Source organism: Diorhabda sublineata, chromosome 7 (genome assembly GCF_026230105.1).
Source record: "Diorhabda sublineata isolate icDioSubl1.1 chromosome 7, icDioSubl1.1, whole genome shotgun sequence".
In the NCBI taxonomy this organism is placed as follows: Eukaryota; Metazoa; Arthropoda; class Insecta; order Coleoptera; family Chrysomelidae; genus Diorhabda; species Diorhabda sublineata.
In genome coordinates, this window is record NC_079480.1 from 23,263,136 (window position 1) to 23,365,812 (window position 102,677).

The 102,677-nt window shown below is 29.7% G+C and overlaps 8 protein-coding genes across 18 annotated transcripts; 3 read left to right on the forward strand and 5 right to left on the reverse strand.

Annotated features, from left to right (window-relative positions):
• Positions 1 to 3,817: 3,817 nt before the first annotated feature.
• Positions 3,818 to 20,744, reverse strand: LOC130447045 (oxysterol-binding protein 1). 2 transcript variants are annotated; one of them, XM_056783657.1, is made up of 12 exons: positions 20,513 to 20,741; positions 16,205 to 16,267; positions 14,156 to 14,344; positions 13,053 to 13,314; positions 12,556 to 12,724; positions 11,056 to 11,243; positions 10,129 to 10,412; positions 8,112 to 8,379; positions 6,483 to 6,600; positions 6,014 to 6,293; positions 5,750 to 5,955; positions 3,818 to 4,321 (listed from the first exon to the last, which is right to left on the reverse strand). In XM_056783657.1, exons 1-12 carry the CDS (start codon positions 20,659 to 20,661, stop codon positions 4,179 to 4,181), a joined length of 2,319 nt encoding a protein of 772 aa, XP_056639635.1. In that variant the 5' UTR covers positions 20,662 to 20,741; the 3' UTR covers positions 3,818 to 4,178. The 2 variants fall into 2 exon arrangements, with proteins under 2 accessions (XP_056639635.1, XP_056639637.1); XM_056783659.1 differs by lacking the exon at positions 16,205 to 16,267 and having other exon boundaries at positions 20,513 to 20,744.
• An 87-nt stretch (positions 20,745 to 20,831) lies between these two features.
• On the reverse strand, positions 20,832 to 25,172 carry LOC130447046 (uncharacterized). Its single transcript, XM_056783660.1, has 8 exons — positions 24,993 to 25,172; positions 24,735 to 24,890; positions 23,994 to 24,167; positions 23,577 to 23,747; positions 23,240 to 23,514; positions 22,433 to 22,539; positions 22,196 to 22,362; positions 20,832 to 21,724 (listed from the first exon to the last, which is right to left on the reverse strand). Exons 1-8 carry the CDS (start codon positions 25,075 to 25,077, stop codon positions 20,934 to 20,936), a joined length of 1,926 nt encoding a protein of 641 aa, XP_056639638.1. The 5' UTR covers positions 25,078 to 25,172; the 3' UTR covers positions 20,832 to 20,933.
• Positions 25,173 to 25,701: 529 nt separating this feature from the next.
• LOC130447047 (vinculin) lies at positions 25,702 to 48,446 on the forward strand. Of its 10 annotated transcripts, XM_056783661.1 has the most exons (21): positions 25,702 to 25,959; positions 27,680 to 27,787; positions 29,783 to 29,965; positions 30,019 to 30,522; positions 32,245 to 32,324; positions 32,380 to 32,610; positions 33,702 to 33,798; positions 33,855 to 34,218; positions 35,546 to 35,779; positions 35,844 to 36,041; positions 36,097 to 36,188; positions 38,108 to 38,195; positions 38,325 to 38,357; positions 39,589 to 39,696; positions 39,922 to 39,981; positions 41,711 to 41,749; positions 41,902 to 42,023; positions 43,255 to 43,384; positions 43,585 to 43,788; positions 43,862 to 43,882; positions 44,830 to 48,446. In XM_056783661.1, the coding sequence occupies exons 1-21, from the start codon at positions 25,903 to 25,905 to the stop codon at positions 45,000 to 45,002; spliced, it is 3,126 nt and encodes a 1,041-aa protein (XP_056639639.1). In that variant the 5' UTR covers positions 25,702 to 25,902; the 3' UTR covers positions 45,003 to 48,446. The 10 variants fall into 10 exon arrangements, with proteins under 10 accessions (XP_056639639.1, XP_056639642.1, XP_056639643.1 ...); XM_056783664.1 differs by lacking the exon at positions 41,711 to 41,749; XM_056783662.1 differs by lacking the exon at positions 43,862 to 43,882 and having other exon boundaries at positions 25,768 to 25,959.
• Positions 48,447 to 48,549: 103 nt separating this feature from the next.
• On the reverse strand, positions 48,550 to 51,369 carry LOC130447049 (26S proteasome non-ATPase regulatory subunit 13). The gene is made up of 6 exons (XM_056783671.1): positions 51,218 to 51,369; positions 51,050 to 51,163; positions 50,616 to 50,900; positions 50,215 to 50,560; positions 48,840 to 48,980; positions 48,550 to 48,787 (listed from the first exon to the last, which is right to left on the reverse strand). Exons 1-6 carry the CDS (start codon positions 51,334 to 51,336, stop codon positions 48,632 to 48,634), a joined length of 1,161 nt encoding a protein of 386 aa, XP_056639649.1. The 5' UTR covers positions 51,337 to 51,369; the 3' UTR covers positions 48,550 to 48,631.
• An 839-nt stretch (positions 51,370 to 52,208) lies between these two features.
• On the forward strand, positions 52,209 to 60,612 carry LOC130447050 (lamin Dm0-like). Its single transcript, XM_056783674.1, has 6 exons — positions 52,209 to 53,021; positions 57,627 to 57,983; positions 58,042 to 58,237; positions 58,295 to 58,586; positions 58,646 to 58,816; positions 60,178 to 60,612. The coding sequence occupies exons 1-6, from the start codon at positions 52,395 to 52,397 to the stop codon at positions 60,299 to 60,301; spliced, it is 1,767 nt and encodes a 588-aa protein (XP_056639652.1). The 5' UTR covers positions 52,209 to 52,394; the 3' UTR covers positions 60,302 to 60,612.
• A 6,809-nt stretch (positions 60,613 to 67,421) lies between these two features.
• LOC130447051 (uncharacterized) lies at positions 67,422 to 70,092 on the reverse strand. Its single transcript, XM_056783675.1, has 2 exons — positions 69,552 to 70,092; positions 67,422 to 68,401 (listed from the first exon to the last, which is right to left on the reverse strand). Exons 1-2 carry the CDS (start codon positions 69,967 to 69,969, stop codon positions 67,599 to 67,601), a joined length of 1,221 nt encoding a protein of 406 aa, XP_056639653.1. The 5' UTR covers positions 69,970 to 70,092; the 3' UTR covers positions 67,422 to 67,598.
• Positions 70,093 to 76,969: 6,877 nt separating this feature from the next.
• On the forward strand, positions 76,970 to 84,695 carry LOC130447052 (uncharacterized). The gene is made up of 4 exons (XM_056783676.1): positions 76,970 to 77,183; positions 78,010 to 78,249; positions 80,269 to 80,519; positions 84,122 to 84,695. The coding sequence occupies exons 1-4, from the start codon at positions 77,003 to 77,005 to the stop codon at positions 84,671 to 84,673; spliced, it is 1,224 nt and encodes a 407-aa protein (XP_056639654.1). The 5' UTR covers positions 76,970 to 77,002; the 3' UTR covers positions 84,674 to 84,695.
• A 5,608-nt stretch (positions 84,696 to 90,303) lies between these two features.
• LOC130447053 (uncharacterized) lies at positions 90,304 to 96,237 on the reverse strand. The gene is made up of 4 exons (XM_056783677.1): positions 95,989 to 96,237; positions 92,914 to 93,153; positions 91,790 to 92,040; positions 90,304 to 90,884 (listed from the first exon to the last, which is right to left on the reverse strand). Exons 1-4 carry the CDS (start codon positions 96,167 to 96,169, stop codon positions 90,333 to 90,335), a joined length of 1,224 nt encoding a protein of 407 aa, XP_056639655.1. The 5' UTR covers positions 96,170 to 96,237; the 3' UTR covers positions 90,304 to 90,332.
• Between the last annotated feature and the right edge of the window lie 6,440 nt (positions 96,238 to 102,677).

Below are 102,677 nucleotides of genomic sequence, written 5' to 3' on the forward strand. Positions count from 1 at the left end.
TGATCTTGTCAAAACGCGCCTACTATCTTCATTTATGGTTGTGATTTATTGAACGCGACTGTCCATTGAAATAATCTATAAATGAGGAGTATTTTGTTGTTATAGGCGCGTTTCGTTGATTAAAGAAGTAAAAAATACGTTCCCTGTGTGTTCTATTATTGTCTAGGGTGAAATACAAGAGTATCGATTTCGCTTATACTTGGATTATTTAGATTTAGTTCTATAACTGTAATTCTTCTTTTTTAATATCAAATCTTGTCAAAACGCGCCTACTGTTTTTATCTTTAGCTGTAATTTATTGTAGGCATTGACATTGATATACGAGTAATAATTTCGCTTACACTTTTAGGGAGACTTTTCTTTTTTAATATCATGTCAAAGCTTGCATTTTATCTTTATCCATGTGTACGGTACATCTAGTAAAGTTGATGCGGATGATTAGGAACATAGAAAAAAAAAACGTTCTAGGTGTATTCTATGATTCTATAGTGTGAATAATACTTTTAATATTTATATTTAGTTCAATAACTGCAATTCTTCTTTTTTATTATTCGATCCAGTAGAACCTACTGTGTGTAACTTACTGTTGCTTGTGCAGTCAAATTATGTATGCATGAGGAGCGTTTTGCTGTATAGGTGCGTTTCGTTGTTTGAAGAAGTGGGAAAAAAACGTTCTCGGTGTGTTCTATGATTGTCTAAGGTGAAATAACTACCGATACAAGACTATCGATTTCGCTTACACACTAATTACTTAGTTTTAGTTTCTCTAGCTGCGATTCTTCTTTTTTAATATCTTGTTAAAACGCGCCCATCATCTTCATCTATGGTTGTTATAGAACGCGAATACCCAAAGAAATAATAGATGAATGCGAAGAGCTTTGTTTGGCATTTCTCTTCATTTATTACATTTACAAGATTTCTTTACATTACTAGCTTTAAATTTCGCTATCTAATACTAGATGGCACTGTATTCTCAGTGAGTAATACAGTTGCCACCATATTTCTGCAAATGGCTTCTTTGAATCTCACTTTATTTCAACTGTGAACTGGTGAACGCCATTATTTTGCTGTGTCGATTAGAAAAGTGTTGTGTTTAAAGGTTTGTATAATATTTTCTTTTACTTGATTTATGTTTATCTGTTTTACGATAGATCGATAAAGATCGTTAGCATTGTTGAGTATTGATTCTTAGGAAAATGTTCTTTAAATTTTGTTAATTTTGTGGGTGCCGATTAATAGGTACAAAATTATTTGTGTGAGTAGTTATTGGCATACGTGCCAATTAATAGTGCAATCTGCAGTTAGCGTGTGTCTAGTGATTGGCATATATGAAATTTTTGAATAACAATTAAATTTCAAACTCTTAAACGGTTTTTGGGCAATAAAGTCAATTATATAAAGACGTTATGTTGTTTCTAAACAATTTTAACATTATTTAAATGAGCAATCTTCTACACATGAATTTCTTTAAAAAAGCTCAAAAATTAATTTTATTTTCTTTTGACTGAACTTTAAGTAAGTTTTTCTACATTTTTTTTTCTTTTTTAATAGACTACAATGCCGAAAGTTGGAGAAAAATCCAAATATGTCAAAGGATACGACGAAAATCTGATACAAAAAGCTTTGGTGGACATTCAAAATGGGATGCCAAAAAAACAAGCAGCTGTGAAATATGGAATTCCTAGACCAACTCTACAGTACCGCTTGAGTGAAAAATTTAAGAAAATTCACCACGGTCCTTCGTCTTACTTGACAGAAGAAGAGGAAAAATACATTAGAGCAGTGGATGTGCAGGCATCTGTGAAAACGTTTTTAGATCTGAATCGTCGGCCAACTCCCTTTAAGGACAATACTCCAGGAAGACACTGGTACAAAGCATTTTTAAACAGACACCCAAACCTCGTTAATTGAACACCGGAAGCAGTCACCAAAGCCAGCAGCGCTATTTCTGAAAATGACATTAGAAATTGGTTTCATGGCATAGAAAAGTATTTGAAAGAGAAGAACTATTTTGAAATTCTAAACGACCCGGAAAGGGTGTACAATGGCAAATCAACTAATATTAAACAACCTATTCAGCAAAATGTTGAGGGCTGTTCCAGCGTCACTTACGATGACTTTGTTGAAATAATCGGAGTTGAAAAGTTAGAGCAAATTAAGGCAAAAACACAATCTCCAAACGTAGATAATTCAAATGAAGACTTTGGGCTATTAGTAAATATTTTTAAAAAGCTAACAAATAATACACACGAGGATTACCATAATGATGAAGAAAACGATTCTGCTGTTACAATTTATGATATAGATTTAGCAGAGCATACCCAACTGCAAGAGCAACTTCCATTTACAGAAGAACAAATATATAAAATGCCAATTATCAGCGCAGATTTCTGTCAACCATCTACATCATCTGCTGGTGTAAACAAAAAAATTATAATTCTTGAGGATATAACACTAGGACGAGACGACTATACTGAATCCAACTCACTTGACAATGAATACAATCACAATGACATTGAGTCCAAAAATATTTCTGAACGATCTTTACAATCTCCCAGTTGTTCAGGTGAGTTTGAAGCATCTAACATGGAACAAAGAAATGGCACCGCAACAAAACCGATTGCAGAATATTTGTTTTGGCATCAGACACCAGAGAGAAAAGGTAAAAGCCAAACCGAAAGAATACCTTTTGTCATTACATCTACCGGATGGAAAAAAATCCAAGAAGACAAGCAAAAAGAAAAAATTGAAAAAGAAAGAAGAGAACAAAAAGAAGAGAGAATTGAATGCTGCTACCAAATCTTCAAAAGCAAAAGCGTTAAAAAAGAAAACACACATCAGAAATTTATCATCGGCACTTGAACATAACGTGTACACGAAACAGACAGAAGAAAACGTGAAGAAAATTTTGATCAGATTAAAACAGATAAAATTAAAGTTGATGAAAAAAATTTATCTGAAGATGGAACATCTCAAGAGCCAGGTCCTCCAAAAAACAATAAAATCGTAAATAAAGGGTTATGTTATATATGCTGTTCCAATTCTACAATTTCCAATTTTGCCATCAAATGTGAAAAGTGTATTCGAATTTACCATTACCAATGCCTTAAAAAACACAATCTATATGTAGAGCATTTTCTATGCAAATCATGTCAATTCAAAAAGCTTTAATTAATAAAAAAATTATATCCACAACTCCAGTTATTTTTTGTTATATTTAAGTGTACATTGTTGTCGACAGTTCAAAAATTTCAAATTTGGGATGCCAATAACTGGTTCCTCAAGGTGCCAACATTGTATAAATATGTGCCAATGACTACAGTGATAGCTATGCCAATGAATAGCGTTAGGTGCCAATAACTCCTGAATCTTACATGTTTGTACAAAAAAAATTTTTGTTAAAAGTGTCATGAGAATATTTTTATGATGTAAACATTTAGATAAAGCTCTAAGTTTCTTGTATATAAATAAAAAAGTCAATATAACAAAATATTCCATAGTCAAGAAATTTGAATTTCATTTTGCACTTACTTTTAAGGTGCCAATGACTAGGTACCTTACCCTATGATTGTTTAGGATGAAATAACTACTAATACAAGAGTATCGATTTCGCTTACACTTTTATTATTTAGATTTGGTTCTATAACTGTAATTCTTCTTTTTTAATAACCGATTTCGTCAAAACGGGTCTACTTTATCTATAGCGAATACCCAATGAAATAATCTACAAATGAAGAGTTTTGTTGGTATAGGTGCATTTCGTCGATTAAAAGCGTTCTCGGTGTATTTTTTGATTGTACGGGATGAAATAAAACGATTTTCGTCAACTGTATAAGCAAATATATTTACATTATCACATATTAGGAAAAGCTGTATATTTTGAAGATGATTTGTTCAAAAAAAAAAATATATATATATACAAAAAAGAGAGGGGGAAAGTGTCTTATTTACATAAAAAAAAACTGACATAATTCTTGGAATTAGTACACCGTGTTACCGAACCACTTTGTAAGACTTTATTTATTTATTACCATTAACCTCTGTACTTTTTTTTATTTATTAGCCGTATTACTAAAAGGAATAATAGAGAAGAAAAAAAATGTTTTTGAGACGTAATTAAATACAGTCGAAAATTCGATTGGCTATCATAGGAATGGCTGGGGGGTGGCGTTTTTAAACTAGAATATATCGGGGCATGAAGACCAGTCTTGGTTGGCTTTGCAATCCCAATAGGTACCTTTGTAGACGTGGTGCATTATACCAGAATCGTCTTCTTGGGTTTGATCGAACCATACGGGTTTGTAAGGTGTGTAAGGACGACCTGTAATTGAAACACAATTAAAAATGTGTACAACGTGATCTAAAAAAATTATAATAAATTAACTATAGTATGTACATTATTCAATGTTGGTGGTATTTGAAACTAAAACAATGAAATTTAGAACACTCCAATTATATTGATAAAATGAAACCTAAAATATAAACAAGGAATGTTTAGAACAATATTGTTGAAAAATTATGAAATTTTCGAAGATTTAAAAAAAAAATAAAAAAAGCCTAAAGTTGTTTATACATTTCGATTATTTGGAGAATTCTACAAAAATTCAATAAAATAGAACTATTCAAAAGTAGTAGTTTTTTTGCATTCTACAATCTTTCGAAAATGAAAAAATTCTGGAAAATGTTAAGAGAACTGACAAGAAAAACGGAAAAGTAGGATTATCGATTTTTTCGAATTTTTTATGTTTGTGAAAACAAAAAACTGAGAAATTCGAAAAAACTCCTAAAATTTTCTGTGAAAATTCAAATAAATCGATCGTTGAATTGAGAAAATTGAATTCCGCAATTTTCAGGAAATAAAAACATTTTGGAACATTCTAAAAGATATTTGATGAAAAATCTTGAAGTGATTTAAAAACTGAAAAATTTTCTGGATTTTGTGATTTTCTGAGAAATTAAAGAAAAGATCAAAGAAAAGTGGAGAAATTTTTGCAATTCATTGAAAATAAACAAAATTCTAAGGAAAATCTGAAATTATTTTGATAATGGAAAAGTTTTCCCTTTTTTTTTCATTTTTCACAAAGTTTTCTAGGAAATAATTCGAAAACTGAAAAATTTCCTGGAATTGGAGATTTTCTGAAAAATTAATATAAAATCAAGAGAAAATTTCAAACATCTCAACTATTTTTGGAAATGGCAATTGTTGGAAAAATGTAATGGAAAAGTTTTTTAAAAATTGGAAAAATACAATTATATCATTTTTTTTCGAATTTCGGAATTTTCACAAAATTTTTCCCAACTTTTCGAAAATGAAAAAATTCATCCATTCTAGGAAAAATTCATAGAAAAGTTTTCTTGTATTTATAATATTTTTTAAAATGATAAAAGTTTTGAAAAGTTTTATTGAAAATAATCAAAAAATTTTCAAAAAACCTGAAATAATTCAAGGGGCAAAGGCAAGTAAAGTAAAACAAGAAAAATACTATAATTAATGTAATTATAAAAATTTTTTCTTTCCTTGCTATTCTCTAAAAATAATGAAAGCAAAAATTTAAAAAAAGTGTGAAAATCGATTAAATATTTAAAAAAAATTCTAATTTTTCAAAATTTTTCAAGATTTTACGGGAAAAAATATATGAAATTCACATCAACACACAAAATATAAATAAATTTTCTGAAAATAAACGAAATTCAAAAAAATTAGGGAAAATTCAAATTTTTTGAAAATTTTTCATGCAAAAGTAAATACCTTCTGCCGCAGCCAATTCCGCCTCAGATTCCCGTTGTCTCCTCGCGGCTCTCTGTTTCTCCTCCAAACGAATCTTCTCCTTATTGGATTCATCCCATAAACCTTCCTCCATGAGTCTCTGATCCGGTCTCAATCTCGAATCTGTCGGAGCTACACCTTCTTCCGGTTCATTCAACTGAGCAGCCAAAACCGTAAAATTATAAAACCTACAAACAACAAAATTGAATAAATAAACCAAATATATCAAAATATCGCCATACTAACTTTTCGGATTCCGGCGGGGGCGGTCTACGTTTCCAAGCTATTATCGACGGACCGGTTTCGTATACAGGATTACCATTCGTACCGGTGTTACCTGTTACGGGGGCTATTTCCACTTGATCGTCCCACGTACCGTTCACTATCCATTTAACGCTACCTTCACCGTCCATTACCACACCTTTAACCCGCCTCTGGGAATCCCTGGTGAAATACGAGTAAGGTATGTATTTCAGTACGCACTTTATACCTTCGGCGGCATCCTTTCCTATTATTTCCATATCACCTGTTCAAATCAAATCGATTAATTTCATAGTTACTAATAAAAATTGTAATCGAGTCGGTCCGTTCCTGTTGTTTGTTTACGTTTCCGATGGAAATTGACGTTGACAAGTGACGTAAACGCGTTTGGTGTACGGTAGTCGATAATGTAAACATAAAACAGGACCGGACTTTATTCGGATAATATTATTACCGTGTTGATCGACCCATAATTTTCCCACTATGATATTGTGAATTGTGGTGGTAACTTTTCTCCATGAATATTTGTGTTTATCTTTGAATTCTAATTGCGCTGTTCCTAATGGAATAATCTGTGAAAAAAAAAACGTAATTTTGAACGGAATATTTATTTTTCTCATGTTTTTTGTAGTTTTATAATGAAGGATTTTGTTAAAATTTAAAAAGAATTCTGAAAAATTCGATTTTGTTTAAAAAATTTCGGAAAAACAAGTTTTTTCACTTTTCGTTGTATTATGATGTTGAATAATTGTGAAAAATTGAATGAAATAAAAATTGAAGAAATATAAAATTTTCAAATATCCTTATTTTTCGAAAATTTTTGAAAATGTGAAGTATTTTGAATGAAAATTTTAAATGTTATTGAAATGTTTTAAAAATTGGAAAAAACCTATGTCGAAATTCAAAAATTTCTGAAAAGCAAAAACATTTGAAAAATTCGACGTGATATTTTTTCTTCAATGAATAATAAAACATTCAATAAAATCGGAAAGAAATGTTTGGTAATACAAATTTTGAAAATTTCTCGCATTATAAAGATTTTTTTTAAATTAGAGAAAATTCAAGAAAAAAAATGTTTTTTCAAATTTTTTCAATGAAATCAAAAAAACTACTAAAAATTTAAAAAATCGTAAAAATACAAAATTTAAAATTTTTATTGATTTTCACAATTTTTAAAAATTAGGAAATTCTGGATAACTCGACAAAATGTAAAAAATGGAAACAAAATGTTTTCCATGTTTAAAAATGATGATGAACCTAACCCAAAAATACGATAAAATCGAAAAAAATTCCGAAAAAAATGTATGGGAAATTCAAATATGGAAAATTTTTTACATTTTGTAGATTTTTAAGGCTCAAGATTTTTGGAATAACTTGAAAAAATTCAAGAAAAGAACGGTTTTTCAAATTTTTTCGCATTTCATTTTTCCAACTAAATCAAAAAATTTACTGAAAATATTTAAAAAATCCTAAAAATATAAAATTGTTGTTTCTTAGCGCCAATTTTAAAAATAAGGAAATTCTAGATAAGTCCACGAAATAAAAAAAATCAAATTAAAAATTTTCCACAATTTCTCAATGTTTAAAAATGATAAAAAATACGATAAAATCAAAAAAAGGGGAAATACTAATTTTGAAAATTTTTTGAATTATGCAGATTTTTTCGAAAAATTCAGATTTGTCAAAATTTTTGCCATTTCAATTTTCCAAAGTAATCAAAAAAATCGATAAAATCGAAAAAATTATGTGAAAAATTTTTTGAATATGGAAATATTTTTAAAAATTTTTTATAAAATAACAAAAAATTCCAAAATTTATGAAGATACTCAAAAAATTATGAAAAATGGAAATATAAGAATTTCAGCAATAAAATTATCCTGAATTTTTCTGAAGAAAAAATACGAGTTTTCTAAATTTTCTCGCAAATTTTCATTTTTTAAAAAAAAAATTACATAAAATCAGGAAAAAAAAGAAAATTGAATAAAAATTAAACAAACATACAAAAAAAGTTAAAATATTCGTTAATTAGAAAAATATTGATATTATTCAAGCGTTTCCTAACAAAAATAAAAATTCCACTAACTTGTAAATATTTTCCCCTAAATTTCGAAGTCATCGTAAACTCCTGGAAACACACCCAATTCTTCCCTTCGCAATATTGAGCTACCATCGGGGGATGATGAGAAACTTGCTCGTTGATAATTCTCCAACCCAGATCATCGGTACGGTCGCATTCGTACGTTTCCCCCAATAAAGGATTGAAAGGTTTACCGGTTCTTATACTAGTCGTAGCGTAAGCAGATATAGTAAAAGCTGCTACGTACGCCAACTGTTCGCAAGGATCACTACATCTACAAAAATTTTTAAAAAACACTAATCTCCCTATATTCATATCTTTCCCCCCTTTTCGACCCCATTTGATTATGAACATTTTATTGGACTCAATCCGGTCCTGTTGATTGTTTACTTTTACTAAGAAATCTGACATTGACAAGTGACGTAAATACATATAAGGTATAGTAGCCGGTAATGTAAAAGTACAGGACCGTATTAAGTCACATTAATTTTTAATTACCGTGTTGATTATATTGTGAATTATGGTGGTAATTTTACAGTGTATGCTCATTTTTGTTACCTTATTAATAATTAATCAAATATTAATTTTAATAAATGTGGATTTACCAATAAAAAAAATATTTTTTCAACAAATTTCCTGTAATTATAATAGTCAACAACTTTATCTAATAAAATAAAAAATATATATTTATCCCGCTATAAAAATAGTTTATAGTGTAAATAAACGTTCTGTAAATATTTGTAAGTAGTAAAACAATCAATTAAATTTAAAAGTTTGGAAAATATTTTAAAATGCGACTTTTCCTTCAGTAAATTCAAAACAATCTACAATTTGTTGTCGTTTCTCTTTTATTACTTATTTATATTTGAAACGAAATGGATTTCAAATTTATTTTACACCCCTCGTATAACGACATCGTCCTCCCACGTGTTGATATACTTCAAGGAAGTGGAATTAGTGATAGGAAACAATAAGATAAGACTCCCTTGAGGAACACAAGTTTATGTAATAATTAGAGAAACTTTTAATATTTTTATATTTTGAAAATAATCCTTATAAAAGTTTTTATGTTTTGATAGACACTGTATTCTCATGAAAATATGTACAAATGAGACTTTGGTGATACTAAAAGATCAAGATGTACATATTTCTTGAAAATTAATAATAAAAGTGAAAGAAAATTATTAATAAAAACTTCTACGCATCTAAACCTTCAGTATGCAGTGAAAATAAATTATAACTTTTGATAGAAACTGTATTCTTATGAAAACATATACAAATGATTCTCAAATATCGGGGTTGAAGAACACAATTGAAGAAAACCAGTCTTTAGAAAAAATTCATAAACTTGGGAGACTTCAATATTCATAAAATGATCTGTCAAACAATGGTATAGTTTTTAAAAAAAATTTCAAATTTGAAATCAAAAGTGTTCTAAAGAAAATTATATCTCTGGTAATCAATTGACTGGGACATGCATGGATGACCAAAAACGGTAATTGGAAAGTAAAAGAGTGTGAAAGAACCACTTCAAAATGGTAGAAAGGACAAAGGGAAAGAATTGCCAGAATGGCAATGGCAGAGATTTAATTGCACAGAATGATGAAAGATGTAAAAATGAAGATAAAGATTAGATTTATAAGGAAAAAGGAAAATAAAACTAGGAAAATAAAAGCAGGGACGTAATACAAACATAAAACCTAAAATTGAAACCGATAGAGGAAAGATAAGTGATAAAAGAATAAGAAAACAACTAGAACGTGTGGAAAATCCAGAGAACATGATTGAGAGCAATAGAAGACATAAAATTGAGAAAATAGTAATAAAGCAACTATGGAAAATTTATTAACAAGCATAAAAAACTAATAATCAAAAAATTTTAATCAACGAAGGATCCAAACAACTGCATAACAAACAATTACTGAACATTTATTTTAATTGTTTCAGAAGTACTCAAACAATTTTAATTTTCAATTAAAGATGAATTACCAGTACAATAAAGACATTAAAATGAAAAACTCACTTTGCTGCTATGTCAAGTATATCTGCATATTCAAAATCTTCGGTAATACGTTGCATCATCGAAAGAGGTTCGTTGAAATTGACCGGCATCGGTATTTTAGATAAATCTTTTCCTATACAATTTTTCATGATGCTCCACAAATTGAGAGGATAATTTGGCTTATCTGGAATCCTGGTACGCCTTTGGCGTTTACTACTGTTCGATTTAGGAGAAGCATTTGCAGATGAACCGCTTGGAGTCTCTGGTCGTCTTATGTTGTTGTGTTTACCGGTTACTACTACTACCTGAAATCGTTTCAGTAAATAAATCTTATTTTTAACCTAAACACAAATGTTACCTTCATGTTTTTAACTTTTGAACACAACTTACTTATTAATCTATATATCATATTATCTAAATCTTTTAAATAATTGTTGTATGCTAAAATATTTATCTCTTATTGCTACTCAAACTAACATTTTGGTTTATTTTATCAGTGTATTAATAACAATAAATTTTCAATTAAATTCTCTTATCACTATGGATAAATGGCTTCGTATAATAAATACAACTTGAAAATGTTAAATAAAAACAAAAAAAGTTCATTAAAACTGAAAAAACATGATATTATGAATACCATCAATATGATGAATGAAACTTTAAAATACAAAATAAAGAAAAAAAAGTTCATCAAAACTGAAAAGAAACTTTTAAAACGTGTTATTATGAATAAATGCCATCAATATGATAAATATAACTTGAAAATATAAAGTAAAGATAAAAAAGTTGATTTAAATAAAGAAGAAACTTTTAAATCGTAATATTATGGATAAATGCCATCAATATTAGAAATACAACATGAAAATACAAAATAAAGACAAAAAAGTTGATTAAAATCAAGAAGAAACTTTTAAAATGTAATATAATAAGTAAAATTTAATATCTAACCTGTTTAGTTTGTGTCTCTTCAGTCTCACTCGAACTATCAGAGCTATTACGTCTGTGACCTGTCCCAGTTCGAATATTTAATGTAAAATGTTCGTCATTATCTGTAACATGTCCAGGTGAACAACCACCTTCTGCTAAAGCATCATAAAATTCGTTATCATCCTCGTCTTCGTTATTAGTTGCGTTTACTGTAACGAATATGTAGTTTGTTACTTCGAATTTTGATTAAAAAAAGTTAGGTTAGAAACGAAATTCATGGATAGCTACTATAATTATTTCAAATACATTAACAGTTTTTGAGGTTAGAATTTTTATTGCTGATTAAACTTACTGATTTTTCCGATTTCATTTCGTTTCAATAGTTTTTTCATATTATTTCTTCAAAAAATAATTATCGGATGTGTTTTATACTATTTTAACATAATAGATAACGGCAAAATTATGACTCGTAAAATACTCGTGTTATTAGTCAACGTATCAGTTCACGAACTAACTAACCCATCAATTTCTTATTATTATATCTGTTATCGAATGTATAATGACGACACGCTGTTTTAAAGTGAAAAAACAGTTTCATATTTTTAATAACTCACGGGACTAGAAGCATGAATATTTGAAATTATGATGTGATTTAACGAAACAATTACGTAATCAGGTATTAACAAGGTCAGTTTACTTTTCGTTAGTAATGATGATTATTTTCGTTAATTAATTATAACAGAAACAATAAAAAGAGATAGTTTTCAATTTTTGGTAGTGGCTACTACTACACAGAACGTGAATTAAAATAATCATTTGATTCATAGATAAATTTAATTGGCAAATTATATTAAACTATATACATTCAATTATTAATACGATGTATGATAATGATTTTATTTAGTGAGATAATTTGATAAAAATGCATAATTTTAAAAATTAAAACGTTCGAGTAGAAACAAGATTATTTATAGTATTTCGAAACTCAATTACACGATCGAGATTTACACCAGAAGTGTACTCCGAATGTCAATATTTCCACTAACGAAATCATATTATCAATGCAAAAAAATGACACCAGTTTCCACTCGGAAATAAAACGACGCCATTTCGAAGTTTTGTGACATTGTTTTCTTTTCGACTGTGGAATTGAAGTGACGTTACGAGTTTTAGAATGTATCGGAAAAATTTATACCAGGTGTATATAAAAATTTCAATTACCAACAATTTTCTTCAAAGTAAAGAAAAAATTCTACAAGGTGTTTATGAAAATTCAAATCACCCGAATTTTTTTTTCAAAACTCTACGAGGTGTACATGAAAATATTTAATTACTAGAAATTTTTTTTACATGAAGAAAAATTTCTACCAGGTGTGGATAAAAATGCGAGTTTCCAGTAATTTCCTTTAAAAAATAACAAAAAGAAAAATTTCTACCGGGAGTGTACCAAAATTTCAATTACTAACAATTTTTTTTCAAAATAACAATTTTCTAGGAGGTGTGTGTGAAAATTGCACTTACCGGCCGGAATTTGCGAATGGGCGTTCGCGGCCCGTTCCAATTTAGAATGTTGCTGAGCAAGTGTTTCCACCATTTCTTGCAAACGTATTCTCTGTTCTTTTTCGTGCTGTAACGCTCTCATTAATTTATGTCCATGACTTTGAGATGATTTCAAATAATCACCGCAAGACTGAAAAAAATGAAATCGCACTTCGACATAAAAAAAAAACAGTTACGAGAGCACAATCAAAACCGAATTGATCGGTGAATTATTATACGAGGGACAATAGAAAAAATAGAAAAAACAATTTAAGGCATATCGAAATCGAATCTTTTTTAATTAGAAACAAAGTATATTGAAAAAAATGTTTTATAATTAACATTGTTTGTATTTGAATGATTACGAATAAAAAAAATAGAAAAGGTTTCGAACAATAAAAAGTACTAAAAACTGTTTTAAACAAATTCCGACGAATAAAAATTTTTTTTTTAATATTAATTTGAAATAATCGACTTACATTAACCATAGCATTCGATGCGATCCTAAATAAAGTAGCCCTTTCGCAAACTTCCTTACTTTTCCCTTGTAACGATTCCGGATCCGGATTGGTTTCCATTTCACCTAAAGATTTGGCCAAATTTTTCCAATGTTTAGCCAAAACGTCGCTACAAGTTTGTAGATCATTCAATTGCGATTCTAATTTCCTAACTACACCAGACCAGTCTTCGAAATCACTGGAATCGTCTATTTCTTCGTCCTCCTCAGATTCCATATTTCTACTATAATAGAAAACGTACCTAATTAGTATAAAAATCGCCAAAACTACGTGTCAAAAGCTTCTCTAAACTATTTAAACGGACTACCTAACCTCGATAAGGACACCATACAAACTGTACATCCGAAAAGCACTGCAGGCTGTAACAACCGGCCGTGCAAAAATATGGACGCAGGCAAGAGGTAAATGTCCAATAATTTCGACTAAAAGACGCCTAAAACCTTAAGAATAAGGATTTGGGATGCACACATCACAGATCGGAAGTAGTAGATCGATGAATAAGAAAACCACTTGGTACACACACAGCTCCAGGAGGAATGGCTTGGCCAGAGGACACTTCAATGTAAACGAAACTTCGCTACCGTCTCAAAGTCGAGGTATTCGCTGTAATGGAATGCGGACGAGAGATACTTCTGGAATGCAAGAGAAGCCCACCGTTGGGCCCCGGAACCTCGTGCGTCTGACACCAAACAACTGCTCCAATTAAATAATCGCAAAATCCGACTAGTAACGACTGTCATTTAAGACTCCATCTCTGCTAATTTAATTGAAATCACGGATAATCTGGATTGTTGCTGGTGCATGGAGAAGGATCAAATTGAAGATAACGTCGTCTGTGAGTGCCCGGCAAACACTTGAGAAAGACTCACAGCTTGCCTATTGACTATTGACATCATAGGGTTCAAGCCGAAGCGTCTGGTCGGTTTCTCGATGTCCATAATGCTACTATGAAGTACATAACCTCCAAATAAAAGGAAATAAATTGACAATTTTCTTATAAAACAACTATTCAACCTAACCTCAAAATACCGACGAACGATTTCTGTTTTGAATTTTTTACTTACATAGCTTTGGCTTTCGCCAATTCCAGAGCGGTCACCCATTGCTGCCTTTCTACTTCGGATGCTGCCTTTATGTGAAACGTTTGGGTACCACCATTCGAAATAACAAATGTACACGCGTCTACCGTATAGATCAAGGCACCATGAAGAGATATACTACCGCGACAAGTATGCGCCATTTCAGCTTGATTTCTATAAAAACGTTTAAGAAAATTTACGTTTTTTCCCCTTTATTACGAGGTCTGGTTATTAAATAACGAGACTGATCAAATCAGTGCTGGAAGTCTTTTTTGGTGATGTAGCTTTAGGAGCTCTGCTATTTTTAGCTTTACCGCTTTCATCGACTCAAATCGGGTCCCTTTCAAAGCAGATCTTTTCCTTACCTTTCAAGGAAATCTGATCAGACCCGTTGACGCAAGAGATTTTGGTCAGGAGTCAGATTTTTTGGCACCAGCTTCGCATAGACTTTTGTCATGTGTAAGATTTTTCTGCACGCACAATTTGTTTGATTTTGGTCACTGTTTCCGGAGTTGAAACAGTCACAGGGCGACCTGGGCGCTGGTCATCTTCAGTGCTCTCACTAAAGCGTTTACATCACTCAAAAACACTCTAACGACATAGAGAATTGTTCACATAGACCTCTTGCAACAATTTATAGCACTCAGTTGGAGTTTTTTTTTAAATTTAACGAGAAATTTCGTCACATCTGGTTTTCAGCACGAGAAAAAAAAAACAATTTCGTTTTAAACCGCTATTGTACAAATACTATAATAGTGACGGAAGGAAACGTGTTTTGGGACAATCATAGACTAGATATTTAGATACCCAACGCACTACTAGTTTTTTACCCCACCCCTCTAGGCAAGCAGTCTCGTTATTTAATAACCAGACCTCGTATCATATAAAAATTGATGATTTAAATGTATATTTTCTTTTATTATAAAAAATTTATTATTATTTTAATTTTTTGATGACTGAAACCGCGGAATTTCCACCGCAGGTTAAGTTCCAGTCAGCGGTTGACTGAATTCAAGCTCTTCGAAAATTTCATTTCCCCTACGTAGAATATTCCAGAGCAACCCTGCTACTAAGCAGTTTGAAGTGTCAACCGAGAGTTGAAAGGTACTTTCTAACCTCAATTTTTATTTAATTAGGCTTGCGTTTTACGAACTTATTTTAAATTAATTGAAACATTTGAATTATCTTCTCCCGAAATTTTACGAAACAGGCTACCTTAGAAACATAGTAATAATGATGATTCATCTGATAATCTGATTACAATTTTTTCATTGTAACTTCGAACTTAGACTGACACATTCTCCAAATGTCAGTTGACTCGGATTTGATTGGTTAAAATTGAACTTTCAGTGCAGCCAACGTAAATTTTTTAAGTAAAAGACTCCGATTGGTCAACGGATGGTTGCAAATGTGTTTTAATATCGAACCAGTGCGTTTTGGAAACATGCATGTTGATGCTAGCGGGTAGAGAGTCACACATTTAGATCTTCATTCTAGATTTTTTTTACTTAATTACGTGTTTTAGTCATAAAGACGTTTCGACCTAATTACAACCGTTATCAGTTTATTTTGATAAACAACGAGGTTAAAACATTCTCTATAACAAAAACACGTAATGAATATGTACAAAAATATAAAAAATTGTGACGCATAAATTAAGATTTAGAATCAGCGAAATTTGTAAATAAATTAAGCAAATACGATTAATAGACAATATAGTCATTAGTATACAACCGAATTAATTGAATAAAAACAAAAATTTGTTAATAAATTTTTTTATTAATAATAATTTATAAATCAAAAATTCATTTAATATATAACCAAAACGGTTCTTAAGCTGTTTTCGTGAATTACGCCATTTTGTATCTAACGACGCAATCACGTTGTTTTCTAATTAATTCATTCATTAATTTTCAATGTTAGACAGAATCGAAACAAAAAAAGTAAATGAAAACACATAAATCAACACTTTAAAACGATCACACCGATAAAATGAGGATAATGTTGTGCAGGGCCTTATATATTCCTACTTACCCTTGTCGGAATCTCCTACGTCTTCTTATTGTCAAAGTAGGTACGCCGCCATTGTTTTCGGCCCTGCACAACATATAAACAATATGTTAAAATATTTTATTTTGTCCAGCATATCTTCTGACATTATATTCTAATAAAAAAATTTTTTCTCTAAACAAAATTTAATTTCAGTGCTGATACGAAATAAAATACATTTTTTATCTTTAATATCAATAACCGATCGTACAATTAGGACGCTAACCTTGTGTGATTGTGACACTTGTGTCATTTAGGTTAAGAATAATACCGGTGAGATTTATCATTGCTAATATATTTAAAAATATTCCTAATAAGAGAAAACTAGATAAAAATAATTAAATTATAATCTTTATTGTATAATATTTAATTCTTATACGTGAAAGGAACAGAACAGTGAAGTTCAAATATCTTTGGAACGCTATGAAGTTGTTGCCATATCAAAACATGGCGGTCATCAGTTTATTTTCTTCTTATGATCACTAATATATTTACAAATATTCATGTAATAAGAAAAAATTTCATAAAAAGAATTAAATAACTAACTTTATTATTCCACATTCAATAAATATACGGGAAAGAAGCGAAAAAGCGGAATTCAAATATCTTTGCAACGGTGTGAAGTTGTTACCAAATAAAAAAAATGGCGGTTAACGAGGAATCTTTCACGAGTGTTTCTTTTATCGTTTTAAATAATTAACTTCTTAGTAAATAATGATAAACGGAAAAATCGTGAGCTAAAAACGTAAATGAGCTTTTAAATTTTGATTATTGTGTAATTATATTGAAAATTACATTTGGAGACAAGATTTACACGTTATAATGAGCATTATAAATAAATTTTTTTGGCAAATACTATGTTTACGATATCTTCTGGTCAGTATCCAATATTCAATTCTATTATTAAAAATATCTTTGATTTAACTAGGTGATTTTAACACAATAATATTTATATATTCGAGAAATGATTTATATTTTAGTTAACGTTATATCTACGCCATTTTGATCATTAAATAACCATCAATCAGACTTTGTAACAATACAGAAACATGAAAAGTATGTTATGATAACTATATAATTACTGATAAATAATATATGATATCAAAAACATACTAAAACTTAGTAATTATGCGTAATTATTTATAAGCTCACCTTTAGACTCGATGTAATTACTAATTAATTTCATGTATGACCTTAGATATTTTTATGCTCACCCACGTAAAAGAGAATTATTGATACATACGAAATTTGCAATAAATACCGTTTTTTCTTATTTTAAAATGTTAGGTTTTCATTTATTTCTGCTCTACTACAATCCCTAATTGATTTATATCTTTGTATACCTCATAAATTTGACAAAATATGAAATTTTACAAGTAATACACCCAATATGGGAAATTTATTTTGTGTTAATCGTATGCAACTGATAATTTAAAAATAACCTTCTCAGAATAAATCGCCAGCATTTTTTTATCGAAAGTAAACAGCTTACTTAACCTCAAAACATATTAATTTATTTAGATACGTTCCCTCACTACATTTACACAATTTTTTAGTGTTTATAAAAGCTAACTAATTAATTTCTAATTAACTATCGAAATTATAATTTGATTTTATCATACTCAATATACTCGAAAGGAATTTTGAAATATTATATGAAAATCTGACAACAGTGCGGCTAGTATGTAATATCTCCTGATTAGAAGGTGTTGACAAAAATGATTTTTTTCCCTTTGAATATACTATTATCGATGATCTTTAAATTTTGACAATGTTTTAGTACATATCATTGCAATACTTGATGTAAAATGGCCACCTAAGTGGCCGTCATGTTTAACCCAAACTACGTCACAAAATAAATTATTTTCGTACTTTTTTTAGTTAAAAATACCATTGAGCCCTTGAAAAGTGTTTGATTAAGTATTTTAGAATATAAATTACGATTTTATAAGCATTATTATTTGAAGAACCAATGCTAAATTAACCGAGTTTCTGTCAAACATGGTGATCACCTTTTCATTATCCGGCCACTGCAATTTGTTTGTGTCAACAACTCCCTCTAAGACCAATATTAGTAACTACAGTTTGTAACATTAGAACTACTGGTAGTTCAAACGTCACAACTGCCAGAAAAAAAATCAAAATAATATAAAGAATCAGGATTGTACAAGAAATCTAGAATTAGTCTTCTATGTTTTAAAAACAAAAAATAAAACATACAGGATGATCTTTTTGAAAAAACGAAACTTTTTTACATTTGAAGGAAAACTAAAAATTTGAAAATACTGTTGAAATGGGACTATAATGACTATTATTGCTTTGTATCTTGTATTTTCTTTAACCAGAAAGATATTAATGTTAAATTGAGGCGATTTATACTAAAAACTTGTGTTATTCAAGCAAATTTTTACAATAAGCTCCCTTTTTAATTCCAGAGAACCCTTATTGATCCTAGAAAGAATCTAATGTTTTTTTCACTAAAAATTGTTGTCCTGAATAATTAGGACCCTTTGGATACACTAGTATCGCTTTGTAGCTTGTATTTTCTTTAACCAGAAGGATATTAATGTTAGAAATGAAAAATGAAAGCTCGGCCCAGTTATTAATGAATCTTATACTGTATTTATGAATATATCGGCATCAGATGATTGTAGGAGAGCAAAAGATTTAATAATAGATGGTAAAAGTGTCCATAAATATATTTAGGAGAAATATTAAAAGAAAAAAACAAACTAATAACAAGAAGAAAGAAATTGAAAATGGTAACTTATGGCAGTAAATGTTGGGTGATGACACGAAAATTTTTGAGAGAAAAACTATCTGAAGAATATATCAAGGAATTAGAATGAACGAAGCAGACTGAAAAATCCAAAATAATGGAGAAATTGATGAAATGTTAGACAAAGAAAACATGAAAAGCCTGGAGGTTGAGACAATTTGGCCACAATCAAAGAAAGTGGATGCCTAAAAAAATCGTTAATACCAAAATATACAGCATTAGAAAAAGAGGCCACTCTGTATTAAATTCAAACAGTTTGTCGAGTCGAATTGTTCAATGAGGCCCACAAGTGCCAAGGTTACTTCTTCCTCTTATCAGTACTTTATATCAATAATATATACTGTGTGTTATTTGTCGGATGACTGATTATTCTTATAATTTTAAACACTCATCATTCTCTAAGGCTGTAGTAGGGTAAGTTGACATTACTCCTGTAATATCTGGACAGATTAGCTTTTGATTCTCATAGTTTTTCTTCCAGTTTTTCCTGAAGTATTGTTTGTTCTGTTTTCGATCACCAAACAAGCGCTGTGTGATCATGGGTTTGATGACCGTTTGGTTCATCTATAATACCATTTTAGTTCCCATGGCTTGCCAACAAGCTTTTGACAGGTCCATATAGTCACACTGGCTTCTACAATTACCTTTTCGAGGTGTGTTATATTCAGGATAACTTCTAGATGTTTTGCTTTATTGAAAAATATATTTACGGTTGATGGAGAATTGATTGTCATCACCCCAGTTTTTCATTGTGTTTAGTTCCTTTTGCATCCGGACAGATATTATACCTTCATGCTTGCCCCTTACTACAACTACTAGATCATATTTCTGGTAATCCTCACAGGTCAAAATTATATCGTTCTGTTTGTATATGATTGCAATTTCTCTTTTTTTACTTGATCTTTTATGTATAGTTAATTTTCAGGTATGGATAAAAGTTGAATTTAAATAATTTAGATTGTAAGGTTTTCTTGGAATAAAAGATTTACTGGATGTAAAAGTGTTATTATGAGACATTTATTCACTTATCGATGAATTATTTAAAACACCTTAAATGATACAACTTTCCCTTATTTTCAAACATTATCAAAGTTATATTTACTTTTTTACCATATGTATTATAGATCTGCCTTATGGTTATTGAGTTTTATAATCCTGATAATATTATCTACATTGTATACCAAAATTCTTTTGAATCATATAACGTTTGAAAATATTTCATTAATGGGTATTGAATAAAGCATTTTAAAAACTCCCTAGTTTTCAAAAATTAATAGACAACAAATTAGTGAAAGTTGAAACTTTATAATGAATTATTGATCGCAAATTATTGAGATAACACAGTTTTAAAATAAACATAAAAATTACGAAAACATCGTTTGATTGATTATATTTGAACATAATAACGTTTATTTTTTATTACCTATCAAATTAATTAATAAACATTTTCGAAACTGTTAAGTAACTAGTAACTACTAAATTAGTATCTAATATTTTTATAATAATAAACAAACCTGTAATATGACAGAAGTCCATTTTGTAGAACAAACCACCTTCTTTGATAACCTTTCAAATAATTAGTCCATTTAAACAACCATCCCTTCATGGCTGGTTCATTTTGAGCTGAGTTCGATTTGATATTCGCGCTGTCACTCATTTTCATATCAATTTAAAACTACTAATAGAAAGAGAATAAATCGTAAAAGTTACACGTCGTCCATATTTACAAGATGACGTAACACTAATGTATCGTGTCAAATGTCAATTAAAAATCGGCAAGATAATCCTGACATCTATACAAACTACATCTAAGCTCTTTTAAATAGTTTCTCGAACAAAGAATAGAGCCCGTGAATAAAACAAAAACGTTTCAAGATAAAAATTTTATTTTATTATCAGCCAATAATAGTTGAAATAAAAATACAGAACTCTCAATTAACTTAACAATAATTCTTCATAATTGTTAGCTATAGACAGATCGAGAATGTCATCGCTTGTCAAATATCTGACATCACTTTGACTTTCGCCGTTCGACGAATGAATTATTCTTCTCGACGAGCGATATCTTTTGACGGCAACGAAAACTAACGCACTAGTTACAATTATAGCGGCGCATATACCGATCGAGATAATAACTAAATGAGTATTCGGTTGTTTTTCTTGTACTTGACTGAAGAGTTTGTGAGATTCGTCGAAGTGGCTGGTGAAAGGAGCATCGTCGCCGTTTTCGATTTCGTCCGACATGTATTCTTTCGACACGCTTATACCCTCGTAAAGGGGTTCGTCGTTATTCGTCGGTTTCGGGACGTCGATCTCGTCGTTCAATTCGGAATCGACGACGTCGACGATATCCAAAGTTACGGATTGCTTAGTGGGAGTTGGCGGCAAAGTTTTAGCAGGAATATACGTTGTAGACTTTGTAGAGGGAGGTTTTCGAGTCGATGTTGTTTTTCTGAATATCACCGGAGGCGGAGGAGTTTTCAGATATACAGTGGGTTTCGGAAGTTTAGGTATATAAGTTGTAAGTTTTTTTGTGGTTTTCGGAATTTTTGGGATATATGTCGTAAGTTTTTTTGTAGGTTTTGTAGTGGGAAATAAATATACAGTAGTGGATTTATTTACTAATACCGTTGTTTCGACATGCCTATTTGGCAACGATGCTTTAGTTGTATGAATTTCCGTTGTTAAGACATCTGTCGTCGAGGTTTCCCCATCGTCAGAAATTCCTAGAAAATCAAACAGAAAAAAATAACCTACGAATGTTGGATGTCAAATATTTTTGCATTTTTAGGTTATATACATGACGTCACCGCGTGTCCTGATTCTTTTATTCACTTTTTTAAATATTTTAAATTGAAACTGAAGTAAATTTCGCGTTTATAAGTTATATAGATGACGTCATCGCGTGAACTGATTCTTCTTTGTATTTTTAACTAGTTTAAACTGGAACCGAATTAAATTTAGAGCTTTTAGGTTATATAGATGATGTCACCGCGTGTCCTGATTCTATTGTTCACAATATTAAATACTCCTTAGTTGAATTTTATAGCTGACAGTTTAGTTAAAGTTGTACGTTACAAACCTGCTAGAAATAACTGATCCAACTCTATTTCATATACAAATAATTTTGAATTTGCGTAGAACGCTTTAGAAAGAAAGGGATAGAACGATAATAAAAATGGATGACGACAAAGTACCTGAACAAAAATCGAAGAAATCCGGACAACATCTGTTATTATCGCCACAATCTTGATCGCAATCACATCTCAAATGATAGAAACTACTCGATTCGTTTTCTTTTTGATCACATCGATTCTCACAACTGTCAATTGTCGGAAATAGTTCGTTGTAAGTACTTGTGTCTCTGAAACATGAGTTTACACAAACAATGATAAAAATGAAGAAAACATGTTTGTCGATAGAGGGAAACTTACAATATGGTAGTTGTCTCGTCTTCGGCTGTACAACCAGGAATTATTTTAACGTCGTCTATAGCTATATCACTTACGTAACCATTTCCTCTAATACCTTCTATTACTATCTGAATTAATAATATATGGATTAATTATTTGAATTATTTAAAACAATAGTAGAATATTATAAAACAGCGCTTAATACATTCATTCCAATGTCATAAAATTTACGATAGCTTTACAAAGATAATATGACAGATGTTTTACAACGTTGCCACGTTGTTACGTTTTTCTTATTATTGCAAAATACTATATTGTATTCTTTGTTTTCTATCAATAGAAAATAATAACAATGGTTCGATATTATAATAATAAATTATTTATTCTAGAATAATTATTCATTAGTTATAAAATGAAAAAAAAAATAAATATGAAAACACAAAAAAAAATTTTAACACGCTTGCAGGAACTAGACAAGATTAAATTTGACAACACCGATGTTATTGTTTAGAATTCTATGCTCGAGACGGTCATTCATATACAGTGTTGCCATGTTGTAATTTTTTTCGGGCTGGTCAAATGAAATGATATGATAAATCAAAATTAAATAATAATAATAATAATGTTGTAAACAGAATACTAATTAATTATATGTCCTAAAATAATGAATAGTTGTTTATAAAATGTTAATTAAAAACCAAAAAACAAAAAAACGAAAAGTTTCGTGACAATTATGGGATTTTGACAATATTAAATCTTGCAACAGTGTTTAAAACAACAAATAAGGTCATTGACACCTTTTTTATAAAGTATTTAAGGTATATTCACCTGAAAAGAATTCGTTATATTTCCCAAATAGTGATAACTTCGATACCATATGTTTCCTTGATTTCCTTTTTTGACGAAAAACGCCGAATCCGGTTGTAAATTCCAACTTTGATTAATTGTTTTCAAATAAACACGTAAAGTGCCAATAGTAGCGCCATACATGTGATAATAAAATTCGAAACAAATTTCTTCGTTTATAGTATCATATACGGGGGAAATCAATCTCGCCGTATCGTTTTCCGTTCTAGACGATGATTCAATGTACATGTAATAACCTATTTCCAAAATTAATATTTTATTATATTCATTAGAAAAATTTGGTGAATTATTTTCTCACCATTTTGACCTGGACCTTTTGTATGATCGAAACTTGGTCCTGTACCTATATTTCCGCTCGGAGTTTTGAAATTTTCTCTTCGCCAATCGAAATCATGATTCAAATCATGTGTCCAACCACATAAATCGGTCGTTTCAAAATCACAACTTAATTTAGGTTTCTCATTTACAGCTGAAAATCATCATTAATTTATCTTTCTAAACCGTTATTGGGAAAAACAAAACTCATCTACACAAGTAAAGGTGGAAGTTTCCACTTGCATCACTAACAGTTCTTCAAACAATCTATTATCTCACCTCTATAAATTTATTACGAGCAAATTTTTTCAACTAATCTGTTGGTTCGCAGTTTAGAATATAGATGGCGCAGTTCAAAATTATATCGAATATTTTATACCTAAGATAAAACAATACTTACCTAAACACGTTGGCATATTATCACTCCATTTATCGCCATCACAATAAACATCATGTGCTCCATTTAGCTTATACCCAGCTTTACAAAAAAAATGTTGAACGGCGCCACTGTGTGTTGGATAGATTAGAAGATTTTCGATACCAGGTTTTTGATTGACAGCTTTACAAGTTGGACCTCAATTTAAAAATAATTTTGTTTTGAAAATTGCTACATAAAAACTGTTCATGTATATATCTAAGGACATATTTTAGGTTCTTTTTACTTTATTCATGTATATAAAGTATATAAATATTTATCTCTTTATAATCGTGATTGAATATTCAGTAGAGGGAAGAGTACTATAAAACGTTGGGTAATTTTCCAGAAGATGGCGCCACGGGATTTATAAATAATATTGAAGTATAATGAATTTTGTTTGAAAATAATAATTTGAATTATGAAAATTGTTTAAGTTAAATAATGTTTAACAAAAATTTTGGAAAAATGAAAATATTACATCAAAAATATACGGAAAAGTTTCAGAACTTGAAATACTAATGTTCGAAAATTAGGCCAGTCCCTCATTTCACTTGTTAATATGTCATCTGTCAAATTATTTATTCTTTAACAAATTTTGTTTTATCAAATGAAAATATTAATCAGAAATTGAGGTTAGAAAATAATCGAAATGGTTCCATTTATATATAAAATATATGATTTATTTGATGTTAAATTTATATTATTTAATTTTTGTATACTTACGAACACATCTGGGAGGTTCCGGATCCCATTTCCCACGGATACATGTACTGTATCTTTCTCCAGCTAATAAATAGCCTCGTAAACAGAAAAACCGTACCACTTTTCCTCTATTTCTTCTTTTTACAGTACCATTTTCAAGATGAATTTTAGGACAAGCTATAAAGGGTTGCAATTTTTATATAATAATTACTATTAGTATTTATGATTAAAACAAAATATTTAAAACACAATTTTCAAATTTTGATAATAGCCACTTACTTATTATACTCGAAAAAACCGGAACTAAAAATATTTCACTGAAAATTCCTAAATAACAAAAAATACGTATAAAACTGGGCGGCATTGTTGAATTTACAAATCTGTAATTTTTAAAACCTTGCTAAGAACTGAGTCGTATTAAAATTTCAGTTTATCCAACGGATGTTCCAGCAAGATAAAAGCGGAAGGAGAAAAACTTTATCATTTCAAAAATATATAATAACAGTTTGAAATGAAGCAGGGTCCATTTTGCGAAGAAATAGTTATCATTTCTGAGAAATATCAATTCAAGACCTAAGTAAATAGATAACTCATTTCTATATAAGTAAGATTATAATTGTCATTTATGAATATTGTTTATTATTCATCCACCAAATATATTTTATTAATAATGGTTTTTCTTATATAAATTATAAACAATTTGGCTGTCATATTTTGCCTTGGTAACACATTTTTCAGAAAAATTCGTCGATTTATAGTTTTTTTACTATTTTAGATAAGAACTAAATATATCAAAATAGAATTGCGTCAAATATTAACGTGGGAGGTAATGAAAAACGAATTATTGTTTAGAAAGATAAGAAATATAAATACGTATCAAATACCATTAGCGCCATCTGGAAGCGTTATATGATATGTATTAATCTGCGATATGTAGATTCCATATTTAAATGACGTTTAATACTTTCTTTATTAGTTACTAGATAGCGCTAAAGAAAGGTAGGGTTATAATATCTATAAATAACTTCTTTAGTTTTCTTATGTTTATTATCACAGTCTTGAGACATATCTAATCTCTCCTTAAAAGTTCGCGAGAGTTGGTTGAGTCTGCATATAAATTCAAATTTTCGAATTGTTATAATTTTTATTTTATGTTTATTGTGTTATAATCTACGTACAACAATTTAAAATGCCAGTTTTTCATACAAAAACGATTGAATCTATTTTAGATCCAGTTGCACAACAGGTAAGGACCCTTATACCTTACAAATTTACTGCCAAGTTTTATTATTGTCATGTATTTTTAGAAACTTTAGTCATACTTGTGTTATGGATTGTTTACATTTTGTTTTTTTATCCTTGTTCTAATTAAGACTTTTATCTTCTAATTACGATCTTTAAAGATATTTAGATAATTTCATAAAAAGAAATGAGTATTTATTTTTTAATAGTGTGTTAAATGTAACTGATGTAGGCGTTGCCCAAGTTCCAAAAACATTGTTTATTTCACGAACCGAGGCCAATATAATAATTTACTTAATGGTCATGATCTTGAATATAAAACATTATTTTTAACCATCAGTCATAGTAATGAACATTTGTTTTTTAAATGAAATTGAACTGATTTTGTATTAAGTACATTTTCACCAAACCAAATAAGGTCAGGAATCCTTTTTAGATTGTTTACAATAAATTGTTAATCAATATGAAACGTTTTAAACCCACAGTTATGGTAATTTTCATTGAGACACCTACACATACCTACTTTTGTCACATTTAAAGCGGTGTGTTAAATTGTGAAATTTTACAATAAAATCTTGGATATTTTACATTTTATAATCTTAATACTTTTAATGCCTCTTAAATTCTAAATTGTATTGAAAATAAATAATTTAGTCCTTTTTTATTTAATGGAAACTAGAAATTTGATAAAACCATTAACATTAATATGAAGTTTGGTGCAGAAACTTTGTAAACCCAATATCATTGGTTCAGTCGCTTTTTCTTTCGAGATAGGCTACTCCTTTATTCAATTTCTGCATTTTATTTAAGGTTTAGAACGTCTTCAATCGATAATGCACAGTATTATGCGGCAAAACATCTGAATATTAATTTTACAGTTTTGTAGGTTAGGATTTTTCTTTTTACATTTTAATGGTTTTCATTATACATATAAAACTAGTATTTGTATTAATTGTCTCAAAAATAAGGTTAAAGGATATTTTAAGTGGATAACTAAGATTTTATTTGGTGAAATTCGTTCAATATATTTTGAGACTTACAAATTTGTGTTCTGCTTGGTATTGGTCCAAAATTTTTATGAAATAAGTCAAGTTTTTCGTTGATTCCAGAGATTTTGCCAGTTGATAATAAAATTCGAAACGTATTTAGTTTAAATTAGAAATCCACTTCGAATTAATAGAAAAAGTATTAAAATATTTGCTATTTGATTTTATATATATCTTTTTTTGTTTTCAATTCGTGAATAGACAAAAATTGCTTTAGTTTCGAATTTTTTTAATTTCTTTTTTTTTTTCTCAATCAATTTTATTCAAAATGTTTTCATATTTATATGATTATTTTATTCTATTTTTCGGAATAACACTATATTCAGGTTTTTCTGAAACTGGCGCCAAAATAATTGGAGCATTGAGCTGAAATTTCAGGGGGGTGTTTTTGAAGGTTATATGTATGCAGATAAAAATCAGAACGATGAAAGATTTCGTAATATCGGAAATAACGGACAATAAACTTGTTGGAATATTGACCAAATTTTGCGATATGGCAACAACGTACGCTCGAAAATAAGTATGAAATTATGAATTCTACGTTTTACGACCTAGTTAATAAAAAAAAAATAATTAACAAAAATTCGAAAATTTTACATAAACGAGGCGAATATTTTCAGAATTTTCGAAAATCAGGAGTCGTATGATAAAAAATTTGTTAGGAAATTTCATTTTCAGGTTTCAAAATTGGTAATTCTCCACGAAGAAGCTGAAGATGGTATACCTATGCCCGACCTTCAACAACCAGTTAGATCAGTCAGCAATGCTGTATTTAATTTGGTCAAGGTAATGAAAATCAATTTTTTTCAAACTAAAACCATTAATTTTTGCATTTTAAATTTACTATAAATAACATGTTTCCACAATTTTCTTCAATCACTTCATTTGACAGTAAATTTCGTTAATATTGAGTGAAATTGTTTACTACTGAATTGATTTCAATCAAATGATCCATTGTTGAAAGTTAAATAAATAAAAAATATATTAGCAAACTGATATTTTTCAAAAACTACTTTATAAACCTCCAAATTCATAACAATGAATATTATTTCAACTCTAATGCGAATGGGGATAATTTATTCGCTTTATAAGACTTCCCGAATAAATTAAAACGAACATTTGTGGACAGTTTTCAGGGAAAACGGGGGGAAACCCCTTTGCAACTCTTTATATATTTATTTCGTTTCCACTACTCCGTTTTTAAAGATAAAAAACATTTCTTGGAATGATTTATAACACTTTTAATGTGATTTAGTGGTCGATTAGTCATTATTATAGATAATTGAATCATATTTTTTGTTTTATCATTATCATATATTTTACGATTATCAGTACAAAAGGATGTGACTTCGTATTTCATTCATTAATTTTCATAAAATATGATTAATAATAATAATAAATAGTAGTACCTAATATCAATTTTGAGTTTTACTTTCTGTTAAATGGTTTGCAGTAAACACAAATTCCTTCATACTAAACCATCTTAAAATTCCATTATAGTAAAAATATTGTTATTTATTTATACAATTAGTCAAAATACAAAAAGCACCAAGTAAAATAAAAGTATTATTATATATTTTTCATAACTTTTAATTTTGCAAACGATTAATATAAATTATTGATATTCTTTTATAATTCATGGGACTCAAACTTCAAGTGTCACTCCTTTTGTTATTTATGACGGGTGACCAGATCACTTATATTTAGATGGTTCCATGATGTAAATGCTACAAAGTGTTTTCTTCATGGATGGTGGTTCACTATTAGCTTTGCTCCAATCTGCTAATCTGAACGGTTATTGGAAGCGTTTAAATGACAGTTCCTGTAACTGTACAAGTCGGTCGGAACACAAAACAGAATCGTTCGTTTAACGTAATCTCTATTGCGCAGAATCTTACCGTACCAAGGACGACTCTATGACGAGTTGGAATGAACCTAGAATGTCTTGTTCTGATTAAATTCAAACCTTAGTACAAATAAGTAAATTTAAAGACTAATTTTACCAAAATAAAAAATTAAAAAATGATTTATAAGTATGTGATAATAACTTTTTTAGAAAAAAATTCATTTTTCCTAATAAAAGATTACATACTGAAATGGCTGACTGAAACATAAAATTGAGATCTTAAATTAGGATTGTTTATAATCAGAAGCCATCTTGTAAAACGTCCATTTCTTTCAAAGAATTAGAGAATAAATAAACAGATAGAATAAATTATAATTAGTAGAGTAATAGGAAAGATTTTATTCAAAATCAACAACCAGAACTAATGCACCATTAACATGTAATTTTATACTTATTCAAACGTCATTTTTGCAATTTCTATTTATGTTAGCAGACCCATCTAGAATACCATAGAGAAAACAATGAATTAACTCGACCTTGAGACATGTACCTCTATAATTAAACTTTTCACAAACTATGATCGGGTTAACCAGATCATCATTCGGAAACTGATCGTAATCCATTCTGCCCTGATAAATCAGATAGTAAATGCGATATATTGATGGATTTTTTCATTTTTCTATGGTTTTTTGAACTTATTCCCCTTAAATTGCTGTCTACTTTCAATTCTCATGAACAGTGAGTGGATGAATCGTTGATAATTGTTCAATAACAATTATTAAACGCCCAAATTTCTTGTAAATCATAATTTATTTAATTATATAATGCGATTTCATATATTTGCCCTGGGCTGGGATCAGCAATCAGATTATAGGTGATTTATCTGACCCAATATAATAGTTTCCGAAAAAATAGCTTGTATTTTTATATATAAGGTTGGTCGCGAAACAATCAACAGCTCAGATGACGCCATCTTACGTCAAGATATGCCAGCAGCTCTTGTCAGAGTGGAGCGCTCTTCCAAGCTATTGGAAGAAGCTAGTGATATGCTTAAACAAGATCCCTTCTCGTCTCCGGCAAGAAAACGATTGATTGAAGGAAGCGGCGGGATTTTACAAGTACGTCTACTTTCCCTCTCAATCGACTTGTGTTTAAAAAACTTTTTTTCCAGGCAACTTCAGCTCTACTTTTATGTTTTGACGAATCGGAAGTGAGAAAAATCATCAAAGAATGCCACAGGGTTCTCGATTACCTCGCCGTCGCTGAAGTTATCGAAACTCTAGACGAACTCGTTCAATTTTTAAGAGACTTAAGCCCTTGTCTTAGTAAAGTTACTAGAGAAGTTAGTGCTAGAGAAAAAGAATTAACTCATCAGGTACATTCTGAAATTCTGGTAAGATGTTTGGAACAAATAAAAACATTGGCACCGATATTGATCTGTTCGATGAAAATTTACATTCACATAGTGTCTCAAGGTGGAAAAGGCGCCGAAGAAGCAGCTGAAAATAGGAATTATTTGTGTCAAAGGATGACTGACGAAATTAATGAAATCATCAGAGTTTTACAGTTGACTAGCTACGATGAAGAACAATCAGATTTGGATAATCTTACAGTTTTGAAGAAGCTACAAAATGCAATTGTCAACAAAATAAACGCCGCTAATGATTGGTTGTTTGTAAGTACAATTTGTGTTATTTAAATTCGACTTTTTGATCAATTTTTGACATTTTTCCTTATAAATTGTTCAATTTTCATTTTACTACAAGTCTTATTTGTTTCGATACAAAATTTCAAAGTTTATTTTGAGTTTTAAGGCCCCAATTTTTGGTATATTTACTTTGGTATCTTACTACTCACTTGATACTTCCATTAGTAAATTCTTCATTATTTTCTTCACAAATACATACTTTAAAATCAAGCTTTGGCTATATTACCCCAACAAAGAAACTTTTGGGGTGTTCTATACTGAAAACAGTTTTTCTGTCATATTTAGAAACATCCTTAATTCAAATTGATATCATTTAAGGATTAATTAGATGTTACTTAATTATTTTTAATCTTTTCATATCATTTTTATTGAATATTTATTTATTACTTTATTAAATACTTGTTTTATGGTATTTTAAGCTTTTACCATCAATTTCTGACATTTTTCCTTATAAATTGTTCAATTTTTATTTTACTACAAGTTTTATTTGTTTCGATACAAAATTTCAAAGTTAATGTTGATTTTTCAAGCCCCAATTTTTGGTATTTTCACTTTGGTATCTTACTACCCACTTGATACTTCCCTTAGTAAATTCTTCATTATTTTCTTCACAAATACATACTTTAAAATCAAGCTTTGGCTATATTACCCCAACAAAGAAACTTTTGGGGTGTTCTATACTGAAAACAGTTTTTCTGTCATATTTAGAAACATCCTTAATTCAAATTGATATCATTTAAGGATTAATTAGATGTTACTTAATTATTTTTAATCTTTTCATACCATTTTTATTCAATATTTGTTTATTACTTTATTAAATACTTGTTTTATGGTATTTTAAGCTTTTACCATCAATTTCTGACATTTTTCCTTATAAATTGTTCAATTTTTATTTTACTACAAGTTTTATTTGTTTCGATACAAAATTTCAAAGTTAATGTTGATTTTTCAAGCCCCAATTTTTGGTATTTTCACTTTGGTATCTTGCTACCCACTTGATACTTCCCTTAGTAAATTCTTCATTATTTTCTTCACAGATACATACTTTAAAATCAAGCTTTGGCTATATTACCCCAACAAAGAAACTTTTGGGGTGTTCTATACTGAAAACAGTTTTTCTGTCATATTTAGAAACATCCTTAATTCAAATTGATATCATTTAAGGATTAATTAGATGTTACTTAATTATTTTTAATCTTTTCATACCATTTTTATTCAATATTTGTTTATTACTTTATTAAATACTTGTTTTATGGTATTTTAAGCTTTTACCATGAATTTTTGACATTTTTCCTTATAAATTGTTCAATTTTCATTTTACTACAAGTTTTATTTGTTTTGTTACAAAATTTCAAACTTAATTTTGATTTTTCAAGCTCCAATTTTTGGTATGTTTACTTTGGTATCTTACTGCCCACTTGATACCGCCCTCAGTAAATTCCTCATTATTTTCTTCATAGATACATTCTTTAAAATCAAGCTTTGACTATATTACCCCAACAAAGAAACTTTTTGGGTGTTCTATACTGAAAACAGTTTTTCTGTCATATTTAGAAACATCCTTAATTCAAATTGATGTTATTTTAGTGCATTTCTATAAAACTATTCATTATTTCACTATAACATACATCAACATCTAACAATTTTGTGAATATTGGAACCATTTACTGACACGGAAACCCTCTTTAGGACCCTACTGCTGTTAGAGGCGGTGTAGGTGAAAAATCTCTCAGACAGATTATTGATGCTGCCCAAAAAGTAGCAGACAGGTAACATTTCCATATTGCAAACGAACAGTTGCCCAAATGAACTATTACATTTCAGGTGTCTTCCGCAAGATGCTCATTCGATTAAAAAAATTTGTTCTGATCTAACCACCATGACGGACGCTTTATGTGAATTGAGACAAGACGGTAAAGGTGCGACTCCACAAGCCGAATCATTAGCTAGAGGAATCAGGGATAAATTAGGAGATTTACAGCAAGCAGTTATGAATGCCGTTGTGGCTGTGGATAAGACTGGATTACAACAGACTGCTCATACTGTACAAGGAAGGTGAGTTAAATAATTAATTTATGATATTTAATAATATCGAGGTTGAGTATGTTATAAATTGAATTTTGCAACAGGTTTCATTTGAACTACTCACACGGTTACAACCTGTAGCTTATCGAATCTACTGGTTTTATACATTTTCATACAAGTTGATGTAATAGACAGATTAAAAATAGATGAACAGCACTAGATGTAGAACTATTAGAGCCTAATTATGGAGATATATCATACAGGGAAGACTAGAAAGGAGGTGCATGTATAGATATAGAATATACCTGGTTTTTGATAGATTAAAGATGCTGGAAGGTGTAGGAGTAGATGGTAGGAGTTTCCAGAAGAAAATTATGGTGATTTACTACTTTTTGAAAAAAATCAAAAGGCAGCATTAAATGTACTCGATATGTAGGAGTAAAATCTGAACTATTGTGTGGTTGTGTTTTGAATTTGTAAAAATGATTGAGTATGTTATAAATTGGATTTTGCAAAAGGGTTCATTTGAACTATTCATAAGGTTACAACTTGTTGCTTATCGAATCTACTGTTTTTATACATTTTCATATAAGGTGATGTAATAAACAAATTAAAAATAGATAAACAGCCCTAGATGGAGAATTATTAGAGCCTAATTATGGAGATATATCATACAAGGAGACTCGAAAAGAGGTGCACTTGTAGAGATAGAATCTATATGGTTTTTAATGGATTAAAGATGTTGGAAGGTGTAGGAGTAGACGGTAGGAGTTTTCAGAAGAAAATTATGGTGATCCACTAGTTTTTGGAAGAAATCAAAAAGTAAAAAGACTGCTTAGAGTGCACTGTGGTCTGGTTATTGTGGTAAAAGTCAAACAAAATGACCATAAAGATTAGATGAAGTATGAAGTACAATTCTAGGTTAATAGACAAATAAACTTCATTCTTAAAGCCTAGAGTACATAAGATAAAGAAATCTGGAGATTGTAATATAGAATTAGATGATTATGTACTAGAAGGAGGTATTTGGGATATAAATAAAGAAGACATAGTAATTTGGTGATTTTAGAAATGTTAAATGGAGTTATATGAGTGTTTGTTTACAGTTAATGTGTTTTTAGGTTAGAGCAGGCCAGAAAATGGTTATCGAACCCAGGACATGACGACAAAGGTCTCGGACAAAGAGCAATAAGTGCAATTGTAGAAGAAGGAAGAAAAGTAATTGATTAATTTAATATATTCGTGAAATATTTTCAAAATTTCGTTTTTTTAAGGTCGCCGATGGTTTACCAGGAGTCCAAAAGGCCGAAATCCTCCAACTCTGCGACGAAGTGGATACTTTATCTCATCACTTGGCCGATTTATGTCGTCAGGGTTTGGGTAATACCCCCCAAGCGCAGGAAGTAGCCAGACACCTTTCGCAGAAATTACACGAACTGAAAGAAAAGATAAATCAGGCAGTCGTTAATAGAGTAGTGGAAGATTTCATAGATATTGTATCGCCGTTGAAACAATTCACGGAAGCGACTTTAGCACCTGAAGGTACACCAAATAGGGATCAGAACTTCGCAGACAAAGCAGCTAATTTACAACAGTTCTCGAATAGAGCAGTTAAGACAGCTAAAATGGTAGCAGCAGGTTTGTATACAAAATAATTGATAATTAAATTTTGTAGGTACACAACAGATTCAAATTAAATGGAAAAGAAACCCAATATCAAAAGAAATATAATCAGATGTACGAGAAAGTCAAATAAAGAAGATAAAAATAGTTATAAGACAAAAAATAGAAGAAATAAATTAACACGGTGAAATTGGAGGAAGAACAGTGTAAGAAGGAGATTAAGAGGATAATGAGAATGACAGAAAGTGGAGAAGAGAAAATAGAAGACATAAGACACAGCGAAATAGGTCGAAAGATAGAAGAGAAAGTGAAATGAAAAAGATAAAAATAGTTATGAAACAAAAAATAGAAGAAATAAATTAAAACTGTGAATTTGGAGGAAGAACAGTGAAGAAGGAGATTCAGTGGATAATGGGAATGACAGAAATATATATAGAAGACATGAAACACAGCGAAATTAGTCGAAAGATAGAATAGAAGAGCAATGATGAGAAGAAACGAAGAGAAATATGCAAAAAATAGTGAATAAAAAGGGTAGAAGACAGAAATTGATAAGATCAACAATAAATATATAAAAATACAAGAAACAAGTATTATAATGTATAAATTGAAATACTAAAGATATATAAAGAAATACTAGTAATAGTTGGCAAAAAGATAAATAATAAATGGGAAAAAAGAAGATTTAACAAAAAAAAAATAATTAACTACAGTAATGCGATAGGATGATGCAAATGATACAAAAATGGGGCATAAAGATAAAAATAAATAGAAAACAGAAGAAATGAAGAATAAAAATAAAAACGATAAAAATGGATTAGAGAAAAAGAAAAATAGAGTGAATTAGGGAACCAATGTCATGAAGAAAATGAAGAAGGTGAAAACGTTGAAAACAGATGGTAAAAATAGGCATAGAACAAAAAAAAAGAATAAATAAATGCAGTTAAATGAAAAGAGAGTGAATTAGGGGACCAATGTCATAAAGAAAAGGAAAAAGAATATGAAAATGTTGGAAATAGATGATAAAATTAGACACAGAATAGAAAACAGGATAAATTAATATAAAAAAAGAAGAATTAGGTAGAAATGTCAAAAACGAAAGATAATAATAGACTTGAAACAAAAAATAGAATAATTTGATACAGTAAAACGGAAAAAGTAGACATTATAGGAACAGCTAAAGAAAAAAAAATGAAAAGAAAGCGATAAATGATACAAAATTCAACATAATTGATAGAAATAGATAGAAAATAGTAAAAAAGAAGTTGTATATGAAAGGAAAAATATTAATTTTTTTTTAAATAAATTCATTGCAATCCACTTAACCAACTAAATTTTTTAGGGGGAAGTTCAGGTAATAAGAAATTAGCGGAAGCCCTCCAATGCGCCGCCAATCAAGTCGAAAGTCTAACTCCCCAATTAATATCCGCTGGAAGTATCCGTATGAATTATCCGACGTCTAAAGCCGCCGACGAACATTTCGAAAATCTAAGACAACAATATGCAGATACTTTAACTAAAGTTCGTAATTTATGCGACGAAGCCACCGATTCCGGCGACTTCATCAAAGCCTCAGGTAAATATGAAAACGTACAAAACTCAGATTCGAAAAAACTCAAAATTTCGTTTGTTGTTTTTAGAGGAGCAAATGAAGAAACACACTTTCTTATGTGAAGAAGCCATAAAGAATAGACAACCGCAGAAGATGGTCGATAATACTTCTGCGATAGCCAGATTGGCTAATAGAGTTCTCCTTGTGGCTAAACAGGAAAGCGACAATTCCGAAGATCCTAATTTCATAGAGAACGTTAACGGTGCTTCTGATCTACTACAAAGCGGTATGCAGATAAAAATATTATTCGAGTGTTTTATTAATGGTTTTATTGTTTTTAGCTGTTCCACCGATGGTGCAAGATGCTAAATTGGTTGCCGTTAATCCAGCTGATTCTAACGCTGCTTCCAAGTGGAGAGATTCCAATAAAGCTGTAAGATATTCACTATGTCACAGTAAAAACAAAAATTATTTGATTTTTCTTAGCGGGATGTCATCCAAAAACTATAAGAAAAGATACAACGGTGTAGATGAATTTTGTATAGAAATTATTAAAGAGATGTGGTAGTTCAAATGTACCTTTTCTATTTTCAACAATACTCATTATTGCTCCACTTGAAAGGTACAATTTTATTAAGAAAATTATTAGGTTGTCTTCTGAAACATTATTAACTTTCTTTTTTTTAATTATCTATAAAAAATATTACCCTATTTTTTGTAAATTTCGACAATTATCCTTTATTAATTCTAAATAAATGGAATATTTTATGAAATTATCGAAAAAAAGTAAATAAAATTAGTGGTAGTTCAAATGTACCTTTTCTAATTTCAAAGATAGTAACTATTTATTCAGATTCCAATAAAACTGTAAGATATTCACTATAAGTTGAAGTTGTCACTATAAAAATTGAAAATTATTTGATTTTTCTTAGCAGGATGGTCCAGTTTGACATTCCGAGACTATGAGAAAAGACACAATGATGTAGATAAAGTATCCCGTTGGGAATTTGTATAAAATTTGTTTTGCTGAATGTCTACATCCCTTATTAATAATTTACGTAATGAGTTTATAGTCTGGTAATAAAAAAATACTGAATTTGGTTCTATTCATCAAAATATTTTCATTCGAGAATGATAAAAACACTTTTCCAGCTTTTCTTTATCGTTTCTATGAAAAGATTTTTTCTTGGGTACAGAACAAGCTCGTGTTCCAACGATTACTTTGTAAATTTCTTTTCTTAAAGTAGAATTTTTATACAGAAATTATTAGAAAAGTTGTAGTAGTTCAAATGTACCTTTTCTATTTTCAACAATACTCATTGTTCCTTCGTCTTAGATATACACTTTTATTTAGAAAAGTATTAGCTTTCCTTCTATTCATCACGATATTGTCATTCGAGAATGATACAAATAATTTTCCATCTTTTCTGTACCGTTTCTATAGAAGGATTTTGGTTTTCTATTTGGTTGATATTTTTTGCCTTGAAGCTGAATGTTTCTTAAAAATGGCGAATAAATCGTTGTGGTAATTCAAATGTAACTTGTTTATTGTTGAAATATATACATATACATATAGATTTAGTGTTCCACTTAGTAATTTGTATAAAATATGACCGAATATTACAACTAAATATATTTTTATATGTTTTGTTAATTTCAACAATCATCACATGATCATTTGAATACACAATAAATTAACGGTTCTAGAAGTTCAAATGTAGCCGGTATTTTTTCAACAACCATATTGTTTGTCTTGCAGAATATTTAAATTGAGAAACTTTTTACATTTTATTTTGAAATATTTATAATTTTTCTTATTTTCTAATTATTTATATCTAAAATTGAAGTTTAAAAAAATCTATTTTTATTGTTGGATAATTACATTACAATCATTCCTTCATGATTTCGACGATAATAGTTCAAATGTACCTCGTTTATTTCCAATGATTCTGTTTCTTCGCCTTACAAAAACATTTTAATTAAATATTGTTCTTTTTGATAAATTTTCTTTGTTTTTTAATTTTTGTTAACTTCAAATATCATCTTATAATTCTAAATATTTATTTTTTTTCATAAAATCATCACATAAAGTGAATAAACGTTTGTGGTAGTTCAAATGTACCCTTTTAGTTCCCAACGGTTTTGAAACAGTGATATTTTTTTTCTAATCGTGAAAATTAATAGAATGAGTAGTCAAACGTTTCCTAATTTTCTAGCCATTTCATCCTTCTTAAATACAGAACATAACATATTCAATGAATGCATATTTATTTATATACGGGGAAAAGAAGAAAATTCTAACCTAACAAACACTCTATACAACATGGTCAATATTTATTTTTATATTTTTAGTTGTTGAACGCCGTTGGACAAGTTCGTCAGGCCGTTCAAGTTAATCCAGATCTTCCACCACTACCCGACATAAATTCATTGAATTTAGGTAATTTTTTTTTGGAAAAACAGATTGTTTTTGTATATTTTTTTCTTTTAAAAACATTAACTATAATTTAGTATAACCCGCTTAGTAGTTACAGATGAAAATATTAATAATTAATTGTTCTTTTTTCAGAAACAACACCAAACCGTTACTTTATTGACAAAGGTATACTTTGGGTGCTTTCTAGAATTTTTTTTCAATAGAGCATTGTACAAATACTTTGTTTTGATATATATATATATATATATATATATATATATATATATATATATATATATATATATATATATATATATATATATATATATATCTCAAATTTGATTATAAAACAAATTTCACTGTGAATTTCACTGAAAAGCACTTGTCACGAAAACTTTGGTGCCTTATACTGTTTAATATTGACAAAAAACACATCCTGTACATTAATAACTAGAAAAAAAAACAAGTTTTCAAATCTAATAGTTCAAATTATCGAAAAGTTAAATAACCGGTTCTAGTAGTTCAAATGTACCTTCGTCTATTTCCAATGATTCACTTCGTTTCTTCGCCTTACAGGTACAATTTCATTCAATATTGTTTTTTTTTGAAACATTGATAACACTATTAAAATCAAAAATATTTTTTTGCATCTAGTAGTATTTTCTCAACTTTTCTCATATAAAGCAATTGATTTAAATTTTGTGATACATTGTACACTTTTTGACATTTCCTGTAAATTATTTGGAATGAAAATTTGGTTACAAGTGAATTTTTGTTTAAAAAACATTCAGTCATAAAAACTTTGTGATTTATAAATACATCTATTCTAATTTCAATTATACTTTTTAATTTCAACACTCTGTATATTAGCAACCCAAAAAATAATCCAAAACTCTGGATATTACAGCCAGAAAAAAATATTCTCCTAAATAATTTTATTTCTATAATTCCCTATCTATTTTTATTCCAGTTGGTACTATTTTTATTTTGGGCAACTCTTTATTCATTTCGCATTATTCCTTCCAATCTCCTTTTTATTATTCATTATTTATTTTTCTAATTCTAAACGTTTCATCCAAATCTCCTCTTCATCAGAATTCATTTTTGTTGTTATGTTCAATAGTTTTGTTCGTTTTTTCATTTCTTCTTAGTTGAGATTCTACAAAATTTTCTTTCCCCTTTAATTTTTCTTATTCTTCTTTTGCTCCTATTTCGGTAGTTCCAGATAATAAAAAGATAAAAGGAACTACCAATTTGCCAATAGTCATTCTAGATTATTATTTTTTCAATTGATTTGTAAAAAATTTTTTTACAATGCTTTTATTGAAATTTAATTGTATATATTTATATATTGAAATATTAACAATTTTTTTAATTTGCTGAGTAGTTTTAACGCCTCTTAATGCACAATTTGTAGTTGGCGAGCCATTGCGAAATACACCAACGCCCAGCAGGGAATCGGGGACTCTGAGTCCCACGCACCAACAACAGGGGCGTATTAGTCCCTTGCCGAAATGGGCAAGAGGTATTATAACCTTACTTAATCTCATTTTTTTCCTTCCATTTCAATTTCCGCTTTCGATTTATTTTCAATTTTTATCAAACGTTTAACGAAACATCACATTTTCGACACCAATAGTTATTCATTAAATTTTTATTGATGTTTGGTTAATATTGAAATAAAAATTGATTTTTTCTTTATCTCGATTCTTCTGTCGACTACTAATATCTTCATTTTGCCGTCTTTTAGCCGAAAATTCCGATTTACTATGTCAAGAATTAGCTAGTTCCAACTATATTAACGAAACAGGTAAATTTCCATGTTCCTTTTTCCATTAGCACGCTTTCCGGGACTCCGCTTTTGTGCCTTTTAGAATAGTATTTCCAAAAATGTAGATAAGCATGTAAATACTTTGGGAAAAAAAGCTTTTGGTTGGTAGTTAGTTGCAAAAAGGGAAAACTTATGGTAACGTTTCGATATTTTTGTTAGTTCCATACCTAACTGCTATATTCCAAATAATTTTAAGTTGTTGCTTCTAGAAATTTCTAGAAAACCTAGTTCTTAGGCAATATAAACCAAAAACAGCACCGAACTAGCTTGGATGACAATAATCCTGTCATTTTGACAATTTTATGTTTGTTAATCTGACATTTCATGCCTGTCTAGAACATTTTAGATATTTCCAGATCATATTTTTTAAAATTCCTAGAAAATCTAGTTCTTTAAGCAATATGAAGAAACACCAGGGTCGTACTAATCGATAATCTAACGTTTCACGCCTGTCTAGAACATTTTAGATACTTTCAGATCCTATTTTTTGAAATTCCTAGAAAATCTAGTTCTTTAGGTCATATAAAGAAACACCAGGGTCATACCAGCTTGGTTGAAAATGTTATGCTCCAAATTGAGAATCTATACACAGTATTTGTACTATATTAGCAACATTTCCCTTGATTATGTCATTTTGACGTATGTTACTATTTATATTAATAATCTATGCATGTTTAGAACATTTTGGATTCTTCAAAATCCTCGTTTCTCGAAATATAAAAAAAAACTTGATACATTTTGGCAACATTGTACTATTTATATGTCGTTCTGTAGTACAATCAAATCTTCTAGATACTTTTTGGACCTCACTTATTGAAATTTCTAGAAAACGTCATTTAACAACGTAAACAAACATCAGAACCGCACCGGCTCAATATTATACTAAAAGCAAAAAATTTAGTAGCAATATTATATTGACACTACAGTATTACTATCCATTTTGGCAACGTTGTACTATTCTAGAACCTCACAATTCTCGAAATTTCTAGAAAACGTCGCATCACAAATTCGCTGGATAACATAGACAAGTAGTAGGGCAGGACAGACATTTGGTTCGAAAAATGTTTTCCCAGCGTATTAATATTTACATTGACATTATGGGATTACAGGACTAGAAGCCATTTTGTAATATTCTACATATTTTTTAATTTTTCTCGACTCAAACATCCCTTCCAAGAGAATTTCTCAAATTTTGCTCAAATTTCTTTTTTCCTCTTTCATAATTTCAAATAATTACCCAACATGATCGCTCCATTGTTGTAGTAGGACATTTGGAGATGTAAATAGGGCACATAACACTGTTTATTTACTGTATATATTTAATTAGCAATGGTGGAACACTATTTGGTGGAAGCTTGACTAAATAACTGCTTGTTTTATTCTAATATGTTTACTAAAACAATACGATGAATTTCACTGATTAAAAATTGTAATTTAGAGGTTAGGTGATAGTTTTTCTAGAGTCAATCGAATACTAACATGTTTATCAAAAAGGTGTTTCCAAGTAAGTGTATTATTAATATAAAAAATTACAGGTGGTTTACAAAAATTTTCCGAATGACTTTATTAAACACTATTAGTTCTTAACCTCAAATTTCATTTCAACTTTTCGATATTTTATGAAATAATGTGTGTGTATATAGTGGAATTATATTTTATCGTATTGTCTATTTTGTTGAACGTATTTTATTTTTACATGCACATCCAGGAAGATCGAGATTTATTCCCGATTATATAATAGAAGACGGTAACTCGTGTTGTCATAAAGCTTTAAAAATATGTATTGCTATCTGTTATTTTTATTTTTTTGATTCCCATCTCTAACATCAATCCATTGTTTGAATGTTTACGTATCTCACTGTATATATGGCGTTATATTTTCAATGGTTTCTTGTTTAGATCAAGCACCGCCGCGTCCTCCTTTACCTTACGAAGGAGCTCCAGTCAGACCGCCTCCACCTGAAACCGACGATGAAGATGAAGTATTCAAAACGGCACCGCTCCCAAGTCAACCGATTATGGTAATTATTTAATTTTTACTATTCTACTTCCCCTCGTATGTATAATTAGCTGTAGATAGTATCGCCTACCCCCCGTAGATTAGCTCTAATATTAATTTTTGTTGATTATCTATTATTCAATTGGAAGGTGGTAAAATGAAGTTGTAATGAACGGGAAGGGCAGTAAAAATGACGAAAAAAAAAATATTTACATAATTATTCATTAAATTAACTTCATTATAAATGACATTTGATTATTAATTTTTTTAAGGTTATGATTCATAAATGCCTAAAATATAATTTTAAAGATTCGAGTTTTTTTCCGCCTATTTTTGATTTTTAAAGGCGTACGGTGAACATCGACCTTCTATACCAATTTCGAGTTATAGTCCAGTCGAATTGTGTTCGATTTTCCAGTTTGTTTTGATTTATTGAATTAATTACTTGAAATTTTTTTTGAGGAGACTCTACTTTCTTTTAAAACCGCCTATTTTCGATTTTTAGGAGCGTAGGGTGAATATCGACCTTCTATACCAATTTCGAGTTATAGTCCAGTCGAATTATGTTCGACTTTAAATTTTTCTAGCTCAATTCTATTATTTATAGGTGATTTAGTGAAGTAATAAGTTGTATTTTTTTATTTAAGAAGATTTGTAAACATTGTAGTAGCACTTTATGTATAATATCTTATTCTAGCATGTTATTTACAGCATTTAACAGAAACAATATTTGTGATATTTAAAAAAGGGGCTTAGGAAACGTTTGAGAATGAAAACGAGTTGCGATAATTTAATTTATCAACCATTATATTGAATTCATTATACAGGTATAAAGAAAATTAATAATTGTTGCTAAGTCCAATTTTAACCGAAAACTGTCAACTTTGACTGGTCTATTACAGTTGTACTAATCTACCATCGGTTGTGTCTGTGTTTTCGGTTCTTATTTTGATAATTTTGGGCATAAACGACGTGCGGATTTTTTCAAGGTAGTAGATGTCAAAAAAATAAAAAAATTGTGTATTTTCACAATATTAACTTCCTTCATCAATGAGCGTCGTCATTTTTTTGAACGTTCCGATTTTTTTTTATTATTACATGTCACAAAATAATAATTTGAGAAAACTTGTTGCTACTATGCCAGATTTAAATGAAAATTGACATAATTTCGTCGTTCATCAATTTTTTGGGTATAAAAAGTGATATTTGGTTGGTAAATCATATTGAAAAACAAACAAAATGCTTAAATACAGGTGGCAGCCCATAATTTGCATAGAGAAGTGAGACAATGGTCTGCGAAGGACAACGATCTAATTGCTGCTGCCCAACGGATGGCAAAACTCATGGCAAGATTATCGGAACTTGTTCACAACGATGATAAAGGTTAGTACCACAAAATTTCCCTTTGTCACATCTTTAGTACCCAACGGTGTACCAAATGATCATCGTTAAACACCCTACATTGGTTTAAGGACTATTTTAACCTCTATAATTTTTTACTACAAAAATATTTCATTATTTACGTTTACTTGTTCAAAAAAAACCTTTTTTTCTGTTATAAATCTAATTTTCCCAAAATTTAGGTTCCAAGAGAGAATTGATAGCTACCGCTAAGGCTATAGCCGATGCCAGTGCTGATGTTACTAGAATAGCCAAGCAATTAGCTAGGGAATGTACCGATAAGAGAATTAGAACCAATTTACTTCAAGTTTGCGAAAGAATACCAACCATAGCTACCCAATTGAAGATACTTAGTACCGTTAAAGCCACGATGCTGGGATCTCAAGGTAATTTTGAAATATATCATTTACGAATTATTCCATTAATTTCGTTTTGCTGTACATTTGGCTTGCTAACCAGAGTTTGGAAAACGATATAAAGGTAGGAAATTTTTGTAGTATCATTTCTTTAACAAAAAATTCCCATTTCCAATTATCTCAGAAATAAATTTACACTTGACAACATCGCATGACGTTAGTTGATTCAATTGATCATGTTAAGTCAACAAAATGTGGAAAATAAGAAAATTATCGTCTTGATCCGTGATTTTGGGTTCACTCTTTATGGATGTACATCAAAAAAATGGAAATCATAATTTTGATCAATTTTCTTGATTCATCCTTTATAAATCTACGGTCGAGACAAAAGAGAAACGTAAAAAAGGAGGAAAATTATAATTTTACTTATTTCTTTGGTTCGCCCTTTACATGTTGACCTACATCAAAGCAACAAAGACATCCGAAGTCAAGGAATATTGTGTTTGTGGTAATTTTTTTTGGTTTACTCATATATCGTCGTATAAGTCAACCAAAATACCCAAAAAGAAGAGAAATTATAATTTAGTCCATTTTTTTGTTCACCCAGTATATATAGATATATGAGTCAAAGAAAATATGGAAAATGGAGAAAAATTATAATTTTGTTCCATTTTCTTGGTTCATCCGGTATATATAGAGTTGGGAGCCAACAAACATGGAAAAATTATCATTTCTATCAATATTTTTGTTTCACTCATATAATGACAAAAACATCCATTTTGTTTACTTTTATATCAATAATACATAACCTATAAGAGATTATCCCGTTCCTTATCCCTAGAATTAGTTACAATGTTGCCAAGTTGTATGACTTGAATTTAAATTTAGTCCAGAAAATAAGACGAGAAATAAATTAGTTTTTAAATACAATGACAATTATATAGTTATAATTAAAAATATAATTTTAACAACCGATTTCGACGATATTGCGCCTCATCAGTACGTTTTATAATAACAAAGATCGATGCAATAACAATTGATATGTATTATATTGTTTATTCCAATTTACAGGATCAGAAGAGGATCGAGAAGCTACCGAAATGTTGGAGGGTAACGCTCAGAATCTAATGCAGAGCGTAAAAGAAACCGTAAGGGCAGCCGAAAGCGCCAGCGTTAAAATACACGCCCAAACCCACGGAAAACTGAGATGGGTGAGAAAACAACCGTGGTACGCGTACGCTTAAATATTCATCGAAGTATATACATTCGAAGACAACTACCCCATGAGCTTTTATACGCTAATGACACTCGCGTTGTTTTATATTGACAGCTAATGTTATACCAACTTCGTTTTTTACCTAACTGTTTCTATTTTATTATTTTGTTACTTATCTAATTACTATGTTTTCAGGTATCGGTCTTTCTAATACCCATTTCCACTGTCTTCTTTTCCAATTCCTTTAGTTAAGTTGTCTAGGACTTTTTAGTCTTTTATACCTATTTTCTTCATTGTCTTCTTCTAAATTATCCAAATTTCATTAGTTCTGTCTATTTTTTCTTTTTCTATTCTTATTTCTTTCACTATCTCTGTCTCTGATGATGATTCCTGTCTCTATTGTACTCATTTCTTTCATTATTTTCGTTTTCACTTCCTCCAATTTTGCTGTTTTTGTTATTATTATTTTTTAATGTCTACGTTGTAAGGTGATTAATGAAGCTTCATGGCTCTTATACAGCTCTGCATCCTCATTTCATTTTCCTCTATTATTGCTTCTTATTTTACCATTTTTCTTAATTATTTGTTTTAAAGTAGCTAAAAAGACTTTAGTCTTTCTTATATTAAGTTCCTTAACTGTTTACTCTCTCAACTATTCTAATTCATATGATTATCTTCATTTTCCTTTATTATTCTTCTTCTTGTGTTCCATTTGCTTGAGTCTACGTTTCATAGTGTCGATTAAGGTTCCAATTTCTCTTATATCCACTTCTTATTTCCCGATTCCTCTAATTCAATTGTTTTTCTTCATCTATTCTCATTTATTTTGCTATCACTGTCAGATGATGATTCCTGTCTGTGTTGTACTCATTTCTTTCATTATCTTCATTTTCATTTACTCCAATTCAGCTGTTTCACTTTTCTAATGTCTACGGTATCTGATGAAGGTTCCTGGCTCTAACAATTAGTTTCCTTTTTCTCTAATATTGCTTCTTATTTTGTCTTTTTTCTTAATTCTACGTTTCGAAGTATCAATTAAGGCTTCGGTCGCTCTTGTATCAATTTTTTTCATATTCTTTTTTAATTCTTCTAATTCAGTAGTTTCTTTTCTTTTTATTTCTAATTATTACACAAGTTATCTTCTATTTTCTCTTATTTCTTCAACAATTTCTGTTATCATTTCCTATTAGTCTTCCCCATTTCCTCTTATTCAGCTGTTTAATTTCATTTTTCTCTATTATTGTTTCTTCACGTGTTAATTTTTTTGAATCAACATTTTGAAGTGCCAAATGTGGTTTTAGTTCTCTCTTATATCTATTCCTTTCGTTCCCTTATCTCCAAATCCCTCTGATTCCTGTGTTTCTGTTATTGCTTCTTGTACTCATTTCTTCAACTATTTTCTTTCTCAATTCCTCTAATTCACTTTTTCCTTAATTTTTTTTTCCATGAATGTTCCTTTTCCAATATCAACATTTTCAAGTTTCGAAAAAAGTTCCATTGCCTTTTGTACCAATTTCTTCTTTGTTTCCCCAATTCCTTCAAAGTTTTTTCACTTTTCTTCCTACATCAAACCATTTCATCTGAAACTGCAGTTACAGGTGATGTGAGAAAAGTATCGAATACGATATGGCAATAAATTAGTATTTGATGAGCATTTTAATATTTGTTGTTTTCGAAGTTTTGTTATTAACGTTTGTTAATTTGTCAATTTAGTTTTATTTTTTTGGTAATTGACAATCGAGAAATATTTATAATTAATATATTTACATATAGATTATAGATAAATGTTAACATAGCACGAAATCAGTGTAGATTAAATACACAAGTGATGTAGAAGCTGCCTTGCCGATAAATTGCTATTTTTTTATAATGTTGTACTCGTAATATTTATCATAAAATGTTTTTTCTGTGGAAAAATTACACATTTTAATAATTTCAGATAACTTTTTAAAGATTTTGACAAAAAAAAAAATGAAAAAACACGTTTTGGTCACCAAAAAATCTTTTCATGCATTATTTATGAGTTTTATTGGAAGTTTTTGATGTTTTAATACAAATTAAACTTTTGGGCAGCTTTAAAATCTTGCTGGGATCTTTACCGGTAGAATCTTATATCAAAATCTTCCTTGGGTACTTAAAAGAGTTAATAATTATATTAAATTCTTTCTTATTAATATTCTCGATTTTTTCTATCCAAAAATCTATAACTTTACCCTATTTAATTAGATAATTAAAAATTAGCTATTGAAGGAAATAAAGTTTCATGTTTTCTTAGTGTAGAGTGTAAAATTCAGCACTGGAATGAATCTCGTTGGTCGAATGAAATATTCTCAGATTTAAATTCATTTTAATTTATTCTTTTATTGTTAAAAATTGTTCAAAATTGCGTTTGGGGGTAGAAAATAATTAAAAATTAACCTAAAAATAATTTTTTTATATATAAAAAACGTGTAAAAATCTTTTCAAGTTACTTAAACAACAAAATTCATGTATTCTCTCGAGTTTTCATCTATTTCTTAGTCACAAATGTGTAATTTTTTCTGATAATGATACGAGGACGAGTCCATAAGTCGGCGATTTTTAAAGTAAAAAATTAATTTCCAATTTAGGTTCCTTCAATCACTAAGCATTTAATCCAACGTTTCCTCAAATCTTTTACGCCTTTTGTAGAGCCATTTCATCAAGTTTGGAAACAAGAAATAGTCACTAAAGACTAAATCGGGAAAATAAGGATCAATTTGTAGATTTTCATATACATCGATTATCCTGGTACAATAGAACTTTGTTCCTGACAAAATGTAGTAGTCCTTTTATCCTTTTCAAATCCATCCAATGAATTGATACAATATTCGTCGTTTGTTGTTTTACACCTTTTGATGTGTATAGATCCAAAAAATATGGGCTACTATGACTTATAATCTTATTTCCTCTTTATTTGGTGTTGAATCACCATCAGAATCATACTATTTGGTCTTTGGTGTATTGTGATGGCCCCAATTTACGAAAACTTGTACGTATTGCGGTCAAATAACATTGTGGTAGTTTTCCAGTAAATGTAGTGCCCAAAAGTGACTAAGTCAAGTTTTCCACAATTTCCAATCGAGACTAACACCATATTTAGACCTCAATTGTGCTTTTATAACCTAAAGAAAATACAGTAAATCACTTTTTACATGTAAAATTAACTAAACGAAGCAGCTTGTACAAATTGACAGATTTCTGTTGACATATAGGCCGATCAAGAGATTAGAAATTCATAAAAAAGTCGCGGATTTATTGACAGATCCTTGTACTAGAAAATTAAGTGCAATAGTGCCAAATGTTTTCGTTTTATTCTGTAAGCAATAAAATAAGTGGCTGAAATTGTTAAACGCTCTTAGATATATTTATACAATGTGCATTGATTTTGTTTATTTTTTATTATAATGGAGTGAAATTTTATGCGACTAAATATAATATTTATTTACACTCACCCTTGTTTTCATTCCAATTACCTACACTGTCATTTCGCTTGACTTTAGCACTTCCGAATCACACCCAAAGAAAAACTGGATCAAGAAATATAAACTAAACCGAAAATATTAATCTTTTATTAGTACATTTTTGATAAAAAAAAAAAAAATACCAAGGACACTCTGTATAACTCATTAGTACCTATTACAACGTTAATATTTCACTCGCTTGATCTTCTAAGATCTGTTCCATGGTATAAACGTGTTGGCCCCATTCATTCAATCTTGTTACCATGCTGGATATTTGGGTGCGATCTAAAACTCTGGGTTGAACCCAGGTCATATTTACGGTATTAGCAACCTGAAATATAACATTAAAATTGAAGTTTTCCCTTTTAATCTAAATACTTCACCTGATCGATGGCTCCTTTGACAAGTCCTTGGGACAGAGCTTTCATAACGAGAAGTTCGATTTCGTTGAGTGGTAATTTAGTTTCCTTGGAAATTTCATCAAATGTCAACTGCCGATTATGGGACGGTCTATTGAATGTCATCTATCAAAGTCAAAGTATTTTTGAGTGTTCTAATCATTATTTAAAATCTACATCAGAACTACCATAAAAACATACATTGTTAAAATTACTGTACACCTTGGAAATTGTTTAATCGAGAACTTTTTAAGTAATTTCCCTCCCAGCACCATATCTTGGTTTATTAGCTAATCGGCAAAGCATACCCTGAGGATGCTTGATTAAATACAGAAACAGCTTATAGATAACCCAAAATTGACTGAACGATATGAAATGGGTAAAAAAGTACTTAACTCCATATCAGTGTACTTTACTGCTAACATAAATGTCAAACCCAGAAGTACAAGGACTAACTAACAATGTTTAAACTTGTAGTTACACCAGTAAGATAGTTAAACTATGTTGCTAAGAAAAAGTCTGGTTACTACACGTAATAAACCCTGGAGATTGCAAGATCGAATGACTAGGAATTAGAAAAACCACACTAAATCCTTTTCTGCTTTTTTAGAACATCTTTTCACCAAAAGAAAAAAGACATTTGCAATGAATTTCAAATTTTTTCATTACAATAAATATGAAATTAAATTATTAGCACCCTTACATAATATGGCAATGACATCATCCTGTATGAACAATATTTTTTTTGTAATTTTTGTGAAGCACAATAAAAAATTTGCAGCCCCTTAAAATCCATGGCGCTAGGCTATAGCTTACAAGTCCTGCTGGTAAATCCTTCACTGTATATGAGAAAAGGTAAATTTCAAAAGGAAATGTTATTTTAAGTAATAAAAACATAAAAAATCGACTTTTTCATACATTTTTTCTCAATTTCTCCATTTCTTTGTATGGATTAAGAAATAAAATGAAAAAACTACATTCAATTACATTTATAAAAATTATTAAACATACGTGGTTTACAAGAACACTTAAAACCTTGAAACTATTATAAGTTTAAATTTCTTTATTCTCATTATTTTTTTCACAAAAACAAAAATTTTGGGAAAAAATTTATCGAAATCAAATGATTTTTCGATTTTCAGGAGCCAAAAGCCTTTTACATGAATGTTTAAAATCCTGAAACTAATATGTGTAAATTTTTTTATTCTCATTATTTTTTTCACTATAACAAAGTTTTGGGAATAAATTTATGGAAATCAAACAATTTACAATTTTATAAAGGTAAAAAATGAAGATACTATCAAATAACCAAATAAATTTTTAATTTATAGCATAATATTAAATTAAAACAAACTCTCACCTCCATGAGACACAACAAAGATATTTTCTGCCTCAAAAATAATTCTTCTGCGGCTAAATCAGCTATAGCTCCCCATTGTGGTTTCATGGCTTCAAATTTGTTTATATTACCAGAATTGAATGCATACAAAAGTTCCACTAACCAAGCATTTTCAGTTGATTTGAGTGATTCTAAAACCGGATGGGCGAGTAATTCGCCTAAATTATAAACGCCTTCGCCCAATAAAGCAGCCAATCCCAAAAAGAACGCATGCTGCACTTTTGCTTCAGTTGTTAAGGTTTCCAGATCTATACAACCTAAATATCTTAAAGCTGTGCGGTAATATTGAGCATGATCTCCTTGGATTCTAAAATTTATCAAAAAATAGTAAAAAAAAATATTATTTTTTGATAAATACGGACCTGTAATATTGAGACGCTAGTAAGAAAAATCTTCCGTGTACGGGGGTTACCCCGTCCGCATTATCCAAAGTAGCCTCAACCTCTTCTATTATTTTTTTTGTAGCATCTAGGTCATTCAATTTTTCAATGTATATTTGACCCGCTAATACTTTACAAAGATTTTGTGCATCAGGATTTACTTTTACTTTAGGTTCAGTCTTTTGAAGGAAAGCTATTGCGTCTTTAGGTTCTTTAAATTGTTGAACAACTACTGCAACAATTTCTACCAGAGAAAGGGGGTTGATTCTAGAAAAATAATACGCGATGCTAAATTAACACATATGACCGTGAATTTTTTATATTTGCGTGTAATAAAATTAATTTTAAGAACAAAAAATGCCTATTGAGAATAAATAACGTATATATTGAGGTTATGTTATTCTAACATGACTTACTTGTTTTCAAAACTCTGAATAAAATTTGTATAAAGTTGAATTAGATTATCGTTCTTTTGCAATTCGGGTTTTTTAATAAATGTGAGTAATTTCAGGGTAATTTGATGCCATAATCTGTAAAATACAAATACAATTAATAATAAATTTAGATGTTTTTAATATTTTTACTTTTTATTATGGAGTTCTTCCAGTTCAGCCCATTCTGAACTTAATTCTTTAGGACATTCTTGTTGTTTTTTAGATAAATAATCATTAACATTTGATTGTTGCACCGCTGTTGCAGCCATTTTTTAAATAATGACAAGACAAAAATTTTTGTGAAGTGGCCAACTTCATGGTACCAACCTAAATATATTTTCGGCCGTGACTATTCACACGAGATAAGGGCACATGGATGAAATAATAAAAAAATCCGTAGTAATTTATAAAAAAGGTTGTAATTTGGAAAAAACCGCATTGTATGTTATTTATTATTGAATTTACAAAGAAAATACTATTTAAATCTGTAGTAGTATTGAATAATTAAATATAACGTGAATTTAGATGATCGGTCATGAATACTAATTTTTCAATTTACATAGCATCAATTCAAAAATAAATGGAATACTACGGGTAATTTTTATGAATTCCCCATTTTCATAAATTACCAATGATTTTTCTATTAATACATCCATTTACATGTGCCATGTTTTTACGGGAACGTGCGAATAGTCACAGCCTATATTTTTATATATCCAAGCATATATTTTATATTATAGGAACAGGGTATAAGTTTTTCGTGCTCTGTTAGTGTCCACAAATTTATATTAAATTAAATATATTTACTAAATGGATTAGTTCATTTATTATTACTTATAATTCAATGTTTATAACACAAGCCAATCGGTTCATTGAATATGACGCTATAATTATAACCTAACCAATAGATGGTAGTCTAAGAATTCATTGAAATATCAAAAATATATGTATTGTATATTTAAATATATTATAGATGCTTGTAAGTACGAATTATTCAATTTTTATTAAATAAATTAATGTAATATTTTATTTTATGGGTTATTTTATACAAAAAATGTTATTGTCATCTATTGAGTGATAGCTGTACTAAAGTCAAGAAATATAGAAATCTATAATTTTGCCCCACCTACATATATTTGTCATTTTGACCAACGTAAGCTTAGAAACCGTTAAACGCCGCTCCCATCATATCATCACCAAAAATAGTTTGGTTACCTCGAGGAGACCTCGACCGATTTTCGTGAAGTTGTCGTGTTGGTCGCGTTAGTTGGTAAAGAGCTTGTTGTAGACATTTTAGTGAACAGTTTGTGTGATCTAAGTGTTAAAAATGGCATCGAAATCTAAAAAAGGATCGACACCGGTGGCTCCGCAGCGTCCAGCGAGCCCTTTAAGCCCCACAAGACATTCTAGATTACTAGAAAAACAAGAACTTCAAAATCTCAATGACCGTTTGGCGGGATATATAGATCGTGTCAGGTATTTAGAAACAGAAAATAATAGATTAACCAGAGAAATACAATCGACACAAGAGACTGTTACCCGAGAAGTCTCTAATATCAAATCCATGTATGATCACGAATTATCGGATGCAAGAAAGTTGTTAGACGAAACACACCGCGAAAAAGCTCGTTTAGAAATTGATGTTAAACGTATATTAGATGAAAACGAGGAGCTTAAAGCGGATTTGGCTAAGAAAAACAAGGACTTGGCTTTAGCCGAAAATTCTGCTAGGATATATGAAACGAGATGCAATGAATTACAGCTTAAAGCTAACCAAGCCACCGCTGATGCTAAAAAAGCAATTGCAGACGCCAAGGAACTTGAAAAAGAAAGAGATAAATTGAGAAAGCTTCTTGATGCTCATCGTAAACAGTTGGAGGAAGAATCTTTGGCTAGAGTCGAAGTTGAAAACGCTAATCAAAGTCTTAGAGAAGAATTATCTTTCAAGGATCAGGTAAAAATAATTGAAATTGCAATTTTTCTATAATTTGAACTCCGTTTACTGCTTTAATTGTTGAATATCTTGAAAACTATTCTGATTTAATAATTATACCAATTTTTATAATTCTAATTGTTCTGTTGGTAATTATAGGCTTGTTTCTTTGTTTTTTCATTTAAGGTACCATATTTTTAATGAGATTAAAAACGATTTAAGTTTTTTTAATCCCCTGTAGATTCATGAACTTATACCTTCCTGTTTCTCATTTTGCTCGTCCATAAAAGATGATGATTTTACCCTTACTAATTCATTTTTTGAACATATAAAGCAGGAACAATCTTTTTTTTTTGAGAAAATGTGTTCTTTTCTTGATATTTATACTTTTGTTTACATAGTTACATCATTTTTGTGTCTTAATATTTGGCTCACTTCCTAGTAACCTACTGTGTTATTTTGGAAATGTTTGAAATGTAATGCATACTGCTATTTCAGTAGATCATTGAACCAGTTTTATTTTTTTACTATTCTTTATATTTACGTGTGAAATCATTATTTTTATCTAGTTTTATGTATATAAAATTCATATTAATTTACTTTTCATTAAAAGTACTCTTGGGTAATATATGTGATGTTGATATCATATTTAAAAATAAATATGAATAAATTGTGGGTCTTTGCACCATTCTATTGACAAGATTTTCTAATAGTTCACCTTGAATTTTAATCAGCGTTTTTGGATTTATTCATTTGTGTCAAATAAATAGGAATATGTTAATTTCGGAATTAAATACCACATTACTAATGATTTTCACATTTTAAACAAAAAATATCAACTATTATTATTTCATTTTCTCCAATCAAAATTTGGTAATTCAATAAGTGAATGTTATTATTTATTTATTTGCTTGGTTCTGGTACATCTTGGTATCCCCAGATTCTTTTTAACTGCTTTTCTCCATTGCTCTTTTCTGTACAATAATTTTGTTTATTGTGTATAATGTCCGTACAAATCTAAAATTTTTTAGTCTCGATGATGTTTTTTCAAAGAAAAAAATAGCCTAAGGTTTATTCTAAAAACTGCAAGGATAGGAGTTTCAAGATTCCATGGGAATTACCCAATTATAGATTTGGCAATATATAATTTTGATATTTATCAATAAGTTTTACACTACATTGATTTAAATGATTTTTATATATAAAAGTGGAAGTTATGTAAACAGATCACTGTGGAGTTTAAATTTAAGAACAAGACTTTACCAATTTGCCTTTTTGTTTTATAAAATTATATATACCTTGACCTGATTGTAAATTTCATTACTCTTAATCTGATCCCGATATATTTTATGAAAATAATGATCTACCAACTCGAGACTGAGATCTAAAAATACAATACCCCAAGAGAATCTATAAATTCCTGTCGAATCACATGCTGTTTACTGTCGCGAAAAAAAATATTTATTATAGGTTGTCATGACATAACCCCCTCAGTTGAATTAGGTTACGGGGTCAAGTATACCGCCTGAATTTGTAGGATTTCTCTACATTGCTACTGAATATATTTTTTTAAAATTATAGAATCTCGTTATACAAAAAAAATCCACACAAAATTGTAGTTTATTAAATAAAAAGTGAAATGTTTTCTGGCTAGAAAGTTGCATGGGAAGATTCGTTAGTTTTAAAAGTAAAAAAGGTCAAGGGCTAGTTGCTTATCGAGTCCTATGTGTTCTTTTATAAACAGTAATTTCTTGATAGATGATTGTATCCTTTGGAAACATGCCGTTTTTATTTATATGATTTTGTTGAGCAGCTGATAATGAAACTTCTGTTGTAAAAAATCTACCTAGAATATACCAGAAAGGTCTAAAAATGATCGTGAATTATTTAATAAGCTTTAAATTAAGTCTAGACTGTTCTAGATACTTCCAACAATTTCGAGAATGATCTGGAAAGCTATAGAATTTATTTAAATATCTTATATATTAAAAAAATTGATGATTTCCATTCCGAGTCCGTTCAGGCGTTCTACCCAACCGATTTGCTTAATTTTTTTTTTAATGAAAGGTATTGATGCACAGATCACACATTGATGCACAGCCATCAACCATCGGATTTTATCTAATTTTCATCATTCTCAAGTTATACTCAAATGCGATTTTCCCCTGTACATTACTTATGGGAGTTTTTCACATACACACTTTCTATCCTCAATATCTCAGGTTCTATTCAAGATAGAGACTTCGTTTTGGTTTAAGAACACTTGCTGAAACACCTTCTTTCTTTTGAGTTTTTGAACACTTGAATCTGTTGAGTTGGAGAGGAGCTAGGCGCGGACATTCAATGTGGAGTTATGGATTTTGTAGGTTTTTGGCAATTTTTCTACATTCAAAGATCTATATCTCAGGTTCTAATATTCTATTCTATTCTATTATAATGATTTCTGATACTTATTTAATGGATTCGATGCGAGCGAAGCCGCGGGTAAAAGCTAGTTGCTTTTTAAATGAATATGATTTCAGAGGGTCTAGACTGTTTTAGATACTTCTAAACATTCCAAAACAGTCTAAAAAGCAACAAAATGTAATTGAAATGTTGTTTTTTCATGAAAATAAATCCAATCTATCTAGAATATACCAGAAACGTCTACAAATGATCGAGAATTATTTAGAAAGCTTTCAGCTGAGTTTAGGGAATTCTAAATTGGTAAAAAATAATTTTAATTTGTCCTAGATGGTTCTAATAATTTGTATGATGATCTAAAAAGTTTCAGGATGTATTCAAACGTTGTTTATTATATAAATTTGATCCTAGAGGTTCTAGACTGTTTTAGATACTTCTAAATATTTGGTCAGTGATCTAATAAGCTTAAAAATGTAATTGAAATGTTGTTTATTGAATGAAAATGAATCTGGTCTATTTAGAATATACTAAATATGTCTAAAAATGATCGAGAATTATCTAGAAAGCTTCAAACTGAGTTCTAATATTTTAAATTGAGTCTAGACTGTTCTATTTGATTCCAACAATTTCGAGAATTATCTGGAAACCTACAAAATGTATTTAAACACAGTTATAGTATAGTTTTTATTTATATTATTTCTTTAAGCAATTTTTAGTGAAATTTATGTTATAAGATTCAATTTTCCTTTGTTTAGTTTTATTTATTATGAAGAAATGGGTGAAGGTAAATAAAATACCCTTTCTGGGTTTCACGCAACGTAGATATTGATCAGATCTAAAAATAGATATGATGTAAAAGTAGCACCAAATATAGATTTATTCATAGTAATACTTCAAAAGTAAAAGTTCAATATTATCATTAAAAAGTAATTGGATTAAATTAAAAAAATAAAAAAATTAATAAAAAAAATAATATTTTTGTTTTCTAAAAATATATTCGTTAAAAGTAGTGGTGATGTAAACATCTGAAAATAAAGATACGAATCAAAATTCAAGGATTCACGAAAACGAAATTATGACATCATTTTATACAGTATTTTTGAAGTCAATTGAAATATTTCTATTTATACCTAATTACAGTACAAGATGTCTGCACAGAATGAACGCGAACATGACGCTGATTCGCTAGTAAACATAACCTTAAAAATGCATGTATGTAAAGGTGACACAAATGTAAACGGTCTTTGCATTATTTATAATGTATTATATACACTACCGGTCAAAAGTTTTCGCCCACACCATAATCTAATAAGTAAATGTCAAAAATTTCTCTTTTATCTTTTCAAGCGAAGGTAGAATCCATGCTTTACAAACCAAAAATAATAGTGACCGTTATTTGTTTACTTTATACGAGGGCATGTTCATATTTTGTCGATGATTGCGATAAAGTTGAAATTTCAAGTACAAACTCATTCTGGCGATCGTCAATAGTTCACACCGTCAAGTGTAGATGTCATTCACATAATGGAAAATATTATGTTATGGAGTCATGTTTCTATTCTAGTATCGAGTAACGGCATTCCCTGCGTGATACGCATTATCTGTTCTCTGTCAGACAATTTAACGACATCTCGGTTCATCTCTCGTAGTGCACCGATGTTTAAAAATAAAAAAATCGTGAGATTGAACATGAAATCGTGAGATTTGGCATCCTTGCGCTCGGCTGATTCTGTCGTGTGTATACCGTACCTTAACTCGAGCTTGTACGAACACGGGCATTGCCATTGTGTGCATTATCAAGGTTTCTTAACGAGTCGAAGCTTGGTTTATGCAGCCAAAATTGAAGATTTAACATCACATTAAATTACTTGTTGAAAGACACTGAAATAGTACTTGTAGTTCATAAAGAAAATTAACAGTAATTTAAAATTAAACCAAGACTTTTAAATTCCTTAATTTTGTGAGGTTATGTGCACAGAATACGTCAGGTGAGTCTGTATTGCTGGTATTGTTTTGTTTACAACATCCTCGTTTTTAGTTTTGGAAAAATTATTCGTGTTATTACGCCGATTTCCGCAGTGGTATTTTAGCATTGTCTTTTCCGTCAAGAAAGTTTAGTTTGACATTTACGAATATCCACATCATGTCATGTTCGCGTTAATTCTGTGTACCGTTTTAATTTTTTCAAAATCGTCTTCAAATAAATTTGCTTGATGCTTGTAGGTTTACCAACAACAGTTGACAGAAACTCGTACTCGTCGCCAGGTAGAAATCAGTGAAATAGATGGCCGTCTCGCCGAAAAATACGAAGCTAAATTACAAGATGCTTTACAGGATCTCCGTGACCAATACGAGTCGCAAATGGCGAATAATCGCGCCGAAATCGAATTACTTTATGAGCAAAAAATTAAGAATTTGCAAAACGCCAATGATAGACATCAATCGGCCTCATCAGGTGCTCTCGACGAATTGAGACAGACCAGATCTAGACTCGATACTCTAACTTCGAGAATTACCGATTTGGAAAATCAAAACGCCGGTCTGGCAGCGAGAGCTAGAGATTTGGAAAAATTATTGGAGGTATATTTATGAAACGTCCCGATTTGAAACTAAATTTTAACCTAATTTCGTGTTACAGAACGAACGTATGCGTCACGTTGAAGATCTAGCTCTGTTAGAAAGAGAACTGAACAGACTCAGGGAAGAAATGGCTACTCAATTACAGGAATACCAAGATCTCATGGACATTAAAGTCTCACTCGATTTAGAAATTGCAGCTTACCGCAAACTTCTTGAATCCGAAGAAGCTCGTCTCAATATCACCCCATCAGGTGGTGAGTATTTAACATTCGTAAAAAAATAATCCTTCTAACTTATCTAATATATTCCAGGTTCCGATATTCACGAGGCATCACATCGCACTCAACGCAGTTCCTCTCAACGTCGCACTCCTGTTAGATTCGGTTCTAAAAGGAAGCGAACACTTTTAGAAGAGAGCCAAGAATCCAGTTTATCTGATTACAGCGTTAACAGTTCGTCGAAAGGGGACATAGAAGTCGTTGACGTCGATCCTGACGGTCAATTTGTCAAGTTGCACAATAAGAGCAACCAAGAAATAGCCCTAGGAGGATGGCAAGTCATTAGACGGGCAGGAGACGAAGAAACCACTTACAAATTTCACAGGTAAGGATCAGAATGGTAAATGTTGAAATGTTGATTTTGTGTTTTTTATTCCTTTGTAGGTCACTGAAATTGGAAGGTAACGGATACGTAACCATATGGAGTTCGGATTTGAACAAGGACCATGAACCTCCGAATAATGTAGTGATGAGGGGTCAAAAATGGGTTGTGAGCGACAATATGACCACAACAGTATTGAATAACAATGGAGAAGAAGTTGCTATTTCCGAAAGGTAATTTGGTTTTACTGGAAATGTTTTTACAATGCCAGTATTTTATGCAATATATTTGAGTTTTTTCTCAACTATACATCCCTGGGATGAAATTAATTGCTGGTGTTTAGGTTTTGTGAAGGAAATAGTCAAAGAAGTCTTTTAGTTTGTACCAAGAACGGTTACCAAATCATCTGTTGAAGATATCTTGGTGAAAATGGATTATTCAAACAATTCAATGTAAATTTTGGACAAACCGCAATCTGCAAATGGGAGAAAACATTCTTGATACCTTGGAAGAACATCCAGGGAGATGTTTTCCTCTTGTGAAATGGAAGTTTCAAAAGATGTGGTCCCCAGGGCAACTTCCACATCTTATTGTAAAGGAAAGAAAGGTTTTCCAATTATCTGATATCGAATTATGAGATTTTTGCTAGAATTGAAAGAAATTTTGGTGAAAATGGAAGGTTCAGACATCTTAATGTGAGCTGGGGGCTACCCACAATCTGAAAATGGAAGAAAACAATCCAGATACCTTAAAAGAACATCCTGGAAGGAGTTTTGAAAGATGTGACTCACAAGGTCATTAAAGAGCAACTATCACCTTCAAATTAATAAAATCTACCAATAAGATATAACATTACCAAAATTAATTAATGACTCTTTTAGCTTATCTTAATGACCTTCTACCTTCTCCACTAACATTCCCCATGAATTCCCCATTATCTGCAGTTATCCATTTTTTATGATCAATTATCCCAACCAATCCACATAATTGACCCCAGCCTTATGGACTTATTTTTCTGTAATGTACTCACCCTTAATCATTTGTATAGATTTCCATATTTATAACTTTTCATCCCTTTTGAGAAGTAGCAATTAATCATTCATCAATTAAAAATGATTCCAAAGGGTCTAGACTGTTCTTGATACTTCTAAACATTTCAAGAATGATCTAAAAAGCAACAAAATGTAATTGAAATGTATTTTATTAAATGAAAATGAATCCGATCTATATACCAGAAACATCCAAAAATTATCGAGAATCATTTGAAAAGTTTTTGACTGAGTTTAGGGAGTTTTAAATTGGTAAAAAATGATTTTAAATTATTCTAGACAGTTCCAACAATTTAGATAATGATCTAAAAAGCTTAAGGATTTATTCAATTGCTGTTTATTATATAAACTTGATCCTAAAGGGTCTAGATTCTCTTAGATACTTCTTAACATTTTGAGAATGATCTAAAAAGTTTCAAAATATAGTTTATTAGATTTAAGCGTACCTAATATAACTAGAATATTCCAGAAAGATCTAAAGTTGTGTTTTAATCACAAAAATTGAATTTTCTTATCATTTTATTGAAAATTTTTCCTAATTTTAGAGTAAAGAGACAAATATCCAACGCACACTTGAGACACAGGGAAATGGCTGGTGGTTACCTTTCAGAAGAACTCCATCATCAACAAGGAGATCCACAAGCCGACGAAAGATGCAGGCTTATGTGAAACGTGGCCCTAAATCATTAACATACACACACATTTCTTTTTTTTAATTAAAGTTAAGGTTTAGAAATAGACAGAATTAAGATGCGTTCGTTCTGCCATTTGATTTTTTTTAAATTGGTTTAATTTCGATGTAGGCGGAAATAACGATAACTTTGTTCTGTTATTGACAAAAAAAACTATTTTTTCATTATATACTTTAAAAGGGTTTCTATTTTTTATGATATTTTGACCCGATATTTTTTTTTTATTATATAAAGAGTTGTACCTACAATATTTGTACCATTTATCGATTAAATTTATTACTCCCTATACTTTTCAGTTGAGATTTTTTGAGTTATTCACCATCTCAATTTATTTTTTTTAAACCTAGCGTTCCTTTATTATTTTTTATACAATTAGATCCTTATTTTTGTTATATGGGTGCTAAAATATATCTTGAAATAAGAGACTAGATTTTTCGTCATCGAAGATTGTAATCGATCGATATTCATCACACTTTTTGACTATTTTACACTTTTTAAAATCACTACTCACATTTCAAAGTGTTTTCTAGGATCAGGAGCAATTCCAAATGAAGTTTTCCTAAGTCCACAGCTGTTTTTATAAGATCAAGAACTTTTTTTGTATTTGTAAGTGATTCTGATTGAATTTATTGAAGTTTTTCATGTTATACAATTTTTTTTTATTTATATCCACAATAATTTATCATCTTTCAGTATAATTCAAAAGTGTGGAGATTTATTTATTACCATTACCACCAACCGAAGCTCATTTATTAGTAACAACAATTTTTAAAATATAATTTCTACTCACCCTGTATATATGTATTTCATTTTAAAAAAATAAGGTTTAAGTACATTTGAACTACTATCTTAGTCTTTTTGACCGAAATAATAATACCCGTTTTATATATAAATCTGATGGTACATTTGAACTACTCATATCAGATTAAATGATATTGTATTTTTTAGTCAAAATATCTTGAATTATGTCTTAGGATGAATTTATGACACATATTTATACATTTGTTTCAGTTATTTTTGTAAAAATGACATTTAAATCAAGTAGAAATGTATATTTAGTTGGCAAAACATCTTTTTTGTGCACGCATTTGAACTACTCCAAAACTCCAGATCAATGACAATATTGGCGTTTTTAGGGAAAATATTCTTGAATAATAGGAACTACTGTCCTGGGAGAGCCTTATAACACATATTTATACATTTGTCTCATTTATTTTTGTCAAAATGACATTTAAATCAAGTGGAAATCTATATTTACTTGGCAAAACATCTTTTTTCTACGACCGTGCGTTTTAACCCACTTTCCCGCACGCATTTTAGTTTTGAAAGTGTCACTTTCCCGCACGCATTTTAGTTTTGAAAGTGTCACTTTCCCGCATTAGTGCGGGAAAGTAAAATTATACAAATTTTGACCTTATTAGATAGTTTTTTACTTCGGAGGTTGTAAGTATTGTTACTACAGGTAAATAAATATTTACGAAATATTCCATCAAATAAAATTTAAACCTTTTCTAGCTTTTTGTAGCATTTTTAATTTTTTGAAAATATAAAATAATAAAGATATCTTTTATATAACTTTGTACATTTTTCAAAGGAGTGTCAAATCACCCGGATTTGATATCAGTTGCTATGACAACCCAGGCGTGTAATTGTTACTAAAACGTCAAAGTTGTTCAAAACGTCTTGGAAGTGACCGAAATAAGTACAATCTTCTAAATTAAACCACATTAAACCAAATAACTCCACTGGACCGGCAATTCTTATTAGTCTACAGAATGCAACAAATTAGGTTTGCAATATTAATATTTAGTAGTTTTTAGTTTTGTATATTATTATGTTTGTTGGGATAAAATAATTTTTGAAAAATGGGTCGTTGTATATACGGTCGTAGAAAAAATAATGATGACCGCTTGCCCGAATTCCGCTCCGCGTCGTTCGGGACAACTGCAGTCGCGTGCGGGAAAGTATCACTTTCCGCACTTGTTAACTATTTTGTACTTTTGTACAAAATATTCTGTCACAAAGATTTTTGGACATTGACCGAGGTGGTGTATAGAAAGCTTTAAGTACATTTGAACTACTTTAATGCTCCAGCATTTAAGATTAATGACTTTGTATCACAGACATTTTTGGACATCAAACGAAATATTAGAAATAGGGTTGATGGATTATAGGAAGTTTAGGTGCATTTGAACTATTTCAACTATTCATGTATAATTATAACAATATTGATTTTTTAATTAAAATATGAGACTTAGTTGAAAGTCATATTGAACTACTGCAATCACTTTGGTGGGTTAATAATCTTAAATCACAATATTTTTTGCTCATTTCAACAAATTCCATTCAAAATGTCTTCCTGCATCACAAACCGTTTATTATTATATTTTAATATACAGTGATACAGTGTGATTCTAAAATCGATTAAATACAATAAAATGTGCCATATATATATATATATGTATATATATATATATATATATATATATATATATATATATATATATATGTACAGGGTGATATATCATATTCAATATTTTCCATCTCTTGTTTCAAAATTTTTTTTTTTATTGAAAAAATTGAGATTTTTGTCAATATTTTATTTTTTGTAATAAAAAGAAATAAATAGTGTATTTGAGTGAATCTTTTCAGGGGATTCCATAAAAAGAAAGATTATGTTGCAAAAAAGTATTTATAGACTTTTATATATATATTTTTATTTTATATAATTATTGAACCGTTCTAGTACAACAAACGCATTTTTTGGCAGTCAGTTCCTAAAGTATTAATAAAACCGTAGAATATATCTCGTTATGGTGATTAAGTGGTGTATCAAGAGATTGAGGTAGCAGAAGTGTTTCAGTTTTTATCATCAGTAAAGTTGGAAAAGAATAACCCAAAATCGCTTATTTTGTAAAAAAATCAATTCATTTATGAATTAAAATACTATAGGCAATTTTGGATGAACAGACTATAATTATTTCTCTTCAATTATTTGTCACGTTGAATTTAAGTGAACAAAGTTACTATTATTTTTTACGATTATTTTTTGTATTATTATAATTTTGTAATAAAAAAATGGTCTAGTTTAGAAAAAATAGTTAAAAGATATATATGTTGGTTTGCAGCTAAAAAGATTTTTGTAAATTAAAAACATTCTGTTCATTTTTATCTAAATATTTTAATTTAAGATAAATATTTTTTTCAAAATAAATTAGACATTTAGTGAAGAAAAGTAGAAACTGTTCATTACCTGTTACAATGAATTTTTTTGTTTAAAATTTTATTAAAAAAAGTTTAGCATCGAAAAAAATAGTGAAACCTCAAGTCGAGTAATTTTTTTTCTAATACTACTTGTATACGTTGGTATTTTGAGATAATCACTTATTAGTAACTGAAAAGGGCTTTTTGAATAATCCTTTATATTATCCCAATCTTTCTATTTAAATATTAGGATTTGAGATAAATATGAGAAAATAGGCCATTTTGGATGAACGGACTATAATTATCTTTCATAATTGGTTGTGACTGTCAATTTAAGCTTAGAATACTGCCAGGTATTAAAAAATAGAAAAACATCAAGTAGGGCCCTAATTTTTTTGCAAAATCGCTTGTAAACGTTGGTTTTTGAAAACATTATTTATAAATGACTAAAAAGGTCAGTTTCAACAAAAAATCCTCCATATTATCTTAGTTTTTCTGATTAAATATTAGGATTTGAGATAAATATGAGAAAATAAGGCATTTTTGAATAAACAGACTATAATTATCTTTCATAATTGGTTACAACGGTTAATTTAAGTGTAGAATATTGTTAGGCATTAAAAAATATTGTCTAGGGCCCTGATTATCTTTCCGAAATCGCTTGTAAACGTTGTTTTTTTAAAAAAATTACTCATAAGTGACTAAAAAAGTCAGTTCAACAAAAAATCTTTCAATTTTTATATTCAAATATTACAATTGAAGACACATTCAAGAAATGGGCCAGTTTGGATAAACGGATTATAATCATCTTTCATAATTGTTACCAACGTTGAGTTTAAGTATAGAATAGCGTGAGGAATTAATAAAATATCGAATAGGCCCTTAATTTTTTTTTGAAAACCGCTTGCAAACTTTTTTTTTTTGGGAAAATTATATATAAGCAAATATAAATATTCGTTTTAATTAAAAATCCTTTATATTATGCTAGTTTTTTCATTTAAATAGTACAATTAGAAATAAATTAAAAAAATAGGCCATTTTGGATGAAAGGACTATAATTATTTTTCATAATTGCAAGGAACGATGAATTGAAATGAATAATACTGTATAGCATCTATTAGAGCCTTAATATTCTTTCTAAAACTACTCATATTCATTGGTTTTTACAAAAATTTTACATTTTGAAAACAAAGCTTCTTTATATTTCATTAATTATTGTTAAAAAATACCTTAAATTAAAATTTTATTCAAAACAAAGTTCTGCACTAAAAAAGTTTTTTCATCTTTTATATAAAAAAACGGGCATTTTTGGATGAACGGACTATAAATATAAGTTGACATTCGAATAATTCCTTTATTTCGTCATTTTACTGAAATTATTTAAAAAAAAATGAACAACATTGAGAAAAAAAATTTTTCTATTAATTATTAAAAATTTGTATAGTGCGATTTTAGATGAACAGATTATTATTATATCTTCCATTATTGTTTGTAAGTTTAAATCCATTATTGTCAAATAATTTTTTCCCAAAAAATTGTCTTACTATCAAGAAAAAATTGAAAAACACCAAGGTGTGTCTTTTTTTGCAAAACAACTTTAATATTTTTAAAAAAATTACTCACAATCACTTGAGAAGGTCATTTTGAATCAAAGTTTTTTCATATTATTCTAATTTTCCACATGGATATAATATGGGCAGTTTTTGATGAACGGACTATAATTATTTAAAAATATTTGTAGTACGTTCGATTAATGTAAAAATAAGCATTAAAATATCATTAAAATACAAAAATTTTGTTAAAAAAATGTCGGTCACCAAGAAAAAAATTGTATTTTGAAACTACAGAGGTAAAACGAAACGTAATTGAAAATTAACTTAATTTAAAATTCTTCGAGATATAACCACGTTTTATTCGAAAAAAATCTAGGAAATGACTTTTTCTTTATATAAATTTTGTATTTTGTGTTTTCGGCATTTTTTTTCTCTTAAGAAAACACTTTTTTTGGTATAGGTTTAAGTATAACATATACTGTAACGCTTCTTATTTTGTATGTGTTCAATAAATTCTATTAAAATATTTCGTTCGTTTTTTGTTGTGCCTTATTTCATATTTCATTTTACGTTACTTAGATTATAGGAAATCAAAACGTGTAGTAGTTTAGTTTCAATCTATGTAATTTTTCGTGTTTTCCACAAATAAATATATTTTCTTCACAGTTTTCGTTTTATTTGTTACCCAAACTTCTATTTTCAGACACAATCGTGCTTCTCACATCATGGTAAATGTAATTTTCCACACAAAGTACAGGGCAATACAATAGTTTAATCCACTGACGTGCAAAAAATGTATGTAATTATTACAATTAGGAATGGGACATTTCAGAGTATAACTGGAAATTTGTTTGGAAAACTGTCCAAAACACAGAAAAAATTGAAAAACATCAAGTTTAGCCTCAATTTTTTTTTGTAAAACCACTTGTAATCATTGGTTTTTATAAAAATCACGTATTGGCAACTTGATAAGGCCGTTTCAAAGCAAAGTTGTTTATCATTATTCTAATTATTTATGTACATATTAAAATTTGAAATAAATATTGTCTAAAAAAGAAATGGGACATTTAGGATGAACAGACTATAATTATCTCTCATAATTTTTTTCTAATGTTTAAATTGAGTAAACCACATCGTTAATTTGGAAAAATTTCATTGGATTACGGGAAATTTGTTTGGAAAACTATCTAAAATACAGAAAAAATTGAAAAAACCAAGCTCGACCTCAATTTTATTTGTAAAACCACATGTAACCATTGGTTTTCACAAAAATCAGCTATAAGCAACTGATAAGGCTGTTTCAAAACAGAATTGTTCCATATTATTCTAATTATTTATGTCAATATTAAAATTTAAAGTACATATTATCTGAAAAAGAAATGGGGCATATGGGATGAACAGACTATAATAATCTCTCATAATTTTTTTCTAATGTTTAAATTGAGTAAACTACATCATTATTTATGGAAAATTTCATTGGATAACTGGAAATTTGTTCGGAAAACTGTCCAAAATACAGAAAAAATTGAAAAAAAACAAGTTTGACCTCAATTTTTTTTGTAAAACCACTTGTAAACATTGGTTTTTATAAAAATCAGGTATAAGCAACTGATAAGGCTGTTTCAAAACAGAATTGTTCCATATTATTCTAATTATTTATGTCAATATTAAAATTTAAAGTACATATTATCTAAAAAAGAAATGGGACATTTGGGATGAACAGACTATAATTATCTCTCATAATTTTCTTGTAACTTTTAAATTGTATGAAGAACATCATTGTTTATAGAGAATTTCATTGAAAAACTGGAAATATGTTTGAAAACCTGTCCTAAGTATAGTCAAAATTGAAAAAAATCAAGTTGGACTTCAATTTTATTTGAAAAACCACTTGTATCCATTAGTTTATACAAAAATCACTTTAAATCAACAAAGGCCGTTTCAAATCAAAGTTGTTTCATATAGTTCTAATTATTAACATTCACTGTCATGACCATTGATTTATCTAGTTATGAATCCAGAATTGCTTTCAAAACTTCCATTCGATTTTTCTTCAAAAACAGTTAGAAAATTGAAGAATTTACTTAAATTTACACAGTCCTACTAATTAAGAATTCTACATCAACAATTTGATGGGAGAAACATTTCATCCAAATCACACACAATAACTTCTAACAAGACATTTTTTTTGTATATTATTTGGGGCCTTTCCACGATCGCGAACTTGGCCAGTCCCGTCCTGTAGAAGTCATAGTATTAATGCCTAAAATGTTGTTAAATTGCACTTCATTCTATCTGTGGTAATTGGAGAGCATAATACAAGTATAAGTGGAAGATTTACGTTTTATTAAGGGCATGCACATGAAATTAGTATGAGTATAGGCTTTATATAACGTCTTATTTTAGTTATTTTCCAATATAAAAGAGCCACACTGTATAAATAATAACAATGGATATTTAAATACATTTATTCATACTTAACCAATATACATTTTTCTACTTTGTTTTTTATTTATGTTATGCGTCTAACCAACCTCGTTGAAACGCTTCTTGTAACAAGAAACATAACCTATTTTTCGCAATTTCCGGAACGTCTTCCACTGGAATATTCCTTATATTAAATTGATCGAAGTGTTGACCTTTTTGAGCAGTTATTACCGTTAATAACATAAACACGCATTGGAATATCGGCGAATACGACCCTTTTCTCAACGCTTCTTGAAATTTTTCGTAATTATGTTCCCGTTTCAAACACTGCAGTTTATCTAAATTCAAGCTCAATTCATCATAATAAAAACGAATCAACGTGTCGAAATTGTTTTTTAAGCACGTCAACTCAACACTGGTAACAAGGAAGAAGATTAAATCGCAAATACAAGAATTTGTTTCCACCATTTGGAAATCGAGAAAGACACTTTTTATAGCAGTTCCATCATTGTGTTTTAATAGTATGTTGTTAGTCCATAGATCGCAGTGAACCAGCGTTTCGAAATCGTCGGTGACTTTCGCTCCCCATATGCGTTTCGGATTCTCTTCGAGCATTTTTTGAAGCTTTGCAGCGAATATTTTATATTTCGGTTGAATGTATTCATAATTTTTGTACATCGTTATTATTTTTTCCATGAGAAGTGAAGTTTGAAGTGGTCCGGCACATGTATTCGAAATTAAACCAGTGCAATGTTTTTTAATTTGGGTTTCGTATTGTTGGGGGTTCAGTAGTCTCATCGCTAGTGGTATCGCATGAAATTTCGCTAAATCGTTCAGTATTAGTTTAGTGGCGTTTAAATCAAATCCAACATGTCGATCTCCAGATTTGAATCCTTAAAAAAACAAATATATAATACATTAAAATATAAGAAACAAGTTTTATCTATGAACAGATGGTAGTATAGGGAAGAAAATAATCGGTAACGTTGCCAAGTTATTAATATTTCTGTTGTTTATAATACAAATTGATTTATACGAGGTGAGGTAGATACATCTACCATACGTAGAGATAGATTCTCTAGGGAAGGAAATCATGTGGTTACTAACAAATGTCAGTTCTTCTTTTTTATGACTTGTCAAGTTGATCATAACCTTTAATTAGCTATAGAAATTCCAGGATCGTCTTGGGAAAAATCAACAACGTTGACAAGTTATAATTATTACTGTTTGAGTTATATACTAAAATACTTGTTATACATATACAAAGCTAAGACGAAATATCTTCAGATATCAATTATATGAAACACAAAGTTGTGTATATCATTTGTTATACAGTGTGTACATAAATTAACGTCACTTTCAAATAATACGAATTCTTGTTAGATTTACATAAAAACAAATAATTCGCACCATTTGTATAAGTCGATTATTAATATACAGGGTGACCTCTATTTAAAAATAACCTATTAACATATTTTTAACAACGTTTGCCTTTCTTAATTGGCGCGAAACGTGTTAATAGTGAAATATGTATTGAATTTATGAATTGAATAGATAAATACTCAACATTGAAGAGCTATAGCGAAGCTTTATATACGAGGAGTATCCGATTAATACTTATTTTACAAAAGAATAACAAACATTTAGGAAAAGTGTCGATTTACTCGATATACTCGAATCATTAAAGCTCCAACTTCTTTAACTTATCTGAAAAATACGTTTTCTCAAAGTAGAGCTCAGTAACGACAATGACAACTTTACTAGACTCTAATTTCAGCGAGAAGAGCCGGTGCGTGAACTCGATGAACAATCAGTTCATTCTTTTTCGTCCTAATGAGGCCATTATTTCTTTAATCTCTAGTCGAAATGATGGCCTTTCTCTTGGACACTTTTCTAGAATCATATTTCGTCGACGTAGAAACTTTGCTTTGAAGGAATCACGCGATCAAAATGTACTACACGCGCTGAGACTAATTTATCGTATAACCTTCGTATAATTAAAGCTATTAGTAATTAAAAAGCTACTTAAAGACATTTACGAACCTTCTGAGGTCAAATCTTCTAGAATTAAAAGTCCGTTTTGATCAGGTAGATCAGTTCCATTCAAATTCAATCTACCAGCGATGAATTTCGGAAAAAAATTCGACACCGGTAACGAGTGCTTTTTTTCAAAATCTTGTATAGCTGGGAGTATTTGTTTATAGAATAAATATTCATTTTTGGTTAACTTTGCTGTACTTCCATCGGCTATCAAAGGATTTTCGATAGTTAATTTAGCAATTAAATATTTATTTTCTTCCTCTTCAGTTGTATTGTTTCTCAGTGTAAGATGAATTCTAAGTATATCACTCATATAATTTTCGCCAACGCTTAGTAAATTGGACGCTTTAACGCCTTTTATTGTTCTATTACTACCAATATGATCGCTGATAAGTTCGTCGAAATTTAGTATTTTCTCCATATCATTGATTAAATCACAAACACTTTTGGTTTTTATACGCCTTATAAATTTCTATTTCGTAACGTCTATATAGAACAAACAATTCATACTATTCTTATCAGTTGCATTTAGATTACCGCTTATCTATTGTTAGAAATTATTTCAAATTCCAATTATATAATCGCGAAAGATGATTACCTTTAACAAGCATTTTGTTTGAAAAGGTTCCCAATAACTTTGAGTCCACGACGAATACTGCGTATAAACTAATTTATGTAATAGTCCGGGGAAGTAAGTTTATAAAGAGAAAATTAAAAAAAAAGTAGGGGTGACAATCACTTTCCTAAATTTCTGACCAGCTCGCAAGCACTTTTGAAACCACTAAAATTCGATGGTATTTTTGCTTATAACTTTTTCTAACGTACTCGCACAAAAAATCGTAAAGATCAAATTCATAGGATATTTTATGCCCTACACGAGGACGGAAGCCGCTTCGTGAAACGAATATTGTTTCGGTTTGAAATTTAACAAAAAAATGAAAATATTTGTATCGAGATCAAAACATAGGGGCCGGAAGCGGCCCGTGGGCCGTATCTTTGACATGAATGTCTTAGATGTCACTATATACGTCGTATGAATTATATTTAATTTATTGGCGAACGTTATTGTTGATAGTGTTGTTATTTTTTGAGAAAATTAACTTTTGATACTTCAAAAATCAGGTGAAACTTCCGAATTTTTTGAAACCACTAAAATTCGATGGTATTTTTGCTTATAACTTTTTCTAACGTACTCGCACAAAAAATCGTAAATATCAAATTCATAGGATATTTTGTGCCCTACACGAGGACGGAAACCGATTCGTGAAACGAAAATTGTTTCGGTTTGAAATTTAATAAAAAATGAAAATATTTGTATCGAGATCAAAACATAGGGGCCGGAAGCGGCCCGTGGGCCGTATCTTTGACATGAATGTCTTAGATGTCACTATATACGTCGTATGAATTATATTTAATTTATTGGCGAACGTTATTGTTGATAGTATTGTTATTTTTTGAGAAAATTAACTTTTGATACTTCAAAAATCAGGTGAAACTTCCGAATTTTTTGAAACCACTAAAATTCGATGGTATTTTTGCTTATAACTTTTTCTAACGTACTCGCACAAAAAAATCGTAAATATCAAATTCATAGGATATTTTGTGCCCTACACGAGGACGGAAATCGATTCGTGAAACGAAAATTGTTTCGGTTTGAAATTTAACAAAGAATGAAAATATTTGTATCGAGATCAAAACATAGGGGCCGGAAGCGGCCCGTGGGCCGTATCTTTGACATGAATGTCTTAGATGTCACTATATACGTCGTATGAATTATATTTACTTTATTGGCGAACGTTATTGTTGATAGTGTTGTTATTTTTTGAGAAAATTAACTTTTGATACTTCAAAAATCAGCTGAAACTTCCGAATTTTTTGAAACCACTAAAATTCGATGGTATTTTTGCTTATAACTTTTTCTAACGTACTCGCACAAAAAAATCGTAAATATCAAATTCATAGGATATTTTGTGCCCTACACGAGGACGGAAACCGATTCGTGAAACGAAAATTGTTTCGGTTTGAAATTTAATAAAAAATGAAAATAGTTGTATCGATATCAAAACATAGGGGCCGGAAGCGGCCCGTGGGCCGTATCTTTGACATGAATGTCTTAGATGTCACTATATACGTCGTATGAATTATATTTAATTTATTGGCGAACGTTATTGTTGATAGTGTTGTTATTTTTTAAGAAAATTAACTTTTGATACTTCAAAAATCAGGTGAAACTTCCGAATTTTTTCGTCTTATTATCAAAAGTGACATAAGTTCGATTGATAGTTGAGTAATCGAATAGAATATGGAATATGGTTCTAATCGATAGAGTTGTTGGTCATACGCTTCCAAGAGGTCTGTAGTCTCCCAAACTTCAAAAAAATGTGGATTCTTCTACTTAACAGAATTCGTACGTCGCAGTTTTTGCTAAACCTAAATTCTTTAAGCGTCCATTGATGCCTTACCCTTCCCCTTAGTCTCCATGTGATACTCAGTTGTAAATACTTCTACAAATCCTTTCCCTGGTCTGATGTTTGTCAAAAATTCTTTACTAGTATGCCGAAAAAGCATCCGAAGACCTCCAGGTACTGTTCTATCCTCAACCACGTTTCGCTTTCTGCTTTGAATGTGTTTCTTCGGACCTCTACTGCAAAGAGCATGATCGAATTCACTACATTCAGCGGCTGCTTCTTGGTTAAACAATTATAGTTATAGGGTCATCCTATATATACCATTAGAGTGGTAAGTATCTTTCTGTTTAAGGTTCTAGCAAATATTTAATAATAATTAATCTTAATGGATGTTTATTTTTGTTATGATATTTTAGTTAAATAATATATCATCGCGAACGTCATTGAGATATTCTAATTAAATACTATTTAAAATTCAAGAGATCTTAGTAGATATTAAGTTAGATTTTGCATTTGAAATGATTATTATCAAATTTTTGCTATTCATTGTTTAATATTCACATAAAATAAACTTTTTGTACCATTTCAACGTAATTTGATAATAGTAGGCACTAAATTCTTAGGAATGATTAAGACATGATAAGAAACGCATTTATTTTTTTTAAAAAGCTTTCAATAAAGCTACCAATTATTTTATAGCGAAAATTCAAGATAGAGTTTGAAATTTCGACTTTTATCTTAAAGAATACCGTCTACAAAAAGGTCACGCCGGGTTTTGGGAGATTCTAACTAAGATCCTTTCATTACCAGAAAATATGGATCAGTTTCAAGCTGTTTTCTCAAAGTACGACATGTTTTGGTTCGATCCTCTTTCTGAGCGTCATCCAGAATCCGAGGAATAAACTTTGCAGCAAACTTGCATTTGGAACAAATTTTCTGATATTTAACGATTTTTGTCTTAAACTTATCGATTTTTATTTCGATTTCAACGATATTTTTCTAAATTATTTTGATTTACAAAATTATGTCGAAAATTCTTTGAGATTTATCGATTATTTTGAATTTATCGTGTTTTTTCCAATTTTTGAATATTTGAATAATATTTTTCAAAATTCTTACAAATATATCGATTTTTTTGTATCTAAAAATTTATTTTGAAAACTTTTCGATATCTATTGATTTTCATTATTGATTTTTCAATTTTTTCAAAACTCTTTAATATCTATAGATTTGCGTCACGAATTGATCGAGTTTTTCGAAATTTTTTAATGTTTATCGATTTTTAGAAAATCTTTGATATTTATCGGTTTTTGACTTATATTAATCGATTGCTTCAAAATTCTCACAAATTATTTCAACGATTTTTTTCCAAATTATTTTGATTTTCACAAATATTTCGAAAATTCTTTGAGTTTTATCATTGATTATTTCAAATATATGAGTTTTTTCCAATTTCCAAATATTTTTCAAAATTCTTACAAATTTATCGATTTTTTTTGTATCTAAACAATTATTTTAAAAAATTTTCGCTATCTATTGATTTTCATTTATCAATTTTTTCAAAATTCCTTAATTTCTATAGATTTTCGTCATGAATTGATCGATTTTTTCGAAATTCTTTGAGATTTATCGTCGATTATTTTAAATTTATGGATTTTTTTTTCAATTTTCAAATATTTAAATATTATTTTTCAAAATTCTTACAAAGATATCGACTTTCTGTATCTAAGCAGGTTTTTTGGAAAATTTTTGATATCTATTGATTTTTATTATTAATTTATGAATTTTTTCAAAATTCTGTTCATCGATTTTTTTAACTCAATTAATCGATTTTTTCTAAATTATTTGATGTTTATCGATTTTTTTGTATTTAAACAATTATTTTGGAATATTTTCGATATCTATTGATTTTCTTTATTAATTTATCAATTTTTTCCAAATTCTTTAATATTTATAGATTTTCGTCGTGAATTCATCGATTTTTTCGAAATTCTTTGATGTTTATCAATTTTTATCTCAATTAATCGGTTTTTCCGAAATTCTTCGATATTTATCGCTTTTTGACTTAAATTAATCGATTTTTTCAAAATTCTCACAAATTTATAGATTTTTGTTTCGATTTCAACGTTTTTTTAAAAAATATGTTGATTTACAGAATTATTTGGATAATTCTTTGAGTTTTATCGTTGATTATTTTAAATTTATGAATTTTTTTCCAATTTTCAAGTATTTATATAATATTTTTCAAAATTCTTACAAATATATCGATTTTTTTGTATCTAAATAATTATTTTGGAAAATTTTCGATATCTATTGATTTTATTTTCTTTATTAATTTATCAATTTTTTCCAAATTCTTTAATATTTATAGATTTTCATCGTGAATTTATCGATTTTCTTAAAATTCTTTGATGTTTAACGATTTTTATCTCAATTAATCGGTTTTTCCGAAATTCTTCGATATTTATCGTTTTTTGACTTAAATTGTTCGATTTTTTCAAAATTCTCACAAATTTATCGATTTTTTTGTATCTAAACCATTATTTTGTTGTGAATTGATCGATTTTTTCGAAATACTTTGATGTTTATCGATTTTTGACTTAAATTAATCGATTTCCTCAAAATTCTTACAAATTTATCGATTTTTATTTCGATTTCAACGATTTTTTTCTAAATTATTTTGATTTAGATAATTATTTCGAAAATTCTTTGATTTTTATCGTTGATTATTTTAAATTTATGAATTTTTTTCCAATTTTCAAGTATTTATATAATATTTTTCAAAATTCTTACAAATATATCGATTTTTTTGTATCTAAATAATTATTTTGGAAAATTTTCGATATCTATTGATTTTATTTTCTTTATTAATTTATCAATTTTTTCCAAATTCTTTAATATTTATAGATTTTCATCGTGAATTTATCGATTTTCTTAAAATTCTTTGATGTTTAACGATTTTTATCTCAATTAATCGGTTTTTCCGAAATTCTTCGATATTTATCGTTTTTTGACTTAAATTGTTCGATTTTTTCAAAATTCTCACAAATTTATCGATTTTTTTGTATCTAAACCATTATTTTGTTGTGAATTGATCGATTTTTTCGAAATACTTTGATGTTTATCGATTTTTGACTTAAATTAATCGATTTCCTCAAAATTCTTACAAATTTATCGATTTTTATTTCGATTTCAACGATTTTTTTCTAAATTATTTTGATTTAGATAATTATTTCGAAAATTCTTTGATTTTTATCGTTGATTATTTTAAATTTATGAATTTTTTTCCAATTTTCAAGTATTTATATAATATTTTTCAAAATTCTTACAAATATATCGATTTTTTTATATTTAAATAATTATTTTGGAAAATTTTCAAGATCTATTGATTTTCTTTATTAATTTATCAATTTTTTCCAAATTCTTTAATATCTATAGATTTTCGTCGTGAATTTCTTCAAAATTCTCACAAATTTATCGATTTTTCTGTATCTAAACAATTATTTTGTTGTGAATTGATCGATTTTTTCGAAATTCTTTGATGTTTATCGATTTTTGACTTAAATTAATCGATTTCTTCAAAATTATCACAAATTTATCGATATTTTTGTATTTAAACCTAACCAAGAAACACTTTATTTTCATTTTCGCTTTCTTAAAACCTACTAGTAAAAATCATCGTATGATTTTGGTTAGTGCAGGCACTGAAGCAGGACATGAACACACTAAAATTCAGAGAATTGTTGTACAAAGAGTATCGAATGTAAATTTGATCCTTCGAGGATGCCACGTATGACAGAACCTTATGAAAGAAGACAGAATCCCTCCAACGTTATTTCTAGAGCTTCGACACCGAAATATTTGTTGATAGGACTACCCTCTGAAGTAATATGGTACAATTTTTTAGATCCATAAGTTTTAACTTGTTATTTTTGTTGTTAACAAAGAAAAAGATACTGGTACGTCCACGTGAGAAGAATGGAAGAAAATAGACTACTACGCATCCTACTTCAAGGGAAACCAATAGGGAAAAGAGAACCACTAAAGAGATGGATGGACAGATGGCAGTGCCACCTCCCATGAACTGATATAGAGGAACCTGCAAAACTAACAGATCCTGGGATCTTAAAAATGAATAAGAAGAAGAAGAAGAAGAAGGTTAGGTTGGATTAGGTTAGGGAAAAGAGAGCCCGGACGACCACCAAAAAGATGGATGGTTAGCTGGCAGTCCACCTCCCATGAACTGATATAGAGGAACCTGCAAAACTAACAGATTCTGGGATCTTAAAAATGAATAAGAAGAAGAAGAAGAAGAAAGTTAAGTTGGATTAGGTTAGGGAAAAGAGAGCCCGGACGACCACCAAAAAGATGGATGGTTAGCTGGCAGTCCACCTCCCATGAACTGATATAGAGGAACCTGCAAAACTAACAGATCCTGGGATCTTAAAAATGAATAAGAAGAAGAAGAAGAAGAAGAAGGTTAGGTTGGATTAGGTTAGGGAAAAGAGAGCCCGGACGACCACCAAAAAGATGGATGGTTAGCTGGCAGTCCACCTCCCATGAACTGATATAGAGGAACCTGCAAAACTAACAGATTCTGGGATCTTAAAAATGAATAAGAAGAAGAAGAAGAAGAAAGTTAAGTTGGATTAGGTTAGGGAAAAGAGAGCCCGGAGGACCACCAAAAAGATGGATGGACAGCTGGCAGTCCGCCTCCCATTAACCTTTTTGGTTTGCGTGTACCAAAACTTTACATTAATATTTTCCGTTTCATTTTTTTGTTTTAGTGTGTTTTAGAATAAATGACAAAACCAATTTCAGTAAACTTATTAATTAAACTAAAAATCTACAAAACGTTCAGTATCCTGGACTAATGTACCGGATAAACCTTAAGGAAATGTACAAACTTTTTTGAGAATATATCTTTGCAAATTTTTATAATATTATCTATTTTTAATATACTAGATAATAATCGTTTGTTTAAATGAATTACGACTCGATGATGTTATCATTTTAAAAGTATTTTTCGATTTAATAACCTCGATAATGGAATTGAGAGAATTAGAAGGGATTTTTGACAAATGTATCGGTGAAAATAAAAAAGTTACTGATATTAAATCGGGGAGTTTAGTACAACCAGGTGAGAATTATGGAGGAGAGATGTACAAATTACAAGTTACTGTACAAGACGAAGAAACTAAAAAGGAATTCGTTCTACACGCCGTAGGTAAAATAAAAAACTTATATTTAAGCTGTTTTGTTGGTTATTCGATATATAGTTGCTTTGTCCTTGGAGATATAGTACGTATTAAGAGGATGGTCCAGGAAGTACCAGTCCAAAGAAAAATGTGTACGCTGGCGCATTGTCACCGTCTTCTTAACCAAATACGGCCGTTTTTACTTAATTTTTTCGCTTTTCTTTCCCAAGACAGTCAATGAAAATTATACCATGCGAATCCCAAAAAACCAACGCCTGCAGTTGGAACGGTCTTTGTTTTCTTTGAAGCCGGTTCTCCCAGATCTTCACGATGCGGCACCCAACTTGTCCAAACTTTTAGTTGATATGCAATGTATAATCTTTTTGCAATGGCTACTGTGTCTGCTAGCTCGCGCACTTGCAGTCGACGATCATCCAGTACATTTCTGATCGACCACAGAGATGCTGGCCTTCGCAGGTCGTATCAGTCTCGTCTAAACTTTGCTACCCAATATTTTGTTGTTGATAACGAAGGAATAGTCTCACTCAGAGTAGGCCTTCACTATTAATGGCTGCCAAACAATTACTAAACAACGTGGAGTCTTCAAACTTTAAACATATGCTGAATAGATTTTGTACTTTCTAATACTCTAGGTCAGGCCAGGGATTTATGGGGTCTTCCTCGTAGATTATAGTCCACTTTCGATTGAATAAAGTATAATCCATGTTTCTTCATAAAAAATGAGTTTTGTTTATTTAATTTTTCGAAATTGGATTGAAAAAAGCCAAAAGAAACATAAAAAGTGATAATAATAATAATAAAGATAATGATAGTATGAAAATTTTTTATAAACAGGGAAAACGATTCCTCTAAGTAAAGATAATCAAGAAATGTTCAACATACAAGTTACTTTCAAAGCAGAAATGTTTTTTTATGAGAAAATAGTGCCGATACTTCAGAAATTTCAAAAAGACAACGGTGTAGAAAATGTCATCGCATGTTTCCCAAAATTTTATGGTGGTAGATTGAATTTAAACGGGAGTAGTACAGTTGATATGGATGGTATTCTGATCATGGAAAATTTGAAAATATCAGGTGAGTGGGAATTTTGGAATAGAAAGATGTGCAAAACATGTTTATCATCAAATTTGATAAAGTTTCAATACCAATTAAACTTTTGATTTCAGTTTGTGATCAAAACAGTTTCTGTCCAAAATGAGTTAGGAAAAGTCATTTTTTGTACAATTTTTTGGAAAAGGTGTTTTTTATACAAGTAACAATGATTGAATGAATCATTTTTTGACGAAAATGCATCAAAAAAGCCATTTTTAGTCCACTTTTTTGGAAAAGCCGTTTTTTTGTAAAGTCATATTTGAAAAAGCAGTTGCTATACAATTTCATTTTGGTAAAAGTATTTTATGTCACAGTTAGAATTAGACTATCTTTATCTTGCTGTGAATAAATCAGAAAAAGCCATTTTTTTGTCTACTATTTTGGAAAAACCATTTTTTGTCCACTTTTTTGTTATGGAAAAGCCGTTTCTGTCCAAATTCAATGTGGAAATGCAATTTCTGAACAAAAGTTATTTTTAGATAAAATTAGGATTGAAAGTGTCGTTTTTTGAACAAAATGAATTAGGGAGAGCCGTTTTTTGTCCACTTTTTTTTGAAAAGGCCGTTTCTGTTCAAATTCAATGTGGGGAAGCAGTTTCTGAAGAAAAAAATTTGGGAAAAGTTATTTTTAGATTCAATTAGGATTGAAAGTGTCGTTTTTTGAACAAAATGAATTAGGGAGAGCCGTTTTTTGTCCACTTTTTTTTGAAAAGGCCGTTTCTGTTCAAATTCAATGTGGGAAAGCAGTTTCTGGACAAAATAATTTGGGAAAAGTTATTTTTAGATACAATTAGGACTGAAAGTGTCGTTTTTTGAACAAAATGAATTAGGAAGAGCCATTTTTTGTCCACTTTTTTTGGAAAAGCCGTTCATGCCCAAAATACATATGGAAATGCAGTTTCTGAACAAAATAATTTTGGAAAAGTTATTTTTAGATACAATCAGGAATGAAAGAGCCGTTTTTTGTCCAAAATGTGTTAGAAAAAGCCATTTTTTGTCCACTACTTTGAAAAACCCATTTTTTGTTATGGAATAGCTGTTTCAGTCCAAATTAGATGTAGAAAATAATTTTGGAAAATTTATTTTTAGATACAATTAGGATTGAAAGAGCCGTTCTTTGACCAAAATGAATTGGGAAAAGCAATTTTTCTTTCCATTTTACTTGAAAAAGCTTCGGACAAATTCATTTTTAAAAGCAATTCATCACGTTATCTTTTATTTTTCAAATTGGAATCTGAGCCATTTTTTGAAATATTCGAATAATTACATGCCTTTAATTATCCTTTTTAAACATAGAGAAGTAATTTTTTGTCTATTTCAAATGAAGAAAATTCACTTTGTGTCCTTTTTGAACATAGGAAAACCATTTTTCGATATAAAAAAGTTCTTTTTCATAAAAATTGGGAAAGTTGGGAAATCTTTATTTTGTCCTCCTTGAATACAGAAAAGCCATTCTATGTACTTTTTAAATATTGAAAAGCTATTTTTTGTCATCCTTGGTATTTTTTGAATATAGACAAACCCATTTTTTTCTTTTTGATTGTATGTAGAAAAACTATTTTATACCCTTTTTAACCATAGAAAAGATCTTTTTAATGGAAATTGAATTTGATTTTTGACACAATCAAATATTAAAAATCATTTTGAGCCTTCACATAATGTGGAAAAGCAATTCTTGGCTCAAGTTATTCTTGGAAAAGCAGTTTTCATCCAAATAAAATCTCGAGGAACTATGATTTGCAACAATTAAATCTGGAAAATTATTTTTTTGCCTTTTCTGAATATCGAAAATCCTTTTTTTAACCAATTAAAAAGTGGAAAATTCATTTTTTGACATAACTGAATCACATAGTCATTTCTCATCGAAAATAAATGTATTGGAGCAATTTACTTTCACATCTAGAACAACAAGTATCATAAATAACAATTTATGGCTAACAATATGAAAAAATATATCATTGACTACTATTATCAGCTTGTTGATACAAAATATAATTTCCAGGTTTTACTAATTTGGACAGACACATCGGTTACGATTTAAAAGAAGCTACGTTGGTTTTAAAAGACTTGGCGGAGTTCCAATCAACTGCCGTTGCACTAAAAATAAAAAAACCAGAGTTCTTCTTCAAAGAAATAAGGCCATTATGTAATAATTTTTTAGATTTACCGGAAGATGATCCGCTCAAAGGATTCATTGTTGTATTGGAGAGAATCTTCTCGGAATCCGAACAATGTGCTCCATTTATACCAAAAGTAAGCAGAAAATTTGTTGTAACTCAGCTTGCTGTATGTCATTTGGGAGTTTACGTTTAGCCAAATACGGCCGTTTTCACTTGATTTCTTAGTTCAATGAAATTTATCCCAAAAAACCGACGCCATGACCTTGCCTTCACATGCAACGGTATTTGCCTTCTTGGAAGCTAGTATTTGTTAGTAAGATGATACAGGAGGCTAGAATTTGCTTATAAAACATGTGAGAGGCTGATTTCACTTGTTAAAGGATCTATTAGGCTGGAATTGATTGAAAAACAGATCTACGATGCTGAAGTTCATCAAAAACTGATCTAAGAAGATGGAATGCATCAAAAAATTGATGTAGGAAGTTATAATTCATTGCAAAGACTTCTAAGAGGCTAGTATTTTGTAGTAAGTTAATATAGGAGGCTAGGATTTGTTCATACAATATCTAGGAGGCTGCTATTACTTGCAAAAGGATTTAGAGGCTGAAGTTGATGAAAACCTGATCTACGAGGCTGAAGTTCATCAAAAACTGATCTAAGAAGATGGAATGCATCAAAAAATTGATGTAGGAAGTTATAATTCATTGCAAAGACTTCTAAGAGGCTAGTATTTTGGAGTAAGTTGATATAGGAGGCTAGGATTTGTTCATACAATATCTAGGAAGCTGCTATTACTTGTAAAAGGATTTAAGAGGATGAAGTTGATTGAAAAACTGATCTACGATGCTGAAGTTCATCAAAAACTGATCTAAGAAGATGGAATGTATCAAAAAATTGATGTAGGAAGTTATAATTCATTGCAAAGACTTCTAAGAGGCTAATATTTTTTAAGTAGGTTAATATAGGGCGCTAGGATTTGTTCATACAATATCTAGGAGGCTGCTATTACTTGTAAAAGGATTTAAGAGGATGAAGTTGATTGAAAAACTGATCTACAAGGCTAAAGTTCATCAAAAACTGATCTAAGAAGATGGAATGTATCAAAAAATTGATGTAGGAAGTTATAATTCATTGCAAAGACTTCTAAGAGGTTAATATTTTTTAAGTAGGTTGATATAGGACGCTAGGATTTGTTCATACAATATCTAGGAAGCTGCTATTACTTGTAAAAGGATTTAAGAGGATGAAGTTGATTGAAAAACTGATCTACACGGCTAAAGTTCATCAAAAACTGATCTAAGAAGATGGAATGTATCAAAAAATTGATGTAGGAAGTTATAATTCATTGCAAAGACTTCTAAGAGGCTAATATTTTTTAAGTAGGTTAATATAGGACGCTAGAATTTGTTCATACAATATCTAGGAGGCTGCTATTACTTGTAAAAGGATTTAAGAGGATGAAGTTGATTGAAAAACTCATCTACACGGCTAAAGTTCATCAAAAACTGATGTAAGAAGATGGAATGTATCAAAAAATTGATGTAGGAAGTTATAATTCATTGCAAAGACTTCTAAGAGGTTAATATTTTTTAAGTAGGTTGATATAGGACGCTAGGATTTGTTCATACAATATCTAGGAAGCTGCTATTACTTGTAAAAGGATTTAAGAGGATGAAGTTGATTGAAAAACTGATCTACACGGCTAAAGTTCATCAAAAACTGATCTAAGAAGATGGAATGTATCAAAAAATTGATGTAGGAAGTTATAATTCATTGCAAAGACTTCTAAGAGGTTAATATTTTTTAAGTAGGTTGATATAGGACGCTAGGATTTGTTCATACAATATCTAGGAAGCTGCTATTACTTGTAAAAGGATTTAAGAGGATGAAGTTGATTGAAAAACTGATCTACACGGCTAAAGTTCATCAAAAACTGATCTAAGAAGATGGAATGTATCAAAAAATTGATGTAGGAAGTTATAATTCATTGCAAAGACTTCTAAGAGGCTAATATTTTTTAAGTAGGTTAATATAGGACGCTAGAATTTGTTCATACAATATCTAGGAGGCTGCTATTACTTGTAAAAGGATTTAAGAGGATGAAGTTGATTGAAAAACTCATCTACACGGCTAAAGTTCATCAAAAACTGATGTAAGAAGATGGAATGTATCAAAAAATTGATGTAGGAAGTTATAATTCATTGCAAAGACTTCTAAGAGGTTAATATTTTTTAAGTAGGTTGATATAGGACGCTAGGATTTGTTCATACAATATCTAGGAAGCTGCTATTACTTGTAAAAGGATTTAAGAGGATGAAGTTGATTGAAAAACTGATCTACACGGCTAAAGTTCATCAAAAACTGATCTAAGAAGATGGAATGTATCAAAAAATTGATGTAGGAAGTTATAATTCATTGCAAAGACTTCTAAGAGGTTAATATTTTTTAAGTAGGTTGATATAGGACGCTAGGATTTGTTCATACAATATCTAGGAAGCTGCTATTACTTGTAAAAGGATTTAAGAGGATGAAGTTGATTGAAAAACTGATCTACACGGCTAAAGTTCATCAAAAACTGATCTAAGAAGATGGAATGTATCAAAAAATTGATGTAGGAAGTTATAATTCATTGCAAAGACTTCTAAGAGGTTAATATTTTTTAAGTAGGTTGATATAGGACGCTAGGATTTGTTCATACAATATCTAGGAAGCTGCTATTACTTGTAAAAGGATTTAAGAGGATGAAGTTGATTGAAAAACTGATCTACACGGCTAAAGTTCATCAAAAACTGATCTAAGAAGATGGAATGTATCAAAAAATTGATGTAGGAAGTTATAATTCATTGCAAAGACTTCTAAGAGGCTAATATTTTTTAAGTAGGTTAATATAGGACGCTAGAATTTGTTCATACAATATCTAGGAGGCTGCTATTACTTGTAAAAGGATTTAAGAGGATGAAGTTGATTGAAAAACTCATCTACACGGCTAAAGTTCATCAAAAACTGATGTAAGAAGATGGAATGTATCAAAAAATTGATGTAGGAAGTTATAATTCATTGCAAAGACTTCTAAGAGGCTAATATTTTTTAAGTAGGTTAATATAGGACGCTAGAATTTGTTCATACAATATCTAGGAAGCTGCTATTACTTGTAAAAGGATTTAAGAGGATGAAGTTGATTGAAAAACTGATCTACACGGCTAAAGTTCATCAAAAACTGATGTAAGAAGATGGAATGTATCAAAAAATTGATGTAGGAAGTTATAATTCATTGCAAAGACTTCTAAGAGGCTAATATTTTTTAAGTAGGTTAATATAGGGCGCTAGGATTTGTTCATACAATATCTAGGAGGCTGCTATTACTTGTAAAAGGATTTAAGAGGATGAAGTTGATTGAAAAACTGATCTACAAGGCTAAAGTTCATCAAAAACTGATCTAAGAAGATGGAATGTATCAAAAAATTGATGTAGGAAGTTATAATTCATTGCAAAGACATCTATGAAGCTAGTATTTGTTAGTAAGGTGATGCAGGACACTAGGATTACTGAAAAAGTATTTAGTAGGCTTAGAGTTGCTTAAAAACATCATTAGTAATAATAATTAGTATTAACAGCAAAATAACAACATCCATTTGCTTCAGTGTAATCTCATACGTACCTTATTTCGATTTATCCATCAATTTTTATAGTGTATTGAATACTATCTTTTTTCTACGACTATAATTTTTCTTACAGATTCGTAAAATGTGGAATGAATTCAAACCAGATTTTTCTGGTGAAAATAAGAGAGAACCTTTCGCTACTATCACTCATTCTGATCTTTGGGTGAATAATGCGATGATGAAGTATGTAAATGGAGAACCGGTTAAGAATAAATTCGTCGATTTTCAATTTTATAATTACGGATCTCCGGGATTCGATATTTTAAATTTTTTATTTACTAGTGTCCAAACGGAAGTTTTGAAAAAGAGCTTTGACGATTTACTACGTCTTTATCATACAGAGTTTATAAATAATTTACAAAGATTAAAATGCGACGCTAGTAATTTTGGTTATAATGATTTTTTGAAGGAGCTGCAATTTGAATCAGAACACGTACTCGTATGGGATTTGGATTTTATACCGAATATAGTGTTTGGTAAAAAAGGAGAAGCTTTTCCAAATTTGAGCGAAATAGATTTCAATAATCCACAGTTTAGAGATAGAATTTATGATAATATTAGTGAGAAAGCTAAAGAAAGACTCTACTTTATGATACAAGAATACAAAAAACGAAATTGGTTCTGACAAATAAAATTTTCTTGTTGAATTTTGTGTTTTTTTTAAACTAAATATGTTGCCTGGTCACAAAACTGGTTATTCTCTTGAAAAACAATTGGAATATGGAAAAAGGAACAAAATTTACTTAAGATTTGGTTGATTTTGCTATCCATTATGGAGTTAACTAATTTTGTGTTAAATTGAAGCTCACAATATTGACCAAATTGACGTTAAATACAAAAGCTTCAATGAAAAACAATCATTAACGATATTTTCTGTAATTTTTCAGGCTAAGTGAAGTTATTCAATGAATATAAGTAGAAGAGATGAAAGTTCACATTAAATCCTTTTACCGAGGCTGAACGACATCGTTTAAACCAATATTTCACGCCATCTATAGGTCATATCAGGTACTTTTGAGATCATCTTCGTATTCCCCAAGGATTCGTCAATTCTTTCCTGGTAAACTTCTTCGTTATCAAGCGTTGCCAAGTCATACAGAATGCTTTAGTGAAAAATGAATGGGTCGTATTTACCCCACAAGATTTCGGTATTAAATGTCTCACATCAAAGAGTATTAGAGGCTTTATTTCATCTGTAATCAAGTTATTTAGCCTCCTGCATCTTCGATTTTCACCACTGACGCTTCTTCTAGGATTAAAAATTATTTATTGATAAAATCCTTTAAAGAGCTGCAAAATCAACGAGACCCTCAATTTATTCTCAATCTAAGTGAAAATATGGGATGTATTAGTGTCCAAGAATGGTAATTTATCTACCGAGAGCGGATTTGGTATACCTTAGATGAAGCTAACATTGCGGTTCCTTTGAATTTCAATTAGGGTATTATCTGTTCGAAGAAACGCGGGAAATAATCTTCGGAAACTAATTATTCACGTTCAAACACTTTATTGAACAATGAAATGATAATAACTTGAAGTAATTCAAATCGAATGAAAATGAAATTTTATTCTGCTTCTTTTTTCATACATTCGCACGCTTCTTCTTCTTTTTTCTTACACAGTTGTCAAAATGTGATAAGTAGAGTTGATAATAACTTGAAAAAACTCAAATCAAGAGTCAATACGAGTGAAAATAATCAGATACTTTGAAATTATATTCTGCTTCTTTTTTCATACATTCGCACGCTTCTTCTTCTTTTCTTACACAGTTGTCAAAATGTGATAAGTAGAGTTGATAATAACTTGAAAAAACTCAAATCAAGAGTCAATACGAGTGAAAATAATCAGATACTTTGAAATTATATTCTGCTTCTTTTTTCATACATTCGCACGCTTCTTCTTCTTTTCTTACACAGTTGTCAAAATGTGATAAGTAGAGTTGATAATAACTTGAAAAAACTCAAATCAAGAGTCAATACGAGCGAAAATAATCAGATACTTTAAAATTTTATTCTGTTTCTTTTTTCATATTCGCACGCTTCTTCTTCTTCTTTTTTCTTACACAGTTGTCAAAATGTGATAAGTAGAGTTGATAATAACTTGAAAAAACTCAAATCAAGAGTCAGTATGAGCGAAAATAATCAGATACTTTGAAATTATATTCTGCTTCTTTTTTCATACATTCGCACGCTTCTTCTTCTTCTTCTTTTCTTACACAGTTGTCAAAATGTGATAAGTAGAGTGGATAATAACTTGAAAAAACTCAAATCAAGAGTCAGTATGAGTGAAAATAATCAGATACTTTGAAATTATATTCTGCTTCTTTTTTCATACATTCGCACGCTTCTTCTTCTTCTTTTTTTCTTAGACAGTTGTCAAAATGTGATAAGTAGAGTTGATAATAACTTAAAAAAACTCAAATCAAGAGTCAATACGAGTGAAAATAATCAGATACTTTGAAATTATATTCTGCTTCTTTTTTCATACATTCGCACGCTTCTTCTTCTTTTCTTACACAGTTGTCAAAATGTGATAAGTAGAGTTGATAATAACTTGAAAAAACTCAAATCAAGAGTCAATACGAGCGAAAATAATCAGATACTTTGAAATTTTATTCTGTTTCTTTTTTCATATTCGCACGCTTCTTCTTCTTCTTTTTTCTTACACAGTTGTCAAAATGTGATAAGTAGAGTTGATAATAACTTGAAAAAACTCAAATCAAGAGTCAGTATGAGCGACAATAATCAGATACTTTGAAAATATATTCTTCTTCTTTTTTCATACATTCGCACGCTTCTTCTTCTTCTTCTTTTCTTACACAGTTGTCAAAATGTGATAAGTAGAGTGGATAATAACTTGAAAAAACTCAAATCAAGAGGCAATACGAGTGAAAATAATCAGATACTTTGAAATTATATTCTGCTTCTTTTTTCATACATTCGCACGCTTCTTCTTCTTCTTTTTTTCTTAGACAGTTGTCAAAATGTGATAAGTAGAGTTGATAATAACTTGAAAAAACTCAAATCAAGAGTCAGTATGAGCGAAAATAATCAGATACTTTGAAATTATATTCTGCTTCTTTTTTCATACATTCGCACGCTTCTTCTTCTTCTTCTTTTCTTACACAGTTGTCAAAATGTGATAAGTAGAGAGGATAATAACTTGAAAAAACTCAAATCAAGAGCCAATACGAGTGAAAATAATCAGATACTTTGAAATTATATTCTGCTTCTTTTTTCATACATTCGCACGCTTCTTCTTCTTCTTTTTTCTTACACAGTTGTCAAAATGTGATAAGTAGAGTTGATAATAACTTAAAAAAGCTCAAATCAAGAGTCAATACGAGTGAAAATAATCAGATACTTTGAAATTATATTCTGCTTCTTTTTTCATACATTCGCACGCTTCTTCTTCTTTTCTTACACAGTTGTCAAAATGTGATAAGTAGAGTTGATAATAACATGAAAAAACTCAAATCAAGAGTCAATACGAGTGAAAATAATCAGATACTTTGAAATTATATTCTGCTTCTTTTTTCATACATTCGCACGCTTCTTCTTCTTCTTCTTTTCTTACACAGTTGTCAAAATGTGATAAGTAGAGAGGATAATAACTTGAAAAAACTCAAATCAAGAGTCAATACGAGTGAAAATAATCAGATACTTTGAAATTTTATTCTGCTTCTTTTTTCATACATTCGCACGCTTCTTCTTCTTCTTTTTTTCTTACATAGTTGTCAAAATGTGATAAGTAGAGTTGATAATAACTTAAAAAAACTCAAATCAAGAGTCAATACGAGTGAAAATAATCAGATACTTTGAAATTATATTCTGCTTCTTTTTTCATAAATTCGCACGCTTCTTCTTCTTCTTTTTTCTTACACAGTTGTCAAAATGTGATAAGTAGAGTTGATAATAACTTGAATAAACTCAAATCAAGAGTCAATACGAGCGAAAATAATCAGATACTTTGAAATCTTATTCTGCTTCTTTTTTCATAAATTCGCACGCTTCTTCTTCTTCTTTTTTCTTACACAGTTGTCAAAATGTGATAAGTAGAGTTGATAATAACTTGAAAAAACTCAAATCAAGAGTCAATACGAGTGAAAATAATCAGATACTTTGAAATTATATTCTGCTTCTTTTTTCATACATTCGCACGCTTCTTCTTCTTTTTTCTTACACAGTTGTCAAAATGTGATAAGTAGAGTTGATAATAACTTGAAAAAACTCAAATCAAGAGTCAATACGATTGAAAATAATCAGATACTTTGAAATTTTATTCTGCTTCTTTTTTCATACATTCGCACGCTTCTTCTTCTTCTTTTTTTCTTAGACAGTTGTCAAAATGTGATAAGTAGAGTTGATAATAACTTGAAAAAACTCAAATCAAGAGGCAATACGAGTGAAAATAATCAGATACTTTGAAATTATATTCTGCTTCTTTTTTAATACATTCGCACGCTTCTTCTTCTTCTTTTTTTCTTACACAGTTGTCAAAATGTGATAAGTAGAGTTGATAATAACTTGAAAAAACTCAAATCAAGAGTCAATACGATTGAAAATAATCAGATACTTTGAAATTTTATTCTGCTTCTCTTTTCATACATTCTCACGCTTCTTCTTCTTCTTTTTTCTTACACAGTTGTCAAAATGTGATAAGTAGAGTGGATAATAACTTGAAAAAAATCAAATCAAGAGACAATACGAGTGAAAATAATCAGATACTTTGAAATTTTATTCTGCTTCTTTTTTCATACATTCGCACGCTTCTTCTTCTTCTTTTTTTCTTAGACAGTTGTCAAAATGTGATAAGTAGAGTTGATAATAACTTGAAAAAACTCAAATCAAGAGGCAATACGAGTGAAAATAATCAGATACTTTGAAATTTTATTCTGCTTCTTTTTTCATACATTCTCACGCTTCTTCTTCTTCTTTTTTCTTACACAGTTGTCAAAATGTGATAAGTAGAGTGGATAATAACTTGAAAAAAATCAAATCAAGAGACAATACGAGTGAAAATAATCAGATACTTTGAAATTTTATTCTGCTTCTTTTTTCATACATTCGCACGCTTCTTCTTCTTCTTTTTTTCTTAGACAGTTGTCAAAATGTGATAAGTAGAGTTGATAATAACTTGAAAAAACTCAAATCAAGAGACAATACGAGTGAAAATAATCAGATACTTTGAAATTTTATTCTGCTTCTTTTTTCATACATTCGCACGCTTCTTCTTCTTCTTTTTTTCTTAGACAGTTGTCAAAATGTGATAAGTAGAGTTGATAATAACTTGAAAAAACTCAAATCAAGAGGCAATACGAGTGAAAATAATCAGATACTTTGAAATTATATTCTGCTTCTTTTTTCATACATTCGCACGCTTCTTCTTCTTCTTTTTTTCTTACATAGTTGTCAAAATGTGATAAGTAGAGTTGATAATAACTTGAAAAAACTCAAATCAAGAGTCAATACGAGCGAAAATAATCAGATACTTTGAAATCTTATTCTGCTTCTTTTTTCATAAATTCGCACGCTTCTTCTTCTTCTTTTTTCTTACACAGTTTTCAAAATGTGATAAGTAGAGTTGATAATAACTTGAAAAAACTCAAATCAAGAGTCAATACGAGTGAAAATAATCAGATACTTTCAAATTATATTCTGCTTCTTTTTTCATACATTCGCACGCTTCTTCTTCTTTTTTCTTACACAGTTGTCAAAATGTGATAAGTAGAGTTGATAATAACTTGAAAAAACTCAAATCAAGAGTCAATACGATTGAAAATAATCAGATACTTTGAAATTTTATTCTGCTTCTTTTTTCATACATTCGTACACTTCTTCTTCTTTTTTTTTTAGAGTTTTTGCAGCATATTAAAGTTTTTAACCTCTAATAGATACCAATACGACAGGTTTTTTTAAATTGCATTGCTGCGAATAAACTCTTATCTCCACGTCATTTTAGAAGCATTGCCTCCAAAGCCACTTCGTTAGCTTACGGGAAATAAGAAAGTGTGGAAAGTATTTGGAAATATTGAAAATTGCTTAAACAACCATTGGGTTCCAAGATATTTTTGAGGACTATTATCGACAGACTAAATTTTAGAAATCTGAAAATTTCAAAAATATCATTTCAGATTTTAATTAGTATTTCGATTATTCTTTTCTAAACAGTTTTGCTTATTTGATTCCTTATTTCAGGTGATATAAGGATATGCAGGTAGCCTTGGACATAAAGTTAAGGTAAAATAATATAAATAACAAAAAAATTATTGATTTTATTATAATTTACAACCATTTTCTGTTTATATATTCTTCAATCATGAAATGTAACCTTCTTTTCGCTTCTTCTGGTATATTATTTACCATCATAGCTTTAAATTGTGCATCATTAAAATCTACTACGTTCGAATCTGGTAAAGCATGTCCTTTTTGACCAAAAACAACCATTGGAATGAAACTCAAGTCCCAATTAAGAACTTGTACTGAATCGAGTTCTAGTTCTTTTAAGAATTTACTGTAACTAAATTTAGAATATTCACAATTCAATCTTTTTATATTATTCACAAACTCGTTGTGATAAAAACGTATTAAATCATCGAATTTCATTCGCAAAACGTTCGTTTGCACACTAGTGAATAAAAAATTTAAAATATCAAATCCCGGAGATCCGTAATTGTAAAGTTGGAAATCGACGAATTTATTCTTAACCGGTTCTCCATTTACATACTTCATCATCGCATTATTCACCCAAAGATCAGAATGAGTGATAGTAGCGAAAGGTTCTCTCTTATTTTCACCAGAAAAATCTGGTTTGAATTCATTCCACATTTTACGAATCTATAAGAAAAATTATAGTCGTAGAAAAAACATAGTATTCAATACACTATAAAAATTGATGGATAAATCGAAATAAGGTACGTATGAGATTACACTGAAGCAAATGGATGTTGTTATTTTGCTGTTAATACTAATTGTTATTAATAAGCCTTCTAAATACTTTTTATTACAAGGTGTTAGTTGAAAAAAATTTTTTAAAGGCAAATCGACAGCGATATGAACGAGGAGATTCTGCCTCGTCATTAACAACCTTAAAATCTGAAACTATCAGTAATATCGTCAAAAAATAAACAATTCAGTCTCTGAAGACGATAACTTGGTAACGAAACGCACATCAGATAGTGTAATTGTGAGAGTTAGTGTAGTGGTAGTGTGAATAGTGTGTTCAGTATAGATATCATCAACGGTTCCAGCTTAGGAGAGAACAATTTTTTGATTCCCATCCGAGTATGCAAAGAATCAAGCAGATGTAGTCGTTTTCCCAAGATTTAGATAAGAATTTTGACGATAACCAGCCAAATTATCATAACTTTACATTTAGAGTTGATTTGTGTCTAATTTTAAACAAAATAAGCGCGTGATAAATGCCAAACGTAGCCATTAAAAAAAGAAATATGAAGAAAATACTGCATTTCATCCATTTTTTTGTTCATTTGTTAATTTTTTTTGTTTATAAAATATATTTATTGTGTCCAGGATTTCCTCACCGCTCGGAATTGGCAGCCCTGCTTGACAGACACTGACAGTTGACAGCTTCATAAGTTAATAGTCCAGTCAAATTTCTTCCATTAAAACCGAACGAATAAACAAGGGCTTTGTCGTGATGAAAAAAAGTTTGTTGTCGTCAATTTTTTAAGATATCAAACATCTAATTATGATGAGTCTCATTAAAAAAGTTTGCTTACTTTTGGAACGTATGGTGTACATTCCTTGGACTGCAATAAAATTTCCTCTACTATTCCAATCACATCTTTGAAAGAATTTTCTTCTGTAAGCTGTAGATGATTGTTACAAACCGGTCGAATTTCTTTGAAGAACAAATCAGGATGTTTCAATTTGAAAGCGATGACAGTTGAATGAAATTCTGCCAAGTCCTTAAGGAGCAACATCGATTCTTTAAGATTATAACCAACATGTCTATCCAAATTTGTATAACCTATAGAATATAATAAAAATAATAAATTTCAACGCGTTTTTATTGATTTAAATAATTGTAGTTTTGCATTGATCAAGAAAAACGACTTGGGATTGATATAACTAGAATGAAAACTAAAAAACTAATACTTAGACGGCCGAAAGGGCATAAAAACTTTTAGAAACGAAGGGTCACAACCAGTATAACAACCGGGCTTTCATCAAGGTTGATTTACTGCACTATTCTGTCCAATAAAAAAGACAGGGAAGCTGCAGTCAAAATGGGGATACACAGTATGTTAGAAAATTACTTCTACCGTGTTCCTAGCAAGCTTTTTTATGTTGAATTTAAACTTATGGTAATAGAAGCTGTATCTATCTTACCCACCACCGTCAGTTAGTCATCGAAGGTCCACCGATATACATCTTTGTTAACTAAAAACAAGAATTCTACTTGACACAACAAGTGATAAAGCTGATCAAGAGAGAAGTGGTCAGTGCGTTGAATATGAATCAGTCTGTTGTTGCCAGAGTTCAGTGTCGTTACCAATTACCGAAGCTTACTCTTACCAAGATGAAAAAATGTCGGAATCTTCCATAGATCTATGGAGAAAAGAAAGAGTTTACGCGTGAAATACGATGAGGAACTGTCAGAATAATGGGTGGTGGAATGACTTTCTCCATCTATGGGCTTTGTTTGGTGGTGGATACCTTATGGTCGGGTTTCCTCAGAGTCTACAATGGTATTTTTGTGGGTGTCTCTTTCTAATTTACCAACAACGCGTCTTGGTTAAATGGAACGGGATGTGGATGGTATATTAGTAAGATTTACTTTGCTTTATTATAATTATTAGATAGTGACCATTTTCGGGTAATTGTTTTTGAATTTACTTACCGGACATTTTCAAATTTTCCATAATCATAATACCATCTTTATCGACAGTATTACTGCCGTTCAAATTCAATCTACCGCCGTAAAACTTAGGGAAACATGTGATGACATTCTTCATGCCGTTTTCTTTTTGAAATCGTTGAAGTATCGGTACTATTTTATCGTAAAATAATATTTCCGCCTTGAACGTAACTTGTATGTTGAAGATTTCTTGAAATTTTTCAATCAAAGGGATTGTTTTACCTTTAAAAAACATTTAAATTGAAATTAATTACCAAGTGATGAATGGATTAGATGTGGGGGTTATCCAATTCAAAATTATGATCCTTTGAAGGAACAAAACTAACCAAGCCCTTCGTTTTTATACAACACCGACGTAGGAAACAATTTCTTTGTCAAAATCAGTTGATGCTCGGTCAAAAATGGACGCTGTGGGTTAAACAAAATTTCTGTAAGGTTAGTAAAGTTATTAATTAGATTTTAGACCATTTTACTCACAGTTTTATTGCGAAATAGTTTGAAAAGGTTGCTACTTAGAGAAGTGCGGACTTTCTATTGGAAACATGGATTTTTTGTTGTTTTATTCGACTATGCAATGTTGTGCTTAGTGTAGGTAAACAGTAGATGTAGTTTGAGAAGCTAGTTTATTTGAAACTGTTGAAAAACGAGCAAGATTCTGTCTAAAATCCTATTTGTCTAAAGAAAAGGGCTTGACTACACCACTGGGCTTTCCCTTTGTAACCTTAAAAGTACTCATTCATGTTTGATAAACTTGAATTCAACTTGATATCCAAAAAAACTAAGTAATTTAAATTTTGTGATTCGCTTAAATACTACAAAACTGCAAAAATACACCCTACAAAAAAATCCGACACGATAAAGTCGGTTGTTTACCCCACGGCTGTTATTTTGATGCAGATCAGCTATTTTCTCAAATTGCCTGATTACATTCATATAATTTTCAGCTTTTACTTTCAAAAGACACTTGTATAAATTTGATAAATGTCATACAATTAATTTGCGAGTTTAGGAAACAGCTTCCTTGTCAAAATCAGCTGATGCTCAGTCAAAAATGGACGCCGTGGGTTAAACAAAGTTATACAAAGTTAATATGGCAGACAGTCACTTGTATTGATAAAATCAGTTTTAAAAAAGATAAAAAGAACAAAGGTAAAACTGCATCTTATTAGATATATCTTATCTATTATCTATTTGAGATTACTTTGAGTAAAATACTAATAGTCTCTGATCTAAAAACTGAAAAAAAAACATTAAATACACTGCCGAGCCTAAAATTAGTGTCAAAATTTTATTTTTTTTCTATCTTATTATATTGTCTACACTGTAAATTTTCGTCCAAATCCTTAAAAACCAATATCAAACTTATAGATGACGAACTAGTCCACTGCTTGGAAAAATCGAAAAGAAATTGCAAAACTAGAACTACTGATGACCAAAAATATTTTTGAAGAACGCACTTGCAGAAATTTGTCCACAGTATAAATTATTATAGTTTTGTAGTATTGCATTAATACAAGATGGATTACATAATAATCAAATTCAATAAATTAGATTTAATCTTTTGATAAAAATGATCACAAGGCCTTCTAAACATTGTTTGAAGATACCGATCAAGGTAATCTCGATATTTTTTAAATTTAAATAGCAAGTTTTATGACTTCAATATGACACGTGTTTTTTTGTTGTTGGATGATTTTTTTCGTACTATTTGCTAAATTATTGGGCGGTTTTGATATTTAGTCTCAATACGATTCTGCTTTATTATGTATGCGTCTAGCATACCCAGAACATTAACTAACATATTTTGAATTGATCCATAAGAGATCTTGAGAGCTTCCCTCAACTTTTTTGATGTTAAGACGATTTCACGACTTTCATAAATAATTATTTACAATTTCAACTATTCTGTAGCCACAGTTCAATTGAAAAAATAAAATTTCGAATGATTTCGTTGTTCAACGTTTATGAGATATGTAGATTTTTAGATCGTTGCACATGCCAAGGAAACTGTTAGCCATAAAGAGACATTCTTAAGAAAATTATCACAAATTTTAATTATTCATTAAAAATACTCACTCAATCAAATATTTCTTGGAGAACTAATTTATAAATAAACATTTGTAATACATATTAGACTACTGGTATAAAGAAAGAATTAAAAGATATTAATAATCATTTTTCATCTAGTAAGCAATTTGTTTTGTTAATGTCAGTTTGGTGTCAATCTATTTAAAACATGTCGACATGCATTTGATGTACGTTTTGGCTTCTGGTAACTCGTCAGAAACCAGAAGGTTATATACTGAACGTTTTCAGCATAAATATTATCGAGTTAAGCGGAAAGTACCTTTTTGTTAAAAAATCTTTTGAAAAAGTCATTTTTTCCATCTTGAGATTGTACAGATTGTCTGTATAAAACCTACGAATTGTTAACCATTGGGCATAAGCCGCCTCTGTCTTTCAGATAGCAGTGTAGAATCATTTTTTGTATGAAGAGATTAATAATTATTTGTCATCTAAAAGGCGATTTGTTCTGTTAATGTCAGTTTGGTGTCAATCTATTTAAAACATGTCGACATGCATTTGATGTACGTTTTGGCTTCTGGTAACTCGTCAGAAGCCAGAAGGTTATATACTGAACGTTTTCAGCATAAATATTATCGAGTTAAGCGGAAAGTACCTTTTTGTTAAAAAATCTATTGAAAAAGTCATTTTTTCAATCTTTAGATTGTACAGATTGTCTGTATAAAACCTACGAATTGTTAACCATTGGGCATGAGCCGCCTCTGGTTTTCAGATAGCAGTGTAGAATCATTTGTTGTATCAAATTCTCTATAAGGACATACATAATCATCTATTAAAAATTTATAATGTTCGATTGTATAATTTAGAAAATATTCTCAAATATAAATTCTGTTCACTCCAGAATTTTTTATCAAGTCCGGGAATACCGGAAACTGCAATAAATAACTGTTGAAATGCTGTAACTAAAGTATCAAATACGATAATTTTGATTTTGAATACTGTTTCAAAACGAAAAATTAAAATGTTTACTACCTACTACATGCAGAACGGTATCTTCTTTGGTTTCTTCATTTTTTACGGTTATATCTAATTTGAACAATTCCCCACCATTATTTTCTCCTTTCTCTACCAAATTACTAGATTTAATATCGACAATTTTCTTATTTTTTCCTAAATTTTTATCAAAAATAGTTTCTAATTGTTTCAAATCCATAATTTATATAATAAGGAAATTCTCGATTAAACCACTCAATCAATTGGTTGTATGGAAACGAATAGTTCGAATTATATACAAATGAATTTATCATTCAATGTATCTATTTCAAAAAACAGATAAGATAAAGTGAAAATTATTGAATAGTATTAATAGTACTAATAACACTGCCCGACAAAACAAATAATTCTAGTTTTTGATGGCTATATACGAAAATTCATTCGTTCAACCAAAAGAGAAAGAATTTGAATTCTAATGATGGTAAATTATAATGAAAGACTTCGAAATCATGAAGAAGCGTGTTCTTTATTTGAGGAAACGCATTTTCAAATACCTCCAATCACAAAAGGTCAATAAAAAACTGAAAATCCAAAGTCTACGCGACTATCTGTCAGCTATTTCATTTTCCAGGAAACTTATATACTTTCCCGCAGCCTATAGAACGTAACCCAGTTATTAGATAACAGAATAGCTCTCCAAGTACTAGGTTCTTGTAAAATTTTACTAGTATGATAATGCAAGCAGTTTCTAAGCTCATTCACGTTTTTTCCATTGATCGAAGCAGTGCTGGAAGTCTTCTTTGGTGATGTGCCTTTAGAAGCTCTACTATTTTATGCTTTACCGCTTCCATCGACTCAAATAGGGTCCCTTTCAAAGCAGATCTGAGCGGACCCGTTGACGCAAGAGCTTTTGGTCAAGAATTAGATTTTTTGGCACCAACTTCGCACAGACTTTTGTCTTGTGTTTGTTTTCTAACTGTTTCTTTATCGTCGTTTACATCCTCGGTAATCATCCGGACGCTTATTCGACGATTTACACACACAACAAACACGCAACACTCAAAAACAGGCGCACCAGATAGAGAATTGTCCCCATAGGCCTCTTGCAACAATTTATAGCATCCGGTCGGAGTTGTTTTTTCGATTTAACGAGAAATTTGAGATTGATACGCCGATTTTGGTCACACCCATCTAAGGCGCCCTCTAGGCACGCATTCTCGTTATTTAATAACCAGACCTCGTATACTTATCTACTGAATACTGTCATTAGAATTACCATCTGAAGAAAAACTGCAGTTTTTACAAGGAAACATCTCCTGTGGTAGTATGAGTTTGTCCATAGACAAAGCCTACGGTCAAAAGGTTATTTTAAATATGAATTCCATTACCGAAGAGTCTTGCTTTTCAGATTAAAAGATTGGTAAGTTTTCCACTGTCAATGTCAATGTCAATGATTCCACTATCCACAAACCTGACTAGAACGCCATTACGACGTTGCCAGTTACGTGGATACTTCCGGCTACCTACGGTTGTCAAATGGAGTAGCCAGAGGGAACCATGTGTCAGTGGGGTCTTTCAGACCTCGTATCAGTCGTAGAATTACAAAACGTCCGAAACTGTGGGTTTCTTCATCAAGAACAGACATAATTTTAATTTTGGTTGCCATTTTTTTATATTTCTTTTAATGTTTCAACGAATTATAACAGAATAATCTTGGATTTTCAATTAATACGATTAATCTTCTGTATCAAAACTCATTATAGTTCCGTCTTGGCGGTTGGTTAGACACTGAATCGTCACCAGGTCGCTGACAGTTTTGGCTAAGCTTCCGAATTGGCGACGTTGCCAAAACGTCAACAAGTCAGTTGACATTTCAATATGAATTATTTGGATACGTAGCCTGTTTGTTTGTATCTTTATTTATTTATTATTTATTTCTATGATGGTTTTTTAGGTTTTAAAAGCTTTCTTCAACATGCGACTTGGACAAGAAGTAAATTTCTCACGTGTACGCTTTTGATCTGTGTCGATTCGATGTGATTTTATATAATGATACGAATCGTAAGAAATTAGTTGGAAATTGGAAGGTTTAAATCGTCAATTAGTTAAATTATAAATCGATTTTTGTTTTCTACCGGCCTAACATTTTGATTTTCCGTTTTTAATTATCATATTAAGTATTTGTATAGTGGGATATTGGTTCACGTGGAATAAACAAGTAACCCATGTGGCCACAGAAATAATTACGTTTAAACGAAACTATGTTTGTTGTCTTTAAGCAAATTTAAAATGAAACCAGATATAACATAGCGCGGGTTCTTTTTTCGAAGAATAGTCATAATCCAGCCGTAGATCAAATGTAACACACGCCTGTAATAACATAATGACTGTCACTTCAAGCTTCCTTTTTGATGTATACCCAATTCCGCCGCCAACGACTACAACATTAATGATGTTTATTATTAGCTCTGGCTAATTCGAATGATTATTTTGATGGTCGAGTTGTCGGGAGGGATTATCCTTCATTCGATTCACTGATTTATGGAGTTTACGTTCTAAAATTGGTTACATTCAAATTCGAGTTTGCAGATGGATTCCTGATAGTAGAAAATCTATTATCTCTTGCAGATTCCTTCTAATTTCTTTGTTTGATATGATTGTACTTTGATTTTGTTTTTAATACTTTCCCTTTTTTTTATTTTACTTTGATGTTTCTTAGTGAGTTAATTCGAAATGTTGAGTTACGATTTTGATTTGTATTTTCGCGTACTTGAGCATATCAAATCCTTTTTAAACCTAAATTGTAAATGTTTTCAGTGGATTTGTGAACATGGGAAAAATTGGTCATCGTTATGTGATACTAAACTTTTATTTGTAAGGCTTCACATCTACTAATATAAAAGCTGAACTCTGGAAGAGAGTTTTTGGCAATGTTTCACAGAAATAAAACCAAATTCCATAATCATGGATAAAATGTGGATTCATCAATTCGTACCCGAAACAAAGAGCAATCAAAATAATGGTCTGATCCGGAGATCCGGCTCCAAAGAAGGCAAAAATCGTTCCATCTCCAGGTAATGTGATGGTAGACCTTCAGAACTAAGGCATGAAAATAAATTTGAACTTGTAGTTCACATTAAAAGTCTCAAATCTATCAGATTTCGTTTGCTAAATTAATTCAATAATGATGGGATTGGTATGGCAATGTTCCTGTATAGAATGGATGTTTTCAATATGAACCTGGGCTGTATGCAAGTTAACAATCAAACTAAACGCGCACTGAACAGTAAGGGTATAAAATTTATTGTTAATACTGTAACCAGTCTGAAAAAAAACGTGTTTTTCAACCCCTTGCTTTGATTTTTAAGAGGTAAAGTTTTTCTTGTTTTGTCATACTGATTCATTCCCCAATTATTGGATAAAAGTCCACCTTATTCGCCGGATCTTGTACCGGGCGTTTTCTACGTTATTTCTAAGGTGAAATCTGCATTAAAAAGAATAAATTTTACTGTTTATATTGGAACTTCAAATAAAATTAAAGAACTAATGAGGAAATTTAAGACTATTGACAAGATAAAAATTCTTAAATTTTCGTGATAGGTTTTTTTTAACAAAGCAAGTTTTTTTTTTCAAGTTGATACCCTTTGTTGAGTAGTCAGTGCATATTTTTTAGTTATATATATAACTGTTTTCTTTTATTTTTAATGTGTGCTTTCCATGTTTCTTTCGAATTCTGTCATTTTGTCAGTTTTAACTCTAAAACGAATTCTGAAATGATGAAATGATGATTAATCGGCTTGTTACGGTATTTAAACTTCAAAAACAAGTATTTAAATGGAATTTTATTCAAAATTTGATCGTTTTAGTTATTTTGAGCTCAATATATATCTTAAATAAAAAAAAACTAGTACTAGATTTAAAGCTCTGCCAAATATAATCACGTGAATCTGATTTACAGTTTTTTTTGATTATATATTCTTATCAACAGCACTTCAAATGGCAATTTATCAGTTTTAACTTTGTAACTTGTTCTGATAATGATGAAAATTGATGGAATGATGATTTATCGGCAGGTTACCGTGATTAAACTACAAAAACAGGTTTTTAAATTGAATTTTATTCCAAATTTGATCTGTTTAGTTATTTTGAGCTCAATTTATATCTTAAATACAAAATTTGGGCGTTTTAGTTTTAGATTTACAGTTTTTTTGATTATTGATTCTCATCAACAGCACTTCAAATGACATTTTATCAGTTTTAACTTTGTAACGCGTTATGATAATGATGAAAATTGATGGAATAATGATTTATCGGCAGGTTACCGTGATTAAACTGCAAAAACAGGTTTTTAAATGGAGTTTTATTCAAAATTTGATCGTTTTAGTTATTTTGAGCTCAATTTATATCTTAAATACAAAATTTGGGCGTTTTAGTTTTAGATTTACAGTTTTTTTGATTATTGATTCTCATCAACAGCACTTCAAATGACATTTTATCAGTTTTAACTTTGTAACGCGTTATGATAATGATGAAAATTGATGAAATGATGATTAATCGGCAGGTTACCGTGATTAAACTACAAAAACAGGTTTTTAAATTGAATTTTATTCAAAATTTGATCTGTTTAGTTATTTTGAGCTCAATTTATATCTTAAATACAAAATTTGGGCGTTTTAGTTTTAGATTTACAGTTTTTTGATTATTGATTCTCATCAACAGCACCTCAAATGACATTTTATCAGTTTTAACTTTGTAACTTGTTCTGATAATGATGAAAATTGATGGAATGATGATTTATCGGCAGGTTACCGTGATTAAACTTCAAAAACAGGTTTTTAAATGGAATTTTATTCAAAATTTGATCTGTTCAGTTATTTTGAGCTCAATTTATATCTTAAATACAAAATTTGGGCGTTTTAGTTTTAGATTTACAGTTTTTTTGATTATTGATTCTCATCAATAGCACTTCAAAGGGCATTTTATCAGTTTTAACTTTGTAACTCGTTCTGATAATGATGAAAATTGATGAAATGATGATTAATCGGCAGGTTACCGTGATTAAACTACAAAAACAGGTTTTTAAATTGAATTTTATTCAAAATTTGATCTGTTTAGTTATTTTGAGCTCAATTTATATCTTAAATACAAAATTTGGGCGTTTTAGTTTTAGATTTACAGTTTTTTGATTATTGATTCTCATCAACAGCACCTCAAATGACATTTTATCAGTTTTAACTTTGTAACTTGTTCTGATAATGATGAAAATTGATGGAATGATGATTTATCGGCAGGTTACCGTGATTAAACTTCAAAAACAGGTTTTTAAATGGAATTTTATTCAAAATTTGATCTGTTCAGTTATTTTGAGCTCAATTTATATCTTAAATACAAAATTTGGGCGTTTTAGTTTTAGATTTACAGTTTTTTTGATTATTGATTCTCATCAACAGCACTTCAAAGGGCATTTTATCAGTTTTAACTTTGTAACTCGTTCTGATAATGATGAAAATTGATGAAATGATGATTTATCGGCAGGTTACCGTGATTAAACTGCAAAAACAGGTTTTTAAATGGAGTTTTATTCAAAATTTGATCGTTTTAGTTATTTTGAGCTCAATTTAAATCGTAAATATAAAATTTGGGCGTTTTAGTTTTAGATTTACAGTTTTTTTGATTATTGATTCTCATCAACAGCACTTCAAAGGGCATTTTATCAGTTTTAACTTTGTAACGCGTTATGATAATGATGAAAATTGATGAAATGATGATTAATCGGCAGGTTACCGTGATTAAACTACAAAAACAGGTTTTTAAATTGAATTTTATTCAAAATTTGATCTGTTTAGTTATTTTGAGCTCAATTTATATCTTAAATACAAAATTTGGGCGTTTTAGTTTTAGATTTACATTTTTTTGATAATTGATTCTCATCAACAGCACTTCAAATGGCATTTTATCAGTTTTAACTTTGTAACTTGTTCTGATAATGATGAAAATTGATGGAATGATGATTTATCGGCAGGTTACCGTGATTAAACTTCAAAAACAGGTTTTTAAATGGAATTTTATTCAAAATTTGATCTGTTCAGTTATTTTGAGCTCAATTTATATCTTAAATACAAAATTTGGGCGTTTTAGTTTTAGATTTACAGTTTTTTTGATTATTGATTCTCATCAATAGCACTTCAAAGGGCATTTTATCAGTTTTAACTTTGTAACTCGTTCTGATAATGATGAAAATTGATGAAATGATGATTTATCGGCAGGTTACCGTGATTAAACTGCAAAAACAGGTTTTTAAATGGAGTTTTATTCAAAATTTGATCGTTTTAGTTATTTTGAGCTCAATTTAAATCGTAAATATAAAATTTGGGCGTTTTAGTTTTAGATTTACAGTTTTTTTGATTATTGATTCTCATCAACAGCACTTCAAAGGGCATTTTATCAGTTTTAACTTTGTAACGCGTTATGATAATGATGAAAATTGATAAAATGATGATTAATCGACTTGTTACGGCGAATAAACTTCAAAAACAGGTTTTTAAATGGAATTTTATTCAAAATTTGATCTGTTTAGTTATTTTGAATTCAATTTATATCTTGAATACAAAAAATTACAAGTAGATACGAGGTTTTTCATCTAAATACAGCCCTAAGTACTTGACAACTGATTCTATCGGAATGGAAATATTATTGATGGAAATTTTCAACAAATTTTTTTGTTGTAA

Excerpts from the sequence above, each read along its gene's own strand:
- LOC130447045 (XM_056783657.1), bottom strand. The coding sequence starts at position 20,661 with ATGAAAATGAGTGACAGCGCGAATATCAAATCGAACTCAGCTCAAAAT. Across the intron at positions 12,725-13,052 it reads CATCGAATGCTATGGTTAAT|TCTTGCGGTGATTATTTGAA; the intron begins GTAAGTCGATTA and ends CATTTTTTTCAG. Across the intron at positions 4,322-5,749 it reads GGAATTGGCTGCGGCAGAAG|GTCGTCCTTACACACCTTAC; the intron begins GTATTTACTTTT and ends TTTCAATTACAG.
- LOC130447046 (XM_056783660.1), bottom strand. The coding sequence starts at position 25,077 with ATGCCGCCCAGTTTTATACGTATTTTTTGTTATTTAGGAATTTTCAGT. Across the intron at positions 24,891-24,992 it reads GGTTTTTTCGAGTATAATAA|CTTGTCCTAAAATTCATCTT; the intron begins GTAAGTGGCTAT and ends AACCCTTTATAG. Across the intron at positions 21,725-22,195 it reads TTTCTTCGATTTTTGTTCAG|GAATTTCTGACGATGGGGAA; the intron begins GTACTTTGTCGT and ends TTGATTTTCTAG.
- LOC130447047 (XM_056783661.1), top strand. The coding sequence starts at position 25,903 with ATGCCAGTTTTTCATACAAAAACGATTGAATCTATTTTAGATCCAGTT. Across the intron at positions 32,611-33,701 it reads GCTCATACTGTACAAGGAAG|GTTAGAGCAGGCCAGAAAAT; the intron begins GTGAGTTAAATA and ends ATGTGTTTTTAG. Across the intron at positions 43,385-43,584 it reads TGTTCACAACGATGATAAAG|GTTCCAAGAGAGAATTGATA; the intron begins GTTAGTACCACA and ends CCCAAAATTTAG.
- LOC130447049 (XM_056783671.1), bottom strand. The coding sequence starts at position 51,336 with ATGGCTGCAACAGCGGTGCAACAATCAAATGTTAATGATTATTTATCT. Across the intron at positions 50,901-51,049 it reads ATTCAGAGTTTTGAAAACAA|AATCAACCCCCTTTCTCTGG; the intron begins GTAAGTCATGTT and ends TTATTTTTCTAG. Across the intron at positions 48,788-48,839 it reads TCAAAGGAGCCATCGATCAG|GTTGCTAATACCGTAAATAT; the intron begins GTGAAGTATTTA and ends GTTATATTTCAG.
- LOC130447050 (XM_056783674.1), top strand. The coding sequence starts at position 52,395 with ATGGCATCGAAATCTAAAAAAGGATCGACACCGGTGGCTCCGCAGCGT. Across the intron at positions 53,022-57,626 it reads AATTATCTTTCAAGGATCAG|GTTTACCAACAACAGTTGAC; the intron begins GTAAAAATAATT and ends TGATGCTTGTAG. Across the intron at positions 58,238-58,294 it reads CAATATCACCCCATCAGGTG|GTTCCGATATTCACGAGGCA; the intron begins GTGAGTATTTAA and ends AATATATTCCAG.
- LOC130447051 (XM_056783675.1), bottom strand. The coding sequence starts at position 69,969 with ATGGAGAAAATACTAAATTTCGACGAACTTATCAGCGATCATATTGGT. Across the intron at positions 68,402-69,551 it reads AGAAGATTTGACCTCAGAAG|GATTCAAATCTGGAGATCGA; the intron begins GTTCGTAAATGT and ends TGTTTTTTTAAG.
- LOC130447052 (XM_056783676.1), top strand. The coding sequence starts at position 77,003 with ATGGAATTGAGAGAATTAGAAGGGATTTTTGACAAATGTATCGGTGAA. Across the intron at positions 78,250-80,268 it reads GGAAAATTTGAAAATATCAG|GTTTTACTAATTTGGACAGA; the intron begins GTGAGTGGGAAT and ends TATAATTTCCAG. Across the intron at positions 80,520-84,121 it reads GTGCTCCATTTATACCAAAA|ATTCGTAAAATGTGGAATGA; the intron begins GTAAGCAGAAAA and ends TTTTTCTTACAG.
- LOC130447053 (XM_056783677.1), bottom strand. The coding sequence starts at position 96,169 with ATGGATTTGAAACAATTAGAAACTATTTTTGATAAAAATTTAGGAAAA. Across the intron at positions 93,154-95,988 it reads TACCGTTCTGCATGTAGTAG|GTAAAACAATCCCTTTGATT; the intron begins GTAGTAAACATT and ends TGTTTTTTAAAG. Across the intron at positions 90,885-91,789 it reads GTACACCATACGTTCCAAAA|ATTCGTAAAATGTGGAATGA; the intron begins GTAAGCAAACTT and ends TTTTTCTTATAG.